Below are 144179 nucleotides of genomic sequence, written 5' to 3'. Positions count from 1 at the left end.
ATGTTAAAAATTTTTTTTAAGTTTCATATCAAGCCTTTGACAGATCATATAAATTCTCTAATGTTAACATCTAAAGGAGTATACTAAGGTAAAAGAAAAACAAACCCTTGATAAATCCCTTTAGTTTTTCATATTTGTCATATTTTTGCTCCCATGAGGGTATAATCATGTAGTTTACTATAGTATTACTGATTAGATTGTTTTAAACTGCTTCAATTTTATTTATTTCACCCCATTTCCATTCACATTTTTGAAAACAGCTTTTTTAGACAAGAGAACAAGTATTTTCACATTGAATTGAGTAAATGAATTCACATGAATTGAATTGAAAACAATAAGTATGTGTTAATTGAATACTGTGATTTAAGCATACTTTTTTACAGCAAATTCTGTCATTAAGCTTTGTTTTATGTACATTCAAATGTAATAAATTATAAGCCCGAGAAATTCTCAGAATAAGTATTTTAGGACCTTAACAGCCAGCAGTAAATCAGAAATGTCCAGATTTTCTTCTTCACATGGAAGTAGGACTCATATCTCTTACAACAGAACAAACATCTTTGTCTTTAATCTATATCATGATGATAGTAAATGTGAAAGCCACAAGAAAACTGTTTCTTGGCTATTGAATATCTTGACTTGGAGGAGAGAAAAAAGCTTAAAAAGAAAAATAAATAAATAAGAAGTTCCATGGATCATCCAAGAAGGAATTCCAGAATGCAGAGAAGGCCTGTCTCCCTCAGTCAGGTCAGAGTTTCCTTTGAACAGCAGCCATCAAGATGCATCATGGCTCTGACTTCATTCCTGTGCCCTATAGGATGGAACTATGAAAAGGAATGAGAGAATACACCTAGCCCTGAAGAATGTGTGTTCCTGTTTAACAGCCAGATCAGACAGTAGTAGGAAGTGCCAGATATCAGATCAGAAAGGAAACTCATGGGAAAGGGTTTACAGATCACTTTTGTAAACCCATCAATGTTTCACCATGTCAGTTGTTGATTATTTTTATAATTTATATTGTGCATGCACTAGTAGTGTCCAGTACTTTAAGGTAAAATTAATAATTTAGGAAAAATAACCATTATTTCCTTAAATAACTCTAGCTACTCTTTTTTTCTCTCCTTTTTAAAAAAATTTTTTTCATTTTGTTTCAATACATGCATATATTGCACAATGATATAATCAGAATAGTTAGCATACCTATCACCTAAACATTTATCATTTCTTTATGATTATAACATTCAAGAACCTTTTTTCTGGCTATCTTGAAATATACAATAAAATATTATTAGCTACTTTCACACTAGGATACCAGAACTTATTCTTCCTATCTGAATGTAACTTTGTAACTTTGTACCAGCCTACCAACCTTTCCCTGACCCTTATTCCCGGCTCCCTTACCCTGCCTTTGGTAACCATTATTCCACTCTCTATTTTTTCTTTTTTCCTCTTTTTAATTTATTTTTCTTAATTCATCTGTGATAACTGTACATATCTGTGGAATACAATATTATATTCAGGTACACTCATACAGTGTGCAATGATTATATCTAGGTACTCAGTATATTCACCACCTCAAACATTTGTCACCTCCCTGTGTTAGGAACATTTGATATCATCTTGACTGGCCATTCAAAGATACACAGTATTTTGTTGTTAACTGTAGTTTCCCTATATTACCATAAAACCCTAGATCCCATTCTTCCTATCTCTCTACTATTTTATATTCACTGACCACCCTCTCCCCATTACTCCTTGCCTTTTCCCTTCACCAGTCTCTAATAACCACTGTTCTACTCTCTATTTCTATGAGATCAACTTTTTAAGCTTCCACATATGAGTGAGAACATGTGGTATTTCTCTCTGTGTGCCTGGCCTATTTCACTTAACATAATTTTCTCCAAGCTCATCCATGTTGCTGCAGATGGCAGAATTTTATTCTTTTTTATAGCTGAATAGTGCTCCATTGTATATATACCACATTTTCTTTATCCAGTTATACATAGAAGGACATTTAGGTTAGTTTCCACTCTTGGTTATTGTGAATAGAGTCACAAAAAACATGGGAGTACAGGGGCCCCTATGACTGGTTGATTTCCATTCCTTTGGATATATATATACTCAGTAATGGAATTGCTGGATCATATGGTAGTTCTATCTGCAGTTGTTTGAGACATCTCCATACTGTTTTCCATAGTGGCTGTACTAATTTACATGCCCACCAACAATGTAGGAGATAGTTCCTTTTTCTTCGCATCCTCACCAGCATGTTATTTTCTGTCTTTTTCATAGTAGCCATTCCAACTGGAGTGAGATGATACCTCAGTATGATTTTGATTTGCATTTATCTGATGAATAGCGATGTTGAGCAATTTTTCTTATGACTGATGGCCATTACTATGTCTCCTAGCAAAAGAAGTCTATTCGGTTCCTTTGCTCATTTTTTAATCAGATTATTTGTGGTTTTTATTATTGAGTTGTTTGAGTTCTTTGTATGTTCTGGATATTAATCCCTTGTCAGGTGCATAGTTTACAAATATTTTCTCCCATTCTTCAGGTTGTCTTTTCACTCTGTTGATTGTTTCCTTTGCTATGCAGAAGCTTTTTAGTTTGATATAATCCTATTTGTTAATTTTTACTTTTGTTCCCTGTGCTTCTGAAGTATTATTCATAAAGTCTTTACCCAGATGTAAGTTCTGAAGTGTTTCCCCTATGTTTTCTTCTAGCAGATTTATAGTTTCGGGTCTTACATTTAAGTCTTTAATCCATTTTGAGTCAATTTTGTTATACAGTGAGGGTCTAGTTTCATTCTTCTGCATATAGATCTCCAATTTTCCCAGCACCATTTATTGAACACCATTTATGTGTTTTCCCCAATGTATGTTTTTGGCTCCTTTGTCAAAAATCAGTTGCTTATAGGTAGGTGCATTTATTTTTGAATTCTCTATTATGTTCCATTGTTCTGTGTATGTTTTTGTGCCAGTACCATGTTGTTTTAATTACTATCACTCTGTAGTATATTTTGAAGTCAGGGAGTGTGAAACCCCCTGCTTTGTTCTTTTTGTTCAGGATTGCTTTGGCTGTTCAGGGGCTCTTGTTGTTCCATATAAATTTTTGAATTTTTTTTTTCTATTTCTATGAAGAATGTTATGGGTAGTTTGATGGGGATTGCATTGAATCTATAGATCACTTTAGGTAGTACAGTCATTTTGACAGTATTGATTCTTCCAATCCATGAGCATGAGATGTCTTTCCATTTTTTGTGTGTCTTCTTTAATCTCTTTAATCAGTGTTTTATAATTTTCATTGTAGAGATCTTTCACCTCCTTGGTATATATTCCTAGGTATTTTATTTTTGTTGTTGCTAATGTAAACAGGATAGCTTTCTTGATTTCTCGTTCTGCTAGTTTGTTGCTGGTGTATAGAAATGCTACTGATTTTTGTTTGTTGATTTTGTATCCTGTACCTTTACTGAACTTGTTTATCAGGTCTAGGAGTTTTTTGGTAGAATCTTTAGGTTTCTCTCTATATAAAACTGTCATCTGCTAATAGGGAAAATTTGACTTACTCCTTTAAAATTTGGATACCCTTTATCTCTTTCTCTTGCCTGATTGCTCTGGCTAGGACTTCCAGTAATATGTTGAATAGAAGTGGTGAGAGTGGGCATCCTTGTCTTGTTCCAGTTCTTAGGGGGAAAGCTTTCAGCTTTTCCCCATTGAGAATGATGTTAGCTGTAGGTTTGTCTTATATAGCCCTTATTGTATTAAGATACTTTTCCTCTATACCTAATTTGTTGACAGTTTTTATCATGAAGGGATGTTGAATTTTATCATATGATTTTTCTTCATCTGTTGAAATGATCATATGGTTTTCTCCCTTCATTCTGTTGATGTGATGTATTACATTTATTGAGTTGTGTATGTTGAACCATCCTTGCATCACTGGGATAAATCCCACTTGATTGTGGTGTATAATGTCTTTGATGTGCTGTTGGATTTGGTTTCCTAGTATTTTATAGAGGATTTTTGCATCTGTGTTCATTAAGGATATTGGCCTGTAGCTTCTTTTTTTTGTTGTGTCCTTGCCTGGTTTTGGTATCAGGATAATGCCCATAATATGACTTGGGAAGAATTCCTTCTAATCTAATTTTTTTTAATAGTTTAAGAATAATTGGTATTAGTTGTTCTTTAAACATTTGGTAGAATTCAGTAGTAAAGCCTTCTGGCCATGGGCTTTTCTTTCTTGGGAGACTTTCTATTCTATTCTAGATAGTTACTTGTTACTGGTCTCTTTATTTACTTAATTTTATTTTTGTATTTTTGGTAAATCAATGTTCTATTTATTTACAAAATTTTAAAAAATTTTACCGTTACACAATTTTTTTGTAAACATTTTTTTTTTTGTCCTTTTTGTGACCGGTAAGGGGATCTCAACCCTTGGCTTGGTGTCGCCCGCACCGCGCTCAGCCAGTGAGTGCACTGGCCATCCCTATGTAGGATCCGAACCTACGCAGTGGGAGCACCGCTGCGCTCCCAGCGCTGCACTCTCCCGAGTGCACCACGCGGTCAGCCCAACATTTTTTGAGGCCCTTTACCAATTTCTCCCTAACCCCTGTCCACCTCCCACTTTCCCACCTTTGGTTTCTTCAGTTCTATTCTCTCCTTTTGAAAGTTCAAGGAATTATTGTGATTATTGTATCTTTCTTTCTTTCTTTTTTTGTTTATTTATTTTTTTGGCTCACAATTATGAGTGAGGACATGAGGTATTTCTCTTTCTGTACCTTGATTATTTCACTTAACATAATTTTCTCTAAGTTCATCCATATTGCTGTGAATGACAGAATTTCATTACTTTTTATGGCAGAGTAGTATTTCATTGTTTATATATACCATATTTTCCTTATCCAGTTGTCAATTGATGGAAATTTAGGTTGATTCCAACTCTTAGCTATTGTAAATAGAGCTGTGACAAACATGGGAGTGCAGGTATCCCTTCAACATGATGATTTCCATTCCTTTGGGTATACACCCAGAAGCCAGATTGCTGGATTGCTGGCATTTCCGTCTATAGTTGTTTGAAGAATATCCATATTGTCTTCCATAATGGGTGCACTAATTTACAGTTCCACCAACAGTGTAGGAGGGTTCCCCTTTCTCTCCATCCTCGTCAGCATTTGTTTTCTCTGTCTTTTTGATAATAACTAGTCTAACTGGCATGAGATGGTATCTCAATGTGCTTTTGATTTGCATTTCCTGGTTGTTTAGTGATGGTGAGCTTTTTTTCATGTGTCTGTTGGCTGTTTGTATATGTTCCTTAGAGTAACGTCTGCTCAGCTCCTTTGCCCATTTCTTAATTGGGCTACTTGTTTTTTTACTATTAAGTTGTTTGAGTTCCATGCATATTCTGGATATTAATACCTTGTCAGATGCGTAGTGTGCAAATATTTTCTCCCATTCTGTAGGTTGTCTTTTTGCTCTGTTAACTGCTTCTTTTGCTGTGCAGAAGCTTTTTAGTTTGATATAATCCCATTTGTTTATTTTTTCTTTGTTGCCTGTGCTTTTGGGGTCTGTTCATAAAGTCTTTGCCCATTCCTACTTCCTGAAGCGTTTCCCCTAGGTTTTCTTTTAGTAGTTTTATAGTTTCAGGTCTTATATTTAAGTCTTTAATCCATTTTGAGTTGATTTTGGTATATGGAAAGTGGTATGGGTCTAGTTTCATTCTTCTACATATGGATGTCCAGTTTTCCCAGCACCACTTATTGAAGAGACAGACCTTTCCTCAGTGTATGTTCTTATTGCCCTTGTGAAATTTCAGTTGGCTATAAGTATGTGGGTTGATTTCTGGGTTCTCTATTCTGTTCCATTAGTCCTAGTGTCTGTTTTTATGCCAGTACCATGCTGTTTTGGTACTATAGTTTTATAGTATGATTGGAAGTCAGGTAATATAATGCCTCCAGATTTATTTATTTATTTATTTTTGCTCAGGATTGATTTGGCTATTTGGGGTCTTTTGTCATTTCACATAAATTGTTAGGATTGTTTTTTCTATTTCTCTGAAGAATGTCATTGGTATTTTGATGGGGATTGCACTGACTCTGTAGATCACTTTGGGCAGTATGGACATTTTCACAATGTTAATTTTTCCAATCCAAGAATATGGAGTGCCTTTCCATCATTTTGTGTCCTCTCTAATTTATTTCATCAGTGATTTATAGATCTCATAGTGGAAATCTTTCACCTTCTTGGTTAAATTGTTTCCTGCGGCGGGGGGGATGACTATTGTAAATGGGCTTTTTTCTTGATTTCTTTTTCTGCTAGTTCGTTATTGGAGTATAAAAGCAGTACTGATTTTTGCATGTTGATTTGTATCCTGAAACTTTACTGATATCATTTATCAGCTCTAAGAATTTTTTGATAGAATCTTTAGGTTTTTCTATATGTAGGATTATGTCATCTACAAACAGGGACAATTTGACTTCATCCTTTCTGATCTGGATGCCCTATATTTCTTTCTCTTGCCTGATTGCCCTGGCTAGTACTTCCAATACTATGTCAGATAGGAGCAGTGAGATTGGGCATCCTTGTCTTGTTCCCATTCATAAGAGAAAAGCTTTCTGCTTTTCCCCATTGAGGATTATGTTGCTGGTGGGTTTGTCATGTATGGCTTTTATTTTGTTGAGATACTTTCCTTCTATACCTAAACTGTTGAGAGTTTTTATCATGAAGGGATGTTGAATTTTGTTAAATGCCTTTTCTGTGTTTATTGAGGTAATCATATGGTTTTGGTCCTTGATTTTCTTGATGTGGTGATATATCACATTTATTGACTTGTGTATGTTAAACCATCCCTGCATCCCTGGGATGAGTACTACTTGATCTTGGTGTATAATTTTTTTGATATGTTGCTGTTTTCTGATTGCTAATATTTTGCTGAAGGCTTTTTCATCTATGTTCATCAAGGATATTGGCCTGTAGTTTTCTTTTTTTGTTGTATCTTTGTCCTGCTTTGGTATCAGGGTGATGCTGGCCTCATAGAATGAATTTGGAAGAATGACCTCTGTTTCAATTTTTTGGAATAGTTTGAAGAGACTTGGTATTAATTCCTCTTTAAAGGTGTGGTAGAATTCAGCAGTAAAGCCATCCGGTACTGGGCTTTTCTTTGTTGGAAGACTGCTGATTGTTGCCCCAGTCTCATTGCTTGTTATTGGTCTGTTCAGGTTTTCTGTTTCTTCTTGGTTCAGTCTTGGTGACTATATAGGTGTCCAAAAATTGATCCATTTCCTCCAGGTTTTCAAATTTGTTGACATATAGTTGTTTATTATCATCTCTAATGATTCTCTGTGTTTCTGTGGTATTGGTTGTAATGTCTCCTTTTTAATTTCTGATTTTTGTTATTTGGGTCTTCTGTCATCTTTTCTTAGTTAGCCTAGATAATGGCTTATCTACTTTGTTTATCTTCTCAAAAAACCAACCATTTAGTTTCACTGATTTTAGTATCATTTTTGGGATCTCTATTTATTTAGTTCTGCTCTGATCTTAATTGTTTCTATCTACTATTTTTACAATGGGATTGTTCTTGTTTTTCTAGTTCTTTCAGGTATAGTATTAGGGGTTATTATTTTTTTAATCTTTCCATTCTTTTGATGTAAGTGTTTATTGTAAAAACTTCCCTTTTAGTACTGCTTTTGCAGTATCCCACAGGTTTTGGTATGGTGTGTCTTTAATTAGTTTCAATAATTTTTTTTATTTCTTTTTTAATTTCTTCTTGGATCCATAGGTCATTCAGGAGCATGCTGTTTGATTTCCATGTATTTGTATAGTTTCCTGAGTTTCACTTGTTATTGATTTCTACTTTCAATCCATTCTGGTCTGATACTTGAAATGATTTCAATTTTTTAAAAATTAGTTGAGGCTTGATTTGTGACCTAACATATGGTCTTACCTTGAGAATGTTCCATATACTGATGAGAAGAATATATATTCTATAGTTGTTGGATGAAATGTTCTGTAGATATCTGCAAGGTCCAGTTGGTCTAAAGTGTACTTTAAATCCTTTGTTTCTCTGTTGATTTGTTGCCCAGATGATCTGTCCACTACTGAGAGAGAGGTGTTCAGGTCTCCTACTATTATTGTATTGGGGTTTATCTCTTTCTTTAGGCCTAATAGTGTTTGCTTTATTTACATGTATGCTCCAGTATTGGGTGTGTATATATTTATTATTGTTATGTCTTCTTGCTGGATAGATCCCTTAATCATTATACACTGGCCTTCATTGACTCTTTTTATGGTTTTTGGTTTAATGTCTATTTTCCAATATAAGAATCACTACTCCTGCTTGTTTTTGGTTTCCTTCTGCATGGTATATCTTTTTTCCATCCCTTCACTATTAGTCTGTGTGTATCTTTACAGGTGAGGCAAAGTGTCTTGATATAGTTAGGTCTAGTTTTTTAATCCATTTGGTCAGTTTATGTCTTTAGAGTAGAAAGTTTAATCCATTTACATTTAGGGTTGTTATTGAAAGTTACTTTCTTATTCCTGGCATTTTATCATTTTCATTTGGATATTTTAAATATGTTTTTGTTCCTTTCTTCCCCTTTTATTGTTTGTCCTTGATATTTGTTGGTTTTTTGACGCGGTAAGATGTAGGTTCTTTCTCTTTTTTGTTTGTCTATTTGTTCTACCAGTTGGTTTTGTCCTTTCTTGTGTATTCATGTTAGTCATTATTGTTTTTCAGATCCCATATGCAAGACTTTCTTGAGGATTTCTTGGGGGGCTGGTCATGTGTTGGTGAACTCCCACAGTTTTTGTTTGTCTTGAAAATATACTATTTCTCCCTCATTTCTGAAGGATAGCCTTGATGGATATAGTATTCTTGGCTGGCAGTTTTTTCTTTTAGTATTTTGTATAGAACATCCCATTTTCCTCTGGCCTGTAGAGTTTCTTTTCAGAAGTTGCCATTAGTCTGGTAGGTGCTCCCTTCTAGATGACGTGATGCTTTTCTCCTGTTCCTTTTAGGATTCTCTCTTTGTCTTTGAGCTTCTCCACTTTGACTATAATGTGTCTCAAAGAGGATTTTTTGGATTGAATCTGTTTGGGGATATTTCAGCCTCTTGGATCTGAAGTTCATGTTTCTCCCCATACCTGGAAAGTTTTTTGTTATTGCTTCATTGAATAGGTTTTCAATGTCTTTTCCTTTCTCCTCCCCTTTTGGAACACCCATGATTTAAATGTTTGTGTGCTTAAGGTTTTCTGCTAGCTCTCTTAGACTTTTTCATTTTTTAAAATTCTTTTTCCTTTTTTTTTTTTTTTTTGTCCATCTGGGTTATTTCAAAAAGACTATCTTCAAGATCAGAAATTCTTTCTTCTGTGTGTTCTATCCTGCTGCTTAAGCTATCTTTTGTATTTTATATTTCATTGAGTAAATCTTTTAGTTCCATAAGTTCTGCTACATTCTTTCTTAAGGCATTAATCTCTTTGTAAATTTCCTCCTTCATATCCTGGATTTTTTTTTTCATGTCATTAGATTGTCTAACTGAGTCGTCTTATATCTCATTGAGTTTCCTTAAGATTGTTGTTCTGAATTCCTTTTCAGGCATTTCAAGGGTTCCCTGCTCTATTCGGTCTGGTATTTTAGAATTACTGTATTCTTTTGGTGGTGTCATATTTTGGGGGGTTTGTGTATTTGCAGTCTAGTCTATGTCTCTATGTCTGGTCATCTGGTAGAGCAGTTGCTTCTTCTATTACTCTGGAGTGGGCCTTGAGGAGAGAAACTTTCTCTTCTTTTTCTGGTCTCCACTGGTGACTCTCCTCGTGTCAATGTAGTTGAGTGGCTAGCAGGCTGCATGCATGGTGGCTGTGGCTGCTATCATGGTGGTGAGCCACTTTTGCAGCAGTCATGGCTGTGGCAATTTCTGTGGTAGACAACACATATGGAAGTGGGGTTTTTGGCATGCTTCCTATGGATCCTTCCTAGGAGTCCAGGCATGTTCTTGCCTTCTGCCAGGTAGTGGGTGCTGTCCATGGTTTTTTCCTAATACCCTGGACATGCTCCCACCTTCTGCTGGGTGGTGGGTGCTGCCCATGGGTCCTTCCAGGCATGCTCCTACCTTCTGCCAGGCAGAAGAAGTAGGCTCCTGCCTAGGACCCAGGGCATGCTTTACTGTTCTATTTACGTTTTCTATTTCTTCTTGGTTCTGTCTTGGTAGGGAGTATTTGTCCAGGAATGTATCTATTTCCTCTAAGTTTTCATATTTATGGGCATATAGTTGTTCATAATAGTGTCTGAAGATCCTTTGCATTTTGGTGCTATCTTTTCAAATGTCTCCATTTGCATTTCTGATTTTATTTATTTGGGTTTCTTCTCTTCTTTTCTTAGTCTGGCTAATGCCTTGTCTATTTTGTTTATCTTTTCAAATAACTAGCTTGTCACTTGATTGATTTTTTGTATTGTGTTTTTAGTCTCAATTTCATTTATTTGTGTTCTGATTTTTATTATTTTTTTTCTTCTATTTACTTTGAGTTTAATTTATTCTTGCTTTTCTAGTTCCTTGAGGTGCATTGTTAGGCTGTTTATTTGAAATCTTTCAACTTTTTTGATGTAAGTGTTTATTGCTGTAAACTTTCCTCTTAATGCTGCCTTGGCTGTTTCCCATAGGTTTTGGTTGTGTTTCTGTGTTCATTAGTTTCAAGATATTTTTTTATTTCTTCCTTATTCTCTTCTTTGACCCATTGGTCATTCGAGAGCATGCTGTTTAATTTCCATGTATTTATGTAGTTTCTCAATTTCCTCTTGTTATTGATATCTAGTTTTATTACATTATGGTCAGAAAAATACTTGATATGATTTTGATTTTTTTGGACCTGTTAAGACATTTTATGGCCTAATGTATGGTCAATCTTAGAGAATGTTCCATGTGCTATGAAAAGAATGTATATTCTGCAACTGCTGGATGAAATGTTCTGTATATGTTAGGTCCATCTGGTCTGTGGTACTATGAAGGTTAATTCTAGGTGTCAACATGATTAGATTAAGGAATGACGAGAAACCTGGTAAAAACTATCTTTTTAGGTGTGTCCATGTGGGTGTTTCCAGCAGAAATTAGCAGAGATTCCAGCGTGAGTGGACTGGGTGGGAAAGACCCACTCCCAATGTGGGTGGTGACCATCCAATCCACTGGGGTCCCAGAGAGAACAAAAAACAGAAAAAAAAAAAAAGGTGAAGTGCTCGCTCTATCCCCTGGAGCTGGGATACACTCTTCTCTCTTGTCCATGGACATCAGAGCTTGAGATTCTTCAGCTTTCGGGTTCCAGGACTTACACCAAGGACACCATTGGCTTCCCTGGTTTTGACGCCTTCCTGCACTATTGTGCTCCACAGAGATCTCACTATTCTCCTGCTGTACTCCTACATTCTCCCACAGATGCTCACATCAATGTTTAGCTGTCTGTTAGTTGTTCTAGTCCTTTTCTGTGAGAAGATGTACCCTGGGCACCTCTAGTCCACCATCTTGCTCTGCCTCCCCTCTAATTACTCTTTTAGGAGCATTCAAGAATCTCAGGAAAATACCAATTCAGACTTTTTTCTTTTTGAGGAATCAGCATGTCTGACTGACACAGTTGAGCACATCCTCCTGTCAGTGTTATACTTTCTCTAACTACTTCTTAAGAATTTGAATACTGTTTTCATTTTTAATCCTTTTATCAAAATTATTGTAATTGTAATTATTCTAGTTTTTATCATTAAACACTGCCTTGGATTGAGCGTCCCCCCAAAACTTGACCCCCACTGTGACAATTTTAAGAGGGTGGGAAATCCTATTATGGTAATTGTAAGGTGGTGCCTTGAAGAGGTGATTGGATTGTAGGACCCTGCAGTAGTGGATGGATTAATAGTGGTGGTCAGGGGCATGATTCTGAGAGTTTTTAAAAGGAGGGTGAATGAGGAGATTAGTCTTTCTCTCTGCTATGCCATTTTCTCAGTGTGATACCCTGCTGTCACTTAAGTCACTACCAAAGAAAGCCTTCACCTGATGTGTTCCCTGGACTTTGGACTTCCTGGACTCTGAAATCATAAGCAATAAATTTTGTTTTCTTTATAAATTACCCAGTTCCAAGTATTTTGTTATAAACAAAAGAAACAGACTAATTCAAGTACTTTGGCTGTGATTGTATAAAACTTAATAAATTTGATGGTTTGTGTTGAAAAATACGTGAAAAGACAGACTATTCTGATTCCACCAGGAAGTGCTGTGTATGTGTACTATGTACCTGGAACTGTGCCAGATATGATGGGAAACACATTTGCTTACAGCAAATACAGAAAATTGCTGTATAAGTTTTAAAACCTAACTATGACTTATCACCTGCATTTTAAAAATATTTCCAAGGCCAAAGGGGAAAAGGCCCTTTTAGAATTAAAAACAGATCTCTTACAGAGCCATGTCAGCTGGAAGTCTGAGTAAGTAAAATGCTGTGGAGGTTAGTCTTTTAATTAGCATGACAGGAGTTTAAGTGAAGTACTTCTAAGCACCAGAGAAACTATCTAGTAGGGAAAAAATGATCAACAGGGAGTTGCCAAAGGAGGACACAGACATGATTTGTCTACAAATCTAACTTTTTTCCTGCTTAAATAGAATTACATGGAGATGTAAAGCATTTCTCTTGATGTCAATTGATGCTGTGTACACAGTAAGAATTAGGTAAATGTTGGCAAAATGAGTAATATGATTGTAGTTGAAAAAATGAAACCTAATCATAACCATTAAAATTACAATTTTATAAAATATTTGCATATGGACAAATGCTCAGAGAAAATGTCCAAAAATAAAAACAGTTTTATTAATTTGTTGGTTTTCTGGATGTTTTTTCTTACATTTAAAAACTTTCCATTGTTGTTGCTACAATATAATTTGGGAATCAAATTTGTAAAATTAGATTCATTCAAATATAACAGAGAATCACAGCTTTGGACAAAGCTTTGTCCACCACTGGGCTTCAAACATGTCTTGGCATATTTGGCAAATTGGTGGGCTCAGGCTGACAAAAGGTGAGTTATATAGGGTTCTAGCAGAAAGACTGCCAAGAAGTGTGGGTACCAGAGGGAACGGGATTTGGCCAGGTTGCTTTTCAGTTAATTTACACTGCTACAGTGCATCAGCCAGTGTCCCAATTGTTCAATACCATGCCATGCCAGCTGTTAACCTATTTTGAATGTTACCCTGGGATTGAAGGAAGAACACCTTACCTATCTTTAAGATTCATACTCTGGCTGGCCGCTCAGTTCATTTGGTTAGCAACAGCCTTATAACACCAAGATCAAGGGTTCTTCATACTGGCCAGCCAGAAAAAAAAAAAAAAAAAAATCCATACTCTAATGGAGCCTCATTCACTCCCCTTGGAGAGTGCCAAAAGCAGACTTAGGGATGCACTAAAATCTTTATTACATCAAAAAATGTAATCCAAAGATGAGAAATTGAGGCTTGTTTCCACTTACACAGAAAATATAGCATAATTTTGCAGTATCAAATACTGCAGAAATTAGAAGCATTTTGATTCCTTGAGAGCCACAGTGGAGATCACGAAGATGTCCAGCAGAAGGTGGTAGTGTCCCGGCTTGATGAAGCTGGTTCACTGATGGGTACCAGGAGTGTTCAAAAGCAACAGAAGCCGCAGCAGCAGATATCCATTTGACCGCAAGTAAGACCTGTTTTTGAGCCCGTGTAAAACACTACTTAGGGGCTCTTAGAAATTATGGGCAGGGGACTTTGCAAGGACCTGGAGGTCTGGCACCAGCAGTCAAAGAAGTCAATGAAATATGGATTATAAAACTATTAGTAATTAGTTCATAACTCATTTTCTTAGCTCATAAAGAATATGAGATGTGACAAGAAAATCTCCTGTTCCTTCACTTGTTAGTCCCAATTCCCACATGCTTCTTATTCGTGTAATCATTTCACTGAACTGAGAGTACTGACAATTTTAAAAAATACCATACAGGGCGTATTATTTTTACAAATTTTTTACAAAATTTTTTTATAAATGCAAGTTAAATATAATTCTTCATCTGGTGCTCAACCAAAGAAATGGTAATATGTTTTAATACCAGGTGGGGTAGGGGTGAGGGGGGGATGAAAATGGCTGGACTAAACTTATTGATATTTAAGGCCTTAAAAAGAGTAATTTTAGAAGTGTGTGATTTACACCTTAAATGCTATTTTAAAAACCTAAACCTTGCAAAAGTGGCCAGGGGGTTACCTTTTATATAGTGCTTAATAGTTTATAATGAACATTATAAATGTGCACCAACCTATAGGAGGAACAAAACAGCTCATTTTACTCACATTTTGCAGATTAAAAAATGGAGGCACAGAAAACTATAATTACCTTTTCTGGTTCAGCCTTTACCACACTGATAAATAAGTATTCATTGAGTAGCCACAGGTACATGGCTTTCCACTATGTTCTTGGAATCACATTAAAGAAAAGTCATGAACATATGCTCTGAGCAGGCAAGAGAAGTCTCTCACAAAATGAAAATAGTTTATAGTGTAACATCTATTTTTTTCTCATGGTTTTTATTTTTCTTACTTGCCTATTTACTCTCTTATATGTTGTTCTGATTGGTGTTTAATAATTGCATAAAAGTAAATAGATGCCTTGGAAACCAATACTTTTGCAATACAGAACAATGTTCATGGCATTTGATTATGGATCAAAGATTTATTAAAAAGATGTACATATAGAGTGCCACCAGATTTGAAGTGTGATTGAACAGTTAGCATTTAATAGTATAATTAGAATTTAATTAGTAAACAAACACTTACTAAATACCTATCACGTGCATAGTATTGTTCTTAATGAAAGTGAATCAAAAGAGAATATAAGACATCATCACAGCCCTCAAGAATTTTTAATCTGGTTTGAAAGAGGTAAGATATAGGTTGGGTGTTTTGAAGATCCTCAACCAATATTTGTTGAATGAATGAATGGTTGGATGACTATAAAAGATAGTTACTAGCCAAGGTAGCCTATGATAAATACCAAGAAAATGAGGAAATGTGTATACATGAGAGTTCGGGGACAGCTGAACTGAGGAATAGAATACTCTGATGGCCAGATCCATATTACCCACCCACCCCTTTAGTTCGTGTAATGTCCCAACAAGAAAGAGAAGTTCCATTACAAAACTAAAATATGAAGGGCTGCAACATCATACTCGACAAACCAAAATTACAGTTACCCCAGGTTACTTTAAGCCTATTTAGTTAACAGATTTCAATGGGATATTTACATGCCACACCCAAAAAGCAAGTGGAGGTGTAGGGCCAGTGTCTAGAAGGAAATCTGGAGCTATATCAAGAGAGCAATCTCACATGGGATTCATCACTGACTCTATAAGGATGGATGAGGCAGCTGAGAAGCAGAGTGGAATTAGAAAACAGAGAGTTGAGATGCTGACTCCCTCACTTTTAAGGATTGTGAAGATGTGGAGATAGTAGACAGAATAGTCAAGGAGGGTAAACAGTAGACAGTTATGTCAATTTGTTATTTGTTATTTTTATTTTTTGGTGACTGGCTGGTACAGGGATTCAAGCCTTTGACTTTGGTGTTATCAGCACCACACTCTGAGTGAGCTAGCTGGCCAGCCCCCTATCAATTTTTTTTAAAAAGACCACAAAAGATCATCTGACATCAGCAAGATGGCAGACTAGACCATCCCCCGCACCACTCCCTTCCACAAAAAGTCAACTTACAACTATTAAAACACAAAAAGTGCCATTTTTAAACTGCTGGAATTTGGAGGAAGAGGAAGAGAGACTAGCTGAGTCTGTAAAAGTGTGGGAAGCTGTGGTGAGCAGGAGGAGGGATCACTCTAATCAATCTCAGCCCCAGCCACTCTCTGGGGTGGCATGGTACACTGCATAGAGCAGCTACCAGTGCACAGAGCAGCTGCCTAGACATGGCAAAGCTGCAGTAGCACCCTTTGTGTGAAGCCACTTAAAGTCTGCAGGGGAGAAGGGTGCCATGACCACTGGCAAAAAAAAAAAAAAAAATTACGTAAGTGGGCACTATCCGATTTCCCAGGCCAGCAAAGCTACCTGCAAGCTTCCCCTGTGCCTGCAGGTGATGGGACAAAGGAATCCTGAAGGAAAGTCCCATATCCCACCTTCGACAAATATAGCACTGTACACTGAGAGGGCCACTGGATCTCCTGTCTCAGAGGTGAGAGGAGACAGTAGGAGGTAGGTGTCTGATTTTCACAAATGTCTGTGAGTCTTCACAGAGTACTTGTGCAGGGCCTGTGCCACGGGAAACATTTGGAATGCTTGTGGTGGGTTGCTGATCCACCAGGGATGCATCAGGGCACAGCATTGCCAGCTGATCAACTCAGGTGCCACACAGTGGAGACCAGTCAATGTGAGAGAACTGCAGGGGGCACAGTTTATGGGAAAGACTCGGACCTGTGCCAGATTTTCCACATAGTCCAGTTGCGTTTGTGGAGACTCCCGTATAACCCAGAAGCGACTAAGTGCCTGAATCAAAAAAGTAGAAGACTTTAAATAAACAACTTAACTTTACACCTCAAGGAACTAGAAAAACAAGAATAAACCACCCAGAATTAATAGGAGAGAATAACAAAGATCAGAGCAGAAATAAATGAATTAGAGATTTAAAAAAAATACAAAATATCAATGAAACAAAGAGTTGGTTTTTCAAAAAGATAAACAAAATGGATAAACGTTAATTAGACTAATGAAGAAAAAAGAGGACTCAAATAAATGAAATCAGAAATGAAAAAGGAGATATTACAACTGATACCACAGAAATACAAAGCATCATAAGCTACTGTTACAAACAACTATATGCAAACAAACTAGAAAACCTAAAAGGATAAATTTCTGGACACATACACCTTACCAAGGTTGAATCACACAGAATTAGAAAAGCTAAGCAGACCAATAACAAGTAGTGAAATTGAAGCAGTAATAGAGCGTCTCTCAACGAAGAAAACTCCAGGACCAGATGGCTTTGCTGCTGAATTTTACCAAACATTTAAAGAAGAAATAATACCAATTCTTCTCAAACTCTTCCAAAAAATTAAAGAGAAGGGAATACTTCCAATTAAATCTACAAGGCCAGCATTACCCTCATACCAAAGCTGGACACACACATACACACACACACACACACACAGAGAGAGAGAGAGAGAAAACTACAGACTGATGTCTCTAATGAATATATATGCAAAAATCCTCAACAAAATACTAACGAACTGAATCCAGCAATACACTAAAAGATCATTCACCATGATCAAGTGGGATTCATATACAAGGACAGTTCAATATATGCAAATCAATAAATGTAATAAATCACATCATTAGAATGAAGGGGAAAAACCAAATGATTATTCCAATAGATGCAGAAAAAACATTTGATAAAATCCAACACCCTTCATGATAAAAACACTCAACACATTAGGTATAGGAGAAATACACATCAACACAATAAAGACCATATATGACAAACACACAGCTAATATTATACTCAACGGACAAAAATTGAAGGGTTATCCTCTAAAATCTGGAACAGGACAAGGATGCCCACTTTCTCCACTCTTATTCAACATTGTTCTGGAAATTCTAGCCAGCACAATAAGGCAAGAGAGATCAATAAAGGGCATTCAAAGTGTAAAGGAGGAAATCAAACTATCCCTATTTCTACATGACATGATCATGTACTTAGAAAACACTACAAACTACCTAAAAAATTACTAAAACTAATAATTCAGTGAAGTGGCAGGATACAAAATCAACCCACAAATATCAATAGTGTTCTTATAAGTCAATAATGAAATATCAAGAAGGTAATCTCATTCATAATAGGTACCAAAAAATAAAATATCTAGGAGGGAATTTAACCAATGAGGTGACAGATCTCTATAAAACATTGGTGAAAGAAATTGAAGAGGACACAAATAAATGGAAAGGCCCATGGGTTGGATGAATTAACATCATCAAAATGTCCATACTACCCAAAGCAATCTACAGATTCAATGTAAAATACCAATGACATTCTTCAGAGAAATATAAAAAGCAATCTTAAAATTTGTATGGAACCACAAAAGACCCTGTATAGCCAAAGCAATCTTAGACAAAAAGAACAAAGTTAGAAGCATCACACTACCTGACTTCAAAATATGCTATAAAGCTATAGTAACCAAAACAGCATGGTACTGGTGTAAAAACAGAAGAATATACCAATAGAATAGAATAGAAAGCCCAGAAGTAAATCCACATATGTACAGCTAGACTCCCTTTCTATTATCATATGCAAAAATCAACTCCAAATGGATTAAAGACTTAAATTTAAGACCAAAAACTATAAAACTACAAGAAGAAAACATAGGGGGAATGCTACATGAAATGGTATTGGGTGGTGCTTTTTTGAACAAGACTACAAAGGCACAGGCAACTAAAGCAAAAATAGACACATGGAGCTATGTCACACTAAAAAGCTTCCACACGGGGAAGGACACATCAACAAAGTGAAGAAACAATTTATAAAATGGGGCAAAGTCTTTGCAAACTACACATCAAACAAGGGGCTAATATCCAGAATATATAAGGAACTTAACAGCAAAGAAACAAATAAGCCAATTAAAAATGGGCAAAGGACCCGAACAGACATTTCTCAAAAGAAGACATGCAAATGACCAGTAGGCACATGAAAAAATGCTCAACATCACTAATCATCAGGGAAATGCAAATTAAAACCACAAGATATTACCTCACTCCAGTTAGAATGGCTATTATCGAAAAAAAAAAAAAAAAAGACAGAAAATAACAAGTACTGGTGAAAATTCAGAGAAAAGGGAACTCTCCTACATTGTTGATGGGACTATAAATTGGTACAGTCATTGCAGAAAACAATATGAAGTTTCCTCAGAGAACTAAAAATTGAACTGCTTTATGACCCAACAATCCTACTACTGGCTATATACCCAAGGGCAATGAAATTAATATATCAAAGAGACACCTGTACTCCCATGTTCATTGCAACTCTATTCACAACAGCCAAGAAACGGAATAAACATAAATGTCCATCAACAGATGAATGTATAAAAAAACCTGTGGTATATATACACAATGGAATACTATTCAGCTAGTAAGAAAATGAAATCCTATCATTCCAGCAACATAGATGGAACTGGAGATCATTCCGTGATATGAAATAAGCTAGGCCCAGAAAGACAAATACCACATGATCTCACTTATTTGTGGATTATTAGAAAAAAAAAAAAGTGGCTCCCATAGAAGTAGAGAGTAGAATCACGGTTACTGGAGGCCAGGAAGGGAAGGGAAGTGGTGGATTAATGGGTACAAAGTTACAGGTAGATAGGAAGAATATGTTCTGGTGTTTCAGGCTGACTAAAGCAAATATTACTATATTGTATATTTCTTTTGTTCTTTTTAAAAAACTATATTCTGTACTTGTAAATAGCTAGAAAAGAGGATCATGACTGTAATTACCACAAAGGAAAATATAAACGTTCAGAAGATGGATATGCTATCAACCCTAAGTGAATCATTGTACAGTATCTGCATGTATTGAAATATGTCCAATTAAATTTTAAAATAAATTTATTTTAAATACTGTAAAAGAATATTAGAATCATCATTAGAAGCCTTTACAACTATGTAAAATCAGAATTGTGACGGTGGGGTCACATTGCAGGGCAACTTTGAATAGGTAAATGAATACTTAAGCTAAGGAAATCAGGAGTTAGAGGTAGGTAACAGTGCACTAAGAAGATCTGGAGATGCTAGTGTTTCTCTTGGAAGCAAAACAGAAATTTTCCTGGTCCCTCTCCCCCAGTACTGTCTTGGAGGAGCAACTCAAAGTCAGTATGATGATCACTCTGGAAGTCAAGAATTGGCACGGAGATGAATGTTCTATCTAAATTAAGACTTTCATTACTTGTTAATAGAATAGAAAGTTGATCAGTTTAGAATCTCCCTCATGGAAAAAGTACAAATTAAATTGAGATAATACACACTTACATTTTGTTCATTTGCAGGGACCATGGTAATCTATAGAATTTTGTCAAAGACACACTAAAATCTATCTCCAAAGTGAATGAGTCTAAAGTTGCAAATTCTAGAGACTGGCTGAAGCCTTAGCAAGCAATCTAATGGATTTTTTTCCCCTCTGAAAAGTGGCCCAGGACCCAGTGAATCTGGGGACAAACTTCAGTGTGTTTGCCAGGTTTTCATTTAAAAGAGTGACTGGACACTTGCCTTGAACTTCAGTGTTGCAGCTATAACCAATCTACTGGCATCCAAATGGCAACTTATGAAAGGGAACTCATCATGTCCCCTAAAGAAACAACTTGTTTCCTGCCAAAATTAGGATTACCTTGCCTTAGGAAGAGGATGCATACTATGCTGATAGCCAGATGATGATTTGCCAAAAAAATTATGGATGTCAAAGGAGCCTCATATAACCCTGAAGGCGGACGGTACTATATTAGAGATGACCTCACAGACTGTTGATGAGGAACTTGCTGAAGGCTATACTGAAAGCAAAATAGTAGTAATGGAACATTTCACTAATTTAATGACCTGGCAAATTGGAAACCTCGTTCATAAAGGTAAACCGTGGGTAGGAGGTTTAAGCCCTAAATGTTAAGGCCAGGGCGAGCATGGCAAAAATGAGGATGTTTGCCACCCATTCTTCCTACCCATAGCAGACATGGATAACTCAGCCTCAGGATTCTCTCAATCAGCATAGCAGTTTAGGTAGCCACTACCTATCAATGGGATTGTCAGGTCTTTTTAAACCCATTTCTTTGCCTATGGATAGATAGCTTTCGTGTGACATATGCCTAGTCTATCTTCAGACGAGATAGTAGTCCTGAAAAGCACTTGGCTGTGGGAAGGACTCTCATTTCCCAAGAAGCTGGGCAGCATAACTGAGTCAATGTACACTCAGGAAGATGTCTAGGAGGCCAGGGATCCACTTGCCACTAAGCTGGCTCCAGGAGGTAGACTTCCAAGCTTCATTACTCACAGCCCACTCGCAAGAGTACCTGCTCTGAGTAGCCATCAGCTATGTGAACCATTTCATAAGGAAATGCTAAGGTTGCCAAAACAAGTCTGCAGTCAGTTGCTTCTTGGCCCTGGCTCAGGATGGTTTCTGTTGTTGGAAAATACTTGATTCCTGAGGGGATGAAATGAGAGAGCACCTGTGAAAAGTTTGAAAACTTTAAAGACCCGTACTCATGTAGGGGACGTGGGTGAGGATGATAAGTGGGAGATAAAATTTTTTTGCTCTTTAAAACTTTTTAAAAAAGTTTTCTTCCACCCTGAATTCACCCTTACACTTAGAATTTCTTGTTTAATTAGATCTTTTCAAGAAGACTGGAGTGGAATCTTTTCCCTTCTGGGAGGCAAAAATAATGAGGGAATGTTTGCCTTGACTTCGCTATTACAGTGTATGTGTGACATCCCTAAATCCACTCTAGCACATCTTACACACTTGTCAGATTGATCTAACTCTCACATAGCTGTCATCATTTCACTCTGCCTCTCAGGAACCTAATTCAATTCCTCTGTTGTAGAAAATCTAAGCTCTTCAGTCTTGCGTTCAAAGTCTTTCTTCAACTACCTGCCTCTGCAACTCACCCACGAGCCTTTACCACATTTTCAATCTTCCCTCTTCCTTGCTTCCTACTTGTAGAAGTAAATACTATTGAAGCTAGCAAGTATCAAAAAGATGCTCACCCAACCCTTGCATTTCATGATTGGGGAAACTAAAGCTCAGGGAAGTGAGGAGATATTCCCAAGGCCGCACAGCCCTTCCACTGAGGCCAAGATAACATGCTTTCCATTCCACACACAACTTGTTCTTCCAGTCCTAAGTACTGGATAGGGTGAGTAGAACCGGTACCCAGGGAACAGTATGACACAGGATAAATAATATATGAAGCAATCCTGAGAATTAAAAACTCCAGTGCACTTGCAACATGCTGTGTTTGCAGCAAATGACCTTTATTTAGAATTCGCTACTGCTCTAGCAGGGAATAAACTAAAGCTGGGAATCAGCTTACAAACCTATGTTCAACAGGCTTTGGAAGGGAAATTTGTGGCAATTGTCTTCTATCTAAATAGAATTATTGAGGGCTAGATATGATTAACGGGTGTGCCAGGGTTTCCCTGAAGAATGGCCCATTGGATTATTATTGTTTGCCAAGTTTTTTTGTCTGAGCTGAAGCTAACAAGGTCATTTCAAGGATAATTGTGCTGGAAAACAGTGCAATGACCCTGTTATAACTTGCCCAAGTAGAAGCCAGGAAACCACACCTTCTTTAGAAGATTTATGTGGTAGAAAATGGGAGGTGGCCAGTGATTTAACCCTTACTGATTATCATGAATGGCAAGAAGAGGGAAAAAGTGAAGGGAAAGCTTCAATTAAAGGGCTATTGTTAAATAAATCAAAGCAAGTTTTGTAAATATTCAATTACATAATGTAATTCAAAATGAATCTGATAACTTTCCACATTCTCTTTGATAAAGATAAAAATACTTGTAATTCGTGTATTGAACATTTGAATATAAATTACTATTTATAATGTGTTTGGGTTTTTAAAATAGTTTTCTTTAGTATTTAAATCATCACCATGGAACTGAAAAAACATCATCATTTGTACATTATGACTATGCATACAATATAGCACTTATTCAGATTATTACAAATTCCAAATAAATGGAGCCTGAATTAATGAAGGTTTAATATGCCTACAATTACTGCATTAGTCTAAGTGTCCAGGTTAATATTTAGTACTTTTCAAACTTAATGCTAAAAAACTACCCCTATTGCACTAGAACCTGCCCATAACAAAGCCCAAAAGCAGCCCGTTAGAGCACTTTGTCCTCTACTCCACAAAATGGTTGTTTTCATACCAAAGTGAGCCCTTCCCCCACCCCCAACACACACGCGCACACATCCTCAAGTAACGGACTCTTCAGGAAGATGCTTCCTATCATCATGGCTCCCTTCTTTCCTGACACATGGCAGAGGTGCACCAAGAGCCCTCCATAACCCAAGGTGAGAAGAAGGGTGTACTTGATTTATGTTTAGGAAAGACATGTTTAGAGGTCATGTAATCCAATTAGAGTGGGAACAATTGGCTATGCTTTGTATATGAGAAATGCTCAATAAATGTATATTAAATTGAGTTTGTTGACTATTGAAATGACAACTCTTTGTAAGAGAAAAGCCCTATACAAATATAACGTGTTAAACATAAAGATCAGTATTAGGCAGTTCCTTGGTACATAATTCTTTTAAGGCTAAGACTCAGGAAAAGCAGCGAGATGTGCTTTTACTACGTCCTCCTTCAGGTGGGCTTCAGTTTCTTCTCTGTTTATTTTAACCTCGCAAGTTGAAAACCATTCCCTTGAGATCAGAATAGCTCTGCCTCCTTTCAATTCTTATTAACATTACACATTTCTCAAAGAGTAAGGGGTCAGGGCTATCCCTTTCCGATTTTTACTCTTGCTCCAAATATAGCTTACAAATCCTTTTTTTCTTGGCTTTGGAATTTGGGGCATATCTGGATTCATGACAGGGTTTGTCTTCCTGACACATCATACAGAACTGTGTAATGCTCTTACTTCTTCTGCGTTAGATGCACATCAGACAGGCCTCAGGTTCCCTGCCTTTGTCATGTCCCCAGCCCTTCACAGATGGAACACCAGCCTCAGATAACCTCCACCTGCAGGCCCCAGCCTGCCTGAGTGCCTGTGAGTCAGTTCTCTGTAAGACTGGAAGAGCATCAGCAGCCTCAGCCCCAACCGTCTGAAGTTGGGCTTGCTGCCCATAGTGTGCTAGCGGTCAAGTCTTGGGAATTGTAAGGCTTTGGAGTAACAGCATCTCTAATCTGTGTTGGTCTCAGCTATGCAACTGGGGAAGCAGCAGAGTACACTGGAGAGAGCAGTGGCTAAGGAGCCAGGCAGGCCTAGAAGGTTGAGGTTAGTCTCTCCATTCTGGCCCTTTGCTGTGTGGCCTTGGGCAAGTCACTGAACCTCTCTGAACCATGTTTCTTTATCCATCAAGGGTAGGTTTTCTCTAATTTCCACCCCCCTATAGGGGCTTTTGGTGGTATCTATATTCAGTCTTTCTATTATACTACTTTCAAATTCAATACAAGTAGAGGCTTCCCTCTTAACTTTATATCTCAAATTATCTTTGCCTGATGGGATGATAGAAACTTTACCTAAAATAAGGTCAATCATTGCCTTCTTCTGTTATTTCTGTTCAAAATTCTTAGTTTTTCATGTCCTTAAGCCATACCTTTAAACCAGAAAGCTGTTGTAGGGCAGGAATGCCTAATATTAATAATAATAATTGCTAATATTTAGTGAGGACTAATTATGTGGTAGGTACTATACTAGGCCCTTGACATAGATTACTGCACTTAATCCTTGGAACAATCTTAAGAAGTATGTGCATCGTAAGTAGGTACTATGAAGTAGGTATTATTGCAATTGTATAGATGAAGAACTGAGGCATGAAGTTGTTAGACAACTTGCCCAGGGGCACATAGCTAGTAAGTAGAAAGGGATACAGCAGAGATTTGGAGAGAAATTTCTTAATTAAACCAATAGGTTATTCTATTTCTCACTTCCAGCAGTGGTCATGTCTAATTAATTCCAGATAATAACGAGTAAACTTATTTCCTGGTGTGACATTCATTGATTTGTTGAATATCTTCTGGGCGCAAAGCCTTGTACTAGGAGATTTGTACTGTGGAAGATTATAAAAAGAGAAAGATATGGTCTCTGCACCCAAGAAAATCAGAAGCTAGTAGGGAAGAAGACTGAGAAATAATGAACCCCAATACAAGCAAAATACGGCCCAGAGGAGGAAGCAACATTTTTCAGTGGCATCCACGAGGTGTGATTGAAAATTTCATCTTTGAGATGAGCCTTTATTGTCAAGTAGGATTTTGAGAGGCAGAGAAGTGAGGGAAAGACATTCCAGGCAAGGGAACCACATGGGCAAATACTCACACTGAGTCACGACTGACTCACTAACCCCAGAGCAGAGCTTGTTCCTGGAATAGCAAGGAGTTTGGAGTTTCTAAGCCTTCAGCTATCTTTGAGGAAGTCCTAATTTGGTAGATGATAGTAGAAAGGCAAAATTATAAAATCTGGGAAGTGAAGGGCCCCCAAAAGTCATCTAGTCCAATAAGCCATCCAGTGCCAAAATCTCTTCAAAAAACCTCTCTCAAGTGATCATCAAAGGTAGGCCCCAATACTTCTAGCCGCGGATACATTGGTGTCTCCTATGGCAGCTGATCCCATCACTTTTGAAGTTATATTAGTAATTTATTTATTTATTTGCTTAGTGTCTGTTCGACAAGGGTAGAGACTGTCTTGCCTGGCAGGCACCCCCAGCATACAATAAATATTGGTTGAAATGAATGCATTCCGTCTCAGGGAAACTCTGACATTTGTAAAGTTCTTAGAGAATTTCCACAGATAGTACTTTACATATATGAAGACAACTATAATATCCCCCTTGCATCTTCTCCATTTGATCAACAATTCCCCATGACGAATAACTATGGGCCCTTTTACCGTAATGATTACTTTCTCAAATAAAGTCCATTTTGTCTCTATTTCTTTTAATGTGTTGTTGCAAGAACAGAAGGCAGCACTCCAACTTTGTGACACTCTCAAACTAGAGAGGTCCTATCACCTCTCTTGTTCTAGTTCTTACGGTGTGACACAAGGTGGCATTAACTGTGTTGAGTTCCACTTCACACTGATGCTGCCTCATGTTTCTCGAATTGTCAGCTAGCCACCTTCCTTCTCACTTCCTCCACTCCTTGCTGTGTTTTACTGCTTCTCAAATCTCTCTTCTCTTGAGTTGTGCTGGTAGATTTTGAAAACCAACCCCCAGGCCTTATAATATTGAGGAAGCTATTAAAATAATCCAGGACAAAAAACACAAGGTACTAATCAGAGCAGTGTGGCCATAAAGGAAGAGACAGAAAGAAAAACTTACATGAGGCATTATCGACAAGACTTGCAATCTATTGAATTAGTGACTTCTAGCACTTTCTCAATGGGTGCCTCTCTCTAGGCCACTTATAAATTAGTACATTCCCAGCTTCTCCTTACCTCACTGTTCTTGAAACAAGCATACAACTCTTATTGTCTTTTATATATTTTTTTCCTTGTTACAATCCAGAAATATATTAGGAAAAGTCAAAGGCAGCAAGACCTCCAGCCTGGGCAACTGAAAGGACAGTAGTTCCATTGCCAAGGTAGGAAATTCAGGAAAAGGATCTGCAGACTTTAAGGTGATAAGGAAGCATCTGGTTTGGGACATGTTGAATTTGAGGGCCTGGGGCATCTAGCAAGCAGTTAGAGATTTTTTTTACTGCTTTGGCTCTGGAATACGAAGCTGAAATGTAGATCTGTGAGTCATCAATAGAGATACTTGCAGCTTTCCCCAGAGGATGAGAATGTTGAATATTATCTAGACTGAAAAAACACAAGGCTAAAGACAAAACCCTTAACAATAGCTACATCAAATGGGTATTTGGGGGAGGAATCTCCCAGAAAGAGAGAGGGGAGTGCTTAGAGGTTCTGAGGAAAACTTGGTAAGTTTAATATCAGATCAGCCAAAGCTAGATGTTACTGCAGCAAAAAGATAAACCGGTCACATCAAATGCAGCAGAAAGCTCCTACAGAACAAAAATTCTGATGATGCTATTGACTTTATCAATGACCTTTGAGAAAATAACTCCAGTGATGTTTGAGAGCCAGGTTGCAAGCAGTTAAGAGATGAAGAGTACAGTGTAGCAATAAAGTCACAGTAGTAAATTGTAGTGTTTTGAGAAGGTGTTATGCAATGCAGGTAAAGTAAAAAGAAACAAATCCAAATGATATTCATATGATCCACACATTCTAAAATATAACATGGGGTTAATCACTACTTCACTGTAATTTATAACTGACTCTAGAATCAGGCACTGTATAAGTCTTATGACTGCACCAGGTACTAAACATCTCACTGTATGAAAGAGAAAAATGGAAATACATTTTTATGAATAGTCTTCATTGAACCTAAACAGGGTGACATTAATTTCTTGTGGGTTTTTTTTTCCAGGTTTCTTTTTAAGTGTACAATTTTTACATGCCCATTTTCTTTGAGATTGGTTCTCATCTAATTCTGCTTGAATTGGATGCCAGGTTAAGCTCTTTAGACTTTAACCCAACAGAAATTCTGTCGGAATCACTACTAGGTCTGGTGAATTTCTGGATCTCTTCTATATTGTCTCCTAATCCTTTGGGGTGTGAATCTCCGGGAAGCCCCTTTCACTTCCAGCCCTGGTATCTGCTACATATAGACTCATAGGATGTCAAATCTGGAAGTGATTTTAGGATTCTTCTGGCTCATTGCCCTCAATTTCATAAGGGAATGAACCGAGGCCCATAGAGGGAAAATGACTTGTTCAAGGAAGCATTGTTGCAGAGTGACTGCAGCATGGGCTATAGAGTGAGAGCTGGGATTGAATCCTGGATCCATTATTACTAATAGTATCGTATTAGGCTAGGCTCTTTTCCTCTTGTGTCTCAGTTTTCCCACTTAAAGTGGGGCTAATGATCATCACACCAGCCTTATATAGTTGCTGTGTACTGAACAAATAAAATGTGAAAGCACCTAGTCAGTGCCTGACACATGGTAGAAACTCAGTAAGTTGATTTTCTCTCCCCCTTTGCACAAGGTTCCATAGCTCATGTGACCAAAGCATAACTAAAAGCAAACTCAGGTCTTATGACTTCCAGGCCAGAGCCCTTTTCATACACAGGGGTCTTCAAACTGAGATATCCCTGAAGGTATGTGAAGACTTTCCAAAGGATGTAAGGACGTGTATAATTTCAACTGATTATCAGAGCTTCCAGGTTCGTATGAACTCTTTCCTAAAATTGATCTGAGTATGTACTTGCAGTTGGGAGTTTCATTTTTCTTTTCATATTTTACAATGGTTTTTCTACTTTAAAGAGGAAAGACATTTTAAATCTTATAGTTGCACACACCCTGAAATGTTAAACCTCCAAGCAACAAAGGGACATTGCAACAATCCATTTAATCAGGATATATCAACTGCCTCTCAATCAATCTCATTAAGAGGTGCAGTTCCAGTAAAACTTTACTTTTTAGGCTTAATAAGATTGTTAAAAGCTGTGACACTGTGGGCTATTTTGCTCAACTGTATGCTCCTAATAACTGTTTCAGTGGCTCAATGCATAAGAAACTTTTCAACACTTAGGCTTTATGGTCACAGGAAATTTTTTAAACTTTCAGTTTACACATATATATATTTTTGTAGAAAAATAATAGGATGATCAATAAAAGACTTCAAGCATAGAAGTACACTATATTAGGTTAAAATCTGTGGAGGAAGTGAGATTGAAATACAAGTTAAGGGAGAAAAAAACATAAATTTTTCAACTGTGAATGCAGAGCTTGTTATAAACTTTTAAAATGGATGAGGTGGTGTTGGGAAAATGGAACAATTTGGTCAGGCTCCCCTCGCCTCGGAGCTGGTTCAGGGTGGGTCGGTAAACACTGTATGTGTAGGGGTGGAGTAGGTGCGCCTGCACGACAGCGCTGCTTTGGCTGGTGTTTTACTGCCTCGGGCGCCCGCCCTGTGTGGCCATGTTTTTCCAGACCTGCAGCTTCCAAGGACCGTGTGGCTGGTTGCCTAGCTTATAGACCTGCGTGAAGGGGTCTGTTGACCCAGCCTGGTGTGGAGGGGTCTGGTGACCCAGCCTGGTGTGTGTGGGGTCTGTTGATGCAGCCTGGCATATGAAGGGTTTGTGACCCAGTCTGTGAGTGGGCTTGAGGGGTCTGGGAGCTCCAGACCCAGCCCTAGCTCAACCATCAGCCCAGTTGGTGCAGGATTATTGGCAGGTAAAAGAACTGTGACAACTAGCATGGTCGCCTAGCTTTACAATTGGCATCACGAACAGGATTAAGAGCTAGACAATTGGCATTGTGAGGATTCCAGGCCTTAGCCGTAGCTTAGCAGTAGACAGATAGGTGGCTATCAAGATACTCTGGTATTTAGATTATCACTGGAAAAACTTAAAAGAGTGATGAAATAGATTTATTTATGATATGCTAGAAATTATACCCTTTCCAACTCTTTAAACTTATGATGAAAAAATTTAAAGGTCAACTTTAAAAATGTTAAAAAGAACGTAATTTTTCAAAGTTCTTTGAAAAACAGATATTGCCCATACTACCTTGGAGAGGTCTACAGCATCTCAGAGTCTTACCCTTATTTCAGTACCTGGCTGAGAAAAATCTTTCCCTTTTTGTTCCCAAAAAGTGGAGGACACACACATACGCCCATGCTCGCACGCACAGACGCACACACAAACTCCATATTCCCTGGATATTGTGTCCTCTTCTTCTGACCCCACCTTCTCAACTCCACATTCCCTTCTTTTGCTTTTCAGGGGTATTTCTTTTGCTCCAAACCCTGTATGTTTACATTTTACCCTTTTTAGCTCTGCCCCCCCATGCCTCCTCATTTTCTTCTGAACTTTTTATTTTTCCTGCACATAGTTACTAGCCTTTTGTTGAAGTTGCTCTGGCCATTAGGGGACAGTCAGCTTTTTCCTTCATCTGTTGCTCCAACAGAAATTCTCAAACTTTAGCATGCATCAGAATCACCTGAAGAACTTGTTAAAACACAGACTACTGAGTCCCTCCCCCAGAATTTCTGATCCAGTATGTCTGTGGTAGGACCTGAAAAATCTGCATTTCTAACTAATTTTCAGGTGATGCCATAGTTCTGTTCTGGGGACCTCACTTTGAGAACCCTGCTCTAAACTAATGTCTGGTCTGCTCACTAGAGATTATGTGGCTAAATGGTAAGTACCTTCATTTTTGGAGCTAAGAGTGGCACCAAAAGAGACGTACCAGTTATGAAAGCAGAAGCATGTGGGCTTTCTCAAATAAATTCTTCATGCAATCTAAAAATCCTTCAGTATTGGACTGATTTAGAGCAAAACTCAGAGCAAAACCATCACAATTAAGAAAACAACGACTCAAAGTTCCACAGTATCCACCCCCCACCCCAAATAATATAAGAACTCACATTTATGGCAGATCTATATGTCAGACATCCTTGTAGGCAGGTTACCACGTGCTATGTCATTTAGTCCTCACATCATCCTTGTGAGCTAAGTTTTATTATTCTCATTATTCATAAAAAAAATCAAGATCAGAAAGGTTAAGTCCATTGGAAATTGTCCATAAAAACTGTTCACTAATTTCAGGTGATCATTCAGAGGAATGAATAAGTCATTAGTTTGTTAACCTGCTACTGCAAGCAAGCAAATAATCCAAGAAAATCATATGAAAGCTTTTTAAAAAAAAATCAATAAAGAAAACAGGTGACTTCCCTAAAGGATAAACAGCTGGTCCATCTATGTCATTCATCAGCCAAGACAGAACAGAAGAGAATCTGGAATCTCCTCCCACCCACTACTTTTTATTGATTTTAAAAAGAGGCTTTTAATTCCACCAACCATAACTCAGTTCTTTCAGCATTATTGGAAAAAAAGTAAACACACATAATAATGCATGATTTAGAAACTCAACATATATAAACCACAAAAGAACCCTAGATTATAGAATATTGCAGTATCCTAGAGAATGGACTTATGAAAAACTAATAATTAGGCAATGTTTCCCATTGTATGGAGAAATTTCATAGGGTTGCATGTGTGTTTGTGTTCGTGTGTGAATGTGTGCAGTGTGTTCTGATATCATTATTTTCAATGTCTGGAATACCAATAAAAATTACCAGGTATGCAGAGAACCAGGATATTATAAGCCATAGTGAGAAGATAAGTCAATCAATCAAAATCAAACCAGAGCTGACATAGATTTTAGAATGATTCGATAAGGATATTAAAATGGTATCCCCTGAACTCCCATGTTCATTGCTTCTCTGTTTATAATAGCCAAGTTATGGAACCAACGTAAATGTCCATCAACAAACAACTGGATAAGGAAAATGTGATATATACACACAATGGAATACTATTCAGCCATAAAAAGAATGAAATTCTGCCATTCACAGTAACATGGATGAACCTGGAGGAAACCATGTCAAGTGAAATTAGCCAGGCACAAAAAGAGAAATACTGCATCTACTCACTCATAAGTGGGAGCAGAAGGAAAGAAAGAAAAGAAAGACAGCAATAAAATGTTGAACTTTCAGAAGGAGAGAACAGACCTATAGTTACTAGAGGTGGGAAAGGGGGAGGGGGGAGGAGGTTAGTGAGCAATGGGGTAAGGGACACAAAGAATAATTACAATTTGTAATGATGAACATGCTAATAATATTGATTGATCATCACACACTGTACACAAATCCAGGCAGTCAACTCTGTACCCCATAAATATGTGTAATAAAAAAAAAATAAATAAATAATAGTATCTCATAGGTTCAAAAACTTAAGTAGACACATGAAATTATATAAAAAGCTCAAATTAAACTTTTAAAGATTAAAAGTACAATGTATTCTATGAAAAATACAATGAATGTGATTAACAGCTGATTAGACATTGCAGAAGAAAAGATTAATGAACTTGAAGACATAGCAATAAAAGCTACCCAAAATCTAACACAGAGAGGAAAGAGAATTGAAAAAAATATCACAGAGCGTCACTGAGCTGTGGGACAACTTTAAGAAGCCTAATATACATGTAATTGGAATTCTGAAGGAAAGGAGGGGGATAGACAGAGAAATATTTGAGAAAATATTGGTCAATTTTTTTCCAAGTTTGATGAAAACTATAAACTCACAGATCCAAGAACTCAGCAAACCCCAAGCACAAGGCACGAGAAGAAAACTACACCAAGACACACAATAAATTGTTTAAAACCAGTGATAAAGGGAAAAGCTTAAAAGAAGTCAGACATATTACATTTACATGTTACGAAGGTAAGAATGACAGATTTCTTGTCAGAAACAATACAAGTGAAAGGACAGTGCAAAATTTTAATTTATTGAAGGGGGAAAAAACAAACCTATCAACTTAGAATTCTATATTAGGGAAAATATCTTTCAAAAACAAAGGTGATGCACAGGCCAGCCATCAAACAAAACAACAAACAAAAAAGGTGAGATAAAAATTTCAGACATACAAAAGTTGAAAGTTGAAAAATTTATCATCATATCGGTATCAATTTTTTTCCTAAGTAGAAGGCAAATAAGAATCAGAGAGCAGAAACTGTAGAAGACAAAACAAGGCTTTACATTAAAAACAAAAATAACTACTTTCTAACAGTGAGAACCATTAAGAAATGGACATGACTGTCTTGGGAGAAAAGTTCCATTCACATACTATGCATAATGTGGCAGTGATTTCCATCCTTAGTTGGAGAAGAAACTGGTTGACCCCTTCAGTTCCCTTATGGCTATGATAATTCTGTGATGATTTCAGGGTCTAAGATGTTGCCTCCAAGAAGAGAAATTATAAGAAACCATATATTTGAATGCTTTATGTACAGTGTTACATACAAGCAAACCAATAGACCACTATTTTTTAAAGAAATATGTTCAAATTGTATTTAAAATGTCCTCTTGAAATTTTATTCAGGGAATCTTTAGCAGCAAATTCATTGTAAATCCTCAAAACTTTCCTGCTCAGTAAAGAAATTCCATTACACAGAAATGTTTGTACTTATTAGGATTAAAAGCCTGCTAGAAGAAATTCTGGTTGTTAAAAGAAACCTCTGATTGGATGAGACCATAAGAAAAGATGGAGCTTTCGAAAAATTATTCATCACGATCAAGTGGGATTCATCCCAGGGATGCAAGGTTGGTTCAACATACGCAAATCAATAAATGTGATACACCATATTAATAAACTCAAACACAAGGACCATATGATCATCTCTATAGATGCTGAAAAAGCATTTGATAAAGTTCAGCACTCATTCATGACAAAGACCCTCTATAAGTTAGGTATAGAGGGAAAGTATCTCAACATAATTAAAGCCATATATGCCAAACCCACTGCCAATATCATCCTGAATGGGGAAAAGCTGAAAGCTTTTCCTTTAAGAACAGGAACTAGACAAGGATGCCCACTCTCACCACTCCTATTCAACATAGTGTTGGAAGTACTAGCCAGAGCAATCAGAGAAGAGAAGGAAATAAAGGGCATCCAGATTGGAAAAGATGAAGTCAAACTGTCCCTGTTTGCAGATGACATGATCCTATATATCGAACAGCCTAAAACCTCTACAAAAAAACTCTTGGAATTGATAAATGATTTCAGCACAGTAGCAGGATACAAAATCAAAACACAAAAATCAGTAGCATTTCTTTTCTCCAATAGTGAACATGCAGAAAGAGAAATCAAGAAAGCCTGCCCATTTACAATAGCCACCAAAAAAATAAAATACTTAGGAATTGAGTTAACCAAGGATGTGAAAAATCTCTATAATGAGGACTACAAACCACTGCTGAGAGAAATTAGAGAGGATACAAGAAGATGGAAAGATATCCCATGCTCTTGGATTGGAAGAATCAACATAGTGAAAATGTCCATACTACCCAAAGTGATATACAAATTCAACGCAATCCCCATCAAAATTCCAAAGACTTTTTTCTCAGAAATGGAAAAAACTATTCAGACATTTATATGGAACAATAAAAGACCACGAATAGCCAAAGCAATGCTGAGCAAAAAAAATAAAGCTGGAGGCATAACACTACCTGACTTTAAGCTATACTACAAAGCTATAATAACCAAAACAGTATGGTACTGGCATAAAAACAGACACACTGACCAATGGAATAGAATAGAGAATCCAGAAATCAACCCACACACTTACTGCCATCTGATCTTTGACAAAGGCACCAAGCCTATTCACTGGGGAAGGGACTGCCTCTTCAGCAAGTGGTGCTGGGATAACTGGATATCGATATGCAGGAGAATGAAACTAGATCCATACCTCTCACCGTATACTAAAATCAACTCAAAATGGATTAAGGATTTAAATATACACCCTGAGACAATAAAACTTCTTAAAGAAAACATAGGAGAAACACTTCAGGAAATAGGACTGGGCACAGACTTCATGAATACGACCCCAAAAGCATGGGCAACCAAAGGAAAAATAAACAAATGGGATTATATCAAACTAAAAAGCTTCTGCACAGCAAAAGAAACAATTAAAAGAGTTAAAAGACAACCAACAGAGTGGGAGAAAATATTTGCAAAATATACATCTGACAAAGGATTAATATCCAGAATATATAAGGAACTCAAACAACTTTACAAGAAGAAAACAAGCAACCCAATTAAAAAATGGGCAAAAGAGCTAAGCAGGCATTTCTCTAAGGAAGATATCCAAATGGCCAACAGACATATGAAAAAATGCTCAACATCACTCAGCATCCGGGAAATGCAAATCAAAACCACATTGAGGTACCATCTAACCCCAGTTAGGATGGCTAAAATCCAAAAGACTATGAACGATAAATGCTGGCGAGGCTGCGGAGAAAAAGGAACTCTCATACATTGTTGGTGGGACTGCAAAATGGTGCAGCCTCTATGGAAAATGGTATGGAGGTTCCTTAAACAATTGCAAATAGATCTACCATACGACCCAGCCATCCCACTGTTGGGAATATACCCAGAGGAATGGAAATCATCAAGTCGAAGGTATACCTGTTCCCCAATGTTCATCGCAGCACTCTTTACAATGGCCGGGAGTTGGAACCAGCCCAAATGCCCATCATCAGATGAGTGGATACGGAAAATGTGGTACATCTACACAATGGAATACTACTCAGCTATAAAAACGAATGAAATACTGCCATTTGCAACAACATGGATGGACCTTGAGAGAATTATATTAAGTGAAACAAGTCAGGCACAGAAAGAGAAATACCACATGTTCTCACTTATTGGAGGGAGCTAAAAATTAATATATAAATTCACACACACACACACACACACACACACACACACACACACAAACCGGGGGGGGGGGGAGAAGATATAACAACCACAATTATTTGAAGTTGATACGACAAGCAAACAGAAAGGACATTGTTGGGGGGGAGGGGGGGAGGGAGAAGGGAGGGAGGTTTTGGTGATGGGGAGCAATAATCAGCTACAATGTATATCGACAAAATAAAATTAAAAAAAAAAAAGAAAAGATGGAGCTCAATGTAGATGATAGGAGACTCTGGATTGTGTTTGTTTATTTGCTTGGGTGGGTGTCTCTGATCTCTTTAGGTCACTGGAAAGAGAACAAAGGCCTCTTCTCTTCCTGATTACACCACCAGGAAGCACAGGTAGCTGGAATGAGAATACTTCAAGATACAGGAACAGATACAATCCCAAAGAGAAAACAGGACAAACGACTAATTAAGAGCTCAACACTGGAGGAAAGATAACACAACCAAGTGGTGAAGTGAATGAGGACTGCAGAATATTTGTAATGAGTGTCAGACTTAGATCTGATTAACATCCCAGATTATTTAGCAATAACTAATAACGATGAAATTTAGGTAGATTGGGATTCCATTTGTACCTAATTGTTCATATTTTATTATTTAAGAAGTAATACATGCAAGGATTTATCGTGAAAAGGCAATCTACACTTTTACTTAATCACTGTAACCTCAATCAACCACGGCCCGCGCCCAGAGGCGACTACTGCAAGTCTCTGGTATCTTTTTCCAGAGACAGCTTATGAATATACAAGCAGGGGGTGGGGTGGGGTAGGCAGGGCATGGCATAAGTGTAAAATAATGGACACATTGTCCTGTACCTCACATCTATCTTTTAACAATGTATCTTTAAGATGTTTCCTATTTTTAACTAGAGTTCTGCTTCATTCCTTTAAACAGTAACATAGTTTTCCATTATGTGGAGGTACAATTATTTATTTGACCAGTTTGAAAATGACGGCTATTTAGATTATTTCTAGTCTTTCTAGCATTGTTCTGCTGCCTTTTTTTTTTTTAAGTATGCACCTTAATGATGTCTTTTAATGACTATCCTCAATAAATTTATCAGCTAGGAGATAACACTTCATACTTCCCAAATTAGCTAAAATAAAAGGTTTGAATCCTTTGCTAATGGGGCTGTGGAAAGACAGGTACACTGATTGGTTCGAAGGGTACTTCAAAAAATTCATGGAAAAATATAATTTAACAATAATATGAATCTTTCCATGAACTTTCTGAAGTACCCTCATATATGGTCCAGTTGCAGGGGGACTGGGGGTGTGGCTGAGGCTGGGGTGGGGGGGCTCCCTCCACTTTGGCTATGGAGCCAGGGGATTTCTGGTGGTGGCTGGGTCACCACTGGCTGATGCGGATGTGAGGGGAGTGTGGCTGAGGCCCTTGGCACACCCGCCTGGCTTGAGATCCTGTGAGGGGGGGGCTTCTGGCTCTTTTAGGTTTTATAGGTCTTCTTTGGCAGTGTTAGACCTTTACTGTTTAATATCAGAACTTTGTCTCTGGTCTGTGGGTTTTTGTGTTTTCTTTCAGTTCTGTGTTGGATTATTAGCTACCCCCATCACTTAAACTCTGCACTGGAACTAATTTGCTGTCCTTTGGTTACTTCTGAAATGGGTGAACTTCCTGTGGTCACAAGCATTTGAGCCCTGTGGTTGAGCTAAATTGCTGCTTTGCTGCTGATCCTCTGCGGAAGGCTTTTTATGTAGCTCAGGTTTTAATTGTGGACCTTGTAAACACTTCAGGGTCTTATGAGGTCTGATACACCTGGGTTGTATAGGAACTCTGGTCTGGGCCTGAGTCTTTTCAGCAAACTATACCCCCTACAGTACTATATTCCTGACCAGTCTTGCACTGAGTGGTCATGCGCTGATTGGGGGTGGGGGGGCAGATCAGCTGTCCATGCTGTGCCCCAATGTTCCTTGTGGGCCCATCTCCACCACCCCCCACGCTCCAAACACTTCCCATGGGATGGGCCATGCACTGGTCCCTTGTGGTGACTCACTGGCCTCTGATGCCATTTTTTTCAGTTGTGGCTCCTTGCTCCTATGTGGGTCCATGGAAACCCTGTCAGTGGTCTTGCTGGCCTGGGGGCCACCAAGGCCCTCCTCTCCCATGTAGCCTCCAAGCAACTTCATACGAAGGGCTCAGCTGTGGCTGTTGCCAGCTCTTGCTCCGTTTGCTCACCAGGGCCAGCCTTAAAATGGCTGGGGCTTGAAATGGTCAGAGCGGTCCCTTCTTTCTCTCATTGTGGCTTCTCCTGCCTTCAACTCTGTAGGTCTCTCCTCCTCTTTCCCTTAGCTCTAGAGGCCCCAGCTTGAAAGTCATTGCTTTTTAAATAGTTGTAAATTTGTCAATTGTGGGAGAGTGATGCTGGGTACTGTCTGTTCCACCGTCTTGATTCTCTGTCCCATGAAGATATTTTAAGTTATATGCTTGTATTGTTTTACTCCACATTTTGTAAAATCAGTCCTTGAATCTGGGTATTTGGGCTGTGCCCAGTTTTTCCTTATTATAAATGGTGAAGCTATAAATATCATTATTCAAACAATTTTAAATGTTTGAATTACTCCCTTATACATTATTGAAAGAAGATACAGATCAAAGAAATGAACAGTTATAATACTTTTGCCTGTATAGAATGATTGTTCTATAGAATGTTACTCTAATGAATGAAACAGTGTTTTCTCATAGCCTCTCCAGCAAGGGGTTTTATTCTTTATTTTAGTTAATCTGATAAATATTAAGTTATACCTCATACCTAATGAATTTATTGAGGATATTTATTAAAAGGCATTATAGTGATTTAAGTCAAGGAGTCTGGAGCAAGAACGCTTGCATTCAAATTCTTGATCTGACATTGTCCTTTCATTACTTGTTTTCTTTGTGTCTCAGTAGTCCATGTGTAAAATGGCAATAATGGTACATACCTCAAAGGCATGTGGTGAAGATTAAATGAGTTAAGTGCTTAGAACTGCTCCTGGAATTTGGTAAGCACTGTAACTGCAGGCCGTTATGAATGGCCATGAATGCCAGGAACAGTGCAAGACTTCAGGGAGAAAACTGTGAACACAGCAGACACAAACAGTTTCTACACTCACAAAGCTCACAGCTTTGTCAGGAATACAGGCAGTTACAGTACCATAAGGCAGGTGTATGACAAGAGAACATGTTGGAAGAATACCTGGCTTGAATATTTGATTTTTGCATTAGAGAAGCTACATAAATGTTCTAAATGTTGTTTTATGGTCTATATTTCTTCTTATATGAACTATTTAGTCATAGCCATTGTCTACTTGCCCAGGGAGTCTTGATATTTATCCAATATGTATTCACCTATGTTTTTTGATTTATGAAAGCAATGCTCATTCTGCTTGTTCTGTTGCAGCCACGCTTGCCTCTGCTCTTCCTTGAACAATCCAGGCATGCTCTGTCCTCAGGGCTGTAGCTTTGCTGTTCCCCCTGCATGGAAAGCTCTTCCCCCAGTATCCACATGGCTTGCTTCCTCTCCTCTTTCAAGTTTTTGCTCAAATGTCACCTACAGAAGGTCTCCCTATCACTCTATTTAAAATTGCAACTCTTATCTCCCAGGACTTCTATTCTCCTTCCCTGGTTTTTCTTCACTGTACGTTTCACCTCTATATTACAAAACTTTTTTTGTCAGTCTCCACTATTAGACCATAAGATCCACAAAGTCAGGAGTCTTGTCTGTTTTATTCTTTGCTGGATCCCCAAAAGTTATAATAGTATCCAGCACTTTGTAAGCATTCAATAGATATTTGTTGATTAAATAAATAGTCATTTATACAAAAGTGATATTGTAACATACATGTCATTCTGGAACTTGCTTTTTCACTGAATGATACACCTTGGATATTTTTTCATGTTGGCTCACATAGATCTTCCACACTTTTTAAATATCCGTATAATTGTTCAAAGCAATTTATTTGTTTCTCATTAATAGACATTTGAATCATTTCTAATTTGGACCTATCAAAAACAATATTGTAATAAACAACCTATCTATCTTTGTGCAACTGTGGTTTTCTTGCAGGATTTTTGTACTTTGAGTATTGAGCTTCCGTCCATTATATTTATTGCAGGCATTTTTCTGTTGCTAACATTTTCATCTTCTGCATATGATAAAAACTTCGAACTGAAAATGAAAATAAATCTCCCTCTACATCCCTCAGTTCCCCTTGTTTCTCACATAGCATCTCAGAGACAGTTAGTACATATATAAGCATATTTAACAGAAACAAAAGTTTCATAAAACACACTTCTCCTTACTACTTTCAATGTACATTGATTCCTTCTATTCCGTTCATTGGAAAATATTTGTAGAGACCCTATCAAGTCATTTCAAAATCACTAGTTCATTGAGATCCACAGTTTGGAAAGCTCTGGCCTTTTTTCACCTGCCTTGTGTTAAACCAGTCTACAGGAACAGGCAACTATTCGAGTTTTCTTGTCCGGCAACCAGTAGCCTGTTAGAACTGGAAACCTCCCTTGAAGCCCAGCCCAAATAAGTAAGGTCTAGCTCTTATCCATCTTTTCCCAGCAGTTGAGACCCAGCCACCATACCTGCCAAGAATGAACCGACGGTCTCAAACTAAGCTACTGCTGCAGATGGCAGCCACCTGACTTTGAATCTGTATGTCCACCACATTAATATTAGCCCCATATACATCCCCTATGCCTAGATAAACAGGGATATCACTTTAAGACTATTGGCTCACTTCCATGTTGACACTTAAGGGAGGTCACTCTGTTAGATGGGAATTATTTCCAGACAATGCTAGCACTTAAAGCCAGGAAGAGACAGGAGCATAACATTCAAAATTCTGTTCATTCAGGCCCAGCCTGAGTTTGGGGTTTCAGGGAAAAAATGTGAAGGGGCTTCTAGAATCCAGGTAAAGAGTTGAAGAGTGGGGCTTTGGCCAAATGTGTGAGAATTCAGGGCAGAACTCTGGGCAAGCAGCAGGAGGTCAAATACAGATGGACACACATGGTATGTTGGGATATGTGGTAGCACAGTGGACACTTAGGTTGCCAAAGCCCACCTGAGACTCACAACAAATGTTAGAGATGGTGTCTAGGCCCCACCAGCTGATGGGTCTAGGATACCTGCCTTGTTCAAGATTAACTCAGGAACAGGGTGACCCTAAGCATGTAGATTAGGGATATCCATGCCTATTGCTGAGAGTGCCCGGGCAGGCAGGTATTCATAGGAAATAATCAAGAAGAAACACTCGTTGACACCTACATTAAATCCAGCTGACAGCATAACTCCTCTCCTTGGCATCTGACTCAGGATCTGTGAGATCATACTGGGTAAACAATTTAAATGCAAACTGGTATGACCGAATCTGAAGAACAGAAAGGTCAGAGAAGCAAATTTTTCTCAATTAGGAAAAGAAAAAACATTTCTAAAAAGAAACATGTTCTATTCTCAGAAAGAATTTTCTGAAAGGTGGGTTTATTCCTTCACTCACTCATTCACTCATTCATTCATTAGGTATGATACACTTACTAATGGATGCTAGCTTTCATTCATTTCTGAGGTTAGATGTGCACACTCTTTTCTATTTCTCTGTATTTTTTGGATGTCACAGGCAGATGGGAATGTTTACTTGTATAACTTAAATATGCAGATTTCTTAGGCAACATCCTGTGGCTTTAGCATCAGTCAGCCCCTGATGACCAATGGACAGTGATCAAGAAGGCAATTCACGGTAAGTTTGTTCCTTAATCGTGTTGGTCTCTGTTGGGTAGGTGACTTTCTCTCCTGCTGCAAAATGCAGATACAGAAAATTACAGGCTCCTGAAAAAATAGACTGTAGGAGGCGAAATACTCAATACCTAAACCCAGATATCAGAAGTGACTTTGTCCTTCAAGATTTAAGAACTGTGTGGCCTCTTACCCTCCTCCCACCTGCATCCTGAGGGGACAGCACAGCCTTCTGCCATCCTGAAGAGGAGGAGGCAGGCAGCTCATATAATCATGGTCACTTGGCTCTAGCTCTGGTTTCTGTCGTCTCATTTGAATCTCACTTTTGGCAGCTCTTTCTTTTCTGTGCTCCTCTGTGCTATCCAATATGGAGCTTAATTCTTTTTAAATTTTTGGGGGTGATATCCTCCTTCCCTTCTCCATCTCCCTAAATCTTCCATGAGACATTTGCATATACAGTAGATTCCACTAAAGACTTGGGATGAAATGGAGGTTTATATAGACATTAAATATTTCTTATCCTGCATTCCTTCCTTTGACTCCCCAACCCAAACTCAAGGACCCTCAGCCTGAAGGTAGGGGAATTGTTGGTGCTTATCTTTATGTAGTTAGACTCATTAAAGCCCCTGCTAAAATGAAGGGGCACTTAACTTGTGGTGTCTGCAAAAGTAACATGCAATAACTGGTAGATGCTTTTACCTATCAATCTTTCTTTCTATTTGTCTTGTACCAACTGGAACAATTCATGCCATCCCCTTGAAAGGGAAAAAAAATCATCAGTTGGATTTAAAATATACTTTAAAAAATCATTATCCTAATATAGATCAATGTGGATAAGCACTGTTTAGCTGTTGATGGATTACATGTGGCCAAGATTACTACACTGTTTAAAAATACAAAGATACTTCAAAACATTCATGGAAAAATGGAATTAAAAGATAATTACAAGTCTTTCCATGAACTTTCTGAAGACTCCTTGTATAAATTTTAATATAAAAAACTGCAGAGAAAAAAGCAGAAATTAGCCCATAATCTTCTCAGATTGCCTCCATTGATATAATACCCAGATATTGATTATTTTTCTGCTACTTCCTTTTTACAGCCTTGCCAGAATTATAGGATACCTGTTGCAACAAGGAGAAATGGCACTTTGACCCAACTCCTGGCATCAGGCTCTGGGACCAAGGATCTGACCTGGGTTCAGTAGTGGGACCTCGAACACCAAGTCACAAGTCAGGATCTGGCTGAGGTAAGGCAATGTAATCATTAAAGGTAGAAAAGGACGAGGAAAGGATGGAATTAAAGGTGATCCACAGTCAGATTACAAGACAATCAAGGAAGATGTCAGGCCCAAGAAAGGACAAGTATGGGAGTCAGGGAAACTCAGATCTAAGCAGAAGGGATTGCAGAGAGACCGGGGAAGAGAACCAGAGTAGAGGTGTCATAGCTCCAGATTTGCCATGATGGAGCCCTCCTGTATTGGCCTCTGCTCATCCACAAAGCATGGAAATTTGCAGGCAGCTGCTGGTTCCACAGTCAGGAAACCATTGCTGGGGTTAGTGGAGTGCAGGACCTTATGAACCTTAAATTACGGATACCTCTGCTGCTGACCTGAAAAGTCAATGTTGCCACTTCTTCTGTCACCACATGGAAACTTGTCTTTTTGTGACAATAGCCCCTGCTTCAATGTCTAGGGAGTTCACTGAGCTTAGGACACTTTTCCATGCCCAAGGACAAAGGAGCTGGGAAAGTGAGAATTTGAACTTCCGGTTTCCATAGTGAAAGACAAGATCTGCTCCCACCAAGACTCCAAATGTAGAAGTCAAAATAAAAATAAAAAGTTTTCTTTACTCTTGTAATATTTTTAGAAAAATAATAAAACAAAACAAAAAACCCAACCCACACCAAATTAAATCAAAACAAACCAAACCAAAAGTCTGACACCAATGTAAGCACTTGAAGAATGATCACTAATTTTTTTCAATAGGAAAAATAGATGCATACATATTAGACACATATGAGAAAAAAAATTTAATTAAGTCATCTGAATTTATGTACATTTCATATTTGAAACACATTTATCTTGCATTTCCTGGTTTTCTAACTAAAAGTTCCATTCAGAATACATGCCCTCTTTTCAATTTGATGAATTTATGGTCAATAGTAGCTATTTCTTCTAACATACCAACAAATATAGTAAATTAGATATAGTCTGATGTTTTAAGAAGTTGAGCTTCCAAAAAGTAATAAAGAATGCTTCTCCATTCAGCAATATATTTTTTGCCATCAAAAATAGAATTTTTTTAAATGGTCAAGAATAATACGTACTCAATGATATATACACTAGACTTAACAATAACTGTACTTAAACAAGCAATTTAGAGCAAGATTCAAAGAAATCCAAAAACCTAGGTACAATTAAGCATATTTGCTTTTATCTCCTTCAAATTTTCTTTCCTGTATTTTCTGAATATGAGCACCAGAACAATTTTCTTTAAAGTACCAGTTTTATCATGTCGTTTACGTGTTCAAAATGTTTCAACATCTCTGTGTTTAGGAAAAATCCAGTCTCCTGAGCTAGCATTAAGATTTCTCTTCAATGTGGCAGCCCCAAACCTACCTTTCTGGCTACATCTCCCCACTGTTTCCCTATATGAACTTGTTGTTCCAGCCAAATGGGTCTTGGAGCAAGTCTTGTGCTTTCTTGAAGCTGTGCCCATGTTCATACCATTTTCTCTACCTAAAAAGCTTTCACTAGCTCTTTCTATCCATATCAGTTTCACTTACCTCTAAAAACCAGGCTCATATCCCTTGTTCTGTGTGAAGACTTCTCTGATTCTCAGCCCAGTCAAGTCAATCCTTCAAATTCCTATAGCAAAAAACATTCAGCTTTCCAGATCTTAATGGTGATATTAGGATGGGTCCCCATTTGTTACCACTAACCATTAAAGTGGATTATGAATTTTAAAGTAGTTAATTAATTGAAGCATTTTAAAGGTTCTTTCCCACATGAACACCAATGTCCGTTACCTGAGTCCTGCTGGGCTTTCTGGATGGGGAGCCACCTCTACAGCACTAGTGGTTGCACATAACCTTGGGTCTGTCCAGGAGTGTGTCTCACTGTAGGATTCTAAGACCAGCACCTCATCATTCACTCAGCTTGTCCTTTAGCCCAGTACACAGGGCTCATGTTGCAATAGCAGAGACCTCTAAAACATCGACTAGAGTCCCCATGCAGGGATTTAGGGGAGGGGAGGACCCCTGAGATGATTCTAAATCTATAATGGACTTAGTAGCTTCAGCAGTTACCAATGGAGTTGAGATGTTGGGAAAGGAATTACAGTTTGGGTGTAGAGACATACAGGAGCCAGGACAGCCACAGCTTCAATGACAAAAAGGGGTAGAGGATAGCAGAGATCACTTTGTAACCATTAAAACCTTGTTTGCAAAAACAGACGAGACCATCCCATACCCACTCCTGCTTAGGGACTCCTAGAAATAGCTGGGTAAGATTTGACAGTGGTCAGATTTCCCACAATTGAAGGTAACAGACAGCAGAGTCAGAGAAATGCCATTTTAACCATTACTGTGACCCTATTTTATTTCGGACAGGTGTGGCCTGGGACAACATGGGTTATATTCAGACATGTTTATTTGTCATTTTAAGGCACACCGAAGTGACAGAGAAATTAAAATAGTTGTATTTAGGTAAAGGGGTTAGGGGTAATTAACTACATAGTTGTTATTAACCTGTTACCACAAAATTAACAAATACCATAAATATAAAAATGTCATTAAATTGTTACTATAAAATTATATATATATTTATACATATAGTATTATGTGTGTGTATGTATATATATACATATAATGAACATGTTTATATATATGCATAGGTAAAGGCACAAGTTGTTGACATAGGTTTGGGAACAATTTCTGACTGGACATTTCATAGGCCAATGGCAGTTTCCATATGAGACACTCTTGGCCCCTTTCACATTCTGGTAGGAAAAGCCAATGTGTTTGGAGACAGGAAGAAAGGGCTCTATTAGGACCCAAATAGGGAGAAGGGAGATGAGGAGTCATTTCCTGCACAGCAAGGAAAGGAGAAAAAAAGTAAGTAAATGATACAAGCTCTCTAGACATCATCATCAGCTCAGGATAAGACTGGGCTGTGCAGAACAGGTCTTCAGTTCCAATATCACCCCACTTTCATCTCCTTGAACCTCACTTTTTCCATTTCTCTTTCATATCTTTATTAAAGTTTATGAAAGTATGTTTCATTTCTTTGTCTTACTTAGTTCTGTTTCTTGGGGCTTTCTGAGCGTAAGTGCTCACTCTCTGCCTCTGCGTTCTGAGTGCCAGTTCTGGTTTTATTTTCAGTTGCTAACTGGGGAATCCTGGACCCCATATGATGCCCTTTCAGGCCTCAGGGGATTCTTCCACATTGAGCTGGCCACGAACACACTGGCTGCCTCATCCCCAGGCTGCCACCTGCTGTCTTGCCCTATGGATGCTCACCTGCCAGAGATGGGCTTTGCTACAGACCATGGCTATCTATGGAATTTCATGAATGGCTTGGGCTTCTTTCCCAGGTGGATTTCATTCTTATCATACCTGAGAACAAGAACATCCTCCGCTCTGACTCATAACTCATCTACCTTAGGAAAGCTTGGAAACAGTGTCCTGCCCCATTTGAAGAAAGCCATGTGTGGATGAGGTCAGCCCCAGGCCATCCTTGCTGAGCCTACTGTCCTGTGGAAGATTTTTGAGGTTTACCATGGTTTAACCTCAAGGGCCTTTTCAGACTTCAAGGAAGCCCAGACTGCAGCCCTGCCCTCCTCCCACAGGTCATATGACTACCCTGCTCCCAACATAAGGGGCTTTCTAATTCTTAGGCTTGTCTGATATATCTTTAAAAAACCCAACTCAGAGTGCAGTAGTTCTGCAGAGCCTATGAGAAATCCTTCATTTTGTCATTTTGCACACTATCTCAGGTGACCACAGGTATTAATGCCCTAATTAACGTAAAGGAAACTTCTGATAGCCTGAAAAAGGCCCTAGTCTGGGGTCCAGGCTCTCTCCAGTTGGGGCTTAGTGGTTAACTCCCAATATGGCAAGAAGTGTCAGGGCTGTTTAATGCGTCAACATTGCCAGATAATGGGCTTTCTGTTGAATGCCTAAACTATGCAGAATTTGTCTAATTTTACTGAGACCCTAACTTTTTGGGACCAGACAAAGCACCCCAGAGTTTACAAAGACACCCCATCCACCATAAATACCCACTATGAAATACTAGAGCCTCAAGGTGTGCTCTAGATCAGTCTTCTCATACTTTAATGTGCATGTGAGTCATCTCGGGATTTTGTAAAAATGTAGATTTTGATTTTGTAGATCTGGGTGGGGCCTGAGATTCTGCAATTCTAACATGTTCCCAGGTGATGCTAATACTGCTGGCCCGAGGACCACACTTTGGGTAACAAGACTCTTTAGAAGGCAGAGTAGACAGAAAACATTCCAGAATTCAGATTCCCTTCTATGGACTTAATTTTCTTGCTGCTGAATAGGAAGTCACCTTTAAGACAAATGGAAATGGGCTTTATTCATTTGGCCTTTGTCATCTGTTCCCAGGGAGATGACATTTCTTCATGAACAAGCAGATAAGGAACTAATTAGTGCTCAAGAGGAACCCAGACATATGTAGGTATTTCCACCCTACTGCACATGTAACCCTCAAATACTCACTTATTAACACCCTATTGCTCACCCACCCACCCAGTGATGCTGACTATGATTCAACCTTCAGGCTCTAGAACAGGGCAGAAGAGAGGATTTGAAATGGCTCAGTGACTGGACAAGTGTTAGTTCTGGGCAACTGAAATTTTCAGAGGAGGTAACCATATTTGTCTGTTTTCTTTTGCTTATAACAGAATGGCTGGAACTGTGTACTTTGTAAAGAAATGAAATTTATTTCTTAAAGTTTCAGAGGCTGGGAAGTCCAAAGTCCAGAGAACACATCTGGGGAAGGCCTTCCTCTGGGTGGTGACTTTCTACAGTGTCCTGTGGTGACCAAGGTGTCAGAATAGACTGAGCAAAAGAGCACTAACCTTCTCACTCACTCTCCTTATAAAGCCATCAGAACCATGCCCATGACAACTCATTAAACCATCAACCCATTACTCAATGAATGGATCAACCCATTCACAAGGCCACAGCACTTATGTTCCAATCACCTCTCAAAGGCCCCACCTTTCAAATACCATAATTGGATTTCCCACCCTTTTAGCACCGTTACAATGGGATTCAAGCTTCGATGACTTTTGGGAGGACATTCAATCCACAGTAGTAACAAACAGGGTTCTTTTTCTTTAATCTCTACCTGCTGTCCAGGTGGTAGTTGGCAGCTCACTAGGCTGGGCATGGTGGGAGTCAGAAATAAATAAATAAAACCTTATCTCTTCTCTCTAGACACTTACCATCTAGCGAGGAAGACACATGCTGGCAGATAACAGAATGATGCACTAACTCTTTAACAGGCTTACAACCAGTATCTGTATTGAATGTACCTGCCAAGAGGGTGGGGGATAACGTTTGGGAAAGGACTTAGAAAAGGCTTCCTGGAAGAGTGATCTGGGAGCTAGGACCTTTCCAGGTGGAGAAGGAGGCATGCAAGGGTATTCTAACAAGTGTTTCTTGATAGACTTCCTTCAGGGAAAGACTAGGAAGAGAGAGCAGCTCCAAAGAGGAGTTTCCAGGACAAAGGGATGAAGGTTTTCCAAAGCACATGACATAAGGAAGGTGACTGAAAGCAGAGCAAAAGCTCTTGCTGAATACTAGATAAATGTTTGGTCAGATGAAGTTCCTACTGATGTCTGAAGGTTTCCTCTTTTCACTTTTAATGTTTCTCTGAGTGATTTTGTAAGTATTTCTACTAAAGTTAAAGGTAAATAATAAAGAGTGGATTCCTGTAATAAAAGGGGTATTATGAGCTTCTCAAAGATCTTTGCACAGAAAGAGATGAAAGTCAGAGCCCAGTGCTCCAGGGATAGGCCTGTTGCCTAGGGCCAGCTGCAACTGTGGGAAGGGGCTTAATTGCCATCTAGTGGCCCAAACCCACAAGTGTGAGCTCCATTCTTAGCATCTCTAGCCTCTTCAGGTATAAGAATTGTCATGGCCACAAGCATACAGAAAGGACATTGTTGGGTGGGAGGGGGGAGAGGGAGGAGGAAGGGAAGTTTTGGTAATGGGCCACAATAATCAACCACATTTTGTATCGACAAAATAAAATTTAAAAAAAAAAAGTCAAGGTAATACAAGTCAAGAAAAGACTGAGAAACTAAGGAAACTGAGGAGATGTCAATTAAGTGCAGTGTGGATCCTGGAACAGAAAAAGAATATTAGTGGGAAAGCTGAAGAAATTTGCATGAAATCTGTAGTTTAGTTAGTAGTATTGTCCCAGTGTTACTTTCTTAGGTTTGATAAATGTACCATGGTTATGCAAGATGCTAACATTAGAGGAGGCTGTGTGAAGGGTATACAAGGACTCTCTGGACTGTCTTTGTAACTCTTTTGTCAAAATGAAATTATTTCAAAATAAAATGAACACCCCCCCCCCAAAAAAAAAAGAATTGTCATGTCCAATACAAGTCATTTAGTACAACCTCCTCTGTCCTCTGCCAGTTCCTAGCCCCTTGGTTTGGTTACTGGAGAATATTGATCTGACTACGAAATGTCAAATGGGCAGTGTTACATAAGAAATTAATTCATACAAAAGTGTAAAGAATTACTCAAAGAAGTCAGTTTTTTGACTGATGTTGCCTCTGTGTCTAAACTGATAGAGGAATTGATGGAGGCTGAGCGAGCAGGAAGAGCAGGGGTGGAGTGGGGGCGTAGGTTGTCCCTAAGAGAAGAAACAAATACAGGAAGAGGTGGCTGGAGTAGCAGATGCCTTTGATTTCATTGTTTACCTTCTCCTGGGAAGGAGGAGATAGAAGTTGCTTATGATATTGTTTTTAGAGCTACTTTCAAATAGTGTGGCTAGAAAAGGACCGTGGTGCTGTTTTGCTAGGAAGATGAACCAGCATGCTAAATGAAACATTCTGAAGGAAGCAACCCCATACCAGTGCCCCCTGGATGATGTGCGGTGGCTCCTTTGGCACCAGTAGGGACCCTGGCATGGCCTTCTGCCAGCGCCCAGCTGGTGGTGTTTGGTCAAGTTCTGTCTCATTGTTTCCCATTGGATTCCAGTTCTCCAGGGTCCCTTATGATTTGCTAAATTCTTACGTTACTCACAGAGAGCCCAAAGGCTCCTTGTGGGCTGAGAAGAAGGTATTTTCAGATAAGGAGGCTGATGTGTAGAAAGGCAGAGCCATGACAGAGCAGGTGAGAGATAGGAGGAGCAGGGGGCAGGATCCACACAACAGGGAGGCAGAACGGGCAGGGACCCGGGATTTTACAGTCAGGCAGACCCAGCTTCTCATCCTGGCTCCTTATGAGTATGTGACAGGCAACTTAGCTAATCTCTCTGGGCTTAGTTTCCTCTTCTATAAAATGGAAATAAGACAATTAGTGTTACTGTGAAGATTTAAAGGAGATAGAGAATATAAAGCACAGGGTCTGGCACCAAGCAGGTGCTGCCATTTCTTTTCGGTGCCCACCTCCAAATCTCCCTTCTAAGCACCCCATTTCCTTCGCTGTCCTCCCCCTACCTGCTGGAAGGTACCTCTGTCTCCAGTGTTGCTCAGAGATCACTCTCTTGTAGAAAGAGAAGTTCTCATTTTGGGCAAAGCAAAACCACAATGAAGATTTATTAAGGATGAAGAGCTTTAGAGTTGCCAGCGGATGTTAAATGCTTGTGCTTGCAGGTGGAGGGCCTTCTCCTTCCTGAGTCCCCTGCTCCTCCTGGGAATCACTCCCTCCCTCCCACACACAGGGACTGTAAAGGGGCCCCTTACCAAAAGTCGAGGAGCGGGTGGCTCAGGCCGGTGCTGCTCTGAGTCTGAATGAGAGATGCTCTTTACCTGGGCACTAGTTCTTTGGTTCCCTTTTCCAAAGGGGCTTTTTTTTACCATCTGAGTGTTCAAACCTCAAACGTGTAGGTTAAGCAGCTAGGCCTGAGGGAAAAGGTGCTAGAAAGACCCTCAGTTGCTTTTAGCCTGGGCTGGGATTTCTCATATTTGAGTAATATACAACCCTCTTTTTTTCTTTCTTATTGTGGTAGGATATACATATCATAAAATTTAGCATTTTAACCATTTTTAAGTGAAAAGTTCAGTGGCAGTAAGTAGATTCATGTGGTTGTGCAACTATCATCACCTTCAATCTCTGGAATGTTTTCATCACCCCGTAGTGCAATTCTACATGCATTAAATACTAACTCTCCATTCGGCTCTTCCCCCAGCCCCTGGCAACCACTATTCTACTTTGTCTCTCTGAATTCTAGACACCTCATGCAAGTGAAATCATATTATATTTGTCCTTTTGAATCTTGTACAGGCCTCTTTTAAAGGAAAAATATTATATATTACAGTCTTGCTCTATTGATTATTCTGATGTTGCATGCACACACACACACACACATTTAGAAGTAGGTATACAATCCCAAGTTTACAGCTCTGTTTAAAGCTTATACTATCATAAAACAAAATTACCAAACTAAACTTAAAATCCACAAAATCCTATATAATTAAATTTAATGTGAGAGATGATGTTTTGCTAAAACAAAACTCCAAAGTTGTTTAATAGTAGAAATAGCTTTGGTTCTAATTCTATATTTAATTTGTGTTTACATTTTGGCTTCAATTATTTTAATGCAGAGAATAACTTTGCATATGTATGTTATAGAAAATGTTACTTGTAACATCGAGGCTTTGTTGGATAGTGCAGGATAATCAGAACATACACTTAACCATACTGATGCCCCAGCAGTTCTTGGAAGCTGATTTTAATGAGATGTTATTACATAATAATGAAAAATTATCTTTTCTTGGAAATAAGATTAGCACTATAGTATTATTGAAATCTAAATTAAAGGGGCATCTAATCTAATGCTTGTTAGAATTGGGAGCAGAAAAATCCTTTATTGTGATTACCTACTACACTTGCTGCTAATGAACTGTTGCAAGTTGGTACATACAAAGATAAGCTCCAAGCAAGAGAATCTGAAAAACAAAATCATCAGCTATGGCCAGGTTCTCTTGAGTTCAGCGTGCTTATAAACTATTTCTATCACTATGAAACATGCTACCCCCAAACTTAGTGGCTTAAAACTATAATATTTGGCTTACAAATCCATGATTTGGGCAGGGCTTGGTGGGGACAGCTTATTTCTCCACTAGGCCTTACTTGGGGTGGCTCAAAGACTGGGGGCTGGAAACATCTAATGCAGAGATTGGTAAATGTTTTCAGTAAAGGACCAGAGAGCAAATTATTTTCAGCTTTGTGGGCCATATGGCCTCTGTTGTCACTAAATTTTGCACTACCATTGTAGTGCAAAAGCAGCCATAGACAAATAAATGGGCATGGTTGTGTTCCAATAAAACTTTATTTTTAAAACAGAAACAGGCTGGATTTGGACCACAGGTGAAAATCTGCTAGTCCCTGATCTAAAAGCTTACCTACTCACGTCTGGCAGTTGATGTTGGCTGTTGGCTGGGACCTTATCTGGGAACAATTCTCCATGTGGCCTCCTCATGGGGCCTGAGTGTCCTCACAATATAGACTGTGTTCCAAGAGCAAGTGTGTGGAAAGAGCCAGGTGGAAGCTCTGTCTCATTTATAATCTAGCACGAAAAATCATCAGACGTTGCTTCTACTACATTATTTGTTGAGGCAGTCACAAAGGCCCAGCCAGGTTGAAGGAGAAGAAATATACACTCCACCTCTTGATGGGATAGTGACAAAGTTCTGGAAGAGCATATAGGACCAGGAATATTGCTGAGCTCATTTTTTGGGAATTACAATCTTCCACACTTACCATCTGCCATGTGATGATTCAATTATCCCACCACTCTTTTTACATTCAAATCACTTAAAAATTCTCACTTATACATCAGGCCTTGACGTCGTTAGAGTTTCATTTGTTGTGAAAACATTTGCAAGCGCAAACTTAGGCATTGAAATTTTATGAAGTGTTCTAAGGCAGTCATCCAGATGATTCAGAACAAGCTAAAAATTATTTTTATATTATCATTAAACTAAAAAGCCAATTTCCAAAAATTCTCTGAAAGATCTTACAGATCCCTGAAAATATCTCCCCCATTTGAGAAACATCTAAGTCTTAGGACAGAGGGGCAAACAACATCCTCCCAGCCCTTACCTGGTGCAGCCCAACTTCGTGGCGCATAAGTCCAAAGTCCTGTAATCCTAAGCAGTATGCATTTGCTCCAAGAGTCCTCTCCCCGGAACTCCCTTGACAAGCTGTAGTTCAAGGAGTTTGTCTTGGCCATCTCTGTGTCTTTCCTTCAGAGATACTACTAAAAGCCCCTAATTGTTTTTAACAATTTTCAGCTGAATTGTGGTTCTTCAGCAGCCTCTTCACAGCAGTGCGAGGAAGAGGTCCTCTTCTTTATTATTGGCTGGTGTTCTGGTTGACATGTCTCAGATTTGTGGATCATCTTCCAAAAGTCATTCTTGGGGTTCTCCTTGGTGCCCAACCTGGAGGACTGGACACCCGATACAGTTGGGAGAAAAGAAAGCATGGGAACCTTTTCCTGCTTAACCATATGACTTCCCATTCTTGACTATCTGAACAGATAGATCTCAAGAATGCTGCCCACTCTGACAAAGTCTTTGCTGAGAACTTTTTGTTCATCATTTTTAGTAATGGAAGATGACGTGGGAAGCATGACTTCAAGTGTCTCGGAGTGCCTAGTTCAGAGAATCCATGGTGGCCATATTGAGATACCATATCTGAAGTCTCTAAGGGACAATACAAGCACATGGTGGGACTCAATGAGTCAACAAATGTCAGGCAGAATGGGAGTAACAGCCCACACCTCTCACATCCGTGGTGACTTCTCTCTGGGTTGTTTGGTGCTGAGCTTCTCATAGTTGGTCCAGGGACTAAGGGCAGGGGACTCAGTTGGTATGGGACTTTGGGTACCTTTACCAAGCAGCTACAAGGAAGTAGCAGCATATCCCAAAGATGGGGAAACTCTCAGTTGAAAGCTGTTATTTCTGTTGTATTCGATAACAGAAAGGCTGAGCTGTGGGCCCCCTTTTCTCCTGTACATCCTGGTAAGGGGTCTCTTTCTTAAGATGCTTTCCCTCTTTCCTGCTTTTTGTTCTCCTCCTGGGAGCCCAACCCTCTATGACTCACATAGTTGCTGCAGAGATAATTCTGATGTCAGAAGCAGCAGCCATTGATTTGAGAGGAGGAAAGCAATGACTATTCAGAAACAAGTCTCATCTCGTCATGCAAATACCCCTAATTAAGAAATCCAGAGTCAGAGCCTGTGTCATGGAAACATAATTTCCTTTGACTCAGAGTCCCAGGAATTGCTGCAGGCTATAAACTTTTCTTAGTTTCCTGGGTTAAATAGCTTCACCATTTGCCCTGAGTTTTCCTGGACAAAAGTGAATTCAATCTAACACTTATGAAGTATCTTCCATGTGCCAGGCATGGTCCTGTGACTCAAAAAATAGGAATGAACAATCACAGGATTCCTGCCCTCAAAGAGCTACCAATTGAGTAAAAGAATCTTTAAGTGGTAAACCTCGAATGGTAAAAGGGTGAAAACTTTGTTTGGTCACTGTTATGGGTTAAATTGCATCCCTCCAAAATTCATATGTTGAAGTTCTAACCCCTAGTACCACAGAATGTGGCTTTATTTGAAGATAGGGTCTTTAAAGAGGTAATCAAGTTAAAGTGAGGTCATTAGGGTAGGCCCTAATCTAGTATGATGGGTGTTCTTATAAAAGGGGGAAATTTGGACCCACAGATACCCATAGAGGGAAGACAACATGAAAAGACTAACAGATCTGCAACACAACCAGCGTCACTTTAGACAAACCCAAGTACAAAATGGCACCTCCCACCTCCTCCCCTCCCCTCCCCACTTCCCTTTATGAGAAGCCTCCTGACTTAAACAGAAACCCCTTTTGCTTCCGCAAGGATGCAGTTCTCCACCCCATCACATTAGCATAATGACCCTCCTTGATGGTATCACCCAGCTCTTGGCGCCAACATACCAATATAAGCTCTACCACCCCCACACCTGGTGCTGTCCCCTTTCCAGGGCAGCCCTGGGCTGCCTGCTACCTTGAGCACAGCCCAGCAGATTTCTTCCTTTAATAAAGCTTGAACGGTACCCCGCATCTCAGCTCACTTTCTTTCAAAGATGCAGGGGAAAGGTGGCCATCTACAAGCCAAGGAGAGAGACCTGGAATAGGTCCTTCCTCAGAAGGAGCAACCCCGCCAACACTTTGATCTTGGACTTCTAGCCTCCAGAACTGTGAGACCATGAACTTCTGTTGTTTAAGCCATCCTGTCTGTGGTATGTTCTTATGACAGCCCTCGCACTCATGCAGGCATTCGGTGACTCCCTCTTTCTCTTGGACAATATAGTAGGAAAAATCCTGGGTGGGCATAACTTAAATGTTTGTGTAGTTTATATTTACTAGAATTTTGATAAATTTATTTCTTCATTTATTTATTAATCCATTCCCTATCTCCTTACCCTGATTTTTTTTATTGTACTTACCACTCCCTGGAGAATTTTTTTTTTTTTTACTTGTTCATTGTTTCTCCTAGCTTCATGATGGATGTACAAGAAATATTTGTTGAATAAGAATTTATCCTTCCTGTTTCCTCCCCTCTCTCCCTCCATTCAATAGTTAAGCACCTCTTATGTCTACAGTGTGCACAGCCTCCCATGCTTGGCACTGCCAGAGTGTAAAGAGGGACAAGGAATGGCTGTTGTCTCCAAGGAGTCTGTGATTTCAGGAGGCAGACAAAGCATGCCCATGTGAGGGGCAGCATTCCACTACAGGGAGTGGGAGGGTGCATGCTGGCCAGGTGCTGGATCACAAGTGCTGCACTGAGGGAAGGAACAGTGGGCTGAGGGTGTGCAAGAAAAGGCTCATGAAGGAGAATGGACTCGTGCTTGAGATGAAAGAAGGGAGCAGGAGACATCGCTGATACTTGGGGGCTATGGTTAGGGAGGAGCAGGATTGCCCCAGGCCTGGGGATAGAGATGATGGACAGAACCCAGAAGCTTCATTCTCACATCCCAGAAGGTCAGAGTCAAAGCCCAGGGGCTCTCAACTCTGACTGCACGTTAAAATCACTGTGGGAATTTAAAATTGCTAATGTCAAGATGCACGGGGTCTTCTGGGTCTTCTGGGATATCCCAGGTACTGCAGGCAGGGTTTCAGAGGTAAAAAATCCTTTTAGGATGGGGATTGACAGTAGTGGCTTCTGACTGCAAGTCTCGGGCCTCTCCGGCCCAGGCATGAGGTGCCTGCACTTGTGAGGTGGCGAGGGGAACTGCTAGAAATAAGACATCTGGCTGCATTTTACTGTATGACCTCCTTTTTCTGATGGCAAAAGTACCTGCATATAACATCAGAGGAATGTGTTGACGGATCTGTATCCTGTTTCTCATTTTTACTATATTTTATGGCAGAAGCAGTAGCAATAGCACCAGAGTTAACCTGGTCTCCTTCTTCTTTTGGCCCCTTCAGCTTCCTGTAGCTGTTGATGGATAGAAACCATCCAGAGAGCTATTTCTGCTGTTGTTTTTCAAGGGTGTTGGGGAAATTGGGTATAGAGTCTTCAGGACCTTCCTACTTGAGTCCTGTTAGCTCAATTTCTTCTAGCAATATATGTAAGCCCCTGTCACATAGTGCGTGGCCCATAGTGGGCTCTTAGCACATGTCAGTTTTCCTCCTTTCCAGTGAGACAGGAGAGATTCTCTGAAATGCTAAGCTTTAAGTATAGACTGAGAGAAAAATACCACCAAATTCCTTCTTATCTGCTCAGGATATCCTTGGTATACATAGAAGTGCAGGAGCAAAGAGAAAGTTGGCCCATCTTCAAAACAAACCTAGAAATGTTGATTGAAACCTACTAGGCATCAGACACTGCACAAGAAAGTGAGAAAATGCACTGGGAAAGCAGACATGGTTCTTGTCTCCCCCATTTCTGATAAGCTGTTTGGAGAAGCAAGACATGAACCAGCATGTGAAAAGTTATACAAAGGATTTGTATAACAGCCCAAGATAACAATGGAACTGCTGTCAGGGGGCATATTAGGAGTATATGACTTATTGCCTAATAAATCCGAGGACAGCAGGAAGTGGTCAGAAGAGGAGAGGCCACTTCCAGCAGGGTTACAATGAAGGAGAGAGGGCTGGTGTGCCCAAATGTACAGCCCTGAGCTGGGCTCAGGTATGCTCTGGAAACAGACAGCAAATCCATTTGGCAGGAGCAAGAAGAATTTTAGGTAATTTAAGAACATGGCAGGGTGGAGCTCCATAACAGAGGGCTTCAAACCTTGAAACAAGGTGAGATTTTATCCCACAGGAAATAGAGAGCAATGAGTTTTTCAGCAAAGTAGAGGTGTAAATCGGAAAGAGATTCTGCAGCCTTTCCCCAGTCTCAGCAGAAGATCTGAGGTCTGGGCTGTTTCTAGTCATCACGGGGTCTTCTGGGTCTCCTGCCCAGCATCATCTTCTCATGCCACTTAAAGGGCAGAATGCTTGAGAAAAAATTTTCAGCTTGGGGGACTGACTGTGGTCTTTTTAAACAAGGGGCTTGCTTGGTTTCAGTATCACTATCACGTATATTCTGCATTAAACTTCCTGAAGGGGGCGGGAGTGACCAGGTAGCTTTAAAAAGCTCCCTTCCAGCCTCCAGGAAGCTGATTCTATGACTCAGCAAGGGAGGGTTTGGCAGTAAACTTACAGAACCAGAACAACTTGCTTTTCCTAAGCAATCTTGGTGTCCTAAGAAACCTCAGCCTGAGTTCCTGCCCTGCCGGGTTGAAATTCCGTCTCTCTTCTGGTAGCACGCCTGTAGCACATGCTCTATAACCAGCACTGGGGAGTCCAAAAAGGATCTTGGAATCAAGTCAGATTTCTATGCAAACTCTGGCTCCACCTCTACCCAGTTGTGTGACTTTAAGCAAGTTACCTATAACTTCTCCCAGTTACAGTTTCCTCATCTGTTAAATAGAAACAATAAATACTTTGGGGGGTGGTTATAAGTATTAAATGAGACAAGTATTAAATAGCACATAGCAAGTACCTTATATATATTTTTTCTATTATGAAGTGCATAATACTTCTACAAAGGAAATTAGTTGTGTCACTTGGCTCCACCCCCCCCAAAGGATTTCCTGTCTTTCCAACTACACCTTTCTCTTTGGCCCCACCCTGATATCTGAGTCCTGTAAGTGGATATGTGCTCCCCACAGTAAGTACACCTGACTGGGAAGGGTTTAGGGAGACAATCCTCTTGCCCCCAAAGTGGGCTGAACCAGAAGGCCATCCTCATTTTGCCAGATCTGTTCCCTCACGAAAAAAATGAAGACAAAGACAGGGAATTTTGGTATAAAGCAAGAAAACATAAAGAGGATTTCTGCATATAAATCTGTGTTTTCCAAATACCCTTCTAAGACATTTTATGCACTGATTTTTATTAACAAACACTTTTATAATGCTTGCTATGTGTTAGGCACAGTTTAATCCATTTTATAAACATTAACTCATTTAGCTCTCATAACAACCTTATGAGGTAGGTGTTAACATCCCAGTTTGTAGTGAGGGAAAAGGAGCCACAAGGTTATGCAACTTGCTGAAAGCCACACAGACATGTGGGTGACTTTAAGCCCAGGCATTTCAATAGCGGTAGAAAATTACTGTACTGAAATTTATGGAGAAGAGAGCCGCTCTAAAATGCCTTCTCTTGACAAAGGGTTCAGATATTTTCAAGGGGATTTAAACTTAGGTAAATCAGCAACACCATCATCCATTGTGTAAACTGATGAGACACCTAAGTCCTGCTTCCCAGGTGAACTCTAGAGAGCTGCCTCACTGGGCCCCCTGAAGACAGTTCTGGCTAGGCCACTTTTCCTTCTTTGATTTATTTCTTTTGACAAACATTTGCTGGGTGTCAACCATGTGCCAGGCACATTGCTAGTTGTGGGGGATGCCAAGATAATAAGTTCTAGGCTTAAGGAACTCACAGTCTAGGGGGGAAAGTGGAGAAATGAACCAACAATCACATATACCCTGAAGAAAAGACTCTGCAAGTGTTTCTCTGCTTTTCTCTGTGGAAGTGAGCCTCTCCTCTCAACTCAGAACCAGAGCCAGCACATTTGTTGACATGAGAGGTTGCCACAAACCATCTACTGCAGAGTGCCTCCTGCTCTCCACCTGGCTTCCTCCCTCCCCACGTCTCCCTCTTGCCTCTCCGTTGTTTGGACTTCTTGTGCTCCTTCTTTTCTCTTTTCCTCTCCTTCTGCTTTTCTTGAGTCACCTACAGACCTTCCCAGGGCCTCTCTCCCAAGCACTTATTCTCTGAGCCTACGTGTCTTGGGAAACTGACCCAGATCTTATCAAGCTCACGGAAGGTTATTTTGCCTTGTGACACTGCATATCCTGACTCTTTGTGACATCAGTAGTGAACCAAACAAGTTTTCCTGTTCAAAATGTGGTTTGGTTGGCGATGCTACAATCAGGAATATTTCAGGGAGAAAGAGATCAGAGTGGGTATAGCAGAGGTGAGGTACAGCACCATCCGTCCAAGGACAAGGAGCTAAGCTCTCTCCTGCTTTCAGCCTCGTAAGCACTCGCAGCACTGAGCCCTCCCTTAACAGAGCCCAGCTGGTGTTACTGGGGAAAGTGCCACAGCCAGGGGGAATGCAGAAACTGCTTTGTATGGGGTTCTGAGAAAGGGGACCCAGGAAGGTGATTGTGACAAAGATGAGCCGACTATCTTCCTGCTAATATTGCTTGTTACTCATTAACAAGCCTGTGAACAAAGCATCTTTAAGAGAAGACCTTTAACAAAAGAACTTTTCTGGCTTTTATTCCGTGAACTGCAGCACCCTATCCCACCACTCCCTTAAAGTACTGTCATTTTCAGAATTCCATTACTTCTAGGTCTGTTAGTAATGTTTCCTGTGAGACCTGATGACTGTGTCTCCCTTTCTGCTGCACTGCTGTAGGCTGAGGACACGGTCTTTGCCTTCCTCTGTTCCACGCATTTACCCATCCAGAAATGCACCCACCAAGCATTTGCTGGGCTTATACTTTGTGCAAAGCTCTCTAATGGCTACTCTAGAAGACATACAAAGATAAAGAAGACATACTTGATGCTTTTAGGGACTTTAATCTGTGGAGGAGGCACATCTAGGTATAATACAATAAATCAGACAGAAGAGATTTTATAGAACTTGCAATGACTTTCCTCTTTGCCACTTTCAAAGTGATATGTATGGTTCTTTAAAAACATGCTTCCCCCATCGGATGCTCTTTTCTCCTCTATGAAATCCAGGAAGGCCAAGTGGATCCTTTAAGGAAAGAGAGGGTTTGGGACAGACCAAGAGACAGGGACAGACATTGGGATCAGGATGGACACTGCCAACCCCAAGATTACCAATCAGCAGAGCACATATGCTGGGACCTGAATCAAGCCTGGCTCCATGCCACACTTTAGGACCAACAGAGACTTGTGTAGCCTGAATGACAGCAGCAGAGGCAATGTTTACTTCTCCAGGTGCCTTTGCACAATTTACTGCCCTTTCTGCAAGAGCATAACAACAAAGAGCATGCCAAGAGTCATGGCACACTCATCCCTTTAAGAATTTTATCACCGGGTTAGCCGGTTTTAGGTAAAAGATTTAGGAAAGGAGCTGGCGAGGAGTGGGGGGAGGGGTGGTGCACCGAGTAAACTACAGACTTGGAGAAAATACTTTTGGAACAGCAGTCATGTGTTTGGCACAGTTTTTGAACCAAGTGATAAATAAGGGGAATTTGGGATAGGTTCTCCACCTTTTCAACCAGGTCTAGCAAGGGTTCTAAAATCGTTCTAAGTAAAATGGGTAAGAGAAGCCTCTATACGGCTGAGTCCAAACATGGCCCTCAAAACAACCTTCCTTATTTAACTAGGAGATCAGTCGATTTGACACATATTCGGGGATGTTTGGGAAAGGCTGAAGAGAGAATGTGTGCTCCACCTGAGTCTTGAAGGATGACTAACTCACAAGGTGCACACAAAGTAGGGAAAGAAATTCTAGACAGAAGAAAGATGGAGATGCAGAAAGGCTGGGCTGGTGGGCCGAGGTTTTAGAAGCAGATATCATGAGAAGCCTAGAAGGACTGCTGGTTTAGAGCCTGCAGGTCGCATGCTAACGGACAGCAGGCTGCTAGTGGTGGCATACCGGGAAGAGGGGGCTGAAGGAGGGGAAGTCCAGCTACAGGAACCCCAGCGGGTTGGAAGAGTCCAGGGGCTCCAGTGTTTCTTCTCTCTACTAGGAGGACTGTTTCTGGAAGCTTCACAGGGAGACCACAGAAAAATCTGTTACAAATGGAAGTTTGGTAGACGATACACTTAGAGCCCAGGGTCACCCAGCAGCAACTCCGATGGAATCTGTGTTCCCCCTCCTTTGGGTGGTTAGGTCTCCTCTGGGCCCCTCTTCCCCAGCCCAAGACTTCAATTTCTGAAGAGACTTGCCTCGGGAGTTATCTCTCTTTTATTAAGGTACCACTCGGGCAGCGTACACACAGCACAAGCAGAAACTGAAAACCCACACACAGGATAAATTATGAAATTCATATTTAAAAGCAAATGATAGAAGTAGCTGTGCTATCAGGAGGACTCCTTTTCCAGTGTCTGGAGAGTTATAAGGTGTCAGCAGCCCCCTAGAGTCTGTGATAAATCTGAGATGTTTCAGAGCCAAATGTCCCCCTCTGTGCATGTCTGGTGAGGCCCAAACTCCTTCATGCAAACACATGCACACCCCCAGAAGTACCCATGGGAGCGGGGGCAGGGGATGGCCTGTAAATGACAACCAGCTTAGCAGCAAGCAAGGTGGACCCAGCTGTGCCCTCCCTGTGGCTCTGGCTGCGGACAAGTCCCTGGCACTCATCCTTCACCAACTCCCCCGTTCCCTTGGGAGGTGCAGGTGAGCCCTCGGGGCAGTGGGGAAGTGGAGGCTGCTTCCCTAGACCAGGAACCCAGTTGCTGTCCTGGACTGCAGGGTGAGCACGTCGCAGCTTTCTTACGCTACTCCTGCTTTACTGTCCGGCCTGCCAAGCCCCGCCTGCCACTCCCAGAAGAATAAGTGAAGAGATGTGTCCCCAGGAAAATCCACCAACTTGCAGCAAGTCCTCCATCAGCCGCTCTCCAGCAGTGTGATGTTGGGGAAGTTATTTTAGTTTTCTAAGCCTCATATTCCTCACCTCTAAAAATGAGTGTCTACTTCACAGGGTTATTATAAGGAATTACTGAAATTTGATATTGCCAAGTACTGAGCCAGATTCAAGTTCAATGTTCAAAACTTGTTTTCTTTCCTGAATTCTTATTCCCCATTTCGTTTCCAGGTTTATGTGTCTGTTGCTGGTCATATAACCCCAATGGCACTAAAAGCACCTCTTGACCAATGGGACTTCCCCTCTCCCAGCAGAGATTGAGCCTGTGCTTCCCCCAGTACAAAACAGCACCACCAGGAGAGTCAAGGGGATGGGCCACAGGACCAGGAGATAGTCTGGGTCTCAGGTTCCATCCCAGCCAGGAGAGATGTGGGTAGCCTGTGGGCACAGGGAGACCTGACTATCTCAGGGATGACTGTGAGGTGCCATAATAGTGGAAAGACAAGAACAAGAGAGTGATGCAAGGTGGCTCTGCAAAAGGCCAGTTTGATGGGTGACAATCCACAATTCAGGTTCTGCAGAAATTTCCCATCCATCTCTCCATCTGTCTGTCCATCCAGCCATCCATTTGGTATATGTAAAGAGTTTTGTAGAATGCAGGCTGACCCAGACAGAAACCCTGTGTGCTCATTTAGCACCTTCTATCCAAGGAGTCAGTATCTTTCATAGTCACACATCTAGAGTCTTTTACAGTAATGTTGTGAGGTAGTAACAAGACAGGCAACATTCCTCTTTCCATGGATCAAGAAGTGCTCTGAGTAACACAGTGAGTGGAGCTGAGGCATGGTAAGGGCTGGCTAAATGCAGGGTGCTGGTCTGCTCCCCTCCTGCAGGCTCTGCTGTGGCTTGTCCTGACTGACCGCTGCATCTAGGCCCGCTCTGCACCTTTTCACACCAGCGTGGGTTTCAAGTCATCTTTGAAGTTCACTATAGGCTTGGAGCGGGCCCACAGCTTTCCCCAGGAAGCCAACCCTGCAGCAGGCTCGGGGTCAGTGTCTGATGTCCCACTGTCACTGGAATCAGAGGAGCTCTGGAAGCAGATTTCACAGTAGGGCCGGTGGCAGTGGCAGAAGAACTCATCTGAGCTGCTGGATTCAGTGTCAAGGTAGTTGCACCGAGAAGAAGACAGAGAGGGGTAGCCTGGGGACATTGGGGGCCACAGCTGCTGCTGCTCAGAGAGGTCTAGTGAGGCTGGTAGGGATGGGGCTGGGGAACTTTGTGCCCGGCCAGAAGCAGAAGGCTGGTGAGAAAGGGCTGTGTGGCTCCCTCCAACCCCCTGCAGCTTTGTCTGGCCTTGTTTGCTGCCCTCCAGGACGCCCAGCCTGCCTTGAGGATCTGGGAGCAGTGACGGCTTCTGGCAGGAGGGTCTTGGTATCCTGGAATCAGCAATTTGGGAGTCCAGGCTGGGGCTGTCCCCATTCTGCACATTCAACCCACTGTGTGCCCTAGAAACAGTCCTGTTTGCCCGATGCCCCACAGAAGAGGGTACAGAGCCAAGAAAGTGTGAGCGAGCCCGTGGAGCTGCCCGCCTTCGCCTCACCATGTATGGGCTGAAGCCCAGCTCCTTCTGGGGGCTGTGGGCAGCACTGCTCTTCCAGGACTGCTGGGGACAAGATGGGGCAGAAGAGAGGGGAGCCTCAGGGCCCAGGCCCAGATCTTGTAAGACTTCCTGAAGCTTCTCCCTGATCACTGAATTGACCCTTGGTAGCCGCTCTGGGGGCTCCTCTGAGTTCTCTGGCTGCCTCTGTCTCTGAGGATCAGAGCCCCCACTGCCTAGTATTAGACTCCAGTTGGGGGCCATGGATTCCTGGTCTCCTCTTTTTAGACCCTGGCTTTTCTCAGCCTGTGGCTTCGGGCTACAACCTGAGTCCAAATGATCAGAAAAGTCCTTCAAGTCAGATATCTTTTCTTTCTGCCCTGGGGAGGTGCCAGTGTCCTTCACAGGCCCATCAAGGTTTTGCATCTGTGAGGAGGGCACTGAGGTATGCTGGGAGTCCTGGGCAGCCATGCTGGTATCATTCTGAGAGCCAGAGAGGCATTCTGGAGGCCCCTGAGCTGCTAGACCACGGGCAGAGGCTGCAGCCTGGATGTCCTTGCTCTGGGAAGAGGCAGGTGGGACAGCCCACTCTGGGTGGTCATATGTGCACTCAGCTGACATCAGCCTCACTAGCTTCTCTTTGGCGTTGTTTACTTGTTCCTGCAGGCTTTCAATCACAGCATTTTTCTGTAAAATAAAAACAAACCCATCAATAAAAGATGTCGCTGAGGGTTTTAAACTGTCTCCCATGATGGAGAAAGTGTGGCATCAGAAGACTTTGGTTTAAGTCCCAGTTCCTCCAATGTATTGGCTGGTGACCTCAGGCTCTGAGGAGGTATCTTCTCCAGGCAAAATGAGTTTTAATGCATGTAAAGTGCTTAGCACAATAAATGACATATGGTGTTCAATAAAGGCTAATCATGATTTATTGCTGAATTATTGGAGAAATAAAAAAAACAAAAAAAAATTCAGTAGCTCCAGAATGGAGCCCAGGAGATGAATGAGGCTGGGGCAGTTCTGCTGCTGAGCTGTCTATCTGCTGCATGGATGTTGGTGGATAAACAGGCTGTTCCCAGGAGGACTGGCAGGTGAGAGCTTCAGAGGTGTGCCTGCCCTAACTGCAAGATAGTGGGACGTGGAGTAGGAGTAGCAGTATCGGCGGTGGGTGTACAGGGCATGACTGCACCCTGGACACCTTTCTGTGGTGCAGCGGCTGATTCTCTAGCTCAGACTTTACATCCACCTTCAGAAATTTCTGATGCTCAAAGGCGGGGGACCAGAGATGAGATCTTCTTAGGGAAATGATGGTCTTGGTGCAGATATGAGAAGGGGTTTAGGGTTTGGGCAGTAACATAAGCATCACGTTCTAGGGCGTGCTGGTCTGAATACCTATGTGCTGCCTCTTTGTTGCCATCCTCTTTAGAAGTAGAGGATGAGCATTTGGACAGCCATTTATTATGCCCTAGAAACAAAAAAGCATGTTCCGTTTTTGAAACCATTAGTACAAGTTGCCACAGGACTGAACTTGTGATTTCTCCTCAAGTTTACATGGGAGAGTTGTCCAGAAATGATCCTTTAAGGGAGCAGTAACTTAAGTAAAATAGCCCCATAAATCTTCTGGCAGCAACTGCCCTGTCAGAGCCACTGCTCCCCATGTATAAGCCAGACAGAGGTTTTCCTGATAGCTCCCAGTTTCTCCCTGGTTTAGTCTACTTCTTTTACCAGCAGGAGAGAGTCCAGGACCAGTGAGTGACTGGTGACTAAGGCAGAAGGGACTTTCAGCTGAGCACCGGCCTGTCTTCCTCCTCCCACCCCACAAAGCAGTGAAGTCTGGGTGTTGCTGAGTGAGTGCAGATAACTCAAGGACTCATCAGGAACACAGCGGATGAGTAACAGGGAGACAGTCAGGCTCTTCATGACACCTGGGCTGTGCCAGGTAGCTCTCTGAGGATCTCACAGGGGTGACTATGATGGCTGCACAGGAGGGACCCTGGCCCTCTTCTGCCTCTCCCAGCCCCTCCTCCAAAAGCCCACCCTGTACATTCTCATGCTGCCTTCAAGAGGCCTCTAATGCCTTGCAAGTTAGGAAGAAGCCATTAGTTGATGACAACTACTCCAGCAGTTTGTAAAAGTGCTGCCTTTTTGTACAGCACACAGTCCTTCGAGCATAGAAAATAGTATAAACAATGAGTTGGGAAGAATACTCTTCTCCCAGCTAACCAAACATCTGAAGCTGGCTAGTGACAGATTTAGAAACGACAACCTAAACAGTAAATTTCCCTTCTTCCAGAAAAGGAAGTGGGACTCTGTTTTCACCATGGCTGCATGCTAATGAGAGGCGTGGTGTGAAGCACAGCCACTGAGAGACCCAAATATGACCTACCGTGGCAGCTACACTGAAATGAGCTTATTAATCATTACATTTGGCACAGTGGGGGAAGCAAAATGCCCACAGGTATGTTTCATAGGGTGCAGGCTGGAAGGAGAAATGGACTCAACCTCGTTTCTATGGCTCAAAGAAGAAACGTAATAGGCGGGTTTGCTGGGCTGCAGAGTGTAGAAGGGAGGCCTCTGACCTGTGGGAAGGTGGTGTTTGCTGGCCCTCACACACACAGGGCAGTCTGACTCCTGCTGCTCCAAACAGCTTCTGGAGCAACTCTGGCTAGGTGCAAGAGGGGCAAGAATGGGAAGATGGACTGCCCAGATCATGGGAAAGTAAGAGGAAGGCAAGAGGGTGGCAGAAATGACTGTGCAGGAGGGAAGTGCATGCCGTGAAGCTGGAGTCAGGGCTTGTGCACATACTGAGGCAGAACAGATACTTGTGTTTATCTAACAGGCAGTGTTGGAGTTGGGGACACAGACACTTGGACCTCTCTAGGTCTGCCACCAGGCCCTAGGACTGGCTGCTGGTTCTCAGACCTGCTGTGGGAAAGATGTTCCAGGCATAGCGGGTGCTGGGGAGCCAGCTTTTTGCTGCCTATGCATCTGTACCCGTTTAGGCCCTTCCTCTGCAGACTCACGGCACCCTTTCGGATAGAGCAGATGCAGTCACTGCAGGGAAACAGGGAAGCATTGCAGAAGTACAAAAAGCACGTCACACATTACCGTAAGGCTAAAGAGTCAGTCCACTTGGCTGTTCCAACATTAGCTGATTGTAAATGAAAACCATCCTGGCTGTTCTAGCCAAGTTACTAGCCTTCTGTTTAGCTAAAGAAATGCTTCTTTGAAGACTTCCCAGAGTATCAAAGGCAATGCTACTCCCCTGCCAGGTGGAAAGAAGTCTGGCTTTGAAATAATGTCCTGAATGTTTCAACAATAGTAAAGAAATGGAGAGGTATTACTCTAATGTACAAAAAGGGTCCAGAGCTGAGGCTACAGCGTGGAAGATAGAAGGGCATGAACAGTGGGACCCAGTCAGGCTTAATCCCTTCACTGGTTGAGTTTCTTAGGTCTCCACCACACCATCCTCTCACCAGGTACTATAAACACCCCAGTGGCAGTCCCATTACAAAAATGCACAGTTTCCTAGATAGCACCTACTCAGGTATGTTCTGTATTGAAAGAAACATGGAATGTAATTTAGTTAGTGTCAAAATACTGACTAATTCCCTGGGGCCCTGAGCCTTCTTCCCAAGGTAGTGCAGCCTCAAGCTTTGCCATGTGCTTCCTTCAAGCCTGCATCACCCTGCCCTAGTCTGGGACAGGGGCCAGCTCTGGCTGAATTATAGAAGAAAGAAGGGCTGGAGGCTGCCTGGTTCCCTGTTGGTGCTACAATGACATTCAGAGGCCCTTTTTTAGCCCTCTTCCCCATGTATAGACATGTCTGGACTTTCTAGGCTGATTGAGATCTCGAGTTAGTACCTGGAAAAGTCAGAAAGGGCCCCTTAAGATCTCAGACATGAGGGACTAGTTTATGTAAAGAAAGAATGTATCACACAGAAGCTAATGTCCACTCCAACTCGGGGCCTTTATAAAGCTGTTCCCTCTGCTTGGAATGCTTTTCCCTGTACTCTTTGCCTTGCCAATGTGTACTTAACTTTCAGCTCAAAGTCTTTTCTGACTCCTCTAAATCAGGTTCCCTTGTCCTTACCACCCAATATTCTGTCTCAGCACCCTGATTTTTTCCTTAATAATTCTTACCACAGTTGATACTTATATGTTTACTTGACCAGTATCCGCTTCCTCCACTAGACTGTGAGCTCCATGACGGTAGGAACTACATGTGTTCTGTTCACCTGCACTTAATGCCTGGCGCACAGGAGTGACTCAATACACATGTGTTCACTGAATGAAGGAAGTGGATGAGGGTCACTGGGCAAATGTTAAGGTTTTGCTTGCTGTTAGGGAAGTGGGAGAACGGGAGGGAAAGAGAATGTTAGCAATGAGAGCATCTGGGGTTCACCAATGCAAGGTTGGTGTTCTTCTTTACAGGGAATCAGCCAGGCAGCAGTATAGCTTACTTCTGTGAGGAGCCTCTCCATGGAGCTTTTCTCTCCTCTCGTGTGGCAGTTCTGTTCCTCACCATACTGGGTATGGAAGCTTTTGCTGGGAGTGCTGAAATATTTGGCCATGTGTCTGATTGTTTGGTTTTCCTCTTCAAATGCCTTCCATTGCTTCAGCTGTTAGATAAAAGAACACATGTTATTTATTTAATTACACACCCAGAATCGCATTCTCTCACTCTTTCTCATAAACACCGAGCAATGACACTGCCACAGATATACATGTGCACAAGCTATTCTCTCCTCAAAATGTCTTTTACCCTGGAGGGCTCATAGACAATAATGACTGAAGGCGTAGAGAATGTTAAGGTTATGTAGTTTTAAAAGCGCCAATGGAAGAAGATATCAACAACCTTAGCCCATCGACCTACCCACTGCCAAACTGATCAAAGAAAACCGGGGTCAAACTGTACTTCTAAAGCCATGTTCTAAAGCCAGAGTCTAGGAACTATCACAGGGTTGAGCAATCAACACACTGTATGTTTCAAATGCAACTGTTTCTAGTTGTGTGCAGCTGTTCTCTTTTTCTCTTGTTCAATGATGGTGTGCTTACTGCTATTGAAAGCCCAGTTCTTTGTTGGTGAACTTCTAACCCAGATCAATCACCAAGGCTCAGACAGATAGAAAACCGCAAATATTAATGAAAATGATACTGAGTCTGAGATCTGATCATCTTTTTCCCTTGACAAGTAAGGAAAGACTCAGAGTGCATGTGTATTAGTCTGTTTCTGTTGCTTATAACAAAATACTTGGAAATGGGTGATTTATTAAAAAAAGGAAATGTATTGCTTACAGTTTCTGGGGCTGGGAAGTCCAAAGTCCAGGAAACACATCTATCTGGTGAGAGCCTTGGGGGTAGCAACGGTGATGGCGGAGCATCACATTGTGAAAATGGTGGAGCAGAGAGAGCAGAGCGCCTCACTCTCTCTCCTGTTAAAGCCCTCAGAACCACGCCCCTGACCACCATTTTTAATCCATTCACTATTCCATGGTCCTGCAATTTAATCACCTCTTCAAGGCCCCACCTTTCAATTACCATAATAGGATTTCCCACCCTCTTAAACTGTTACAGTGTTCAGTTCTGGGGGACACTCAATCCAAGGCAGCGTGGGACTGTCTAGGCTTGTGCAGCTAGGCAGCAGTAGAGCCACAGCTGTAACCAGGGCATGATGCCCCACCACACCATGTCCTCACACAGCTCACGTCCTCACATGATGAGCTGTGTGAGCGCGATGTCCTCACACAGCTGATGAAGAGAGGATGTCCTAGGGAAAGTTCTTCAGGAGAAAGTGGTCTTGAGAAACAGTCTGTGGCATCATGGGCTGGTTCAGTTTAACAGGGGTGAAGCTGAACATAGGCCATTCACAAACAGGGGGCTGCTCGTGAACCATTGGGACACTGTCTCTACCTGGTCAGTGCCAGGGATGTGAATGTCAGGGGAGGCCACTTTGGTGGAGGCTTCTCTTTTTTCCTAAGGAATCTCCATAACTAAGTGTCCTAGTGACACAGCAGAGGACTCTGGCACCTTAGTTCTAGAAATCATGCCGAGGTGTCTATGGGATGTGTCAAAGGGAACCTGGGATTTCTTTGCTCACTCATCAAACATTTATTCAGCTCTGACTATAGCGTGTAACCCAAATTTCAAAAATCTTGGGATTCTAAATCCTGCACCAATTTCAATACTACATTCTTATCCAAGTCGTCCTGGGTCCTCTTTTGACTCAGCATGAGTCCCTCACAGTGTCAGGAGTCTGTGTGACCTGTGCTGAGTCAGGCCAGACCCTCTCCTTTGGATGCCCTTCCCCCGCTCCCCCAAGAAGTATTCCCTACATAGTGCTGCTTCAGGAGCTGCTGCAGCCGACATCACAAGGTCACTGTCTAGTCCTGGCTGGATGGAACAGACCTCCTAGGGTTATTCTCCTAGCACCGACCCTGGTTATTCTCCACCCCCACTCTGAGCCCCTCTGCAGGGCTGCCAGAGGAACAGGTCAACATTGGCATAAGGGCACTTTCAGGGCTTTTGGTCTGTCTCTCCCTAAGCTGGCCAGATGGAGCCAAGGTGTCCCTTGACTAACATCCTTCTGCCCCCGGCCACCACCTTAATTCCTTGTGAAGATCCTGGTCCTTCAAGCTTGACCCTCCAGTGTTTCTGGAATACAGCTATAAATGCTCCTCAGGTCATAATGACAGGCCCTCTCCAGTGCCCTTCCTCCAGAAGGACAGGCACATTCTTGTTTTCTTAGTCTCTGGGCTCTGTGGATGTGATAGGCTGAATAATGGCCCCTCAAAGATGTTCATTCACCTCCTAATCCCTGGAACCTGTGAATGTTACCCTACATGGCAAAAGGAAAGTTGCAAATGTGGTTAAATTAAGGATTTTGAGATGGGGGTATTATTCTGGATTACCCCGGTGAGTCCAACGTAATCAGAAGGTTCTTTATAAGAGGGAATCAGGAAGGTCAAAATCAGAGGAGGAGATGCGATAATGGAAACAGGTAAGAGAGAGAGAAAATGAGAGAGAGAGATTTGAATATGCCGTACTGCTGGCTCAGAAGGGGAGGAAGGGATGATGAGATAATGAATGCAGGTGGCCTTTAGAAGCTAGAAAAGACAAGGAAATAAATTCTCCCCTGGAATCTCCAGGAGGAATACAGACTTACTGATACCTTGATTTTAGCCAGATAAGACCCATTTCAGATTTCTGACCTCCAGAACTGTAAGATAATACATTTGCATTGTTTTAAGCCACTAAGTTTATGGTAATTTGTTCCAGCAACAGGAATCTAATACAGTGGGATTCAATGTCAAGTCTTTAAAAGGGTCCACTAGGGCTTTCAGAAGCTCACCACACATGCTTTTCTTACCTCTTGCCACTCTCCCTTTATTTCCATTTGTGCTTCAAAAATAGTAAAGACTGCAGTGCTCCAAACATACCCTACTCTCTCTCATACCTCTCTGCCTCTGGTTACTGTAATACATCTGCTCAGTAAACTCTTACTATTCCTTCAAGGCTGATCTCAAACACCCCATTCTCTGGGAAGGTGCCACCGAGTTCCCAGACAGGCCACGGCATGCCTCCCTTGGCCTCGTGTAACATGCCTTCCTCGAAGGCATGCAATCTAATTCCTTTCAGGTCTGCTCCCCTCTAGGTCTAGAAGTGGGGCCATGTGTTTTACTGAATGTCCCCAGCAGTTAATAAATGGATAGTTGGATACATGAACCAATGAAGGAAGCTTTCCTTTAAAAAGCTCTGGTCTAGTGGGGGCGCTGGGACATATACAGATATACCAATAAGGCAGAGTAGAAAGCCCTAAGCATATTCGCGGAGGAACAAATGAAACACTTTGAGTGTTAGAGGAGAAAACAATTTCCTACCTCAGGATCTGTTGCCTCTCAGAGGGAGCAAGGGGATGGGGGGATGGGTCACATTCAGGTCACAGAAGCAGAGGTTGGCTGATTACTAGTGATGACCTCAGTGCTTGGCATAAACACTTAGGCATTTCCTGAGTGCTGTGGAGAATGTTTCTTGGTCCACTTGTCTCTTTAGTAATGTCATCCATTTCACCCAGCTTTCTAGCACCGCCTAGCTGCCCTTGGGGGTATCTGTGCTTTTGCTTTCATGAACCCCTCCCATCACAGTCCAGTCTGGAAGCTCAATGGCAAGAAGGAATCCCTCTGGCTGCAACAACACCCCCGTCCCCTGCCCCCGCCACCATAGCTCCTCTCACAGGCTTTTCCAAATTTACTCAGCTGTCCTACTCTCCTGGGAATACACAGTGCAAGTCCACCAGGGAGAATCGTTCTTCTACCAATGACCTCTGAGCCAGAGGGGAAAATCAATTCAGAGGCACACAGAAACTGCCAAACCTCAGTCACTTTTAGATCTTGAAAAATAAATTTTAAAAAAGAATTTACTTCCTAAACCTAAAACACAATAAGCTATAAAATATATTTTATAGTTTCATATTATGGTCAGTTCAAGAGAAAAAAACATGAGAGAGAAAATAGAAGGGAAAAGATCAAGGAAGAGAAAGGAAGATCAAGAAAGCTAGGGGGAAAGGGGAGTGAGACAGACACAGGAAAGAGAAATGCCAGCGCTGCCCAGCCACCCAGTTCCCGTACCCCACAATCATTCCGTTTCCACTCCCATTTCAACAGATCAAGTGCTTGCTGCTTAGTTCCAACGTGGAAGTCAGATTTCAAGCTGTACTTCATCCTGCATTTTTGTGTCTGTGTGTAGATAGGAGTGTACCCAGATATCACTAGTGTCCTAGGTGCTGAGGATTTAAACACCAGAGGAAGCAGAAGTCGTGTGACTGAGGCTCAGGATGCAAGGGGGACAGTGGTGGAGGGCCAGGGTGGAGAGAGGAGATGTAGGCAGGGCCACATCATGATTCACTCAATTTTCAATTTTCAGATGAAAGTCTTGTTTGGGATCAGGAAGGCTTTCCTTTAATAGTTCCCCGATGATTACTTCTGCCCCAAATTACTTTGTTCTCTTTCAGAGTCTCCTATTAGCTCTAAATTGTATCACTAGCCCTATTTTCCATATTTTCTTATCAAGTATCTCATTTTTATCTGTTTTCTGTTTCCTTAAATTAATTCACTAATTAAATATTTTGCAGTGTCCAATTGCCTATTCAATGCTTCTATTTGGGTTTTCAATTTAACACAATATTTTTCATCCTTATTCAATATTTCATTACCTAAGATTATGTCCTTTTCATGGTGGTTTGCTTTAGTTGAAGACAGGCAATACCCTTGAATCCTATGGATAAGACAAATCAGAATTCTTCTAAAAAGTTCTATTCTAATTTTTTGCTCCCACCAATAAGTGAGAACATGTGGTATTTCTCTTTCTGTGCCTGACTTGTTTCACTTAACATAATTCTCTCAAGGTCCATCCATGTTGTTGACACACACACACACACACCACACACACACACACACACAAAAAAAAAAAACCGGGGGGGGGAAGAAGATATAAGAACCACAATTACTTGAAGTTGATACGACAAGCAAACAGAAAGGACATTGTTGGGGGGGGGGGGAGGGAGAAGGGAGGGAGGTTTTGGTGATGGGGAGCAATAATCAGCCACAATGCATATCGACAAAATAAAATTAAAAAAAAAAAAAAAGTTCTATTCTACTTCAGAGGAAGGCAACTTCTCCAAATCTTCAACTGGGGTCCTCTTCTTGTGAACTACAGACTCTCTTCATAGGTCCTTTCCCCCTGAATTTACAGTCTTGCATGGAGAGCTATATTTTCCTAGTATAGTAAATATATTCTCTTAGTCTTCCCTCCTGGTCACAATATGGCTGCCACAGTTCCAAACATCACATACATTCAAGGAAGGAAAAACGTAAAAGAGGTGATGCCAGCTATGCTTATCACTTTTTTCAGGAAAGCAAAAGCTTTCTTGGAGGTTTCTCAGTGTTCAAAATGGTGTTGTGTGGGCAACCCTAGCTATACGGGAGGCTGGTGAAGCAAGAGGTTAGCTTTTTCAGTCCACACAGTGGAGGTAAGCAAGGAAGAAAGGGGTTGGCAAAGAGGTTACCAATCAGTAAGGTTAGCCACAAGGCCCAAGGGGTGGGCTTCCCAAAAGGCCCTTCTCTACTCCCTTTCCCCCATCTCCCAGGGAGGAACAGCCCTTGCTTTTCAGAGCCCTTTTCTGCTACATCCCAGACAAATAAGCCTCAGTTCTTAATGGCTTACTTCAATCCAGTTCTTACATTAAGATTTGGCAAAAATTCCTCCAGTTTCTAGCAAAGAGGCAATACCCATCCTTGGTTTCTAGCACTGCTGCTGCAGCAGATTTTTCCATATTTGTTTATTCTCTTGAGTATTTTAATGAGAATTTGAGAACAGGTAGAAAAGCGAAGGTCCCATGCATGTGTCACACCATCATGCCCCAGGTGCACTCTTCCCTTTTATAGATACACTGTAACCCTTCATCAGCCAATGTTCCAATTATCAGTTAGTTCCTTCATGAGGAAGTAGTTCATAGTCAACTGGAAGCAGCAATGAGAATCAGGATGGGGTCTTGAGAGAGGAGTGGGTTTACAGAGGTCTGGGGGTGTGGAGAGAAAATTACTAGGAGGGAAACAAGAAAGTGCCGAATGCCAAATACATTAACTTGGACATATGGGGCTCAGTGGTCCCTAGGGCACAGCATGCACAATTATACATCACTTTTCTTTCTCAGCTATGAATTCCTTCTCCTTTCCCTCTGACTGCTTTTCTTCTTTTTTGCTATCTGGATATTTCTGCTTCTATTTTTCTCCCTCATGTCATTTTTTCTTAATCCCCATAATATGAAACATATTTTAATTTAGTTTTTATTTTTCCTTACTGCAGAATGAAGAGGAATGTTGTATATTTTCTTCCAATAGAAAGAAAAGGAAAGAATTTTAAATCATAAAGTTCCAGATGGATTTTTTCCTGTGAGTGTGCACTCTCAAATGGGAGGGAAATAGAGTCTCCTCATCCCTAGACTAATGAAAGAAAGAACATTATTGAGATGAAGGGGGCATTGGGAATAAGTGAAGCAGCCAGGAGGGTGGAGGGAAAAGCAGGTCTGCGAGGCAGCCCCCATGCAACAGGCTCTGAAGCTTGGCAGGTGCTCCATGCTGGCCTGCCCTCCTTGCTGTCCTCCAGGACAGTGAGGAAGGACAGAGGGGGCCAGCTCATTAGGAATCCTGCTTTCCTTCTGACTCTCCAACAAATGGCATGCAAATGTATCAGTAGAAAACAGACTGAGTAATTTGTCATGCCCAGTGAAAACTCTGGAGTGACTAAGAGGACCAGCCGTAAAAACTCTCCCTAGAGCACACCTGGGGAATGAAGATGAAGCAGTTGATTGTGGTTGTGCAAACAAAGATGCCTCCAGACGTGAGTCCAAAGACCAGGTTGGGCCAGGAGTTCAAGTATCTGGTGACGACAAAAAGCAGTCCAGCAGCCAGTACCAGCAGGTTGACCCCAACCATGATGGTTGAGGACTGATTCACAGGAGGAGAGCTCACGTGGTCAGTCAGGCCAGCCAGGTAGGCACCATACAGCAGGAGCAGACCCTGGGGGTGAAGAGGAGAATCAGAGGCTCAGAGAAGTAGAAAAGCAGGTTGAACTGCAGTAGGAAGGGGCATCTGCAAAACTGGGATAATAGTACCTATCTTAAAGGGTTGCTGTGAGGATCTGCTAAGATAACACAGGAAAACCCTTAGGGTGGCCCCTTATACCTAGTATCTGCTGAATAAATGTTATTTTCCTCTCCTTCACTGAGAATTAGTTTGTGAGAAGTCAGCAAGTCAACCATTAGACAGGACTCCTCTGCGACAAGGTATAGGACAGGATGATGCAGGTGAGTGGGAGTCTTACAGAAAGGATTGTCAGGCACTAGGAGGGCACATCATGCTGCTGGTGGTGAAAGTGACTGCATCCATAGGGCAGTTTTGCACTCATGAAGCTGAGGGGCACGTGGAAGCTGAAATCGACCTGCGGTCTGCTCTGTCAAGCCATGTGCCATAGTAGAGGCAGTGCCCAGAGGAAGGGGCTTTTTTTTAAGTTGCTCAAAGGCACCATCTGCTTTCCAAGCCCTGCACCTGCAAGATTGCATCTGCCCAGAAGGGATGCCTTTTTCTAATTTACACAAAGGATCTCTATAGGCTAGCAGTGGCTCTAAGCCAGTGGGTGTTGATGGGAGATGAAGGGTGGAAAAAGAAGAGAACAAAGGCAGGCTGGGACCCAGGCAAGACTGTGGGTCAGGCACAGGCAGCAAAAGTTCCATCTGTACTTTCCACCCTCCTGTGACATTCCATACCCCCACCACAAGGAACCCAGGGCCCTCTTCTTTTCTCTTTCCCATGAATATAAACCTCTCTGAGTTCTCATTTGTACTAAGTAGAAATAACTCACAGCCCCTTAAAGTGTTGCGTCTTCAAGAAGGAGCTGCATTTATACAGAAATCAGAGCATTAATCAACAATACACAATATATAGATTCAATATATGTTTGCCTTTCTGACTATGTGCAAAGTGCCATACTGGTGTAGGGCAGAAAATAGGACTACAAAGAAGAAAAGGTCTAAAGGTGAGCACACAAAGGTCCATGTTTATAACCCAGAATGTGAAGATGCATAGGGGTGGGAACTATGCAGTCGGATCATTAGTAATTTAATCAAAGGTGAATAAAATTAATTCTGTGATTTTGAAATGTTTAGGTATGATTCCACTAAAATATTTTAATTCCATTAAAATTCTTGCTAAAAGGGAAATAGGTATGAATATAGTCTCTATTCATCCACGGCTTGAGAATGAGTGAGTCATAGCTGATCCTTGTATGACATTTGCTCTCACTGCCAAAAAGTGTTAGGTTAAGGGGTAGTTGACAGGCACAGGTGGGGACTCCTGGAACTTAATGTGGATATTGGGGTCCTCCTCAGGAGCTCCTTACTGACCAGGGAGCCTATGGGGTCTGGCACAGTCAGTTTCCTGGTGCTCAGCACTCTTTCCCCCTTTTCTTTCTTTGTCCCACAGAAAGATAGTATACTGAAATAAAATGGAAATGGGAGTATATAAAAGGCAACGGAGAAAATAAATCAAGTTGAGCTGCAAAGTGAGTTATTATGGGGTACGTGCTGTGTTTCTGTGGTGGGGAAACACAGTCCTCTACAGGGACTCGAGGAACTGAGAGAGGTACTGGTTTTTTAGAACTGTCCAGGGGGCAGAAGGACAGTGACAGTACTATCTAATATGTAATGAGCTTTCACAATGGGCCAGGAGTGGCTGAAAACTCTTAACATGCATTAACTCTTTAGAAACTAAGAACAGCTGTGAGGGTATTATCATCATGACAATCTTACAGATGAGGATACTGAGGCAAAGGTTAAATGAGGTTTAGGGTCAGCTAGGAAGGGGCAAAGTCAGAATTCAAACCCTGATCTGTCACATTCTGAAGCTCATTTTCTTAACCATTAGCAAGATACTAGAGATCAGGGGCTGTTCACATCCTAGAGTCTTCTTTTAAAAAATATTCCTATCAAAGTGGTATATGCATATAGTTAAAAAGCAACATTTCCCTGCCCTGTTTTGCCTATCCCCAGGCCTGTTCTTTAGAAACAATCATTTCTAATACTTTCCTGTTGGTGGAGTAGGTGAAGTTTACTTTTAAAGGCCACCTGTTTCTACAAATCCTCCTTCTCTTCCAGCATTCAGTCACCCAGGCCGCCCTGTCCTGAAAGGCAAGCAGCCTCCTGCCATGCAGGGCTTGCCCTGTTCATTGAAACAGGCCTGCCCTAAACCCCTCAGAGCACTTCTCTGTCCCTCTAAGCTGAAAACCAACTAATAGGTTAGTCTGTTCTGAGGACCTCTCTTAGTACCCTGTACAGGTATCCTCTACTCTGGAAATAATACCCTACTTTGCCCAATTAACAGAGACAAATGAGTCTAATGATGGGAGATTTGAGGCAGTGTGGGAGATACTTTGAGACAGCTGGAACCCCTCAAAGAACACCATGGATGCTGTCAGCTTAGAGCAACCCTACTTCCAGTTAGAGCCAGAAAGTCAGATGGGTGAAAGGCAGCAGGATACCTTGACCCAAATCTTGAAGAAAGACAAAAGAGGTGTAATAGGGCACATAGGAAAACAAATTAAACTGGGTAGAATATCTCCTCATAATTACCCTTGCAGGGGAGCTGGGGAGAAAACTGATACTGCCAAATCAATTTAAAAAACAGACCAAGAAACGGGAGAAACAGTAAGTTGAAATCCAGATGATTTGGGGTGGGACTGAATGAGGAAGTTGAAAGAGTTGGAAAATGGTCCCCAAACAAATAAACAGTAGAGAAATAAAAACAGTTATGGCTTTGAGGCTTATGCATCAACTGAAGTCTCCTCTGAGTTCAAGATTCTTTGCAAACATCACCTCATTAATTCCTGTAATTCCTTCTTCATATCCATTTTGTTGGTGACACATAGATCACATGCCAAGGAGATGTGGGATACCAACCTTGCATCCCCAAACGAGAGCAATCCAGGCATCAGAATACCGGGAAGCACAGAAGTGGGTGCTGGTCAAGGAGCAGGACACGTCTCTCCCTGTCGCCTGGGAAAGACACAAAGTCAGGACTGATGGTGCCCACCATTACTTTGTGGAACACACAGCAGATCTTTGTGAACATCCTGTGTGAGCTCCTCTACAGCACATAATATAAACTGTAAAATTTAGGTGACTCTATCAGAAACTTAATGAGAGTGACCGTGAGTTGGAGAAAAAGATGATAAAGTTGGGCTGACAAGTGCACTGATGGCAGCAGGGCTTACCTCTCAGCAGGGCTTTGCTACCACCCACAATGATTCCAAGTAGTACCTCAGCAAAATTACAAATTATTTCACATCACAGACCTGCTATTTGTAAACATTTGAATCCTCAAACATTAAATCCTGCAATGCCACAATTCCACTACATTCCTTGGCCCCTGTGAGGCTGGAGACATATAATACTTTCTATTAACTGAACCTATGAGCCGGGCACAGTTAAGTCCTTTACCTGCATTGTCTTTACCACAGCCCTATGAAGTAGGTAGTATTATTATCTCCATTTTACCTATGAGGGAACAGAGACTTAGAGAGGTCAAATAACTTTCCCAAGGTCACATGGCTGGTGAGATTGGTAGAGCAGGGTTTTGAACCAGGGTTGACTGACTCCGAAAACCACCTCAAAATATACCTCTACAGCTCAACAATGAGGGGAAGGCAACTTCCCACAGCTGCAAGTTCTCATTATTGATAATGTGGAAGCAGAGATAACTGCCAGGCAGATTGAGTCCAGTGTGCTGACATGAGAAGACTCCTGGGCAGGATGAGCAGTGGAAGTGGCAGCACGCCCTGCAGACAGGGGCAAGGTGTTCCCGGCAGCCACGGCTCCTGACTCTCCCCTTCCTCTTTGAGTCCTTCGCCTTCTGTTGCAAGGCTGACCCATGGTGAATGCTGCTGGGGGAATGACCTCTGTGTATCCACAGAGGCTAGTCCTGTTCAGGAATTAGATTCCCTAGGGATTGGGCCCCTCACCGTCATACTGACACCGAGGATCTGGAGGCACTGGATGGGATCAGTCAGCACCCATGTCATGAGCAGGATCACATCAGCCATCACCAGGGCTGCCACCAACCCCAGCAACTGCAGGTCTTTGATAATCTGCAAAAGAATCAAGGTTAAAACTTCCCCTTGCTTGCTGCCTATATGACACAAGGGCTAGAGTGCTCCACATGCTCTGAGCTATAGGCTCCAGGGTCAGCCTTCCCACGGAGCTTCAAATCCAGCGATCAAAGATGAAACAGCCCCCAAACATATGCAATGACTTCTACGTTGATATCATCATTATTAGCATTGTAAATTTCCATTTGTTTTACATTTTCACATCCTACCTTTTCCCACAAAGGATTCAAGGGATCTTATAAAATAAATACACTATTATTTCTAGGTATGTTTATATGAGCACATAGATGTCGAAGTTAATAACTATTATTTCAGAGGGTGGAACTGAGAGATGGGGTGGGTACAGGAGGAATTATTAGCATTTTCTTTATATACATACACATGAACTATTTGACTTAACATGAAGAGCATATGTTACTTCTGTGACTATGGAAATAAAATTAAGAAAAATATATACTGTGACAGGATAAAAACATTGAAAAAATCAGGGAAGAGAGAAAATAAGAACTAAGTTGGAGGCTCAGGTGAGGAGTGTACATGGCATTCATGAACTGGGGCAGAAATGTGGATCTGAGCTTTTGGTAACCAATGAAAAGAAAAAATCACAACCAGTTACATGATTCAAGGTGTTTGTAAGATAAAAAACAAATCAGTTGCCTAATCAAACTGCTCAAAACCAGTAATAAAGAGAAAATCCTCAAAGCAGCCAGCAAAAGCAGGCATGTATGTGTAGAGGAAGAAAGATAAAGAAGGCTTCAGACTTCTCAACAGATACAAGGCCAAGTGAGAAGACAGTGAGGAATATCTTGAAAGCACTGAAAGAAAAAAGGACAAATTTCAATCTAGAATTATTTACCTGGCAATATATCTTTCAGAAACAAAGGCAAAATAAAGACTTTCTTCAGATATACAAAGCTGAAAGAATTCAGCCCTAGCACCTCTATAGTAGAATGTTAGATAACCTGCAGGCAAAAGGAAAATGATACTAGATGAAAATTTGGATTTTTTCAGGAAATTAGAAGCACTGGAAATGGTAACTTCATGAAAAAATATATGATTGATTTTTATTATTTAAATATCTTTAAAAGATAATTGTTTAAATACAAACAATAACAATTGTATGGTATGGAGCTTATAACATATGTAAAAGTAAAAACAGTAACCTGAAGATTGGGATGCATACTGTTGTAAGGTACTTACACTACACACGAGTGCAAATTATACACTTATACACAAACTTTTCCAGAAATTGAAGAGGAAGAAATACTCCTTAATTAATTCTATAAGGCCGGCATACCCTGATATTACAAGAAAAAAAAACTACACAGCAATACCCATTAAGAAAATGAATCACAAATCCTAAACAAAATTTTTATGAAAATGAATCTGATAATATATGAAGAGGATAATACACCACAAGTGGAGTTTATCTCAGCAATGCAAGGTTGGTTTGACATTCTAAAATCATTTAATGTAATCCACCACATGAACAAACTAAAAAAGAAAACCTGTATGATCATCTCAATAGCCACAGAAAAATCATTTGACAAAATCCAACAACAATTCTTGATAAAAACTCTCAGCAAAATAAGAACAGAAGGAAACATTCCCAACTGCATAAATGGCATCTACAATAAAACTACAGCTAACATCATGATGCTCAGTTTTGAAAGGCTGAATGCTTTCCCCATAAGATCAGGAATAACTCAAGGATATCTGCTCTTTCGATGACGTCTATTCAAGATTGGACTATTGTTTCTATACAGTGCCATCAGACAAGAGATTGGAAAGAAACTACCTTTATTCATAGATGATATGACCTTCTGTGTAGAAAATCAGCTGGAATCTACAAAAAAGCTGCTAGAACTAATATTTAGTTTAGCAAGGTTGCAGCATACAATATCAGCATACAAACATCAATTATTTTTCTACATATTACCGACAAACAATTAGAAAGTAAAATTCAAAAATAATAACATGTTCACAGGTACTTCGAAAAGTTCATGGGAAGATTTGTATTATCTTTTATTTCCTTTTACATTTATTTATTTATTTTTGTTTTATTAATATTATTTTTTTACATTCTATGATGTTGCAGAGCAGTTGGGACGGAGAGGGAGAGGGGAAAGGGGAAGGAAATGTGATGGAAGAAGGAGGAAGAAGGAGGGGTGGGATTGAGGCCAGTGGCACCCCCCACATTCCCACAGGGGAGACTGGGAGGCTTCTGGCAGTGGCTTGGCCATTGCTGGGCTGGGTGCAGATGTCAGGGGTGTGTGGCAAAAGCCCTTGCCTCCCAACACCCCAGCTTGGGAGAGCCCGGGGTGCTTCCTATGGCATCTTGGTGGTCATTGCTGGGCTGGTTGCTCATGTTGGAGGTGTGTGACCGAGGCCCTCAGTCCCTCACCGCCCTCGCCAGGGAGAGCCCAGGGCACTTCCTGTGGTGGCTCAGTGGTTGTCACTGGGGTGGTTGCACTTGTCGGGGGGGACTGGTTGTGGGTGTTGGGGGGCATGGCTGAGGCCCCTGGCCCTCCCCCCTTTCTGGCTTGGCAGCTCAGGGGACAACTGGTCCTTCTAGGTGTTACATGTTACACCCAGGTCACCTCTAGGTGAAATGAGACCTTTACTAGTTAATAACAAACTTTGTCTCTGGTTGTGGGTACTTTGTTTTTTCTTTCAGTTCTGTGTTGGATCATTTGCTGTTGCCACCACTCATACTCCGCACTGGAAATAATTTGTTGTCCTTTGCTTACTTCTAAAATGGGCAACTTCCTATAGGGACCAGTACTTTAGCTCTGTGGTTGAGCTAAACTGCTGATTTGTTGCTGATTCCCTAGGGAAGGCTTTTTGTGCCCCTTAGGTTTTAGTGGTTGACTTTATAGGTACTTCCGGTTCTAGTGAAATCCAGTGCACCTGGTTTGTTTAGAAACACTGGTCTGGGACTGAGTCTTTTCATCAGACTGCACCCCATGCAATTCTTTATTCCTGAGCAGTCTCCTCTGAGTGGTCCTATGCTGATTGGGGGGGAAGATCAGCTGTCCTTGCTGTGTCCCAGTGTTACCCAGGTTGGCCTGTGTCCCCCACCACCTCCACTCCAAACACTTCCCATGGGGTCGGCTCTTGTGATGACTCACCAGCCTCTGAGTGGCTCCTTTTTTTCCTTGCTCCTATGTGGGCCCACAGGAACCCTATTAGTGGTCTTGTTAGCCTGGGTGCCACAAAGACCCTCTTCTCCCCTGCCACCTCCAAGCAACTTCATCCAAAAGGCACAGCTGGGGCTTTTTGCCAGCTCCTGCTCCATGTGCTCACCAGCTCCAGCCTGGAAGTGGCTGGGATTTGAAACAGCTGATGGGGTTTTTTCTTTCTCTCATCATGGCTTCTCCCACCTTCATGTACTCCATAGGTCTCTCCTCCTCTTCCCCTGAGCTCTAGCAGCCCCAGCTTGGCTGTTGTTGCTTTTTTATAGTTGTAAATTGGTTGATTTGTGGGAGAGAGTGATGCTGGGGACTGTCTGTTCTGCCATCTTGACTGGTAGTCCTGTATTATCTTTTAATTCTATTTTTCCAGAAACTTTTTGAAGTACCCTTGTACAATAGCATTAAAATATAAAATACTTAAGGATAAATCTGATAAAAGATTTGAAAGACCTATATTGAAAAGTATTAAAAAAATTGCCCAGAGAAATTAAAGAAGACCTGAATAAATAGAGAACTATATACTGTGGTCATGGGTCAAAAGACACAACATTGTTAAGAAGTCAACTTTCCACAATTTGATTTATACATTCAATATGATCCCAACCAAAATGCCAACAGGATTTTTGTAGAAATTGGCAAACTGATTCAAGTATCCATATAGAAATTCAAAGGACCTAGGTTGCCCAAACAACATTGAAAGAGAAGAACAAGGTTGGAGAAATAACACTCCCTGATTTCAAGATTTAATATAAAGATACAGTAATCAAGGTAATATGGTATTGGTGTCAAGACAAACAAACACATCAGTGAGACAGAATGTAGAGTTCAGAAATAGGTCCACCCATCTATGGACAAATGATTTTCAACAGAGTTACAAAGGTAATTTAGTGAAGAAAAAACAGTTTTTTTTTAACAAATGGTGCCAGAATGGTTGGATATCCATACATAAAAAAATGAGCTTTGATTTATACATCACACCATATTCCAAAATTTACTCAAAATGGATCACAGGTCTAAATGTAAAAACTAAAACTAAAATTTCTAGAACTAAACACAGGAGAAAACTTTTTGGGGCCTTAAGGAAGGCAAAAAGTTCTTAGATATGATACCAACAACATGATCCATAAAAGAATGAACTGGTAAATTGGACTTCATCAAAATCAGAAACGTCCTCTCTTTGAAAGACACTCTTAAGCAAATGAAGAGAAAAGACGCAAACTGGAAGAATATCACTGCAAATTATTTATCTGATACAAGACTTGTATCCAGAATATAAAAAGAACTCTCGAAACTCAATAATAAGAAAACAAAAAATCCAATTTAAAAAAATGAGGGAAATATTTAAAGAGACACCAGAAAAGAAGATATATGGATGGCAAATAAGCATGTGAAAACATACTCAACAATGTATTAGGGAAATGCAAATTAAAACCACAGTGAAATCCTACTACATACATCTATTAGAGTGGCTAAAATGAAAAAGACTGACCAAATCAAATGGCAAGGATGTCGGTGAAACAGACTCGCTCGTGGGAAAGTAGAATGGCACAACCACTTTGAGAAACCATCTGGAAATTTCTTAAAAAGTTAAACAAACACCTACGATCCAAACATTTTACTCTTAGGTTTTTATCCAAGGGAGATGAAAGTATATGTCTACACAAAGACTTACACAAGAATGTTCACAGCAACTATATTTTTAATAGCCCCAAACTGGAAACAACCCAAATATCCATCAACAGGTGAATGAATAAGCAAATGTATGTCTATACATTGGAATACTACTCAGCAATAACAAGGAAAGAGCTATTGATGCACACAGCAATATGGATGAACATTAATCAAAATAATTATGTGAGAAAAATAAGCCAGACAAAAAATGAGTACATACTGTATGATTTCATTTATATAAAACTCTGGAAAATTCAAACTAATCTATAGTGACAGAAAGCAAATCAATGATTTCCTGGGGATGGGGACAGGGGATGTAAGGATTGGACGGGACAAGGAGATAACAAAGAGACATAAGGACACTTTTGGGGATAGGTGACATGTTCATTATACACCATTTTTCATGGGTATATACATATATCAAAACTTACCAAATGATATGCTTTAAGTATGAGGAATCCTCAAAAAGGTCAGGAAAGATTTGTATTATCTTTTAATTACATTTTTCCATGAACTCTTTGAAGTACCCTCATAACTGTAGTTCATTGCATGTCAATTATACCTCAACAAAGATATCTTTTGTTGTTGTTGTTGACTGGCTGGTAAGCAGATCTGAATCCTTGACCTGCACTCCACTCTAAACAAGTGAGCTAACTGGACAGCCCCAATGAAGCTATTTTTAAAAAAGGAGATAGTGTTCTACAGGGATAAATGAACATTTCGTCTTTTTAGGAAGTCTTCATATGTATGGTTACTCACAGCTGAGCTTTTGATAAGTAATCACCATGGTTCAATAATGTTTGCTAAAAAAGAAAATCCCATCATTTCATTCCTTCTTTTTTTTTGGCGGCTTGCCAGTATGGGATCCAAACCCTTGACCTTTGTGCTACCAGCACCACTCTCTAACCAAGTGAGCTAACCAACCAGTCCTTCATCATTTCACGGAAGTAAACTCCAACTGAATGATATATTAGGTAAGGTCTGGGAAGGGCCTGTAGCCAAAGAGGCTGACGGTCAAGCTTAGAGGTCTGGGTGGTCCTATCAGGGAACCTGATAAAGTGGGGGAATGTGGTTAAGTAGATGCCTGATACATCATCTGGCTACCACATTTCTTCTAGGGTTGATTCTGTCTGCTCACTGGGTGTCCTCTTCCTTGCTCATTGCTCCAGGCACATCCTTCTCGATACAGAGAACTGACTGCCTTCTACACAGAAAAAAACTAAGCTCCAGGGAGGGAAAGAACCCTGCTTACTTGCTATAGCTTCTCTGTAGTCACTCTCCCTCCCTCCACTTCTGGCTCACACCTGTGCCATGCAACAGTCTCTCCAGGCATCTTGTTCTCCCACACACTCGTGCCAGGTATCGGCCAGCTCACATAACCCCACTGGGCCTGGGGTACATGAAGCAGAGCTCACATTCAAAGACCTATCTCTTAATTCCCAGCCTTCCAAGCCTGGGGCATTATGAGGCCACATGATTCCAATGTTTGATGTGAGGAGCAAGAACTTGAGAAGGTCCTAAACAGAGGGAGGCCCAGTAATCTGCACAAGCTCCTCTAGCTTTTAATCAAGAGTGGAGCTGCCGTCTGCAGTCAAGCATTGTGTACTTGCTGCCTACTCACCACTCTTTTGTCCGGGACCCTCTGGGTAAACACCTTGTAGAGTCGCCAGCTCTTCCCCAGAATGGGGCCAAACACAAGTGAGGTCCCAATGCACAGCATGGACAGTCTGATCTACAGATGGAAGGGGAGATGAACAAGAGTCATGAGAGAAAATTTTTTCTGTCCTCCACATGTTCTGATCTGCAAAGCCTCAGTCCCACAGAGGGCATGAGGTGAACATAAACCTCACTGACTAAGTGTTCCAGGAGTCACCTCTGAAAGTGCCCATACCAAGGATAAAGGTAACCACCACCCACAGGAGCAGTTGGGTTAAAAAATTATCGCAACTGTAACATTATATTCAAAAGAAAATTTTAAAACGTTACCTACCTGAATGAGGGTTTCCATTGAGCTCCCCACTAAAACATCTTGAATCCCAAAGAGGTAAGCACTGCTGTAAGTCAGACAACTGCCCAGTAAGGTCACAATGTTCAGATTAGGACTGGACATCTTCACAATCCTAGAGGGGATCAAGAAGAAAGACACAGCCATGACCCTTTTGTCCTGGGGTCAAAGATCTGCAAGACTGAAGCTTCCCACCAGTAGAATCTCCAATGCAGCCTCAGAGAAGGGCCACTGGGAAGAAACCACTTCCCAGCCCTGTGAAAACTTATATCATCTTTAAATTTACTTTCAAAAAGAACTAAATTCTGGCGCTTCTTGCTTGTATAACTCCAAGTCTTTTAAAAGAAGGTAGACTACCTACAAACAGTTGGTAACAGAGAAGAGTTAGAATTTTATCCATGACGTTATGGTTGCTAAGGGACTGCTTTATGCAGCTTAGAGAATAAATAAGTAGCAGGTAGTTACCTAGAGAGACAGTGAGACAGTCTGGAGCCTTTAGAAATGAGTTGTAAGGTAACTACTATTTGGAAAGAGGTTTGGTATTTTTTTCATACACTATTTATTTGATACATAAATGTTTTCCTCTCTCTACTTCACCAAGAAAGAAGCAGCAGGGATCGAAAGCAGGAAATTGGGGAAGGGTCTTTTCTCGAGAAGTTTTAAATAAGGTTAGAGAGTAGTTCAAATGTTAGAGAGAGATGTGGACAATAAACCTTGGGCACAACAGAGTGTCAAGATGTGACTTGTTTAACCTAAGGGGAAAACCAGGCTTACTGGATAGTGACTGACAACAAATAAAAGTAACAAGTAACAAGAAGAAAAGTAATTTAAGACTTTTAGTCTTAATACTGAATTCTACATAAATGCAACATTTCTACTACTTTCATTTTTAATTAATAACTGAGAAGAAAAGCATTCTCATCTATGTTTCTTAATTTTTCAGGCTGACTATCTTAAGGCCAGGGCCAAGGCAAAACCATCCACTTAGTGTAGTCTATTTTAATGACAGACAAATTACCCAGGAGGCATTAAACAGTTTGGCAGTGCTGGATTTGCAACCATCATAACCCATGGCCACTGAGACATTCCTATCCCCAAGCCATGTTATCTGACAGTGACTTTCTCACGAAGCAGCTGCCTGGGCTTCACAGCCACATGTCTATTTTGTCTAGATCACTGATGAGTACGTTTCTCTCTTAATTCTTCTCTGGACCTATTTTACCTGAACACTATTGTACAATCAAGTCTCCTTTGAGTGATATGGCACTGCATGAAATCCTGATTTAGAATCTTCCTTTTTTTGATTTAGGTAGGAGGAACTCAATTTAGTTATTTTTGACAAAATATACATACATCATAGTCTTCACATCTTAGATGTTGATACAAATTCATTGTTAAGCAGACATGATATGGACTTATATATGTATATTTTGATACTTTTCCTGAACAATTTAACTGAAAACTTGCCTCAAAAAAAAAAAGAATAAAAGATGATTTCCCTATTTTGCTTGGCTAAGTTAACACCTGTGAAGTCACTGTAAGGCAGATCATCTGCAATTCAGCGGGTGAATTACATATGTCTGCAGAATGTCTTTGCCACTTTGGTAGGAATTCAATCACCAATGTCAATGAACTAAAAGATAAAGCCTATCTGAATATTTTAATTAGCCATAAACACATAATTTCCACAAAGCAAGCAGATTTATGTATTATATACTTAATTATAAATAGCCAGTACCATCTAAATTACTAGTGTTCCATTTAAGAAAAGTTAAAAGCCTGGACTGGGTTACTGGCAATCAGAAACAAGGTGGGATTTAAAAAAAAAAAAAAAAAAAAGATGACATAGCTATCTCACTCCCTCTTTCTCTTCATTTACTGAGTGGAAATGTAACACAAGAGCTTTCTCAATTTTTTTATTCTCAAGTAAGGGCTGAATACCTATAGATAAATATCCATTTACATCTGTAGAACTCATACAATCTTTAATTATTATTTCAATAGTCTTTAATGAATTTAGATGCTTAAGTGATATCCAACAGCTCACAGGTATGATGTTTTAAAAATCTTTATCAAATATTAGTTTCTGAACTTTGAGGTTTATTATATTTGGAGTTATTGAATCTGGAAACATGGCCTAAGAATGGGGCAGCAGGTACTTCTCGGGGTGCCATAACTATTAGAGAACTTTCCTAAGATATTACAGGATCGTGCTTTCTAAAATGCTACATGAGTTGACATAAATATTATCATTGAGCTTTAACATAACTAAAACCAAACATGAATGTCTTTCCAAAAATATTTTTAGAAAAACAATTAGGATTTAAATTGCGAAAATTTATTCGGTTGCTTTTTCAATCCACTGTTTTTGATTTATGCATGCTACAATGGGATTATAAATCTATCTCATCGCATAAATTTCAAACACCTTTATCATAATGTCATCTGATGTGTTTCAGCAAATCTGAACTTTTTGCTATCTTACTTATCTCTAATGTATTAGGGTTCAAAATCTGAACCCAATTCAAATCCTACACACCTCAAACTAATATTACTGTGACCTCTAACCATTTATATTTACAATTTGTATAAGCCTTATAAAAATCTGTATTATAAACCTGGCCTTGCTTTTTCCTTTCCTGCCTGGGCCACCATCCTAGGAGACCATCTTCAGAGAATTCATTAAATTTTCAACCTCCAGAGTTCTAACTTCTTTAATCATAATGACTTCACTTTATTCCACTTCAGACACCTATCCCCAGGGTTACACCTTATGATCATTCAGAATGGTTCCACTTCAGGAACTTTAAATACCTATATCCCACTCTTTGACTATAATACATCCAAAATTTAACTCCTGGTCTTCTTCCTCAACCTGTTCCTCCTAAATTCTTCCCCAGTTTAGGTAATGGGAACTCCATCTTTCCCTTTGCTTGGGCCAAAAACTCTGGAGTCCTCCTTGACTCTTGCTTACTGCCCACATGCCATCTGTCACAAAATCTTGTTGGCTCTATCCTCGAAATATATCCAGAATCCAACTACTTCCTGCCACCTCTGCTGCCACCATCTGATCAAAGTCTTACTTTGCATTTCTCATTTGGATTATGGCAATAACCTCCCTAACTAGTATCCCTGATTCTACTTTGCAACTTCTCTAAAGTCTATTTTCAACATTAGCAGCCAGAGTGATCCAGTAAATCAGATCATTTCACTTTTCTGCTCAAAACCCTGCAATGGCTCTCCCTTTTCCAGAGGAAAAGCCAGTCTTTCCCAGGGTCTACAAAGCTTACATATTTGGTCCTCACTATCTTTCTACCCCATTTCCGACTTTTCCTCCTTGCCCACTCCACTCTAGCCAAACAGGCTTCCTTGCTGTTCCTTGAAAACACCAAGCACTCACACAATTCAAGGCTTTGAAGAGGCTTTTCTCCCTGCCTAGAATACTTCAACCCACATATATGCATGGCTTATTCCCTTTCTCCCTTGATATTTTGTTCAGATGTTACCTTCTCAACCAGGGCTACAGTGATAACTCCACTTAAAATTATACCCTTCCTCCAGAATTCTAAATCCTTCTCATGCTGCTATATTATCTCCCTCCACTTCCCACCATAGTACTTATTACCTTTGAACATATTATGTAATTTCCTTTATTATTGTTGTTGTTGTTTATTGTCTTCTCCTCCCAATTAGAATTGTTCATAATATACTCCCAGCACTAGAATGCTACCTGGACATTGAAGGCTCTCAATAAACACTTGATGAATGAATAAATGAGGCTCCAATCCCCCAGCTTCTTCTATGCTACTCCTAACACACTTGTTCACTGACAGTCTACAGACCTTCGTTTACTTGGTTCTTTTGCTTCCTCACAGTCTATCAGTCTCTCTTCCTTTCTCCATCCAATTTTGAACACCTGATTGGTCATCTAAATTGTTGTCTCAACAATATCCAATTCCCTTTCTAAACAAGCCCTTTCGCTGCATCTGCCCAGTAAAATTCGGATCATTATTATAATCCATTTTCTGCTTTTACATCCAAGCAGCTAAGTGCTGCAGGAGAAAACGATACAAACTTGCAGATTGTTGCCACCAAAATTTATGTCAAATAGCCAAGCTTACTGTGCTATGAATCTTTTCATTTCTTCTGTGAGGTATTTATTTACATTTCCTTTGTGAATGACTCACCTCATTGGATTCAAAGAAATAAGAGCACGTATCTGTCTGGATGATGCTCTCGGTCTATGTTTGGTGCCATCCCAATAACACCCCAAGGTATATGTGCATCAATACAATTGTCATGTTGGATTATCACCTTTTTCTGTTTGTCCCTTTAGACAGTTTCTACTCCTCAAAAGCCAGGCTGTTTCTTATTCACTTACATCTCAGTTCCCAGCACAGTCTTTGGGCTAGGCAGGTTTGCTCTAAAGTGCCAGAGATCTCTGAGAGTCAGAGGGAGGGCCAGTGCCTCTGTGTTAAGACAATCTGGGTAGTGGTAGCTGTCTCAGGGGGGTCCCCATAGTCCCTCCTGGAAGCTGAGAACTCCCAGGCATTATTGAACGTAAAAGAGCCAGAGATATTTTGGGGTCTCTGAGTGCTGTGGACTTCCACAGACACTGGGTTTTGACCACTTGGAAAATCCCCACACCCCAAACCCTCACTGAAAAGCCTTGTGGTCTGGGTGAGACCCTCCTCTCAGAATAGTGCCGAAGGGAGTATAAAAATAAATGGAAGAAAGGATCCTAATGGGATGCTTGTGGAGCTTTTCACTCTCCCATTCTCTTTGTTTCTAGGAAAGTGCAGCATCTTGGGGGAGTGGATAGCCACATATGCAAATGCGCATATATGTTTACTTGTCTCTAATGAGATCAGGCCACTCGCAAGATTGCTTTCCATTGGCTGAGTTCTTCCTGGAGAAGTCCCCCAGGAAATGCTTTTGTCCAATATGTCTCTTACATCATGTGTTGAGAGCCATGCAGGCCCAGAGATATGATGACAGTCCTTGTCGAGCAATTGATGGATGAGACCTCATCTTCAGGACCACATAGATTACTGAGTCTCAGCTGACAACTGCTTCAGAGGTTAATGGTATGCATCCTACTCCTGGGCTTCAGAAAACCTGCTGATCTTGGACTGATTTGCTCTTGCAGCTGGGCTAGGAAGCTTGCCTTCTTTTTACATCCTTGAAGGCAAGTAAATTATGTCTTATCATGAGCCAAAATACTGAGCACTGCCTCTTCTCCCGGGTGGGCCTGGCCTCTCTAAATTCGCCTGCTTTCCTGCAGTCCTGAGTGCTTGCGCATCTTTGTTTTACATGGAGGTAGCAATCTCCCTACTCACCATTCTGTCAGTTCAGGCCTACAGCTGCTGAAGCTGAAAACGACCTAGAAGAACACAGACACTCCCGCCCACAGAAGAGCAAAATGGTTCACGGAGTTCGGACCTGATGAAATCTAAGTTCCTCTCCAGCTCTTCTCTTCTCAAGTTATTCTAGAGACAGGTTTCCTTCCGCTGCTGCTGGCTTATTAATAAGCTAGTCACACTTTACATTTCTGCCTCTTTTCCTTAACCAGGAATAGCAGGCTGACCTGGTTACCCGAGTTGCCAGAGAATTTACATCCCAATCAGTCAATCAATCAATCAAACAAAATATTTAGCTATTAAGTGCAAAAGAAAACTTTCTAAATATCTTCTCCTCAAATTCCCCTTTAGCACATGACCTTAGTGTCCCCACGTGTTATTAGTTATTTTCTCTGTTATGAGCTTCATGTGTCAAACATTAATTCAACAATTCCTAAATATCAACTTGTATTAAGAACTGGAGACAGGAAAGGAAATGAGAAATAATCTCTGCCCTCAGCTCATTAGGACACTACCTCCTTTCTAAACTTTTCACTGCAAAGACTATTTTCTTATTCTTTCTTTTCTTCTTTTAAAATAGAATAAAATTTTAATTTAACATTAGAAATTGTTTTCTCAGTATCCACTGGGCCATTCAGCAAATCTATGTATATGCATGTATGTACAAGGGTACTTCAAAAAGTTTGGGGAAAAATGGAATTAAAAGATAATGTGAATATTTCCATGAACTTTTTGAAGTGCCCTTATATATTATAGATATTAATGTGTGAATATACATATAAATTTATAGTGTATAAATTTCTGAATTCATAGCTCTGTTAGACTATAAACTGGCCCAAGGATCAATTTAAAAATGCGTTCTCGCAACTATTTTAAAAGCAGAAGTACAGAAATTTAGATATAAGACCAAATGCTCATTACATCATTATAATGGCTCAAGTTTAGGAACAGTAGTGAAAAAGCACAAAGATAAATTCAAGATCAGGGGGTGGCTGGTTAGCTCACTTGGTTAGAGCATGGTGCTGATAAAACCAAAGTCAAGGGTTCAGGTCCCTGTACTGGCCAGCTGCCAAAAAAAAAAAAAAAGAAAAGAAAAAATTCAAGATAAGCTGGTGATGAGGAGAGGGGGAAAAAGCCCCAAAGGATACCCTTACTGGAAAGGAAGCTTATGTGGCTTTACTTATGAATATTCTGGCTACAGTACATATTGATTTCATAAAAAAATTGTTTCCAAAAAATAACTTTTTTGGATTTATCTCATGCAATTATAACATATTTCATTTTTTTGGTGGCTGGCTGGTACAGGGATCTGAACCCTTAGAACTTGGTGTTGCAACACCATGTTCTAACCAACTGAGCTAACCAGCCAGCCCCAATTGTAATATATTTTAAATGTGCTTTTAAATGCCAGGGGGAAACACGCAAAGCACAAAATATCCTCTTTTCTCTTAGAACCTCGGATTCTAGAATTACAGCCCAGGCATGTGTTGTAATTTATGAGGCAGTGATTTCAACTTCCTCTTTCCCCTTAGCTGCAAGAAAAGGCCTTGAGCAATTCCTAGCAGGAGACTTGTAGCATTTTCAAAAGGGCAGAGCAGATGCCCTGATTTTAAGTAGGGCATAAAGTACAAGCACAATTGGTCACAGGAAACATCCAATCACAGGCAGTCTGCTGCTAATCCAGAATATTATCAGCTACCAGGTGACCCATAAATTGATCTTTTTGATTTGCCTGCCATACTGGGGAAATTTCCTGTCCCTCTTTCCTCTCTTTCTCATCTTCAGGTTTGCAGCAGGAGAACTTTGGGCCTTGCTGTATCTTGGAATCTGAGAGGAATCCTGAACAGCTACAGTTGCTGGAATCATTCCCCACTAGGTCAGAATCTGGGTATTCATGATTCTGGGACTGGACTTTACTCAGCTTTGTCCTCATCAGCACTTTCTATGGGGCCCTGAACCTGGGAGAAACTTATTAAATGTTTGTGAAACTGGATAAAGCCTTAGAATCAGAGGGTTCTTGGAAGCTCAGTATTTAGAAAAAATAAAAGGAAGCGTGCTGTGAAGGCAGGACCTGCTTAGTCCCCATCACTCTGCCCCCACTGGTCCTAGGGCAGGGCTGGAGTCTGAGGTTCTGAAGAACGCAGCTTGAAAACCAGTGATCTGACATGACTCCCTCCTTTTAGATGAAGGGACTTGCATGTAGCTGTACAGCCAGATAGGGACCTCGCTGGGACAGCTAATCCAGGTGTCCTGACTCCTGGTTTCCTCCAGTGTTCTTTCATTTTCCCCTCATTTATCCAGCTGCCTAGGGCCCTGTGTCCATCCTACTGATCAACAAATCTCTACCAGGGGCCTTCCTGACCCTGTTTTCTGACATCCTATAGCAGCGCTGGTAGGACCAGGGTTTTCACCTGCCTCATCATCTGAGGATCCCCAAAGGCTCCATTTAGCTGGAAGTGTCACCAAGAGGAGACAGAAAGTCTCGAGTCCCCTGGGCTATACAGACCTGCAGTGCCTTCTGTTGGGTTTTGTCTGCCCTTTCAGAATCCAATTCCTGGCGTGGACCTCAGACCTTGGCAGGGTTCCCATTATGCCTCCTGGATTCACCTACTATCTAGAACTCCACACTGAATTCCTGCTACAATTGGCTTTGGGTTCTTGGTTTCTGTCATTGTCTAGTGTCTCTAAGTCTTGGCGCCAGCAATGCCCTGGAAGTATCTGCTTTTGGCTGCAAAAGGAGTTGTATATTCTGTCCTGTAATCTGATGTAAAAGGAACAACTAATAGAAAATGTGTGTGTGTGAGTGTGGGTCTGTGTGTGTAGTGTGTGGTTGAGCATCTTTCATGGATTAATACTGAGGTAACATGGTGTAGTGGAAAGCATGTACTTTGAAATCAGACTGACTTAATTTACTAGCTGTGTATGTTGGATGATTGGCCTAACCATTTTGACGCAGTTTCTTTATCTGAAAATGGAGAAAATATTTCTCCTGCATGCCATAAAGGTTAGAGATAATATATCTAAAGTGGAAAGCACATAAAAGACACGTAATAGAAAATAACAACTATTCATTTTAAGTTAAATTACATATATACAGATAGGGACTAAGTGCTGATTTTATGAGTGTGAACTACTGCAGGATCCTGAAGAACTTTTGAATCATCAAAAATTACATTATAGTCAGAATCATCTGAATATATATTTTTTCTACCTCTCAGAGTACTGGTAATGATAAAGAATAATATTAAAAAGAGTAGCCAACATTGATTATATATTTAATGTGTGCTAGGCAGCTACTAAGTGCTCTACATAGACGATCTAATGCAATCTTCAGAACATTCTGAGATAAGTAGTATCATTACTCCTGTTTTTAAACAGGGAAATAGGGTTAGCGAAGTTCAAAAAAATCACAAGTAGTTAAGTGATGGAGCTGGGATTCGAGGTGGGGTTTGATTCCAGAGCCTGAATTCTTAACACCATTTAATCTTTCACTGTTCACACACTTCACCTTTTGTGACCATTGTTGAGAAGGAAACCTTATCCCCTTCTCTCTATCTTCCCACTTAGGCCTACTAAGGAAAGATTTCCTCCTTCTTTCCCCACGTGGGAACCTGCCAGGAGGGAAGATTTCATCTCCCTCTCCACCCCAGTACCCACTCTGCCCCAAGCAAGGAGTGACCAGTCGGACAGGAGAGAGGCTAACAGCCCGGCACCAATGTTCTACCACATGGTCTCCAAGGCAGGAATCTCCACTTCTCTGTCCTCCTTTCCTACCTCCACCAGGCAGTGAGCTCTCCTCCACTTCCAGGGCCCTGTTTTAGCGTGCTGTCAAGCAGTGCTTTTTTTTTTTTTTTTTTTTTTTTTTGCAGCTGGCCGGTATGGGGAACCAAACCCTTGACTTTGGTGTTACAGAGCAGTGCTCTAACCAGCTGAGCTAACCAGAACTTTCTAATTTAGCTTTCACCAGAAATCCCTGTGCTTTCTTTTTCTCAATAAACTTTTGATTTTGAAGTTATTAAAGACTTACAAGAAATTGCAAAAACAGTACAGAGTTTCTGTGTACTCTTTACCCAGCTTTCCCCAATGCATCTTACATAACCAGAATACACGATCAAAACCAGGAAATTGACACTGGTGTAATTCTATCACCCAAACTATAGATCTTATTTGAATTTCGCCAGTTTTTACATGCATTCTTTATATGAGGGTACTTCAAAAAGTTCATGGAAAGATTCGTATTATCTTTTAATTGTATTTTTTGACAAACTTCTTGAAGTACATTCATATATGTTTGTGTGTGTGAGTGTTTGTGTGTGTGTAATCTTATGAAATGTATCACATGTATAGATTAATGCAACCACCACCCTAACCAGGATACTGAACTGTTCCATTACACATACACGCATTCACTAACTCCTTCATGCTACCCCTTTATAGTCACACCCTTTCCCCAACCCCAACTCGTGGCAACCACTGATCAGTTCTCCATCGCTACAAATTTGTCTTTTGATAATGTTAAATAAACAGAATCACACAGTGTATATGCTTTTGTTATTGGCTTTTTTTTACTAAGCATAATGCCCTTGAGATCCATCCAAGTTGCTACATGTATCGGGACTTTTTTCCATTTATCTTGCTGGGTAGTATTCTATTGTAGGATGTCCCACAGTTCGTTTATCCATTCACCTCTTGAAAGACATTTGGGTTGTTGCCAGTTTTCACCCCAGTTTTATTAAGGTATCTTTGACAAATAAATATTGTGTATTTATAGTGTACAATGTAATACTTTGATATTATGTATACATTGTGAAATGATTAAATCAAGCTAATTAACATATCCATCACCTCACATACTTATTTTCTTGTGGAGAAAACATTTAAGATATATTCTCAGCAATCAATGTAATACATTATTATTAACTGTATGATATGCTGTACAGTAGCTTTCGAGAACTTATTCATCCTAACTGAAACTTTGTACCCTTTGATCTGAATAACACCTCCCCATTTCCACCCCCCACCTCCACCCCCATTCCTGGCAACCACAATTCTACTCTCTGCTTCTATGATTTCAACTTTTCTAGATTCTACATGTAAGTGAGACATACAGTATTTGTCTTTCTGTGTCTCACTCATGCTTATTTCACTTAGCATAAAGTCCTCCAGATTCATCCATGTTGTCACAAATGATAGAATTTCCTTCTTTTTTTAAAGGCTAAATAGTATTCCATTGTATACGTTGCACACATTTTCTTTATTCTTTGTTGATGGACACTTAGGTTGATTCCATATCTTGGCTATTTTGAATAATCCTGGAATAAACATGGAGTGCAGGTATCTCTCTCACATACGGATTTCACAACCTTTGGATATATTCCCAGAAGTGAGATTGCTGGATCATATGATAGTTCTATCCTTAACTTAAGAAACCTCCATACTGTTCTCCATAATGGCTGTAATAATCTACATTCCCATCAACAGTGTACAAGGGTTCCCGTTTCTCCACACCCTCACTAACACTTATCTTTCATCATTTTGATAACAGCCATTCTAACAGATGTGAGGTGATACCTCATTGTGGTTTCAATTTGCATTTCCTTGATGACTAGTGATGCTGAGCATTTTTTCATATACCTGTTGGACATCTGTATGTCTTCTTTTGAGAAATGTCCATTCACATCCTTTGTCCATTTTTTAATTGGGTTGTTTTCTTGCTATTGAGTTGTTTGAGTTCCATATATATTTTGAATATTTACCTCTTATCAGATGTGTGGTTTGCAAGTATTTTCTCCCATTCCATAGGTTGTCTCTTCACCCTACTGTTTCCTTTGTTATGCAGAAGCTTTTTAGTTTGATGTAATGTTATTTGTCTATTTTTGCTTGTGTTGTCTGTGCTTTTGGGGTCTTATCCAAAAAATCATTGCCCGGAACAATGTCACAGAGCTTTTCCCCTATGTTTTCTTTTAGTAGTTTTACAGTATCAAGTCTTACATTTAAGTCTTTAGTCTATTTTGAGTTGATTTTTGTTTATGGAATGAGATAATAGTTCAATTTCATTCTCCTGAACATGGACATCCAGTTGTCCCAATGCCATTTATTGAAGAGATTGTCCTTTCCCCTTTGTGTGTTTTTGGCACCTTGTCAAAAAATCAATTGACTGTAAATGCATGGATTTACTTCTGGGCTCTCTATTATGTTCCATTGGTTTATTGGTCTGTTTTTATGCCAGTACCATGCTGTTTTGACCACTATTGCTTTGTAGTAGCTTTTGAAATCAGGTAGTGTGATGCCTCCAGCTGTCTTTCTTGTTCAAAATTGCTTTGGCTATTTGAGGTTTTTTGTGGTTCATAAGAATTTTAGGATTGTTTTTTCTATTTCTGTGAAAAATGCCATTGGAATTTTGGCATGGATTGCCTGAACCTGTAGATCACTTTGGGTAGTATGGACATTTTAACAATATTAATTAATTCCAATCCCATAAACACAGGGTATCTTTACATTTACTTGTGTCTTTTTCAATTTCTTTCATCAGTGTTTTATAGTTTTCAGTATACAGATTTTTCACCTCCTCGGGTAAATATATTTCTAAGTGTTTTTTTTTTTTTCTTTTTTAATGCTATTGTAAATGGCATTGCTTTCTTGATTTCTTTTTTGGATAGTTTGTTGTTCATGTTTCCAGTTTTTGACTACTACAGATAAAGCTGCTATAAACATTTGTGTGCAGGTTTTTGTGTGAACATTGCAGAATCACACAGTGAGTGTCTGTCTAATTTTATAAGAAACTGCCAAACTGTTTCCCAGAGTAGGTATACCAGCAATGTATGAGAGATTCAGTTTCTCTGCATCCTTGCCGACATTTGGGATTGTCAGTGTGTGTGCTTTAGGTTTGCTACTACTTCCTTGGACACCATCTGATTATCAGCCCTATGTTTGGATATATTTTAACTGAACTGGATCCTGGAGAGAAAGGGAGTATGCTTTAGTATGCCGAATACTTATCAAGCACCTCTTATGTGCCAAACACTGTTCTAGCAAGTGCTAGAACACAAAAATATTGTATTTGACTTTGAGGACTCAAAATTTAGCAGAGGAGATGGTAAGTGAATAAGTAAACATGATTATGGAATAATACAGTTAGTAATATAGGTATGTGCAAAGTGCTGTGGACACTGATAAAGGAATTGTGCCTTAGAACTGTGGTCCTTCAATTTTTGAATGCACCAGAATCACTTGAAGAGCTTGTTAAAATACAGATTGCTGGTCCTCATCCTACAGAGTTTTGGATGAAGTTGGGTCTAGGGTGGGGCCCCAGTAAGTTCCATTTCTAACAAGTTTCTAGATGCTGCTGCAGCTGCTGCTAGCTCAGGGCCCACATTTTGAAAGATGGGAGTTTGTCTTAAAGGATGGATTGGAGTTTGCCAGACAAGAAATGAGAAGAGCCATGAAAGAATGAAGAGCATGGACAAAGGCACAGTGGCGAATGGCCTGATATACTCAAAGAATGTGTGTTCCCTTGTATGACCAGAGCACAACCTGATTTAAAGGGAAAAAATGAAAACTGTACATCAGGGCCAGAAAACAAAAGACCTTTGAACTTACCTAAGGAGTTGTGTAGGCAGTAGAAGTCCGTGTTTGAAAACCAGGTTGTGTTTGAAAACAAATGCTGGCAAGAGGGCAGTAGCTGAAAAAGTGGGCAAGACCAGTTTGGGGGCTACTGTAATAGTCCATGTGAAAAGCAAATAGGACTATACTTGGGCAATGGAGATGGACAACAGGATACACATGAGAGACATTTTAGAGGTTAAATATCTAAGACTTGGTGATTACCTAGATGTGTAGAGAGACAAAGGAATTCAGAATGAGAAATGGATGAATGGTAGTGCTATTAACCAAGGTAAGAATTACACAGAGAGACAACAAGATTAATGGTAAGATATGAGTCTGGTTTTGGCCACTGAATCTCAATTAACTGTGGAAAATCTATATGGCTGTATCAACTATGAAGTTAGAAAATGGGATTAGAGAGGTAGAGCTGGGGACATATCACAAGAGAGGTTAAAACCAAGTGAAGGGAATTCTGGAGCCAGTGGAAATAAGAAAGAGGTAAAACCAGGACATTCATATATGGTACAAGTTGAGAAAAGAGGTTTCAGAAAGGAAGAACAGAGGATACAGTTAATGGGGTAATATGTCTTGAAGCCTATAAAGGTTGAAGCCTACAAAGAGAACTGTGGACTTAATAACCTTGACAAGGAGTCAGATTTAATGACCTCTCAATGCAGTCAGAAGAATGGGTTGAATAATGAACTGGAGTTGAGCAAGTGGAGGTGGCTAGTGAAGACTGTTCTTTTAAGAGGCTTGTTGGTAATTGTAGGGAAGGGCTAGGGCAGTAGCTTCAGCGAGAGGCATGACCAAGAGAAAAATATATTCTTGAGGCCTTCAAAACTCTCAGTAGGAACACCAACACTTTCCAGTGATTAATCACTATTTATTCTATCTGACTTGAAATATGCAAAACACAGTAAACTCTTTGAGCAGCTACTACTGATCCATTCATATGAGGCAATTTGAGTGTGGTAATCGTTCTGGGAGTCCTTCTCAATAAATTCAGAGGCACATAATTAGTTTAGTCTATTGTCTTTCGGTACCTGAGCACTCCCTGTTCCCCATCATTAGCAGCAAAAGATCTCACTGTTATTCTAGTTTCTTCCTTTTAATAGATTTTAAATAATCGCTTCATGTGTTTTGGACTCTATTCAAAATTGCTTTTCGAAGTCTTTCTTCCTATTTTGTACCTAATCTGACATATTCTGTGGGTTCCCTGCTCTGCTCTGGGGAACTTTTCACATTCTTTTAGAGATTTTCCCTCCACAATAACCACTGTGACTGTCATTTTTTATGTGCTTGGATTTGCTTTTATTCTCAGTTACTCCTTCCCTATACTTCTAATAAAGTTTCTTAAAATAGTCTCCATTCTTCTTATGACTTTCAAAAGCTCACCTTTCAATTTTCTCCTAGTTAATATTCATCATTTTTCAGTTTTCTTAATGAACACAATAATTGAGATAAATTTTCTGGGATTAAGGACTTAATTGTGTCGTGATCACTCATATTCATTGGCTTGCCCATGGTTACCTCATAAAAACAGCTCCTGGTCACTAGGCAAGAACCAAAGCCAGGACTTTTTCTTTAACTCTAGGTGGTTTGAAACTTCCTGTTATAGGAAAGTTCGTCCTATCAAAAATCCTTATTAAAAAGCTCACTTCTACCTCTTGACCTGATTAGGCATTTTACAATTCACATTTGGGTCAAGTCTCCTATTTTTAATAGCTGTCATAATTTCTAAGTTTCTAAATCTTTAACATATCTGTATTGGTATCATCAGTTGGTCATCTAGTCTATAGCAATGGCTCTCAAACATTAGAATGACCTGGAGAGTTTTTTTTTAAAAAAACTGCTTTGGGTCCTACCCCAAGATATTATGATTTAGCTGGTTTAGGGCAAAGCCTGGGCATCAGGATTTTTAAAAGCTTCCTAGGAGATTCTAATGTGACCAAGTTTGAGAAACACTCATTTAAGTATATTCCTAAGACAATCTAATTTTAAAATTGTCAAAGGATTTGGATAGACATTTTCTCCAAAGAAGATAAACAAATTGCAAATAACTATGAAAAAACACTCAATCAAAACCACAATGACCAACCAGGAAGAATAGAATTAAAAAGACAGACAATAAGAAGTGTTGGCAATCATGTGGAAAAATTGGAACCCTCTTACATTGTCAGTGGGATTGTAAAATGGTGCAGGCACTTTGGAAAATGATTCTGAACTCATGTTAAACAAAGAGTCACCATATGACTGAGAAATTCCACTCCTAAGTATATACCTAAGATAAGTAAAAACATATGTACACATAAAAATTTGCACATGAATGTTCATAGCAGTACATTATTCATGATATGCAAAAAGTGGAAACAACCAAATATCCATCAACTGATGAATGGATAAAAAAAATGTGGAGTAGCCATACAATGGGATATTATTCAGCCAGAAAAAGTAATGAAGTATTGCTTCATACTACAACATAGATGAACTTTGTAAACATTATGCTAAGATTCTGCTGAATGAAAGAAGCCCAACACAAAGGGCCCCATGTTGTACGATTCCATTTATGTGAAATATCCAGAATAGGCAAGTCTGTAGAGACAGAAAGTAGATTAGTGGTTGCCAGGGGCTTGGAGGAGGGAGGAATTATGAGAGACTGCTAACAGGTATGGGTTTCTTTTGGGGATGATGAAAATGTTCTGGAATTAAAAAGTGATTGTGATTATCCAACCTCATGAGCATACTAAAAACCACTGAATTGCAAACTTTTAAAAAATGAATTTCATGGTATATGAATAATATCTTAAAAGAAAAAAAAGAGTAAGTATATTCCTATTGCTATATGTCTGAGAAATTCTTACTCAAAGATGTTTGAGAAAGACTCCCCTTGCCAATAACATTACTATTTTACTATTGTTTGTTGTACGTCTCATATAAAAATAGGCCTTCCTTTTCTTCTGAGAGCCTAAAGCCCAGGCTAAAGTCTCACAGTGTACCAGAATGAAACATCTGGCTTTAGTCACCTTTACTCAAGAAGATGAAGAAAATGAATAAATTTTAGGGAAAGAACTAGAATGGCAGGGTCTCTATTGAATGGGGACAGACCATTTTGCAGCCTGGAAAGGAGAAGGCCAATATGGACGTGATCAAAACCTATTAAATCACAAAGAGACCTTGAATGTGGCAGAATGAAATCCTAGAATACTTAAAAGAGAAGATACCATTTAAAGGTTCACATATGCAACTTCAGGACATAAAAAATAAAGTACCAACTTCACCAAACATGCAGTAATTTAAGGATGATCATGATCCTCCAAAAGATGGTACAGGCAATAAAATATAGTTTGAAGGAAATGGTCCCATAATAAATTATTTGACCAAAATGAGCTACTACTAATAGGAGTTTTTGTTTCTCTTTTTTTGGGAGATGGGCCTAACCACTGAGGTTGACAGTCAGAGGATTAGCCTGTTTTCCCATACAAAGGTGACTGGTATCACTATCAGAGACAGAAAAATTGTCAGAATTGAGGGTCAAATGGTGGCCCAAGAGTTTAGGCCAGAAGAGTTTAAATTCAGGAGTTTGGGTGGACCCATAAGATTAAGACCCATATGCCAGATGCTGGTAACATGAAAGTAAGAACAAGCAGTGGTGATTTAGGGATTGAACATGCAGGAATATCTATGAAAAATACTGAAAGAGTCAACAGAAGAATAAAACTGTGCACGAGACATCATCTGTCAAGCAGGGTCAGGAGTGCAGAAAATTCTCAGAGCTCCCAGTGAGTGAGGGTGGAATGAGACAGGCCCAGGCTAGCATAGACATCTGAGGCCAAGCTCTAGGACTCTGGACAGGCAATGGGCCACCAGAGAAGAGTGAAAAGACTCTGAATAGGCACTAGCTGCGCCTCTTTAGCCTCTGCTGCAGAGGATGCCGGCCTGATTTGGTGGTGGTGGGGGGGGGGGTGGAATGAAAATAGACCAGGCCCAGGAAACTTACACTGGGTTTTGGGGCTTACTCCAAACATCTAAAGGGGCATGACTACGTTGATTTTCATCCAGACTGCTGTCAATGTCACCAAGGGCTGCATTTGGTGAGGCTGCAGGGATATCTACATAGCCGGGATGCTTGGAGCCCAGTAAGTGTTAGTTATGGTGTGATGGTTTCAGTCAAGTCAGCTATAAAATGAATTTAGCACAAAGTAAACCCAGACCACTTATCTTCTTGAGCCTAGAGCCAAAGTATGCCCAGGTTCTGGGGGAGGAATGAAGCTGATAGTTGGTATTTAAGGGGGTTCAGTTGCAAAAAGGATGTAGAGGTTAGAAGACAATCAGTTCTTTGCAATTCTAAGCTGGACGGCCACGACAATGATCCAAAGTGAAATTCTCAGTGGGAGAATAAGCACGCAGATGTTACGGAAACAATATTAGCAGTTTGTTTTCTTTTTCTCTCTTTCCTCTCCTCCTCCTCCTTCTTTTTAATAAAACATTTCAGAGTATAAAAGGTACAGATGTATAGAAAAAAACATGTTTCTAGAAAATTATACTCACAGATAAGTTTCTCTAATTTGCCAGTTCTCTACTGAGGCATGTTTTCCAGCAAACAAAACACACTAATAAATCTATCAGGGGCAGAAAGGCAGTGGGGGACAGCTGCAGCCACACCATCCAGGAGTGACAATGATTAATTCCTACATCTGCTCAGTCAGATAGAAACAAAGGTCACTGTGCATAGATTAGCATTCTGATCACCACCACCCCCAACACATACACAAATACAATCTTTTACCACTGACAATGGCAAAATTCAAAGTGCCTTAAAATGTTTACTGTCTGACTGAAAGAAATAAAAAAAAGCAAACTCCTTAGTAGAATGGTGATGGAAAATGGCATAGAATAGGATCAGACACTGATTAATGTCAGATTGTCTAATCTTGTTAGCATCCAAACCGAGTAAAATTTGGATGTTCGGCTACATTTATGAAAGCAAAGGGAACAGATAATTTAACAACAAATTCCGATGCAGTAATTTGATCAAAGTAAGAACAGCTATTACGGTGAAGCAGTTGAATACATGTGAACATTTGGTGTATTAGTCTGCTCAGGCTGCCGTAACAAAATACAGCAGGCTGGGTGGCTTCAACCACAGAAATTTATTTTCTCACAGTTCTGGAGGCTGGATGTTCAACATTAAGGTTTCATCAGGGTTGGTTTCTGTTGAGGCCTCTCTTCTGGCTTGTAGACAGTGTTTTCTTGCTGTGTCCTCTTCTCTGTGCATGTATGGAGAGAGAGTTTTGGTGCTCATTCTCTTCTTTTAAGGACACCAGCCCTATTGGATTAGGGGCCCACCCTTAGGACCTCATTTAACCTTAATTACCTCCTAAAGGGCCCTATCTCCACATACAGACACACTGGGAATTAGGGCTTCAACATGGGAATTTTGGGGAACACAATGCAATCCATAACATTTGATATCATGTAAAGAAGGTGTAGTGGATTGAATTATGACCCCCCAAAACTCATTGATGCTTGAATCGTGTCCCCCACATTTTATGTATTAGAAACTTAGCCCCCGCTGTGACTGTTAAGAGGGTGGGAAATCCTATTACGGTAATTGAAAGGTGGAGCCTTGAAGAGGTGATTGGATTGTAGGACCCTGCAGTAGTGAATGGATTAAAAATGGTGGTCAGAGGTGAGGTTCTGAGGGCTTTAAAAGAAGAGGAGAGTCTGTCTCTCTCTCTCTGCTCTCTCTGCTTCCACCATCTTGCAATGTAAGACCCCTGGCTCACTGTCACCACCACCAGACGGACTTTGGATTTCCCAGCCTCAGAAAATGTAAGCAATAAATTTCATTTTCTTTATAAATCACCCAGTTCCATGTATTCTATTATAAGCAACACAAACGGACTAATACAGAAGGTATTTGGAAGTTGACTCTTTGTCCTTATGTTCAACAGTCCCCTGAAAACATGGCCATTTCCTATTTGTGACTTCTACGATTATAGATCCCTGACATAAAAAAATAATCTTGGGCTAGGAAAGGTATTTTTTAAGTGTACAAATTATGTATAGCTCAGTGAATTATCACAAAGAATACATCTTTGTAACCTTGAACCAAGTCAAAAAATACCTCAATGCCTCAAACTTCCACGCTATAATTATTACCATTTCCCTTCCCGGCTCCCTAAAGGTAAATCAATATATTGGCTTTTAACACTGTAGCTTAGTTATGCCTGTTTTTGACCTTTATAAAGGGGAATCATATAGTAAGTGCTATTTTGTGGCTGGTATTTTTATTTGTCATTGTTTGGGAGATTTACCCACGTTGCTGGGTGTAACTCTAACTTACTCATTTTCACTGCTGTATAGAATGCCATTGCAGGAATATACCAGAACTTATTTATTCCTTCTGCTACTGACAAACATTTTGATGAGTACAAATAATGCTACTACACATATTTCTTATACATCTCTTGGAATAAATGTTTCTACTGGGTATAATTTAGAAGTGGATTTGCCAGCTCACAACATATACATGTTGTTAATTTTAGAAGATATGCTGAATTATTTTCCAAAGTGGATGTGTCAGTTTACACTCTCGCTGTGAATAGATAAGTTTCATAGCTTCACATCTTTATCTTAACATTATCTTTAAAAATTTAAGCCATTGGTATGGCATTGTAGTTTTAATTTGCACTTCCCCAGCCATACACAAGCATTAATCTACTTACTGTCTCTACAAATTTGTCTATTCTGGACATTTCACATAGATGGAATTATACAAAAAGTGAAAGAAGCCAAAAGACCACATAACATAATGTTTTCAAATTTCATCCACGCTGTAGCATGAATCAGTACATCAATTTTATTGCTCTAAAACATTTTTCATTTTATCGACATACCACATTTTATTTATCCATTCATCAGTTGATGAACATCTGGGTTGTTTCCACTTTTGGGTTACTATGAATAACGCTGCTATGAACACTCATGTACAAGTTTTTATGTGGACATATGTTTTCATTTTCTTGGGTATATACCTATGAATTTAATTATTGGGTCATATGGGAACTCTACTTTTAACATTTTGAGGAACTGCCAAAGTATTTCCAAAGAAGCTGTACCATTTTACATTCCCATCAGCAATGTATGAGCCACATCCTCACAAACACTTGTTAGTTCTTTTATTACAGCCATCCTAGTGGGTGTAAAGTGGTATCTCATTGTGGTTCTGACTTGCATTTTCCTCATGGGTAATGATATGCCTATTGGACATTTGTATATCTTCTCTGGAAATATGTCTATTTGGATTCTTTGCCCATTTTAAAATTGGCCTCTTTGTCTTTTGATTACTGAGTTGTACACATGCTTTATACTCTGAGTTGTATGAATTCTTTATATTCTAGATACAAGTCCCTCATCAGAAATATGATTTGAAAACATTTTCTTCATTCTGTGGGTTCTTTTCACTTTCTTGATAGTATTCTTTGAGGCACAGAAGTTTTTAATTTTGATGATATTAAATGTCCATATTTTTCTTTTGCTGCTTGTGCTATTGGTGTTATTTGTGTCTTTTGATAAACACAAGTTCTTAATTTTTTTTACTATTATCAATGGTGCTATAAAAGTCTTATAACATTTATTTCTGCATTTATAGAAAACTATCCATTATATCTGTTAATATCCATAATATAAAGCTGTAAGAAATTTTTCAGAAAATAGTATTTTAAAACATTTTGTCTCTACTAATAAACCGACATGTTTCCTTTTGGATGTTTCCTTTTTGTTTTGTCAGAAAACCCAAAGATAAAATATGCATGAAGAAAAATGCATATATAAATGCACAAGTCACTGAAATTCAAAAACTGATACACCTGTGCACCCAGCATGACGATCAAGAAACAAACATTACCTGTGCTCTGGAACCCTTCCCTTTGCTTTCTGTGGGTCACTATGCTTCCCTTTCCCCTCCCTCCTGACCTCCAGGGTAACTACTATCCAGACTTCTGACATCTGAAATTAGTTTTGCCTACCCTTGTACGTCATGTAAATGGAGTTATATGGGGTATAATCTTTGTGTCTGGCTTCTTTTGCTCAACATTATTTTTGTAAGATCATCCATATTGTGGCATATAGTTATAGATTGTTCTCACTGTTGTGTAGTACCTAATTATTGAGTATATCATGATGTATTTAGACATCTAACTGTTTATGTACATTTGAATAGTTTCCAGCTTGGGCCTATTGCAAATAGTGCTGCTAAGAATATTCTAATACAGTCCCGTACTACATAATGACATTTCAGTCAAAAACTGACCACATATATGATGGCATTCCCATAAGATAATAATGAAACTGAAAAATTCCTATTGCCCAGTGGTGTGGAAGCTGTCATAGTGTCATAGCACAATGCATTACTCCAGTGTTTGTGGTGATGCTGGTGTAAACAAAACTACTGTGCTGCTAGTCATCTACAAATATAGCACATACAATTATGTACAGTACATAATACTTGATGATGATAATAAATGACTATGTTATGGGTGTATGTATTTACTATCCTATACTTTTTATCGTTATTTTAGAGAATGCTCCTTCTAAAAAAAAAAGTTAACTGTAAAACAGCCTCAGACAGGTTCTTCAGGAGGTATTCCAGAAGAAGGCATTTTCATCTTAGGAGATGACAGCTCCATGTGTGTAACTGCCCCTGAAGACCTTCCAGTGTATAAGACATGGAGGTGGAAGACAGTGATACAGATGATCCTGACCCACTGTAGGCCTAGGAAAAAGTGTGTGTTTGTGTCTTAGTTTTAAACAAAAAGGCTTAAATTTAAAAATAAACAGAAAAAATCTTAACAGAATAAAGATATGAGGAAAATATTTTTGTACAGCTGTACAATGTGGTTGTGTTTTAAGCTAAGTGACATAATAAAAGAGCCAAAAGTTAAAAATTTTTAAGTTTATAAAGTAAAAAAGTTGCAGTAAGCTATGGTTCATTTATTATTGAAGAAAAAGTATTTTTAATAAATTGATTGTAGCTTAAGTATACAAAGTGTCTACTAAGTCTACAGTAGTGTCCACTCACTCACTGACTTGCCTAGAGCAACTTCCAGTCTTCCAAGCTTCATTCAGGCTAAGTGCCCTGTATAGGTCTACCATTTTTTACCTTTTATACCATAGTATTTTTGTGCCTTTTCTATGTTTAGATACACAAATAACCTACCATTGTGTTACAATTGCCCACAGTCTTCAGTACAGTTACAAGCTGCACAGGTTTGTAGCCTAGTTGTAATAGGCTATAACATATAGCCTAGGTGTGTAGTAGGTAATACCATCTAGCTTTGTGTAAGTACACTCTAAAATGTTCACACAGTAAAGAAATCACCTAACAACACATTTCTCAGAATGTATCCCCATCATTAAGCGATGCATGACTGTACATGTATTTTGGTGAACAAATGTATACAATCTTACTGGAATTGCTGGGACGTAGGGCATAAATATGTTCAAGTTTAGGAGGTACTGCTAAACAGTTTTCCAAAGTGATTGTATCAATGTACACTCCCACAACAATGCATGAGAATTCCAGTTGCTCTTCATCCTTCCCAACACTTGGTTTTGTCAGTCTTTTCTATTGTAGACACTCAAGTGAGTATGTAGTATTATCTCACTGTGGCTTCTATTTTCATTTCTCTGATAACTAATAAAGTTCATCCCTTTTAATTTGTTTTTTATTTTTTAATTTATTTTTTATTGTAACATAGTTGATTGTACATATCTGTGGGGTAAAGAGTTGGTTATCAATACCTGTGTGCAATATGTGATGCTCAAATCAGAATAATCAGTATATTCAACATTATACATACAATGTAATCATTTTTGACGTCGCTTTATCAATTCCTCCCTCACCCCACCTCTAATAACCTTAGTTCTGCTCTCTCCTTTCGAAAGTTCAATCTACTATTCTGATTGCTGTATCTTTCCTTCTTTTTAAAAATTTATTTGTTTATTTTTTTAGCTCCCACTTAGGAGTGAGGACATGCAGTGCTTCTCTTTCTGTGCCTGGCTTATTTCAGTTAACATAATTTTCTCTAAGTTCATCCATGTTGCTGCGAGTGGAAGTATTTCATTCTTTCTTATGGCAGTGTAGTACTCCATTGTGTATACATACCACTTTTTCCTTATCCAGTTGTCTGATGATGGACATTTAGGTTGGTTCCAACTCTTGGCTATTGTAAATAGAGCTGTGATGAATATGGAGGTGCAGGTATCCCTTTGATATGATGATTTCCATTCCTTTGAGTATATACCCAGTAGTGGGATTGCTGTTTTGTATGGCAGTTCTATCTGTAGTTTGAGGAAACTCTATACTGTTTTCCATAATGGCTACAGTAGTTTACAGTCCCACCAACAGTGTAGGAGGATTCCCCTTTCTCTGCATCCTCACCAGCATTTGATATTCTCTGTCTTTTTGATAATAGCCAGTCTAACTGGGGGAGATTATATCTCAATGTGGTTTTGATTTGCATTTCTGACAATTAGTGATGTTGAGCATTTTTTCATGTGTTTGTTGGCCATTTGTATATCTTCCTTTGAGAAATGCCTATTCAGCTCCTTTACCCATTTTTTAATCAGGTTGTTTTGTTTTGCTTTGTTTTTACTATTAAGTTGTTTACTATTAAGTTTGAGTTCCTTGTATATTCTGGATAGTAATCCTTTGTCAGATGCATAGTTTGCAAATATTTTCTCCCACTCCGTAGGCTGTCTTTTCACTCTGTTAATTGTTTCTCTTGCTGTACAGAAGCTTTGTAGTTTGATATAATCCCATTTGTTTATTTTTCCTTTTGTTGCCCATGTTTTGTGGGTGATATTCATAAAGTCTTTGCCCAGTCCTACTTCCTGAAGTGTTTCTCCTATGTTTTCTTTTTAGGAGTTTTATAGTTTCGGGTCTTATATTTAAGCCTTTAATCCATTTCAGGTTGATTTTGGTATACAATGAGAGGTACAGGTCTAATTTCATTCTTCTACATATGGATGTCCAGTTTTCCTGACACCTTTTATTGAAGAGGCAGTCTTTCTCCAATGTATGTTACTGGTGCCTTTGTTGAATATCAGTTGGCTGTAAGTTTGTGGGTTGACTTCTGGGTTCTCTATTCTATTCCATCAATCCAAGTTTTTATGGTTCAAGTCTGTTTTAATGCCAGTACCATGCTGTTTTGGTTACTATAGCTTTGTAGTACAATTTGAAGTCAGGTAGTATCATGCCTCTGGCTTTATTTTTTTTTTTGCTCAGGATTGGTTTAGCTATTCAGGGTCTTTTTTGTTCATATGAATGTTAGGATTGCTTTTCTTATTTCAATGAAAAATGTCACTGGTATTTTCATGGTGATTGCATTGAATCTATAGACCACTTTGGGTAGTATGGACATTTTCACAATTTTAATTCTTCCAATCCAAGAGCATGGATTGTCTTTCCATCTTTTTGTGTCCTCTTTAACTTTTTTCAACAGTGATTTGTAGTTCTCATTGTAGAGATCTTCCACCTCTTTTGTTAAATTTTTCCTAGGTGTGTGTGTGTGTGTGTGTGTGTGTGTGTGTGTGTGTGTGTGCGCGCGCGTAACTATTGTCAATGGGCTTCCTTTCTTGATTTCTTTTTCTACTAGTTGTTGTTGGAGTATAAAAACAATACTTATTTTTGTGTGTTGATTTTGTATCCTGCAAGTTTACTGAAAACATTTATCAACTCTAAGAGTTTTTTTGTAGAGTCTTTAGGCTTTTGTAAATATAGGATGATTTCATCTGCAAACAGGGACAATTTGATTTCGTCTTTTCCAATCTGGATGCCCTTTATTTCTTTCTCTTGCCTGATTTCTCTGGCTAGTACTTCCAATGCTATGTTAAAGAGGAGTGGTGCAAGTGGGCATCCTTGTCTTGTCCCGTATCTTAAGGGACCCATTCAGAATGATTTGGTAGTGGGTTTGTCATCTATGGCTTTTATTGTGTTGAGATGCTTTCCTTCTATACTTAATTTGCTGAGAGTCTTTATCATGAAGGGATGTTAAATTTTGTCAAAAGCTTTCTCCACTTCTATTGAGATAATTGTATGGTTTTTGTCCTTGATTTTGTTGATGTGGTGTATGACATTTATTGACTTGTAGTATGTTGAACCAACCTTGCATCCCTGGGATGAATTCTACTCAATTGGGGTGTACAATTTTTTTGATGTGTTGCTGTATCCTATTTGCTAACATTTTATTGAGGATTTTTACATCTATGTTCACCAAAGATATCAACCTATAGTTTTCTATTTTTGTTGTATCTTTGTCTGGTTTTGGTATCAGGATGATTCTGGCCTCATAGAATGAGTTTGGGAGAATGGCCTCTGTTTTAATTTTTTGAAATAGTTTGAAGAGAATTGGTATTAATTCCTCTTTAAAAGTTTGGTATGATTTGTAATTATGAATATGCTAGTAAAAAAAATGGAAAAAAATAAAAATAAAGGTTTGGTAGAATTCAGCAGTAAGCCATCCAGTCCTGGGCTTTTCTTTGTTGGGAGACTGCTGATTACTGCTTCAATCTCATTGTTTGTTATTGGTCTGTTCAGGTTTTCTATGTCTACTTGATTCAGTCTTGGTAGTTTGTATGTGTCCAGAAATTTATCCATTTCCTCCATGCTTCCAACTTTGTTGGCATATAGTTGTTTATAATAGTCTCTAATGGTTCTTTATGTGGTATAGGTTGTAATGTCTCCTTTTTCATTTCTAATTTTTGTTATTTGGGTCTTCTCTCTTCTTTTACTTAGTCTAGCTAATAGTTTGTCTATTTTGCTTATCTTCTTAAAAAAAACCAACTTTTTGTTTCATTAATCTATTGTATTGTTTTTTGGGTTTTGATTTCAATTAGTTCTGCTCTGATCTTAATTATTTCTTTCCATCTACTAATTTTGGGGTTGGATTGTTCTTGTTTTTCTAGCTCTTTGATGTGTAGCATTAGACTGTTTATTTTAAATCATTCTATTCTTTTGATGTAAGCATTTAGTGCAATAAACTTCCCTCTTAGTACTGCTTTTGCAGCATCCCACGGATTTTGGTATGATGTGTCTTTATTTTCATTAGTTTTAAGAAATTTCTTGATTTCCTGTTTAATTTCTTCTTGGACCCATATATCATTCAGGAGCATATTGTCTAATTTCCATGTGTTTGTATAGTTTTCAGAGTTTTACTTGTTATTGATTTCTAGTTTTAATCAATTGTGGTCTGAGAAGATACTTGGAAATGATTTCATTTTTAAAAAATTTATTGAGACTTGATTTGTGACCTAACATGTGGTCTATCCTGGAGAATGTTCCATGTTCAGATGACAAGAATGCATATTCTGTAGGTGCTGGATGCAGAGTTCTGTAGCTATCTGCCAAGTTCAGTTGGTCTAAAGTGTGGTTTAAATCCTGTTTTTCTCTGTTGATTTGCTGCCTAGATGATCTGTCCAATGTTGACAGAGGAGTACTCAGGTCTCCAACTATTATCATATTTGGGTCTATTTCTTTCTTTAGGTGGAATAGTGTTTGCTTTATTTATCTGGGTGCTCCAATGTTGGGTGCAAATATATTTATGATTGTTATGTCTTCTTGATGGATGAATCCCTTCTTCATTATATAGTGGCCTTCTTTGTCTCTTTTTATAGTTTTGGCTTAAAGTCTATTTTATCTTTATAAGAATAGCTACTCCTGCTTGTTTTTGATTTCCATTTGCTTGGTATATCTTTTTTCATCCCTTCACTCTTAGTCTGTGTGTCTTTACAGGTGAGGTGAGCCTCCTGTAGACAGCATATAGTTGGGTCTAGCTTTTTAATCTAATCAGCCAGTCTGTTTCTTTTGAGTGGGGAACTCAATCTATTTATATTTAGGGTTGTTACTGAAAGGTATTATCTTACTTCTGGCATTTTATTGTTTTCATTTGGATGTTTCAAATATCTTTTGTTTCTTTATTTCCCTTTTATTGTTCATCTAGGTGTTTGTTGCTTTTTGGAGGTGGTAAGATTTAGGTTCTTTCTTTTTCTCATTTGCATTTTTGTTTTACCAGTGGATTTTTTTCTTTCTTATGTACTCATGGTAGTGACTATCGTTTTTTGGATTCCAAATGAAGGACTCCCTTGAGGATTTCTTGTAGGGCTGGTTGTGTGGTGGTGAACTCTCGTAGTTTTTATTGTCTGAGAAATACACTATTTCTCCTTCATTTCTGAAGGACAGCCTTGTGGCTATAGTATTCTTGGCTGGCAATTTTTTTCTTTTATTATTTTTAATAGATCACGCCACTCTCTTTGGCCTGTAGAGTTTCTGTTGAGAAGTCTGCTGTTAGTCTGATGGGGACTCCCTTATAGGCAACTTGATGCTTTTCTCTTACTGTTTTTAGTATTCCCTCTTTGTCTTTTTTTTAAACTTATTTTTTATTAGCGTATACATTGTTACAAATCATACTTATTCTTTATGCCTCTTATCCAATCACTCCCCTTCCCCCTTCCCCTCCGCACTCTAATAACCATAGATTTGTTCTCTCCATCTGATAGCTTAACTGTTGCTCTATTGGTTGTTGCCTATATCATCTGTCCAGTACTGAGACAAGTGTGATCAAGTCCTCCCCTATTATCATAAATGAGATGCTTCTTCTATTACTCTGTTACTCTGGAGTGTGCTTTGTGGAAAGAGAGGACCTCCTCCTTTTTTTTTTTTTTGGTTTCTGTTGGTACCTCTCCTTGTGTCAATGCAGTTGAGAGTCTGGCATGCCATTTGCATGGTGGCTGTGACTGCTGCTATAGAGACTAGCTACTTTTGTGGCAGCCATGGCAATTGTGGTGGCTGTGGTGGGCTACCTGCATGGAAATGGTGTTTTGGGTATGCTCTTTACCTGGTTGTGGCTGGGTTCAGCTTCCCTGGCTCCATACCTCAGGACCCTGGCAGGGCCCAGGGCAGTGGTGGTAGATTGCCTATTTGTGTCTGGGTTCAGCTTTCTCCAGCTCTATGCCTCAGGGCCCCAGTGGGGCCCCAGGGTGGTGGCAGCAGCTTGTCTAGTTGTGGCTGGGTTTGGCTTCTCCCAGATCCATGCCTCAGGACCCTGGTGGGGCCTCTCTCTTTCTCTTTGAGTTCTGCCAGGTTGACTATAATATGCCTTGGAGAGACCTTATAAGATTGAATGTTTGGGGATCTTTGAGCCTCTTGAATCTGAAGGTCTGTGTCTCTCCCTATACCTGGGAAGTTTTCTGCTATTATTTCATTGCATATGTTCTTAATGCCTTTTTCTTTCTCTTCCCTTTTAGGAATACTCATTATTCAGATGTTTGTGTGCTTAAGGTTATCTGCTTTCTTTCTTAGATTTTCTTCATTTTTAAAATCCTTTTTTCATTCTTTTTGTCCACCTGATTATTTCAAAGAAACTGTCTTTAAGATAGGAAATTCTTTATTCTGCTTGCTCTAGCCTGCTGCTTAAGCTCAGTTGTTTTTTATTTTGTTGAATGACTCCTTCAGTTCCATGTGTTCTGCTACATTCTTTTTTATAGTATTAATCTCTTTGTAAATTTCTTCCTCATATCCTGGATAGTTTTGCTCAATTCATTGCATTGTCTAACTGTCTTCTTGTATCTCATTGAATTTCCTTAAGATTTTCACTTGGAATTCTGTTTCAGTCATTTCAAAGGCTTCCTTCTCTATGGGGTCTGGTATTTGAGAGTTATTTTATTCCTTTGGTGGATTCATATTTTCTTTTTTTTCATATTTCTAGTATTTCTACATTGATGTTTGTTCATCTGGTAGAGCACTTGTTTCTTCCATTGCTCTCCTTCCTGCACTATGCTGGTGACCCTGCTTATGTCAATGCAGTCGAGTAGTCAGTGGTCCACCTGCACAGCAGCAGTGGCTGCTGCAGCTGCTGTTGTGGTAGCAGGTTGCCCTTTCAGTGGCAGTAGTGTGGAGGTGACTTTGGCAGGCTGCCCACATGGCAGTGGTGGCTCCAATAGTGGCAAGCTGCTTGCATGATAGTGGTGCCTGCCTGGTGGCACCAGTGGAGGTGACAAGTGCAGCAGTGGCAGTTGCAGCAGCTGCCTGCTTGGCTGCAGTGTCCACAGTAGCAACCCACACAGCAATGGGGTCTGCAGCAGCAGCTGGGTTACCTTTCACTGAAGGCAGCAGCATCAGTGGCTGCAACTGCCTCCCTGGTGTCTGCAGTGTCCTTGGTCGCAGTGGGATTACCTCATGGGGTGACAGCAGTACTGGTGGCTGCAACTGCCTTCCTCATGTGTGTGGCGTCCACAGCAGTAGTGGGGGTACTTCATGTGGGCAGCAGTGGCGCCATGGCTGCAACTGGCTCCCTTGCATCTGCAGTGTCCTTGGTGGTGTCCTTGACAGTGTCCTTGGTAGCAGCAGTGCCGGTAGATGCAACTTCCTCCCTCGCATTTGCAGTGTCAGATCATCTTGGCAGCATCAGGGTTAACTCGTGGTGGTGGCAATGGTGGTCATGGTTGTAGCCACCTCCCTCTTGTCTGCTGAGTCTGCAGCTGCAGCAACGTGCCAACTGCAGGACTGCTGCTCTGTGGGGAGCTGCTTGCAATGGACAATGGTTCTGGGATGGACAATGGCTCCTGTAACTACAGTGGTGGTGGCAGCGGGCCCATTTTGATCTTCTGTGGGAGGAATGCACCCTGGGCACCTCTAGTCCATCATCTTCCCAGAGCTTCATTTGTTTATTGACTATCTGGATATATTCTTTTGTGAAGTGCCTGTCCCTATCTTTTGCCTATTAAAAAAACCCTGGATTCTCTGTTTTTCTCACTGACTCATAGTTTATTCTGGATAAAAATTCTTTGATGATACATGCATTGTGAATACATTCTCCCCATATGCAGCTTGCCTCTTCCCTTTCTTAGTGGTGTCTTTAATGAAGACCTTTAAGAAGGTTCTTAATGTTAATGATGGTGACTTAGGAATATTTTCCTTTATAAATATTAGTTTTTGTATTCTGTTTGGCATGTTTTCCCATCCTAAGTTCATGAAGAGATTATCCTCTATTATTTTCCTGATGCTTTCCTGTTTTGCCTTTCTATAGTTCATACAGAGGTGATTGTTGAGGGAGGATTCAAGGTGCATTTTTCCCTCATGTGGATAGCTAACTTACCCTGCCCCATTTATTGAAAAGTGTCTGTATATGCTTGGCTGTTTCTGGATTCTCTCTATTCTGTTCCATTGGTCTATTTGTTTCTCCTTGTCCCAATAGCATACTTAGAATGTTTTAATTACTAGTTTTATGATAAATTTTGATGTCCAGAAGAGGAAATCCTCTTACTGTGTCCTTTTCTTCCAGGCTATTTTTGGCCCTTTGAATTTCCATATAAATTTGAGAACCAGCTTGTCGAGTTTTACACACACACACACACTCACATAGAGCTGGAATTTCTATTGCAATTGCATTGAATCCATACACCAACTTGGGGAGAAATGATATCTTTACAATATTAAGTCTTCTAATCCATAAATATATTTAGAAATTCTTTAATTTTTTTCAAAAATGTTTTATGATTTTCTATGTAGAGATTACTGCATATCTTTTCCTACTTTATTGGTCAGAGTTCAATAAGAGTTATATGAGTTTGCCACGGTCAATTGACTTATGCAATTTTGAGGGCTAGTCAGACCGTCTCTGTAAGGCTGTTGTCTCCACATCTGATGCTCGAGCTTGAAGTCCACAAAGCAGACAGGAGGAAAAATCAAGAGATCAGAGTAGGCTGTAATCCATGAACTCAAGCTTTGTGATGGAGCAAAATACACACATGTGGTCCAGTAGTCTGACAAGCTAACAGAGGATCCAGGAGAGGGTAGAGCATTTGCAGGCCCAGTTGCTGCTTCACACCAACTAGGTGAATCAGCAGTTAGCAACAATGTGTGTGCTACAAAGTGGCTCTAACTTCCCTTAGCCTGCCAAATCTAGAAAGAATCCCCCTTGTGGTTCACCCTAACCAGAAAACATCCAAGAAAGACAATTCTAGGAAATGTAGTTCAGCCTAGTCAAGTTGACACAAAACAATGCCACAAGTAGGTATTGCACATTTTTTACACTGTTGGAAATGATCCAAAAGTTTATTTCTCTAAAAAATGTCACGTAAAGGTACATCTACACAATGGAATACTACTCAGCTATAAAAACGAATGAAATACTGCCATTTGCAACAACATGGATGGACCTTGAGAGAATTATATTAAGTGAAACAAGTCAGGCACAGAAAGAGAAATACCACATGTTCTCACTTATTGGTGGGAGCTAAAAATTAATATATAAATTCACACACACACACACACACAAAAAAAAAAAAAGAAAAAAAAAAAAAAACCGGGGAGGGGGAAGAAGATATAACAACCACAATTACTTGAAGTTGATACGACAAGCAAACAGAAAAGACATTGTTGGGGGGGAGGGGGGAGGGAGGAGGGAGGGAGGTTTTGGTGATGGGGAGCAATAATCAGCCACAATGTATATCGACAAAATAAAAATTAAAAAAATAATAATAAAATAAAATACTAATTAACCTTTAAAAAGAAAATGTCACATAAAATTGGCGTTTACATGTTGACCTTATATCCAACAACCTTGCTGAACTGATTTTTTTAAAGCTGTTTATTATAAAGCAAAACATAGATATAAAAAAACCACTCAAAAGAAATGTATTACTTAATGAATTATTATAAGGCAAATATCCTTATTATCACTCAAGACAAGAATTAAAATTTTTCCAGCCTACCCAGAAGCCTTTCCACATATCCCATTCTAATCATGCCTATATCCTGGTTTTTATTTTTATCACATCCTGCATAACTTTATGGTTTTATCACCTAAGTGTACAACCCTAGACACTACTGTTTAGTCTTGTCCATTTTCAAGTTTGATATATCTTTGCATCTCTTTTAGTACTCCTTCATCTCCCTCTTTTCCTTGCAATTTATCTGTTGAAATAACTGAGCTATTCGAGTTATATAGTTCCCACTGGATTTTGCTGACTGTATAATCATGATGCAATTCAACATGTTCCTCTGTTCTCTGTAGTTCTTGAAAATTGGCAGCTGGATCTAGAGGCTTAATCAAGGTTCTCTGGCAAGACTATCGGTGGCAGCATGTTATTTCTTTGAGTGGTGCCTATCTAGTTTTTTCTTTGATACTAGGAGTTGTAGATGATTGATGTCTAGATCTATTAATCCACCAGGAGTTGCAAAATGTTTATATTCTAATCTTATCATTTCTGTTTCATTTATTAACTAAAGTAATTTTATAAGGAGATACTTCTCTTGAATTTCTTTTTTTCAGTTACTCAGTGGTCAGATGACAGAAAAGGTCTGATTCTTTTTTTCTTTTAATTTCGCTAGTTTTCAAGGTAATGAGTTGGTTCCCTGTCATCTTCAGAAGATGACCAATTAAGTATGTGTGGTTTTTAAAGTTATGAACTCATGGATTTAAACATAATTAATGTGTTTCAATAAATCGTAATTCATTTTTATTGAAGCTCAAATAATCCCATAATTGGCCAGCGGGAATTTCTTTAATTTTGCTCCCAGAGTGCTTTTTTATTATCTTAGTAGTCTTCTATAGCTTCCTTGTTTTCTGATATGTTAAGATGTTACAGGCTCATTTTGAACATGTCCTGCCCCAGTCCTAGAATCAGCCTTTTATCCAAGGAGCTCTAGTTTCTTTTAATGGAAAAATGGTATTTGAAGACCATAATCTGGGCACTAGAATGTTCATTGCTATTGAGTTGGTCATTACTTTTAGGCCTTTTCATTATTTTTAGGGCTTAGGATACACACACACACACACACACACACACACACACACACACAAAACCTTGTCAATTCATACTGCTACTTCAAAGTCCTGTTACAGGGTTTTAACCTCTTAACCTTAACTTACATCTGCATCTCTCTTTTTTCCACACCAAATCTTGATTCTCAAAGGATACAGAGGATAATAAATAGAATTATAATATCCTATAATTACTTGTTGCTTTATCCCACATTTTACATATAATAGTCTTAGCATAACAAAATAATACTAATAGTATCATCCCAATTATGAGTATTGAAAATAGTTAAATTTTTGTGTATATGCTGTCCTCTTCTCTTCCCAGTTTTGAATGGATGGACCATAACTACAACCTCACATCATACAGTCATTACATAATGTCTCATTTCTGGGTTTTCTAATTCTGATTTATGTTATTTCCCCCATGTCTTAAATGATTTCTTTAATGTCTTTGAGTGTACTTGAAATAGTGCATGAGAGTTTGATTATTTCCGAGCATACCTTTTTTGACATGCTTTCACTTTCTGCAGATATTATTCTCTTTCTTAAGTTAAAATTATATTGGATTTAGTCTCAATATTTTTCTGTTGCTAAATTTGTGTGTGTGTGTGAATTTGTTTTTTAATTTTCTTAGTTTTATTTTAACATTTACTTTTACATATTTGTAGGGTGCAGTGTGTTGTTTCAATACATGCATATACTGCACAATGATTCACTTAGGGTAGATAGCATAGTTTTGTACCCATTAGTCCACCACTTCTCCTCTCCTTACCTCCTCCCCTCCTGGCTTCTGGTAACCATAATTCTACTCTATTTCTATCAGAACAATTTTTTTTTTTAGATTCCACATATGAGTGAGATCATATGGTATTTATCTTTCTGTGCCTGACTTACTTCACTCAACTTGATGGTTTCCAGTTCCATCCATGTTGCTGCAAATGATAGGATATCATTTCTTTTTATAGGTGAACAGTATTCCGTTGTGTACTTATACCACAGTTTTTTTTTTATCCATTCATCCATCGATGGGCATTTAGGTTGATTTCATCTGAATTTGCTTTTCATGCAACTCAAAAAAGATATTCTGGCTTGCTTTCCAAGATTTCCTGGCTCTGATATGCTCCTCTGCTTTTACCTGGATCTAATTTTTCATCTGTATTGTCTCTACCCTGCTCAATTTTGATTCTCCTTCTAGCAGTTTCTCCTCTGTATGGAGCCCCATCTTGGAAGGGAGCCCTGGCAGATCAGTTTAGGAATTTCATAGCAGCTAGACTGCTCTGTCCCTTTTAGACCTTGCAGATAGGGATCCCTTGCACTCACCCTTATTGAGTGCCAGCTGCTTATCTCAAATTGCACCCCCTGCCCCCCATGCTTTACAGTGCATACCTTTGGGCTATTTTGGGGTCTCTGTTCTTAAGACTCTCAGATGTCCACTGTCTCTCTCTTATTTCTAGAACAGAGATACAGTAACACAGTTCTTGTGGCTATTGGTGATCTGTCCCCAAATGCTTATATTTTGAGGTTTGCAGGAATACCTTGTCAGCTAGTTTTCTTGTAAATGGATTTTGGTTTTTTGCCCATGGAGGTTTGTGCCTTCTGTCTAGTTGCTTTGTCTGTTTTTATGTGAAGATTCAGGAAGATCTAAAACCTATGCTGCCACTGCCACTGTCATTTTCCCCAAATTCCTTGTCACTTATTTTAATAATTTATATGAACACTCTTTGAATTCTCTACACATACAATCATATTACCTGCAAATAACATGTTTCCTTTCTTCCTTTCCAATCTTTAATCAGTAATACCTGACAGTCCTTATTAAAAAAAATTTTATAGCTCCAGTTTTTACTCTGTGGCCCATGCTCTCTCCAAGTGTGTACAAGGAGTGCCATTGTCAGTAATTATTTACTACTTCTAGGATCACATTTTCTCTTGGCTTAGATAAAGAAGGGCACTGCCTTCAGAGGCAGCCTCTACTGTGTACTACCAATCTTACAGTGTCTCTGTGGCAAAGAATGCAGAGCATAGTAAGAGTCCATGTGCACACTGCTCTACAAGGGATCCCAAGTTTAGGAAGAGATGGAGTTGGTGCTCTCCCCACCAGACATGAGCAGAGAGGAACATTTCCAGGGCTTCTTAAATTCTGCTTTTATCCATATATGTACTTGAATTAAGGTACCCCAAGGATCGTGACTTAATTTAAGGTAGTGTTACACGTAGCTCTTTCAAGTGTTAAAGGTTTACTCTCAATATAGCAGCTAGATTTCCTATTAAATGTAAGTCAACTAGAGAGCTCCAAACCCTGCAATGGCTCACTATAACACTCAGCCAAAAGCTGATGGGTTTTAATGATATAGCAAGATTGAAAGGATAGTTTAGAATGAAGGGCCACAACCAGAAGGGCTGGGAATCTGGGGCTCTGGATGTCATGCCTCAGGCTTCTGGACAGAGCGACCACCAGGAGGGAGAGAGGAGAACAGTGGAAAACAACTGCTTACCTATGGCACATCTTCATGTAGAACTGATACTATATTAAGCAAATTTAAAATGAAAATGTCTTTCTTCTCAGAGCTTACCTTTATCATCATAGTGCACTATATTCTAGGCCAGTTAATTTGTTCATTCAGGAAACAGAGTGCCATCTAAGCACAATGGATACACAAAGATGAATAAACTCAAGGAGCTCATTATCTGGTAAGGGAGACAGAGCCCCATCTTCCCAATCCAGCAAGTGCTATCAGTGGTGATAGGGTTATGACAGCTGTGTCTATCAATAACTGTAAGTGCACAAAGAGGGTGTGACCACTTCATCTAGGGCCGATATTGATATGGGCCTTACTGCAGGATGGACAAACAGCATTGTGTAGATACTAGTCCTATGCATTAACCCTGATCCTGCCTCATTAACTTCCACTGACTGGCCCACATTCCAGACCACAGCCAGTACCCAAGAAAACCTCATTTCTGATCACAACCCTAGATCTTTTCACCTCACTTCTGCTTTGCAACTCTTTTCCTGTATCATCCCCACATACCAATGACTTGAGACCTTATGATACACCACCTGTTTTTGGCTCTATGTCCAGTCCTCTGGAATTGATGATAGATACAGTTTTTCCTTCTATCAACTTTACCTTCCTTTTTGCAGGATCTGATCCGGCCACTCTCCCTCATTCAGTCTTTGGCCCTGCAACACTATCCCAGCTGAGCTATATGGCTGGTATTTATTCTAATCCTGACTGGCTCCCCTTCTTCCTTCTTGGACAATAACTATAAAACCAGGGATTATAGAGACAATCCCAGAAACCCTTACTGGGCACAATAATGTGCAACTTTTCTCTTGGCCAAAAAGACCAGTACTGCTTTCCTTTCTTCCCAGTCACCTTCCCTTCGGTTCCAGTTACCCAAACCACAAAGAATACAGACCTGAAACAATCAGTATGAAAGGAGCACAACTCCAGCTCTGCAGCAAGGAATTATTTTTTGAAAAGCTATTAAAAAAAAAAAAAAAAAACAGAATGTACTTTTTTGACTTGCTCATGTTTTTCTACCTGGGTAGTACATTGAAGCTCCCAGGAACCCTTAAATCACATTTTATACAGTATCCTGAACACAGTAGGTGTTCAGCTCAGTATTTACTATTGATAGTGATAGATAAACCTCACTTGGATGACAATATAAGGCTTTCGGGAATGGAAAGAATAGAGGAAAGATTAATCTAACCCTTCTCAAAAGTGAGGTGATCTTGAGGGCTTTTATAATAATGGAAAATTACATAAAACCTGGGGAGTCAGAGAGATTCTGAGAAGGGTACAACTATAATATGCTTGAGAACTCTTGCAGTATGTTGGATTTTCTAAGGGCAGGGAAGGAAAACATGGCAAAGTACATGAAAGTATGTAACTCAACTCTGCCAGATGTAGCTGGGGGGCCTGATGAAGACCCTAAACAGGGAAGGAAGTTGTGGTAGAGTGAGGATGCCACATGGATGGACACACTTCATCCATTCACCAGCATCTGGGTCTCTGGCTGTCACCAGCCCAGGGTGCAGGCAGAGGTGGCAGGTGCCTCCAGGCACAGTTCCCAATGTTGGAAGCAAACCTACCATGGGCTCTGAACAGCTCTGTACAGTCTTGCTGGGTATGCCAAAAGGCAAGTCTCTGGCTGCTCTTTATCCAGGCCTTTTCTCAGGGTTGTGTTTGCAGTGAACAACCTTAAGGGATCAAGTAACATCTCCCTACAGACAAAGGCTTGTTAAAATTCACTATAAAAATGGTGAATCCACCAGGCTAAGCGTTCCTCTCCTTGAATGGTAGCCCACTGTGTGTGCAAGCATCCATCATGGGCCCTTCATTGCCCACATGGGACTTTGGGGCATGGAAACCAACACAAGCTTAACATGAAGCTCTGACTATTGCTTTTGCCATGAGTAATGAAATTCTTCGTCTCTGACCCAGGAGTCTCATGCCTTTTGCTAATGTCCATGAAACAGTAACAGGCTAACTTGTTAAGCAAGTAAGGAAAAATGTTTAAAATACAATTCTTGTTACAAAACTTCTTGATTTCTCAGACAGTAAAATCCCAGATACTGGGGATTATTGTGAGAATGTCACCTTTAATTCTGAGAAGTAATAATATGTAAATAACAACTACCATCTATAATCATTATCATGAGTGATAGCAAAATAAGTTCTCAAATAAAAGACAGTCTTTTAATTGAATAAGTTTGCTTTATGAGGAACTTACAACATTGCCCTTATTTTGTGCATTTCAGAAGAGGCACCAAGAGAGCTGCTCTTTGGGCCTGAAATATCTGCTTTGTTCTAAGAGTTAGGTTATTATGGTCCTTCTTAAACTGCATGAGGAATCTAGGAAAAAGAAGTGCTTACATAAAAAAAGGAGAAAGATTTCAAATTAATAACTTAATGTTACACCTCAAGGAAATAGAAAAGCAAGAACGATCCAACCCCAAAATTAGTACACATAAAGAAATAATAAAGATTAGTGTAGAACTAAATGAAATAGAAACCAAAAAAAGACACAAAAGATTGAAAAAGCAAAAAGTTGATTTTCCAATAAGATAAATAAAACTGACTAACTATTAGCTAGACTAACTAAGAAAAAAAGAGAGAAGACCCAAATAAATAAAATCAGAAACGAAAAAGGAGACATTACAACTGATACTAGAGATGCAAAGAATCATTAGAGACTATTATGAACAACTATACACTAACATACTGGAAATCCTAGAGGAAATGGGTAAATTGCAAGATATATACAACCTACCAAGACTGAACCAAGAAGAAATAGAAAACCTAAAAAGACCAATAACAAGTGATGAGACTGAATCAGTAGTCGGCAGTCTCCCAACAAGGAAAAGTCCAGGACCAGATGGCTTCTTTGCTGAATTCTACCAAATATTTAAAGAAAGATTAATACCAATTCTTTTCAAACTATTCCAAAAAGTCAAAGAAGAGGGAATTCCTCCAAACTCATTCTATGAGGTCAGCATCACCTAAAACCCAAATCAGACAAAGACACAACAAAAAAGAAAAACTACAGGCCAATACCCTTGATGAACACAGATGCAAAAATTCTCAACAAAATATTAGCAAACCAGATTCAACAGCACACCAAAAAGATTATACACCATGATCAGGTGGAATTCACCATAGGGATTCAAGGATGGTTCTACATATACAAATCAATACATGTGACACACCACACCAATAAAATGAAAGACAAAAACCATATGATCATCTCAATTCACACAGAAAAACCTTTTGATAAAATTCACCATCCCTTCATGATAACAACTCTCAAAAAATTAGGTATAGAAGGGAAGTATCTCAACACAGTAAAGGCCTATATGACAAACCCACAGCTAACATCATCCTGAATAGGAAAAAGTTGGAAGCTTTTTCTCTAAGAATAGGAACAAGACAAGGATGCCCACTCTCACCACTCCTATTTGACAGTACTAGAAGTTCTAGCCAGAGTGATTAGGCAAGAGAAAGAAATAAAGTTCATCCAAATCAGAAAAGAGGAAGTCAAACAGTCCCTCTTTGAAGATGACATGATCTTATATAGAGAAAAACCTAAAGACACCACCAAAAAAACTCTTAGAATTCATAAACAAATTCAGTAAAGTTGCAAGATAAAAAATCAATTTACAAAAATCAGTAGGATTTCTATACACCAACAACAAACTGGCAGAAAGAGAAGTTAAGAAAGCAATCCCATTTACAATAACTACCAAAAAAACAAACTCAGGAATAAATTTAACCAAGGAGGTGAGAGAACTCTATGGTAAAAACTACAAAACACTGATGAAAGAATTTAAAGAGAGGCTGGCCAGTTAGCTCAGTTGGTTAAAGCACAGTCTTATAACACCAAGGCCATGGGTACAGATCCCCATACCATACTGGCCAGACACAAAACAAACAAACAAACACCAAACAAACAAAAAAAGAAATTAAAGAGGACAGGAAAAGATGAAAAGACATTTCATGTTCATGGATTGGAAGAATTAATATTGTCAACATAACCATACTACCCAATGCAATCTACAGAGTCAATGTAATCCCTATCAAAATACCAATGACATTCTTCACAGAAATAAAAAACAAAATCCTAACATTCACGTGGAACCACAAAAGACTTTGAATAGGCAAAGCAATCTTGAGCAAAAAGAACAAAGCTTGGAGGCATCACACTACATGATTTCAAAATATACTGCAAAGTTATAGTAACCAAAGCACCATGGTACTGGTATAAAAATAGGCACATAGACCAATGGAACACCATACAGAACCCAGAAGTAAATCCATGCATCTACAGCCTAATGATCTTTGACAAAGGTGCTGAGATGGGCCGACCCCGTGGCGCACTCAGGAGAGTGCAGCGCTGGGAGCGCAGCAGCGCTCCCGCCGCGGGTTCGGATCCTATATAGGGATGGCCAGTGCGCTCACTGGCTGAGCACGGTGCAGGCGACACCACGCCAAGGGTTGCAATCCCCTTACCAGTCACAAAAAGACAAAAAAAAAAAAAAAAGGTGCTGAGAACATATCCTGGGGAAAGGACAGCCTCTTCAATAAATGGTGCTGGGAAAACTAGACATTCATGTGTAGAAGAATGAAATTAGACCCCTGTCTCTTACCATTTATCCAAATCAACTCAAAATGGATTAAAAATTTAAATATAAGACCCAAAGTTATAAGACTTCTAGAAGAAAACATGGGAAATGCTTTAGGACTTAGAACTGGGCAAAGATTTTATGAATAAGACCTCAAAACCATAGGCAACAAAAGCAAAAATAAATAGGATTATATAAAACTAAAATTCTTGTGTGCAGCAAAGGAAACAATCAACAGAGCAAAGAGACAGCCTGCAGAATGGGAGAAAATATTTACCAACTATATATCCAAAAAGGGATTAATACCAGAATATACAAGGAACTCAAACAACTCAATAGTAAAAAAGGCTAGAGTCAGGGGAAGAGAAGGAGAGTTCATGAAGGCAGGAGAAGCCATAATGACAGAAAGAAAGGATTGCTCTGCCCATTTTGAGCCTCTGGCCACTTTTAAGGCTGGAGCTGGTGAGCACACGGAGAAAGAGTTGGCAAAAGCCACAGCTGTGCCCTTTGTATGAAGTTGCTTGGAGGTGGCAGGGGAGAAGAGAGCCTTGGTAGCCCCCAGGCCAGCAACACCACTAAAAGTCCTCCTGTGGACACACATAGGAATGAGGAGCCACAGACAACTGAAAAAAGGCGTCACTCAGACCCTTGCAGTGAGTCATTGCAAGGGACCAGTACATGGCCTGTCCTATGGGAAGTGTTTGGAGTGCAGATGGTGGGGGAGACCGGCTACCAGGGAAACATTTGGGCACAGCATGAACAGCTGATCTACCCTCCAATCAGCAGAGGCCCACTCAGTGGAGACTGGTCAGGAATATAGAACTGCAGCAGGTGCAGTTTGCTGAAAAGACTCAGGCCCAGACCAGAGTTTCCACACAACCCAGGTGTATCAGACCTCACAAGATCCAAAAGTACATACAAGATCAACAATTAAATCCTGAACTTCACAAAAAGCCTTCCCCAGAGAATCAGCAGCAATGAAGCAATTTAGCTCAACCACAGGGCTCAGGTGCTAGTTCCCTTAGGAAGTTCCCCATTTTAGAAATAAGCAAAGGACAACAAATTAGTTCCAGCGCAGAGTTTAAGTGGTGGGAACAGCAAACAATCCAACACAGAACTGAAAGAAAATACAAAATACCCACAGATCAGAGACGAAGTTTGATATGAACCAGTAAAGGTCTAACACTGCCAAAGAACACCTACAAAACCTAGAAGGACTAGAAGCCCCTTGGGCTCCCAAGCAGGGATGGGAGAAGGCTGTGGGCCTCAGCCACGCCCTGCTGACAACCGTACCCAGCCTGGCGACAACCACCAGGCCACTGCTGGAAGTGCCCCAAGCTCCTGAGCCAGGGTGGTGGGGGGTTGAGGACCTCAATCATGCCCCCTAAAATCTGCAACCAGCCTAACACTGACCACCAAGCTGCCACAGGAAGCTCCCTGGGCTCCTGAGCTGGGGTGGTGGGGGGCCGAGGGCATCAGTCATGCTCCCCAACATCTACAACCAGTCCAGTGACGACCATCAAGTCACTGCAGGAAGCACTCCAGGCTCCCAAGCTGGGGCAGTTGTGGGATGAGGGCCTCATCCATGCACCCTGACATCTGCAACCAGCCTAGCAATGACCATTGAGCCACCACCAGAAACACCAGAAACACCATGAGCTCCTGGGCCAGGGCAGTGGGGGGGCCGAGCTCTTCAGCCACATCCCCCTGAAGACATCTTCATCCAGCCCAGCAATGACTGAGCCACTGCTGGAAGGCTGCTGGTCTTCTTTGCCAGAATGAGGGGGGTGCCATGGGCCTTGACCATACCCCCCTCCTTCCTCCTCCTCCCCCTAAACTGCTCTGCAACAACATCTTAGAATGAGGCATGGAGATGGGAGAAGCTGAAACCAGCTGCAACTAGACAAGCTGCCACCACCACCCTGGGGCCCCGCTGGGGGCCTGAGGCATGGAGTAGGGGAAGCTGAACCCAGCCACAACTAGGCAAGCTGCTGCCACTGCCCCAGGCCCCACCAGGGTCCTGAGGCATGGATCTGGAGGAAGCTGAACCCAGCTGCAGCCAGGTAAAGAGTACATCAAAAACACCATTTCCATGTGAGTAGCCCACCATAGCCACCACAATTGCCATGGCTACTACAAAAGCAGCTAGTCTCTATAGCAGCAGCCACAGCCACCATGCAGATGGCACACCACACTTTCAACTGCATTGACACAAGGAAAGGCACCAGTGGAGACCAAAAAATAAAGAGAGGAAGAAAGAAAGAAGAGATCCTCTCTCTCCACAAAGCACACTCCAGAGTAACAGAAGAAGCATCTCCTTTATGATAATAGGGGAGGACTTGACCACACCTGTCTCAGTACTGGACAGATCATCTAGGCAACAAACCAACAGAGGAACAGTTAATCTATCAGATGGAGAGAACAAATCTACGGTTATTAGAGTGGGGAGCGGGAGGGGAAGAATTGGATAAGGGGCATAAAGAATAAGTATGATTTGTAATAATGAATATGCTAACAAAAAATAAAAAGGCAAAAAAAGTAATAATCCTATTAAAAAATATGCAAAGGAGTTAAACAGACATTTCTCAAAAGAAGACATACAAATGGCCAACAAGTATATAAAAAAAATGCTCAACATCACTAATTATCAGAGAAATGTATATCAGAAGAAACATCAAGATATACTTTCACTCCACTTAGATTGGCTATTATCAAAAAGACAGAAAATAAAAAATGCTGGTAAGGATGTGGAGAAAGGGAAACTCTTATACAGTGTTGGTAGGACTGTATAAGAGTGTGGAGGTTTCTCAAACAGCCACAGATAGAACTACCATGTGATCCAGCAATCCCACTACCCGGTATATACCCAAAGGAAAGGAAGTCAACAGGTCGAAAGGATACCTGAACCCATGTTTATTACAGCTCTATGTGCAGTAGCCAAGATTTGGAACCAACCTAAATGTCCATTGATGGATGAAGAAAATGTGTTATATATACATACAATGGAAACTCCTCAGCCATTAAAAAAAAAATGAAATTCTCCTATTTGCAGCAGCATGGATGAGCTTGGAGAAAATTATGTTAAGCAAAATAAGCCAGGCACAGAAAGAGAAATACCACATGTTTTCACTCATTTATGGAATCTAAAAAAAAATAATAAGTTGAATTTTTAGAAGTAGAGAGTAGAAATGTGGTTACTAGAGGTGTGAAAAGGGAGAGGGAAGGGAGATAATGAGAGGTTGATTAATGGACACAAAACTACAGCTAGATGGGAAAAATAAATTCTATTGGTGTACAGTAGTGCTAGGCATCTATAATTAACAATAATTTATTGTATGTTGTCAAATGGCTAAAAGAGAGGAACTTAAATGTTCTTATCACAAGAAACAATAAAGTTTTGCAACGATGAATTTGCTAACTACCCTGATTTGATCACTACACATTGTACACATGTATTAAAATATTACTCTGTACCCCATAAATATGTACAATCAATACATTTCAATTCAATTAAAAATATAAAAAATATTTTTAAAAATTGTTTTCAAATTTTTTTTTTTTAAATGTAGTCAAGGTGTCAGCCATGGTCATAGTCCTCCAAGGCTCAACTGGGGAAGAATCTGCTTCTAGCTCATTCACGTTGCTGTTAGTAGGCTTCAGAAAATCTGTTTCAAAGTTTATTGACATGGCTGTCAGTAAGCCCCAGATACTTGCTGGCTGCAAGCTGGAAACATGAGTTTCTTGCCATGAGGGCCTCTCTACAGGACAGTTGGCTTCCCACAGAGTGAGTGAGTGAGTGGAAGAGTGAGAGAGATTTAAAATGGAAGCCACAGTTTTCAGGACCTAATGCCAAAAGTGACATCTCACTAACAAGCAAGTCAGTAAGTCCAGCCCATATCCAAGGAGAGGGAATTTCACAAGAGTGTGACTACCACGAGGTGGGAATCATCGGAGAACATCTTAAAGGCTGCCTACCATAGTTGTTCATAATTTTACTTTTTTGTCCTCCTAATATCTATAGAATCTATAGTGATGTCACCTCTTCCATTCCTTATTTGGGTAATTGTTGTATCTTCTCTCCATAAAGATCAAGCTTTTAGTTTCATTGATTTTTTTCTAATGTTTTTCTGTTTTCTATTTTATCAATTTCCACTCTTTACTACTTCTTGTCTTATTTGCTCTTCTTTTTTTATGCTTGTAAGGTAGAAGCTAAGGTCATTGATTTGAGACCTTTCTTCTTCTCTAGTCTGGAGTTTAGTGTTCTAAATTTCTGCCTAAGTACTGTTTTAACGGTATCCAACAAATTTTATGTTGTATTTCCATTCAGTTCAAAATGTGGTCTACTTTCCCTTTTGATTCTTCTTTGATTGTAGGTTATTTTAAAGTGTTCTATTTAGTTTCTGAATATTTCAGGATTTTCCAGAGATATTTCTATTACTGATATATAATTCCATTGTGTTCAGAGGACATGCTTTGTATGACTTGAATCCTTTTAAATTTAATGAGACTTTTTCTATGGCCAAGTATATGATCTACCTTGGTACAAGTTCTATGTGTACTTGAAAAGAATGTATACTCTGCTGTTGTTAGGCAGAGGGTAATGTTATTATCAATTAGGTCAAGTTGGTTGATAGTATTCAAGTTTTCTATATCTTCACCAATTTTTTTGTTGTAGACTACATTTTAAATTTTTTATGAAAAATGTGATATCCACAACTGTATTTAAACATTATTGTATTATTTTTATTACAATATCTTTCTTCCTCTGATTCAGATGCACACATGTAAATGTGCACACACACACATAGTCACAAATTTAGTGACCACAGAAATGGAATGAAATGAAGCATCTGATTATGTTGCTGTACCTTTGAACAAATTTTATTGTTCAATAAAGCTCTTTTAAAACTGAGTTATTTTACCTTTCCTTGTTTGACCTTGCAAGCTACTTAATTGTAAAATGTGCTTTGATTCACAGTACTTCTTAATATTTTATTCTCGATGCTAAGTCATGCTCCCACTGCAAACAAGACAGGCAGCAAAATATTTAATACAATGAAAGATATATAGGTGTCTCTACTATAACGCTATTTACAGGTATTCCTGTTTTAACTAGATATATAAATGTATTCTGCAAAATTGTATATAAAAAAATGGGTTATGGGAAAAGTTGGATGGGGCCATAACACTCAAAAACATATTTAATATTGTTACTAGAATACTAATAAAATAATAATTATCCCAACTAAAACACTAGCACCCACTACCCGGGTAAGTGTCCACTACCATTTGTACCCTGGATCACAGCTGACTTCTGCAGTCTTAAATCTTAAGATATAGGTCCTGGGGGTCATTCAACTCCAATAATTAACACTGTCATCAAAGTTAAAAATCTGCTCTGAATCTGTGTTTTCTTCAAGTACAATTAAAGTTTTAAACACAAGGCAAATGTCTTCTCTGCTTCTTCATCTACTTCTACAGCTTCATGTGGTAGAGAGGACACCAGTTCTTAAAGCTAGTAAAGCCAGTCACTACTTTCACTAAAGGAAGGCAGGCCGTAGTATTCTTAGATTAAGGTTTTCATGTTTAACTGTAAGAAAGCTGCTCCTGAATGCTTTAAACTATTGATTTGCTGGGGAAAACATACATATAAAACAATCACATCATTTTTTAATTTGCCATCTGAGTACTAATTTTATAGATATGTGTTGCAGCTGAAGACTACTCTATAGTTCTCTAATCTTAAAATGCATGATTTTCCTAGTAATTTTTAGGCAGCAGCCACCACTGAGATTTAAATCTCCTTCCCCCACGGTCATTGAACACATATTTACTGAGCACCTATTATGTTCCAGAGACTGTTCTAAATCATGGAGACCCAGTGGTAAGCATGACAGACAAGGTCCCTGCATTCACAGACTTTGCATTCTGGTGGGGGATACATACAATAAACAGGTAAGTCAATAAATACCATTACTACCACCACCACCACAGTTAAAAAGGAAGGCTTTTCAGACAGTTATACTTGCTATGAGAAAAAAAAAACAAGATGATGGGATATGGAATGAGATGAGGGGGTGACTACCGGGTAGAGAGGCTACTTTAGGTAGGATGATGAGGGAAGGCTTCTCTGAATAGGTGACATTAGAGCCAAGACCTATAAGGTGAGAAGGAACTCGTCATGGGAAAGTCTGGAGAAGACTACCAGGCAGGGGGAACAGTAAGGTGACACAGTAAGTACAGTGGCCTTGAGAAGGGAGAAAGCTTAGTGTGTTTGAGGAACAGAATGAAAAGTGGCAAGTACAGCCTCAGGGGTGTACTTAGGTTGAACGCCAAATGTCACCACCATGCTGAGATTGACCCAGTGGACCAAGTCACTGCTGCTTAACAATTCCATGTCCTCCATGCCTAAAATGGAAAATGGCACTGCAAAATGCTTGCTAGACAAGGACAACTGACTGATCCTCATCTGAGTGCCAAATGCACAGGCAACGGGGCATAACACACTTGAACACCACAAGGCGTAAGGCTGAGGTGGGGCTGCGCAAGCTTGGCCTCTCTGAGGGAGCTGTCAAATCCTGATTGTGGGCTCCATCTAGTAGTCAGCTGTGGGCTGGGAAGAGAGGGCTGGAACAGAGCTCCTCAAGAGACAGCCTGGGACAGCTGGGGCAGGATGAGGGTACAGAGCGTTAGGGTGGAAGAGATGGGGTGGGCCCTGAGAGAAGGGTTGAATAGCAGCAAAGGCAAGATTCTACAATTCTCTTCAGAAAAAAGTTGCCATTTTGCTTCTTTTGCCAGCCTTGGGAGACACAGATGCTTACCCTGATGAGCAAGTAACTTTTTAGCAAGCCAGTGGCTATCAGCAAGCAGGTAGTAGGACTTCACTGTTTTTTGCAGAAACCTTAACCCACCCAGACCAGTTCCACTGTGCTATCCACAAACTTTCATGTAGCTTTGGAATCTTTCTCTTCATGGTCTCCATTTTTAATACAAATACCTCACCTTCTTGGAAGTACTGAACACTCCTTTATGGAGAGAGACTCTTCATGCTCTTCTTTGGATACACCTGTAGTAGTTAGCACAATACTGGGTTAGATCTTTCTAACCCAGTACTTTACTGCAAGAGGGAATTTTACTGCAAGGCCAAGACTATTTCAGGGGAACTTTTCATGTGAATTAAAGTAGGAGAAAAGTTTGGCTGATACCAGATAGCAGCTTGTAGTGCCAAAATATACTACTCTGGGTTTCATGATTCGGGCTATGGGAGATGAGAAACTGGGCAAGGGGCTGCTTACCTGTTCTTCCTGCAGCGAATTGTGAAGGCAAGAAAGAAGAGTATCAGAAGAAGTCCACAGCTGAGAAAAGTCCAAACAATACCCAAGAGGACAGGAGATAATGAAGAGATGGTTTTACTGCTGTGGTGGGAAGAGGTCTGAGGACAGAATAAAGGGCAACTGTTAGGAAGGAAGATGTACAGGTCAAACGTGAACTATCCCATCGTCACCACAGCCGGGCAATATATGTCCTGCATCGGCAGTGCCTGTTCCCTCTCCTCCTCCCCACCACCAGCACCATCACCACCACCACCACTACCACCACCATAACCACCACCACGTATATCTGAGTAGCCCTGATATCCCATGGCTGTTCACTTACAATTGTTTTCCTGCAGAGATCATGAAGGGGTCTCTGATCTAGCTCCTGGACAGGAAAACTGTCACACAATTCAGAGCAGTTTATTTCAGGCTCCATGTCACTACATGCCCCTCTTGGTGCGTGCTTATTCACAGTCTCGGTTACCCGCTGGTAGGGATGCAGATCTTTGACTAAAACACAAGAGCAACTCGAATCTTTTCTTCAGAGGCCCCATTTTGGAGCTGGCTCCTGGCTCAGAATCTGGGACGAACCACCCATTCAGGTGGAAGCGAAGTATTATTTCACCAGGCTCCTCCATCAGACACCTTCCAACATCAGACATCCTTTAACAGGTCCCCTGCTGCCAGTGCATACCATGTGAGTCAAGAGTGGGCTTCTCAGTAACCATTAGGTTACGGAAAGTGATGATTCTGGCTTACCACCAGATGGCAGTCACTGCTCCAAGTACTCTCACACTGGTCCCTGAAGAAAGGAAAGCAATTAAATCTGTTAAAACACACACACACACACACACACACACACACACACACGCATGCACGCACCCTAGACACATATACATATATGTGTAAATGGTTTATTACAGAGGTTTAAAAATATTTTATATATTTTAATTATATATCATTATGTTTTAATTATATACAGTTAAATAATTTATTACATATATTACAGAGGCTTAAAATATATTTAAATACATATATTTTCAAACTATTATAATAAACAATACTTTAAAAACAAAGCACATCTAGCAATTTCTAGGTAATAAAGCTCTTTAGTCTCTCTTCAGATCCTTTTTATGGCCCAGCACTGTAAAAACTTTAGTTTAAACTTGTGAGGCACATTTTCCATTTTTCCCCATTGACAAACCCCCTGCCCTTCCAAAATCCTTCCATGCACCTTGTGGCTTAAGCTCTGTCTGATCTTGCTGGGCTGGGGTGCCATATATTGTCCCCATTCGTGGTCTGTTGATCACTGTAGCTCTTGTTCTTTCAGTTAGTGGGGTCACAGAAGGGTACCCAAGCCCTTTGCCAAGATTTTTGTTTTTTTTTAAACTGTTAGATTAATAGAAGTGAGACAGGCTATTCAGGTAACAGAGAGAACAACTGAGGAGCTCTAGGATTTCCCAGAGTGAGTGAGTGGCCAGAGGATGGTGTTATTTCTCTCAGAATATGCTTGCAATATGAACATTGTGATCTGAAAAGAAGCTCAGCCTTGCATAACAAAGGCACAAACCAAAAAGGCTCAAATTAGCACCAGTAGAAAAGGTAGACATATTCCTAATTCTTTAAAGCAACCAGGAATCAGTCCCTTAACAGAGAAAATAGATTTGAAGTTTTACCAATGGGAATTTAAAAGAAGATGCCACTTCTGCTTTGTGTTTTTGAAACAGCTTAGCACAGTTTTCTTTGATTGCAGAGGAAAATTGGATAAGGAAAAAAATCAATTATTATTATTTCAATAGTCACAGAACATAGGACCCTTGTTTAAGCCAGAACAATAGTGACAGGTGTATAATGCCATCTTTGGATTCTGCATGCTTAGGCATGAACAATATAGCACCAGGTACTGCCCATTCATTGGCCTTTCTTATATTCTTGAATTATTTACCAGTTTCATTACAATGAAATCCCAAGAGAACTAAAAACCACTATCTCCCATCAAACCATTTAAATTCTTGTGCAGTCTGGTCATATTACTGAATGCAAAATTAAGAAGCAAATATAAAAACCTGGCTATTGGCATTCTAATTTAGTTGATACTTTAATTGCTGAAAGGACATTTTTTTTCTTTTTCCTTTTTTTAAAGTTAGACATCCCCTATTGTGCTTTCTAGCATACAGCAATATTGCAAACCACAGGGAGGACTATACTACATGATGGATTGGAAGAACATGTATTTTTCCTATACCATTCTCTCAATCATACTGGCAAATAAGTGCACTTATATTTGAACCATTATTAAGTCTATGTTTATGTATGAAAGAAGTATGTGTGTATATGTATGTGTGTATATATATAAAACCTCATTTCATTCTCACTACAGCAGTGCTGTGTGACATAAACATCATTCCTCATTTTTAAATAAGGAAACTGAAGAGCAGAGAAATAGAGAACTTTTCTCCAAATCAGTAGAGGTAGGGTTTGAATCCAGGAGTTTACATTCTAAGGCCAATTTCCTCCCAGTATACACTCTACATGGGGCAGACACTTTGGACTGGCCTCTCCCATAAAGACAGCAATGGTCTGTTGGTTTTTTCCAGGTTTAGCTTCTGTGGGTTCCCTGGAGCATGGCACACCATAGTGCGTCTACATCAGTGGTTCTCAACTAGGGCAATTTTGCACCTTGGGGGACACTTGGCAATGTCTGGAGACATTTTCAGTTGTCAAAACTGGGAGGAGGGTGCTAGTAGGTAGAGGCCAGGGATGCTGCTAAACATCCTGCAATTCATAGGATGGTCCAAACAAAAGAATTATCTGGTCCCGAAAGTTGAGAAACTGTGGTCGACACCATGGATCCCAGAAGGGTGGACAATCTTAAGCCCAAATCATCTTTGAGAGATTCTGTGGGGAAAAAATGGGGTTGTCTCTCTAAATATAAAATCCTGAGGGATGCAACTCTGACTTGAGATAAATTTCAGAGTACATTCCAAAGGTCCCCTTGGACAGACTGAACTCACTGGTATAGAACTTTGAATGTTAGGCACCTCTGCAGTCTGTGGATATCCAGAATAGGAACTTTATATACCATGATATTGAGCTTCCACATGATGCAGGCATTCAATTCCAAAGTTAGCACACATTCACAGACATTAACACCTGAGGAGCTGGTGAAAAAGTGAACGGCTCTGTCATTGACATGAGAGAGTTGAACGGTTTCAAAAGTGTTGAGTGACTGGGAAAGTAGGTGGGGAGTGGTTAGGGAGGGTAATGGTCAGGCCTCTGACCACAAGACAGATACATAACCTAAGGCATAAAGAGAAAGGTCTGCCAGGTCCCTTCAAAAACAATCTTTCCCCCACATCCACACACACAATGTTTCTAGGGGTAAACTGTCTTTGTCACAGGTAGTAGCAGACCCAAGGCCATGAATGCTAGTGCTTGCAAGTTATTTGTCAGGGATTACAGAATTCTTCCCAGTGATTAGGCTGAGGAAAACAGACACTGCATCAGCTACACTGTTCCCATGTGGAAGGTGGTCTTTTGCAGGTTCACAACTCTCAGCAGCCGCAAAACTTACCCTATTCTTCTACACATTATATCTAGGCATTGAAAAACTCTTTCAACAAGTTGTGTTGCACTTGGTAGAACTTCTGCTTCTGTACATGAAGAATTAACTGCTATGAGAATTGCTCTTCCCTCTAAACAACTGGAAAACCAGACAAAACATACGAAATAACTCTTTTCAGGCACTGGACAACAGATCATAAGACAGTGTGGTTCCTGAGAGATACTGCTTGGAGGCAGTATCTGGGCAATACCACATCGAAGGAAAGCCAGTGAGAACCTAGAAGTCTTGCTGAGGTAAGGAGAATAGGTTGGAGATTGGGGGTGTCAAGGTGGCTAGAATTCAAAGAGCAGAATGATGGAGAAAAGGGGGATGGAGAGAGAGAAGGAGAGAGAGAAAGCACTTTGGGAATTGGCAGGGGATCCCCTCAGTCTTTTTCTGAGTACTGATGTGGGCATGAGTGAGAGGAAACTACTTGAAGTTAATGAAATAACCACTGATAGGCAATAGCTGAGCAATTCCTGGAGCTCATGCAGGGCTGGAAATACTTTGTGTTCCCACCAGTCAGAGTGGAGAGGCCCAGTAATATACAATACGTTGGATAGAATCCTCAGAAAAGCCATGTCTTAGTAGTGGAACTAAGTTAACCCTGGACTAGAGGCTACTCTGGACTTGCTGTAATAACATTTAAAAGAAAGCCTCAAAAGTATCAAAGTGATCAACAAAGAACTTACCTGTATTCCAGAACACAATTTAATGCTATTTAGAGGAATATAACAAGATCCAACACTCAACCACATAAAATTCAAAATGTCCAACAGCCAATTAAAAACTACCAGACATTCAAAGAAACAAAACATATGACCCATAACCATAAATTAAAAAAATCAATAAAAACAAACACAGGAATAACAAAATGATATAACTAGCATACATGGACCTTAAAACGACTCATACAAATATGCTCTGGGATACAAAGCAAAACATGAACAAAAATAAGGAGAGAAATGAAAGATACAAAGGAGATCCAAATGGAACTTCTAGAAATAAAAATCTTATATCTCAAATAAAAATATACTAGACATTGCAGAAAGAAATATTGATTAACGTGAAGACATAGCAATTGAAATTGTCCAAAATGAAGCATTGAAAAAAAAAATGATTGATAAAAATGAAAATATCTTCAGTGACCTGTGGAATGATAGCAAGTGTAATTGGCATTCCAGGGGACAAAAAGGGGTGGGGAGGAATAGAAAAATACCTAAAAGAAATAATGACCTGAAATTTTCACATTTGATGAAAAGTATAAACCTAGAGATCCAAGAAGCTCAGTCAACTGCAAGAAGAATAAACATTAACACACACACACACACACACAGTAGGAAAAAAAACATGCAAAAGCAAAGTGCTATTCCTGTACTCTTACTCAGCAATAATCATGATAATCACAGAAGACTAACTTCTGTGACCAAATATATGGGGATTTTTCCCCACTGGCAAGCAAGCCAGTGAACCCCAGGTGGGTGTCCTCCAATTCAATTCTGACACTAACTACATGGAGATAGTGTCAGATTCCACAGACTGAAGGCTCAGTCCCCAAGACTGCCCCCCACTTCAGATGCCAGTTGCAAGCCCAGACTTCTGGAATTTCTGACCAACAAACTATATATCAGGTTTCCCACAACCCCCTCCTTGGGTTTGATTAGTTTGCTAGAGCAGCTCACAGAATTCAGGGAAGCATGTACTTACGTTTACCAGTTTATTATAAAGGATATTACACAGGATATAGATGTAGAGATGCACAGGGTAAGGGAAGGGGGAAGGGATGTGGAGCTTCCATTCCCTTCTCAGCCACACCACTCTCCACATGTTCAGCTATCCAGAAACTCCCTGAACCCTGGGCTCTTAGGTTTTTATAGAAGCTTCATCACATAGGCATGACTGAAGCATGGACAATCATGTGGAAATGTGACTGGACAAAAAGGGAATGATCTAACAGTAACAGAGTGGGTGTGAAACCCAGCCAGGCCTGTCTGTTCAGATTCTTCTTGGCCTCTAGGCAAGATTCTTTCCTCCAGGGTATGGAGCATGGCCCCTTCTGAAATGGGGGTCTTATGACCTGCAATCAGATAACATAGGTCAAGGAATTTCTTTATAGCCAGCTCCAAGACAGAAAGGTGGGAGAATGTTAGAAAAAGCCAGGAACCATGAATGAAAACCAAAATATACATATCATAATATCTCTCTCTCTCTCTCTCTCTGACACACACACACACACACACACACACACACACACACACACACACCCAAGGTAGATCATAATGAAATTGCTGAAAACCAGTGATAACAATAAAATTTTAGGACCAGCCAGATTGTATACAGAGGTACAATGGTAAGACTTACAACAGATTTCTCATCAGATATTATGCAAGCCAGAAGAGAATGGAATGACATCTTTGAAGTGCTGCAAGAAAAAAAAAGTCAACTCAGAATGCAATGCCCACTAAAAAATGTCTTTTTATTATTTTTTTATTTTTTTTAATTTATTTTTTAAAATCTTTTTATTTTTTTTAATTTTATTATTTTGATATACATTGTGGCTGATTATTGTTGCCCATCACCAAAACCTCCCTCCCTCCACCCTCCCCCCCAACAACGTCCTTTCTGTTTGCTTGTCGTATCAACTTCAAGTAATTGTGGTTGTTATATCTTCTTCCCCCCTCGTTTTTTTTTTGTGTGTGTGTGTGTGTGTGTGTGAATTATATATTAATTTTTAGCTTCCACCAATAAGTGAGAACATGTGGCATTTCTCTTTCTGTGCCTGACTTGTTTCACTTAACATAATTCTCTCAAGGTCCATCCATGTTGTTGCAAATGGCAGTATTTCATTCGTTTTTATAGCTGAGTAGTATTCCATTGTGTAGATGTACCACATTTTCCGTATCCACTCATCTGATGATGGACATTGGGGCTGGTTCCAACTCTTGGCTATTGTAAAGAGTGCTGCGATGAATATACCCAGAGGAATGGAAAAAATGTCATTTTAGAAATGAAGGTAAAATAAAGACATATTCACACAAAGAAAACCTGAGAGATATGTACTACAAGAAATCTTATAAAAAGTTCTTTAGGCAGAATTAAAATGATATCAGATGCCAGTTTGGATCTATACAAAGAAATAAAGAATGCTGGAAATGGGAAATGTGTCCTCATAAATCTAAAAAGTTAAAGGCTGATTCTACAATGAAAATTATTATAGCTTTCCATATTAATCTCTTCTGTTATTGCAGGGAACAAGAGTGGCATTGATGATAAAAGAGTGACACTGATCAGACTTAACTGACAATTATCAGCTAAGCAAACTAAATTTTAGGAGCATTTGCTTCTTCTCTTTTCTTCAGCAATTTCTCACATTTCTGGTAACCTTCGTAGAGTATTTAGAGCTCTCTGTTTAGGCCCAACTCCATCTTCTGCAGAACCTTCCCACGCATCCTCACCTGAAATTTCCCTCTGATTTATTTCCATTTGATTTTCATATTTCAATGATTCCTGAGATTTTCCTTTTTTGTCTTGGTGTATAGTTGTGTTTAAAATTGTTTTTAAATTCATAGATATTCTTAAAACTCAGAAAAGTACAGGGAAGAGAATAACAATCACCCAAATTAATATTAGCACCTAGGCGCATTCATTCCAAAAAACTACTCCCTCCCACCCGCCCCCCCTGGCCCCCTCCCCCTGAGAAAAATCACTCTATTACTTTTGTATAAATAACATATGGTTTTAAAAGAATGAGGAATATCTCAATTTTAAAAAGAATGAGGAAATATCAATATACTGCTATGACTTCCAGGATACTAGTTCCAGTTAACAAAAAAGCAACATGCAATAATATGTACATAGTATGTTACCTTTTGTGTCAGAAAGGAGATGGGATACATATAGGCCACTGGCTTAATTTCAAAAAGAAATAATGGAAGAATAAAAGCATTACCTACAAGGGGAGTAAAAAAACAAAGGGGAGGGGACAGGGAGGCAACTAGACCTCTCAAGGTTTATAGTTTTGGCTCTGAAACCAAGAAAATTTTTATATAATTTAAAAATAAAATTAAATAAAAAAGAAGAAAGTCAATCTCTAAAAATTAAAGACAAATTTAAATAAATTAATCTAACTGTATATCAAGTTGATGGCATAACCACATAGAGAAGAATTATATTAGTAACAGTAATTTGATTAAATATCCTAAGGACAAAAAACACCCACAGAGTCTTAAACTACATTAGGTGGGTATTTTTCCTGTTTTATATATATGGATACATATAAATATACACATACAAACATATAATAGACACATGTGTCTATTAAGATAAAAAAAATAAGTAATTATGTTCATGTCATTGGGAACCAAGATTTCAAAGCAAAATTTAAAAAAACACCACATATTAAAACAAGCTAAATAAAACCCTTTAATCTTTAATCTTTAATTTAAATGGGAAATATCAATATGGACTCAGGATTTACTATTCTTTTCCTAAAACATTCATATTTCCTAATTCGTTCACTGAGTCTTGGAAGTAATGACAACCCAGTCATTAATTTACTCCAAGTGTTCTCTATAACCGCTTTTCACTATAAGAAATCAGGTTTCTTTAGTAAAATGGCTGATTTAGGTTATGGAAAAGGATATATACAAAATGAGCCCAGGGCATCTTGTTATACTGAAAAAAAAATGTATCAGAAACTACAGCATTATGTCAAAAGGATGCAGGAATCAACTTAATGGGCTATGACCGGCCAATGACAAAATAATTTGAGCATCAAAAAAGAATAGTTACTGCGATGCACTGAAATTTAGTAAGCACTTAATAAATGCTTATTGAATGAATGAATGAATTTAGCATTGTTGGTAATTAATAGGATATTGCTGAGGGTGTGATGGGCAACATTGATTTGGTGGCTCCTTCATGAGGACCCATGGTATAAATGTCTTTTCCTCTCAATACAGAGGAATACAAATACATTTTTTCAACATTAATAATATTATGTTTCTCTCTTTTTTTGGCTACTATGAAACAAAATCAAATGCATGGCTCAGTTATAGGGACTGTGCAGACTTAGGTGTCTCTGGCTCATTAATTATCCTATGACTAATTTTCTTTGTCCTGATTTCTTTACCTCTTCGTCTTTAGTCCCATTGCACATTTTATATTAAAGGCAAGAGAAAGGACAATTGGAATAATGGGGATGTTTCTACCCAATGTAAGCAAATAGATACATTATTTGACATACTTCAATCTCAGGTTACCCACTAAGAGAGATAAGATAGATCCACATGCAAATTCATGCAAAAATGCATATATTCAAATCAACAACTGATGGCATTATTCTAGATGTTCATGAAGTTCCCTTCTGGTACCAACATTGTCTGAATTATTAGCTCTCCACTCATTATATTAATGAATGCAGCAGATACATGAATAATTATAAATAGCAGGAAATGTAAAGTATATTTTTAATTGCCTTTGAATGCATTATTTCATGTTCTGGTAGCAGATTTACAAACATCCTGAATATGGGTCACATACTGGAAGTAAAATCCACTTCTATTCCCTGAGCATACACTGCTACTCACGGGGGCAGCAGGCAGGTGTAAACAGGACAGAGGAGATTAAACCTCCCCCAAGGACTACCTGCCACACAGATCCTCAACACACAAGAAAACGCACAGTTGTAAATACTTTCAAAAAGGGCATGAGGAGGAGACTAAGGCAGGAAAGTGTTGCATAAATAGGAATAGATAGTTCAGTCAGAGAAAGCAGATGAGTCACAGAATGTTGGAGCTAGAAGCGACCTTATATATCATGAAGTCCAATCTCTATTTTTTAGGTGAGGAAACTGAGCCCCACATAGGTTAAGTGAGAGACCAACATGGTCTTGCCCTAGCATTTAGCACAGTGCCTGGTACACAGTCGGTGATCAATACATATTTGTTGACATGGACAAAGAGATATTTAGAAAACATTATATAGCATAGGAGTCGTAAGAACAATCCTCAGGACTGTCTAGATACTCCCATAACTCAGGAGAAGCAGGAGAGTTGATTTATGGAGGTAGAGGGAGGGCTGGAACATCCCCCTTGACTACTGTGGGAGCATCTCCTGTTTTCAGAGACCTGCCCTGATGTGTTTCGCTAACTCTCAGGTACAAGCTGGCACAACCACACAAACTGGGCTGTGAGGCACTACTGCCTTATATTTGGTTCCTAGAGACGTGTTAATATTCTGCACGATTCCAGGGGCTGGGATTTGGGAATTTAAAAACAAACAAAAAACGCTCACCGACTTCCCAGAGTTGCACTATTACCTAAAAGCACTTAGGTTCTGTTATGCAAATTATACCTGTATGATTTCCATAAAAACCAGTCACAAACATCAATTAGTGCTCATTAATATGCAATAAAATTCTCATTTGAAAACTATTAAGAGCCAGGAATGAATTCCACTTGGCTGCCCTCGTTTAATGAGAACCACTGTGAAGTACCCTACATTATTTCTCATCAGCGAAACAGTAAGGTGTCACAACAAATCAAGCCTCAGGCAAGAGTAATACCACAGAGAAGGATCACTTGAAGGTTTCAGAGGTTGATTTGGACAGCTTGAGTTTTATGCTGATATTCATGTCCTATTGGGAACTTAGAATGCAGGCTGAGAGAATTCATTAAGCTACTCTGCAAGCAGAGCGTGGTGACACTGAGCACTCTGTTAAAGGACATTCGTGAGGGTACCATGCAGCTGGAAGAGGGTAAATAAGACTTCATTCCTGATGTCCAGTCTGTTCAAGAGACTGGATGTTCTACCCCTCAAAGGAGGCTGACAGCCAAGGCCCTTGGAGTTACTAGGGCTCATCCCTAAAAAGCCTCCTGGCCAGAATTTTTATGAGTGAACTCACATGCTGTGTTTCTAAATTCCAATTTCAGCTGGACATTGCATTTCTCTAAACTACTGTTCAGTGTTGCTGTGCAACCCAAGACAGTGTGTGAGAGCGATTTGGGCTTCTTGTGGAGAAAGAGGTGGAAAAATACTCGTGTAAGGTATCAGCATGAGACTAGTTGTTCTGCAGCCATTTCCTTAACAAACTGTTCTAAACCTGGCCTGGAAACAGCGGTGGAGAATAGGATTTCCTAAGTATAGCGTAACCCAGTGGTTATCAAACTTTAGTGCACATCAGAATCACCTGGAGAGTCCCTCAAAAAACACTGATTTCTGGTCCCCACCTCCAGAGTTTCTGATTCAGAAGTTCCCAAGAGATGCAGCTGCTGATCTGGGAATTATACCATGAGAGTCCCAGTCCAGCACAAGATATATAGGATTTTCATCAGAGTTTGAACCACATAAACCCTTGGAGTATTACTCGTTTCTCTAGCTACTGTGATGAGGCTTATGCACACATATATAGATCAAGTCATTTGAATCATTTCCTGGAGAGAAACACCATTAAGAAATTAGATACTTAGAACAGCAATCAATTCTTTTATTCATCAAGCCATGATTGTTAAATACATTTTGGTCATGTGGTACTCATGAAACTAGAGACTCTCTTCTGAAAAAGTATACAAATATGCAATATCTTATATACAATATTGAAGGCAGGCGGAATTACAGGCCACTCATCAACTTCCCTATAAAGCCCAATCATCCCAAGTGAAGAGCCCCATTTCAAACCACAACTCAAGAGAAGCCAGAGATTTAAAAAAATGTTAATTAAGTTATTTTATAGTGTTCTCATAAATGCAAATTTGTTGTGGCTACCCACAAAGTATAGTACACTCAGATGATAAAGGCCATGACAAACTCTGTCACCAATTAAAACATTTTAATAATCATTTTGAATATGTTTACTTATCTCGTCTCATAATCTTTGGCTTTCAATTGGAGTAATCTATTTATACTTAAGGTAATTACTTACATAAATGACTTAAAAATCTGCTATATTAATATTTGTTTAGTTTGTCCAATCTGTTCTATGTTTCTGTTCTTGTATTTTTTTACTATCCCATTTATCTAT

The 144179-nt window shown here is 39.9% G+C and overlaps 1 protein-coding gene across 2 annotated transcripts; it reads right to left on the bottom strand.

The window, feature by feature from the left end:
* Positions 1 to 62084: 62084 nt before the first annotated feature.
* On the bottom strand, positions 62085 to 132991 carry GPR156 (G protein-coupled receptor 156). 2 transcript variants are annotated; one of them, XM_063080382.1, is made up of 9 exons: positions 132896 to 132991; positions 132535 to 132671; positions 85302 to 85431; positions 84933 to 85043; positions 78300 to 78425; positions 77239 to 77334; positions 74069 to 74305; positions 67193 to 67351; positions 62085 to 63419 (listed from the first exon to the last, which is right to left on the bottom strand). In XM_063080382.1, the coding sequence occupies exons 1-9, from the start codon at positions 132989 to 132991 to the stop codon at positions 62085 to 62087; spliced, it is 2427 nt and encodes an 808-aa protein (XP_062936452.1). The 2 variants fall into 2 exon arrangements, with proteins under 2 accessions (XP_062936452.1, XP_062936456.1); XM_063080386.1 differs by having other exon boundaries at positions 78312 to 78425.
* Positions 132992 to 144179: the final 11188 nt, after the last annotated feature.

The sequence above is a fragment of the Cynocephalus volans genome, chromosome 1 (genome assembly GCF_027409185.1).
Source record: "Cynocephalus volans isolate mCynVol1 chromosome 1, mCynVol1.pri, whole genome shotgun sequence".
NCBI classification, from domain to species: Eukaryota; Metazoa; Chordata; class Mammalia; order Dermoptera; family Cynocephalidae; genus Cynocephalus; species Cynocephalus volans.
Note: the sequence above shows the minus strand (reverse complement) of the source record. Positions and strands in the feature narration are given on the sequence as shown.

Excerpts from the sequence above, each read along its gene's own strand:
- GPR156 (XM_063080382.1), bottom strand. The coding sequence starts at position 132,991 with ATGGAGCCTGAAATAAACTGCTCTGAATTGTGTGACAGTTTTCCTGTC. Across the intron at positions 85,432-132,534 it reads ATTCGCTGCAGGAAGAACAG|GATTGTGAAGATGTCCAGTC; the intron begins GTAAGCAGCCCC and ends GATCCCCTCTAG. Across the intron at positions 77,335-78,299 it reads TCCTCGGTGTCAGTATGACG|GCGACAGGGAGAGACGTGTC; the intron begins GTGAGGGGCCCA and ends TGTCTTTCCCAG.